Source organism: Megascapheus bottae, chromosome 9 (assembly GCF_031878675.1).
Source record: "Megascapheus bottae isolate mThoBot1 chromosome 9, mThoBot2.hap1, whole genome shotgun sequence".
Lineage (NCBI taxonomy): Eukaryota > Metazoa > Chordata > Mammalia > Rodentia > Geomyidae > Megascapheus > Megascapheus bottae.
In genome coordinates this window covers 38984088-39122486 of record NC_143517.1, presented here as the reverse complement: position 1 = coordinate 39122486, position 138399 = coordinate 38984088, and the positions used below count along the sequence as shown (strand labels likewise).

The 138399-nt window shown below is 40.5% G+C and overlaps 1 protein-coding gene across 2 annotated transcripts; it reads left to right on the top strand.

Annotated features, from left to right (window-relative positions):
- Nucleotides 1–43726: 43726 nt before the first annotated feature.
- Nipal2 (NIPA like domain containing 2) lies at nucleotides 43727–123217 on the top strand. 2 transcript variants are annotated; one of them, XM_090339126.1, is made up of 11 exons: nucleotides 43727–43954; nucleotides 67084–67152; nucleotides 69384–69555; nucleotides 83475–83534; nucleotides 96996–97117; nucleotides 105171–105267; nucleotides 112391–112526; nucleotides 114728–114816; nucleotides 118482–118545; nucleotides 119948–120042; nucleotides 122010–123217. In XM_090339126.1, the coding sequence occupies exons 1-11, from the start codon at nucleotides 43820–43822 to the stop codon at nucleotides 122120–122122; spliced, it is 1152 nt and encodes a 383-aa protein (XP_090195252.1). In that variant the 5' UTR covers nucleotides 43727–43819; the 3' UTR covers nucleotides 122123–123217. The 2 variants fall into 2 exon arrangements, with proteins under 2 accessions (XP_090195252.1, XP_090195251.1); XM_090339125.1 differs by having other exon boundaries at nucleotides 119948–120048.
- The last annotated feature ends 15182 nt before the right edge of the window (nucleotides 123218–138399 follow it).

Genomic DNA, 138399 nt, shown 5'->3' with positions numbered 1-138399 from the left:
GAAAATGTTGTAGTGACCTATTTGAGAGTTTTTTTAGAACACATTTATCATTGTATATGCCTAATCCAAGCATTCACGAAGCTGGGAGGATTGTAAGTGCAAGACCAGCCCAAGTTACATAGTGGTATAACCCTTGTCTCAACCACAATATTGATGATAATTTAAAGAATAGAAAAGTTTGTCATGGTTTTGTGGTTCTATGCCAGTGGTTCTATATAGAGATGATTTTTAACACCCTCCAGGGGACATTTGGCCATGTCTAGAGGTATTTTGGTGGTCCCAACCTGAGAATGGGTATCTCCTGGAATCAGTTAGTGGAATGAGGCCAAGAATACAGTGGAACATATTCTAATGGATAGGCCAATCCCATAGTAAGGAATCACACAGCCCCAGTACCGTGTTGGGAATCCATGCCCTCAGTGGTGGGATGGGATGAACTCTGAACTGAATTAGAGAATTCTACAGAAATAACCAAGTGCAATAATGGTCTTAATAGTCACAAGCTTGACCCCTAGGTGGCTGTGACTCATGCACAAGGACAAAACTAGTACTGTAACAGAGACCAGAACAAAGCCCTTGGATAATTTTTATGCTATAATTAGTTTTTAAATATTCTTGCTCCCTCATTCTTCTCTGGTCCCAGCTATCTTCTTTTCTTAAAAAAAAAAAAAAGAAAATTAAACAAGCACAAACAATCCCCCAGCCCCCCAATACCCTCTATTTTTATCATTGGTTTCACACACACACACTCACACACACACAACACACACATACACTTTTGCCCTGCTGATGAAGTAAAACACAATTCAATGTAGTAAAACAGTACATCAACAAATGTTTTTAAGAACTGAGGGCTCAGCCCAGGAAAACTTGGCTCATGTGAGCTGCGCAGAGAGGAAAAACAACAACAACAACAACAACAACAAAAATCCTCAAACACAGACAAGGAGCTCCAGGGAATCTGGTCGTCATGGTTTATTCACTGAGCTTTCTCTACTGTTGACGTTTCTGGCTTATTTATTTAAACACAGTGGTATATGTTTGAAGTAATCCTCCCCTAATCCATATTGTTCTCTTTTCTCCTGAGAGGATCATGCTTCATTTGTCAATAATAGACTCTGTTTTCTTGGAACCCCAAATTATACTTGTTCCTAAGAGGAAAATACCCATTTCCCTTGAGACCTTCAGTCTACATAATCTGCTGAAGACTGGAACAAAACAGACTTCAGGAAAAGGGAATCCTTCCTTCCATGGAAGTGAGTAAACAAAGGGAAATAAACAAGGTGGAAGAAGCTAAATTCTGAAGGTTTAAATATATTCCACAAATCTAGAGAATAACCTAGATCTATGACTGTACCTCCTTCTCTATGCACCCAAGTATCCCTACAAACTGCAGACAGAACTTGTTACACGGACCCATTTTGTGATGAGTGTACGTGCGGTGGGAGTGTGTGAGGGACGAAGGCACTGAAGAACTGGAAAATGTGTTTCATCAGCATAGGTCCCCATGGCCAAACCCTTCCACTACGATGAATGCTGACAAAATCCTTTCACCCATCTCTCATGGCTTTGGTCTCTTGGCAAATGCTGTTAAACATGTCCGATCTCACCTCACCCAGTGTCTTCTTCTCCCCATCAGGCTTGTCTGCAGCCACTTAGTTGGGATAGTCCAAATCAGCACTTGAGTTTACACGTAATCATCATTGTACATAAGGCCCACTTGATTTGAAACCATTTTCTTAGCTGTCTACCTGGGGAAAATCTCCTATTTACCTTCCTGCTAAGGCAGAAACTCTGTAAATATTTTCCTGTTCAATAATGCCCTACACACACACACACACACACACACACACACACACACACACACATGCACACACTTGTATTTCTGTATCCAGAACAGGTACTGTCGAGGCCTCCTGTGCCTGGGTCCGAGTGGACAGCTCCTGCATGCATTCATGGCTTTATTTGCCAAGCTTCTGTATCTTGAGGAATTTCATTGACCACAGGAGCATGTCATCACCACTTGAGATACCAGGGAACAAATGCCTCTGAAGTACCCTTCGCCAGTGAGGGACAGGAATCAACTGATATTCCAAAGAGTATTTGACTCAGTGCCTCAGAAGCTCCCAGCATTACCACTTTTTAATCCACTCATACCTAGCTTTTCCTTCTCTGTTACACTCTCACGCTCTTATTGTGCTTCCTGAGATCATTTCTCAAGCAAACAAATGGCATCCACATTTTTATCTACTGGGAAAGGGAGTGTCCTGTATAAACTCTGTTAATTGTTCTATGCAGTATATGTTTCTGTACATTCAAGATCCGTGTGCTCTTTGGGGGAAATGTACCATTTGTTACATTTTTTATTCATCTCTTAGTGGCTAAAATACAATGGACACTCAATGAGTACATGAAGCGAGAAGCCTAAGGTACCACCTGTAGTAGACATACTAGTGGGCATAAGAATGAAGAGGACGAAAGCATTTGAAGGAACTGGGTTATGAAGAAAAGCCTGATTCATGAATGAATCAGGCACTGAAATGTGTCCAAGCAGACAAGGTAATGGGATAAATTAGTGAAAGGTGGACTTTAGGTTGGGATAGTGCCCACGTTAGCATTGGAGTGGCCATTCCTATCAGGATATGAGAATATCCTGTAGGTCAGAAGGTAAAGAACAGAAGGTAAAAGGGTTGACAAAGCTCCTTGGGGTGGTAGAACCCTAGATCAATATGTCAAATGACATCAAGGTTTAGCTTGAGCTTCCCATGTAATTTCTGGATATGGTATGAAGGAATGGCATTTACACTCTGAATAATCAGGTCTGGCCCGAAGTTCCATGGGAGAAACTATAGAGAAGAGACAGAAAGAAGGGCTGTGCTTTGAGACAGTATGCCTCAGTGTTCAGGTGTGGGGAGCAGAATACCCCAGGAGCAAATCACTGGGCTTTTATGGGTGTTATCCAGAGTCTCCTCACCATTCCACCATCCTTCCTGAGTATTTTCTCATAGTATCTTCTCTTTCATCCTAGTAGAATGTCTCAACTGATGTGAATGTGCAGTACTGAGTTTAAGTGGTGTTTATTGACTGTCTCTTGCATTGTAGCCCTGGGCCAATGCTTAAGTTTGAAGTGGATAAAAATGGAATCCTACCCTCAAACAACTTTCAACTTTGCAGTACTATATTTTCAGTCATACAGAACATACTGCATATATAATAGCATGTTTTGGGAGGAGTAGGAAAGGGCATTGTTAATACCAGGGTGGAATGGGGCAGTACAGCTTTAGAGAAGAGCTGAGCCATATATTTTTTTTTTGGTGCAGGTCCTGAAGCTCGAATGCAGGGCCTGGGAGCTATCCTGAGCTGCTTTACCATATGAGCCGTAACACCACTTCTGCTTTTTTTGGTAGCTTGTTAGAGATAATAATCTCATGGATTTTCCTGTCCCGGCTGGCATTAAACCATGATCCTAAGATCTCAGCCTCTTTTAGGGGGGATTGAGGGGTCATTGGGCTTGAACTCTGAGCTGGGTGCTATCCCTGAGCTATTCAGCTCAAGGCTATCACACTACCTTTGAGCCAAGCCTCACTTCCCATTTTCTAGAGGTTAATTGGAGATAAGAGTCTCAGGTCCTTTTGTGCCTGGGCTGGCTTTGAACCTTGATCCTCAGATCTCAGCCTCCTGAATAGCTAGGATTATAGGCATGAGCCACTGTGCCTGGCTAGATCTCAGCCTCTTGAGAAGCTAGTATTATAGGTGTGAGCCACCAGCACCCTGGTGGAACCATCTTTTCAAGCAAAGGAAATATTTCACTAGGTGGGCTTTCTTTTGTTCTTTTTGTCTTTGTTGGGTATTTATTGAATTCCTAGTCTGTGGTAGACATTAGGGAAATGACAGTGATATGACAATCCTGTCAGTTAAGGAAAGCAAAGTCCAGAGCTAGAAATTGGCAAGAATTCACTGGGATAAGGATAAAACTAATAGCTCTGTTGACCACTTAGGGAGACACTGGCCATGGGCAAGAGTGGAGGACAGTGTTCTAAAGAAGATGAGATTCCAGGACAGGCCTGAAACTTAAATGGGCCTTGTCCAAGTGAGGACCAAAGCAGAATGCCCTGGACAAAAAGGCCTAGGTGTGAAAGGGCTGGTTTAGGATACTAAGAGATGGAGCTGGAAAGGTTAGCCTATGGAGGTTGGGAAGAACTTCGGAAGGACTTTGGATTTTTACTGAGAGGACTCAATAACATGACATGTTCAGGTTCAAATTTTAGAAAGGTCACCTTGGACCCTGAGTAGAGAAGAGGCTGGAGGACGGAAGTGGAGGACAGGAACACAGGTTGGAAGGTGGCTGTAGTAATCAAGTGAGAGTTTTCATTGTATCAGAACAGTTGGAGGTAAGAATGCCAGGTTATTTACTTTGAGCTATGAGATGGTGAAGTAAGGTAGGAAGGTGGTAAAAATTATTTGGAAGACTTTAAACTCCTACATTTGAGTGTCCTCAAAAAATCTTTTAAAATATACAAACTATATTGTAAGTGCAGAGATTTGCAAAGGTTGGTTCTTTTTTTCTTTCTTTTTAAGGTTGGTTATTTCTACCTAGCCTAGATTCTTTTGTTATGTGGTTATTTCAGAGCTTGGCTTATTCAGGTGAATGAAACATCAATTCGTTTATTTTTTTTTCTTTTTATCTATACACAGACGTATGTTCACCTTAAAAACAGGTCAGATGTCCACGCTTGAAATCTGTGATTCAACTCAGGGTGTCCTCTGACAACAACTGTCTTTGGGACCTTCCACTGTTACTATGGAAACCCAAATCCATCAGAGGGATGCAAGGTCTATGATCCAAGCTTTGGGTCCCTCCCAACCAAAAGTCCCATAAAGAAATGAGTCAGGATAAGCCCTCTTCTCCCACCCAGAACATGCCATCACACAAGAATGCGAGCTGCTTTTCCATTGTGTCAGAACAGCTGGAAGATTTAAAGACAGCTTGTAAGGTTATGGCTGGGAGAAGTGTTAAATGCATCCCCTCCCCAGAGCAAGTGGATTATGAACATCCCCCCATCAAGATGGAGTCTACAACTCCATGAACGTCCCCAGCGGATTACAAAGCAATAAGCGATACTGGGGCAGCTCTGTGAAGTTATTTTCCTTTCCACTCTCCTGGTTATTCATGTTCTCCAAGCCCTCATGAGCAAAATGGCCGTCAGGCTGTCTTTAGTCAGCAAATGCTAGTATTCTTCGTGGCCTTACTTGCCAATTCTCTGGCTCCAAATTGGATCCAGGAAGGATATTATTACTGTTTCAAAACTCTGGGGATCATCACTTAGACACAGGGTAGAAATGGCCTCAATCGCCCAGTTAACAGAGTGATCTGGATAGAAAGGAGTTTTATTTCCCACTGCTTCCACTATATTGAGGTTGGTGGAAGAACTCAACATAGCCTGAGTCTATTAAGATTCATGTTGAATAAATAAGACTGGATTTTAATGAATTTTTGATCTTCATCAATGCAATTATTTTCTAAAGTTTTTATTGTTATCATAAAGGTGATCTGCAAAGCAGTATCTGTTACATAAGCCTGGTAAAGGGTACGTTTTCTTTTTGGACAATGTCATCCTTTCCCTTGCACTGTCTCATTAATGTATTTTAAACCTCACATAATAGATACCAAAACCATGTAGGTATACACACTCTGGATTTTTTCTTCTTTATTTCCTCTTCTGTGGGAGGAATGATGGCTTTAAATCAAAGATGAGAAGTGAAGGAATGATGAGCTAAGTCAAAACAGGATGTATGGAGTATTGAACTGAAATGGCAGTGCCATGATCCTGTCCAGTTTTCATTCCCCTTTGACCTGATTCATGGCGCTGGACAGAAGTTTGCTGTCCTGTGCCAAGAGTTTGGCCTACTAGTAGAGTGCTTGCCTAGCATGCATAAAGCCCTGGGTTTGATTCCTCCGCACCACAGAAAAATCCAGAAGTGATGCTGTGACTCACATGGCAGAGTGCTAGCCTTGAGAAACCTCAAGGACAGTGCTCAGGCTCTGAGTTCAAGCCCCAGGACTGGCCAAAAAGAAAAAGAAAAAAGAAGAAGAAAAATGTCTTCTGACCCTATCCATAATTTTCTCTGTGGGTAAAACCACATTTGAATAGAAATCCCTGATGGGATATCTTTACCTTTTATTTCTTCAATGATTTATGGGCTGACCTCCTCAGGGTGAGTTATGGGTTTCAAGACAAAGTAAGCCTGTAATTATTTAAGATATTGAGTATGTGGAATAAATCAAGACTTACAATAAAGAGGGGAAATGTAGAATCATGTTGGTTGTTGGGTAGGAATTGATTGCTGGGCTTTATTGCTAGGATTCTATTCAAACATAATCCAGGGTATTGGCACTGAGTTTTGTGTTCAATTCTGTTACCTCTCATCATGTAATTTTGGATAAGTCATTTAAACAAAAACAGAATGGATAAAACATAGTTTCAGGCAAATTTGAGTTTAAATCTTGGCTCTGCTGCTTAAATAGATAGTAACCTTGAGCAAGTTAACCAAATTTGAGCCAGTTTTCTCATTGTTCCAATGAAAGGGTCACCATTACCTCATCAGGCTAATGAAGAATAAATTAGATGGTATATAGAAAATGTCTTCCACTTCCTCCTGTTCCTTTTCCTAGCTTTTAAAAGATTATACCTGCCATCTACTTGTCTGAAAGCCTGTTGGGAAGATTAGTTATTGCACAGAAACCAGTTTTAGTGAGTAAAATAAATTAATTCACAATAGAATTGTATTAAGAAAGCAGTACAAAAGCTCAGGGCCTGAGGAGTGGGTGGGATTCTCTGGACTTTATGAAATGCAATTTTATAGGTAAAGTTTCAAAAACAAGAGTCATTTTTGTAGCATCTGCTTTCAGTTACTAGGCAATTGTTTTCTATTTTCTGAGGCTTTATGATGGTACATGAGTACAAATATTCAAATACAAAGACTTTGGCTGTGGGGGTTTGTGTCATAAAACATATGTTATCAAGTTAAAATTCCCAGTTTGATCTTGTCCAATAGAGAGAGAATCCTTAACCATTTGGCTAGCTTTAAGAGCCCAAGAAATAATAGGTATGCATGTGCATTTGAGGAGAGAGGGAACTTTGTCTCTAAATTTCACAGCATTTTGAAGTTAAACTTCCTAGGTTTATTCAGAGTTATCATTACACAAACACACTTGCTTTTTGTAAGTAGAATCCAAAAAAATTGCAGATTTAAGATCATAACAATTTTTCTTCCTCTTAGGATTGATATTTTAAACGTTATCTCATCAAGGGTAAATCTTACAGTAATTCAAATTTTAGGATAAAGGAGAACCTTTATGAAATGCCCATAGTTAATTACACATCAGGAAGCCTAGATTTGAACAAATATTACAGAAAGTCTCTATAATGTTAAGTTCCAATAAGAACCTTGTTCATAAAAAGTTCATTTTTCATGAGAACTAGCAAAGTGCCAAGAACTTTGAACATCTATAGAGCTTGCAGTTATCAAAATGTGTATATATGTCACAGTTGAAGGCATACTGTTAATAACATTTTCAATTCTATTCCTACTCATTCTTAAAGAGGATCCTACATTTGCCCTTTAAAATGGCCCAATCACTACTTTAAAAAATAACTTAAAACCTCAAAATCTTGCAGTTTAAAACTCATATTTTTTGTTAATTGAAATGGAAACTGGCCAAGAATTCTGTGCAAATAATCAGCTTTAAATGCCTTGTAAGTTTGCTCTCCTCTATTTCAATAAGATCTCCACTATCTAGCTGAGAAATTCATTTGACTTAAACAACAAATGCCAATAAGACTTCCATAGTCAGGACTTTGAGATCAGTTTGCACGATGGGTACCAGGAGCAGAGGTCTAGTGCAGAACCTTGAAGCTCAGTTCAAGCTCCTGTGTCTCACATATTCCTTGAGCTCATGATGGTAGTCTTTTTCAGAATATGGTACCTGTTTTCAAGAGTCGTAGTGCTGGGGCTTATTTGGGAAGTTAAGGATTTGCATCTCACCAGAGAGGCCTGTACCTTAACATGCCCCATGGAAAAATCTAATCTAGAATCTTCTAGAGGTCTTCATTGATTGGCTACTACATCATTGTCACTAATTAAAATGAAAGTTGGGTGGTTTTGAGAACTCCATCTTAACCATACAGGATACACTGACATCTGGTGGCATTGATTTAGCAGCCAGTTATGAATGAATAGGCAGCTTGTGATTTACATGATTAATACAATTATTTTAAAATATTCATAGCTCTTGCAGCGACTTTCTAAACTCTATTTTAAAAGGTTTTTGATTTTCCTCCTATAAGATCAATCTGACTTAATCCATTCATTTAAGCACAGTAAAAATTTACATTTTAATTCAAGATCAATTCAGTCTATATTGCTAATGATAGATGTGAGCTGTTAACTAATTTAGAACGTCAGTTTTAATAATACAATGATAATGGGTTTTTGTTTTGTTTTGTTTTGTTTTCAAAGAACACTTTAACAGGCAATTAATTTGATTCTTCTGGTTTCCTGCTTAGAAGCCAAAAGTGGAGAGCTGCCTGCAAAAACAATGGAGGTTGGTATGTACAGTTTCATGGTAGTAAATCATTTGACTTTTCATAAAAAGTAATATATCTAATCAGATCTAGGAGAATAGAACCACTGTCTTCTTATTAGCATGACTCTTTCTAGTTATCCATCCAGAGAAGGAAAACAATTCTTTCCAACCAGCTTTTCTGAGGAAAAAACATGAAGACAGATTTTTGCCTTCTCCAGAGTCAGTGTCAAGTCCTTGAGGAGAATTCGGGAGTTGCTAACCCTTGCTTGCTTCTCGCCACCTTTGATGTGTGTTTCCATTTAAGATGAATGGCATGTAGTCAGTTGTCAGGGTTTTTAAAAAGATCTTTGTGAAGTCTGGCTTTTGCATCAAATTCTGGACGAAAATTGTGTTTAAATGTTATTTCCTCTCATCTTTTCCTGGTTTTGATTATTTTTTTAAGAGTAGTTGATGGTCTCATGACACAAGCCTTGTATTGTAGACTTCACATCTTGTGTTTTGAATTTTATGTGAAATTGTGGGTTTGATCTTTGACCTCTGTTTACTAGAGTACTGATTTGCCACTAATTTGATAGCAAGCCATAGGGATCTACTGTAAACATGCTGCTCACTTTACAGAGCTCTGTTTTACTCTTTAAGTGAAGAAATGTGTGTGTAGAATATAATTGAGAGGCTCTTGTAGAAGTAATAAAAACCACATAAGTTTTCAACTTCCCAGGTAGCACTCAGATGAATATAATCACTTACTGTGATGGAAAGGTCTAGTAAATTGAGAGGAAGTCATCAATGTAAATAGGCATTACCTAGCATTTCATTTTAGCTTGGTAAACATACACATCCAGAAACATGGAAATGGAGTGTAGACCACACAGTTCTGCCTAGGCTGTCTGGGGCTCTGAACCCACACAACTCTCTGATCACCGGTGCGTTCCAAGTGGGAAACCAGAGCAGTCCTGAATCATTTCATACAGCTCAAAGACACAGGATGGAGTGTGCCTGAAAGTCAGTATCGGGCACGTGTAGATACCCAACATGGAGAAGGTGAGAATTTCAGGATTTTTAGTTTCCACTTAACGAACACTCCAAAGGTGATCATATTTAGTCCTTAGCCTCATCTCCAAAGAGAGATGAGAAGACTTTGGAGAAGTCTCAGGCAGGATTCACCTTGCCATCACTGTACCTCTTGACACAGGCCAGAAAAACATAAGAGAGCACTCCCCAGAAAGAGGAATGTGGCCAGGCCACCATTTAGAGAGTCTTGTTCTTTCTGTGATGCCAACTGTCTGTGAGCTGCTAGCCTAAGAAGTACAAGATACAAAGGAATTATCAATATGTATTCCAAGTCTTCACTTCTTTTGGGCTGGTTTATGTTATGCCCAGTTTAAGATAGGTCAGCCCTTAAGATTCCAGGCTCCAACTAAACATAGAGCATTGCTTGTTGCCATTGGAACACTTTGATTCCATTGAAAAGAATGTGCTATTAAAAACACATTTGTCATATTCAACCTGGTTCACTTTTTTCCACTTTCATCTAATTTCTCTTAATCATATTCAGAGATAACAGAAGAATGAACTCATTTGTTTAGCCCCCAAGTATTTATTGAATCCTCACTTTCTTTATGCACGATGCAAGGCATGATGGAGGAGAAGAGAAATAGCTGGTATGTAAACACTTCCCCGAAAGAGCTGCATTTCAGCTGGACGTACAAGATGTACATATGTGCAAAATTAAACAGCAATTTGAGGATTTCACTGTGCAATTCAAATATTCAGTAAGGCAAGAGATGCACAAATATGAGGATGATCCTAAAGAACATGACTGAAGTCAACAAAAAATACATGATTTTAGAGCAGGAGTGATAAGAATGGGAACTCAAAAAGCATTTGCTAGTGGAGACTTGAATGATTGCAAACTTGAAAAGTACTATATCACACGAAGAAGAGGGATATATGCTTTTGGAACAAGTCAGTCTAACTTAGAGGACTACATTGAATGGATGCAGGACACATGAGTTTGAGTTCTGACTCAGCCTCTTATAGTTCTGTGACTTTTAGCCAATCCGGTCAATCAGCTGTACCTAAGCTTACATATTGGTTACATGGGAATATTAACAGCTCTTCTGATTGCACTAAGGGCATTGGATGGATCAAATGAGGCAGTGGGCATGAAAATGCTGTGTGACACCAGCATAAGGGACAGATTAGGGCGCACCAGATGTGCCAACCCAGGTTTGACTTTAATTCCTTAAGTAATAGGAAATCATTAAAATCTTTGAAAAAGAAAGTGAATGACATGATGAACAAGGTGTGAGGAATTTAATTCCTTTCTCCAACTCCCTCCCCTGACTTGGCAATCAGTTTTCCTTCTCTGCTGACATTTCCCTGTGATGTCAATTCAATATCTCCTACAGACACTGGCAGGAAATCCATCCCAGCTTAGGGGAAGGGCTGTGTGAGCCTTGAGGTAATCATGCTATGTAAATCAAAGGCTGTGCTACAGCTCCATCCTCCCATTCACTCAAGTGTATCTATTGTCTTTGGAACTTCTTCCAATTTATTCACAGTTCAAGATGCCTCATACTGCGTAGAGAATTCTTGTACTGTATCACCAGAAAGCATCCTTGTTTTATGATGTGCTATTTTTGGCTAAACAACCATAAAGATCATCAACCCTTTTCCTCATCATCCTGCCTTGTTAAATTGAAGCACACTCCTAAGCCCCTATAATCCTCTAATACTATTCACCTTGTGAGATGAATGCATTTCTAAATATATTTGCTTCTTATCATTGAACTTCTATGTAACCCTTGAGGCACTAGATGTATGATTTTTACACATATTATGACGCTTACCTTAGTGATGAGTCATTTTGTTGCAACAAGTTGGGATAAGCACTTGAAGTAAATTCTTTTAAGTTCATGGCCACCCAAGTCTTTGTCTTAACTACTTAAACCCTGCCCTTGTGCTGTGAACATAGCTAAACAACGCAAAATTGATAAGGTGGAGCTACATTCCAATAGAATGTTATTTACAAAAGCAATCAATGGGTGATGGGCATTTTTGACCACTGGGCTTATTGAGTTCACTTGTTCTCAAACTCGTATATGCATCCACACTATTTAAGCAACTCATACCCCAAATGATTTCATGGGTTTATTCTGATATAACAAAATTTGAGAACATCTGATCTTTTTACTTAAAGAATATAAATCTAAATTCTTATGTCAGTAGTTGAAATTTTGATAAGAAGATCATAAAAGACAGGTTTAGAAAAGCAAATGAAAGTGGGGCTATGAAGATTAGCATAGTTTTAAAGAAAAAAGCTACTATAATTTCCAAAAATTTTAGGGCTCAATAATTTTGTTTTTTCATTCTCACTAGCATCAATTTCTGGAGATCATCTAAATAGCAAAGTTTAAATAAATCATGGAACTATTGCTGTAGCCAAATCATATATTTTTATTTCATCCCTAAGGTGTAAACCAAATTTAAATAATCCCAACTGATTTTTAAAGGTTTATGAGCTTTCCAACCTCTAGAGTACTTTACTACTGTTATTATTAAAATCATCATAACCAAAAAATTACTTAATAATAAGAGCTTTACAGCCCATAAAATACCCACATTGTTTTAGCATCACATCAGTTGATACTTTATAAATCTGGATCCAGGCATTTTTTCCAAAAGCTTGTTGAAAGCTACTCAGCAAAGCAATGAGAAGATAGAAAAAATTTTTTTCCATATAGAAATTGAGAGGCGCATTGGTCCCACCTTGTACAAAAGTATTTCTCATACCAAGAAAAGACACTCAAATTATAAACAGATGGATAATCACATGGCATCCAATTAAAATATATCAGGTGAGATCTGGTTCCAAATTTGAATTCCATTCTGTTGGCTAACTCCCGAGTTTCTCTAGCAGTGGGATATACTGCTACATGGAAACGTAAGCTCTGGTCCATTCTCTGTGCTGTCCCTTTCCCTCCCACTGGAAGGGATGAAAACTGCTGCCTACGCAGAGGATTTGGCACCCAGGGCACCTTATGTTACTCCTCAGCCCCTCTGCCAGCTGCTGGTGGTGGATATGAACTACTGCCCATTCTGGCTAGTGGAGGAATTTCCATTTGGTACTCTCTTGCTTTTTAATTCAAAGATAATTTTTAACCTTTATTATTTTCCTTCTTTTCTCTGATCAGCACAATGCCTGTCTGACACACTGTACTAATACGGGTAAGTTTTCAAATCCAGAGCTTAATTCTTGATTTTTTTTTAACAGCAAATGATTAAAGATAGAGGCACAAATTACCTCATGTCCCTGCAATTGAATTTTTCAACAAATGGAAAAATAACACCGTGGTTTATTTAATTATGAGACAAACAGGTTAATCTTGGCTGTAGGGCAATTGGACATTGGAACAGAGAAAATTTAATAATCTGAGTTTTAAATTGTGTTTTTGTTAAGCGATACAAAGCTGTTTTAAATATGTGGTTAATGATGCAAGACTTCAATGGCTGCATAATTAACAAATGATTTTTTCATGTTTGCATTGAGCCAACATAAACTAACTTATAAATGCATTCTTAATAACTTAATAACAGAATAATGTTCCTTGTATATGTCCAAAACTTCTTAAAATCTAGAACAGCACCACCCTGTGATGACATACTTAGTACCCGTTGGTTTTTATTTGGAAAAGCTGCTAATTTCCAGCTTGTCCTCACAAATGGGAATGCTGTGAGCTCATTGCTTTCATCCCAAGCAAGGTTCGCCACATCGGGACCATGTGAAGCCACCAATGATGCCTAATAAAAATACTCTCTGTGGCACATGACTGTCCACACACACCAAATTGCTGATACTATTCCCATGGGTGGTCAGCAAAGCTTCTACTATTCTGAAACTGATTCTCACATTTTTTTTAAGTCCATATAAGCGTGTAACTGAATTTCCCCCAAAAGAAAGATGAATCATATACCTTTATGTTGATTTGGTTCCATTTTCTTTCTCCCCAGGACCAGCCAAGTAATGGTGGTTCACACCTGTAATCCTAACTAATCAGGAAACTGAGATCTAAGAAGCATGTCGACAAAAAAAATGGACTGAAAGAAAGAAAAATCTGTTTTAATCCTTAAGCCTTTGTTTTCCAATGCTTATGGTAAAGGTACTCGCCTGGCTCTGCCTACTCTGGTATGTCATGTATTCTTCTGGCTTCAAGTAAAGCATATGAAGTATTGGTGGAGGAGACCAGATGGAAGTGAGAAAAAGGATTAATCATCTAAAGCGGTTGTGCCCTGGCAGGCATGTGTATAAGACTCTTATCTCCAATTAACCACCAAAAAGCTGGAAGTAGAGCTGTGGCTCAAGTGGAACAGCACAAGACTTGAGGGAAAAAGCAAAAGGACAATACCCAGACTCTAAATTCAAGCCCCAGGACCAGCATCAAATAGAAAAATACTGTTCTCAAGGGAATGTATGCCTTCAGTTCTGTATGAGGAATTCCATTCCCTAAAATGACTTAGAAAATGTTCCGTAGATTTCTCTTCCATCCACTCGTGACCTATGTCCTTTGATGCCCAGCTAAATTTTCTATGCTCAATAATGTTCATCAACTAATTCAACCTAGTTATGCTCTGTCTGAGTTGATAACTTTCTGACAACCTTTTGCATACAGATTAGCCTTCCATTGTCTCATAGTGGAGTGGTTTATCCAAAGCCATAGAACTAGTACACACTTAGGTAGAAATGAAAGCCAGAGCTGCAAATTCTGAGATCTGTCTGTTCACATCAGGCCGCTCCCTGAGTATTGCTCTATTAATCTTTGTTTAGGAGGAAGGGGTTGTTCTTCCAGAAAGCTCTGTAGTTTAATAATTCATGTGTTTCCAAACTTCTTTGCCTCTGTGTAAGTTCATTTCTCTTACTGATTTTCCTGCCCCATAGATCTTCTTTGTCTCCTCTGTCAGCTTCTCCTGTTCTTATAGCTCTTTCAGTTTCCAAGCTCCCTAGTAAACCAGCAGTTTATTTCTTTTGTGTTCTTGGCATTTATCAGTGACATCATTTATACTCCTGGGTTTAACTGTAGCTTTAGCAGAGACTAAAATATTCACATCTCAAGCTTTGATTCTTTTTTTTTTTTTTTTTTTGCCAGTCCTGGGCTTGAGCTCAGGGCCTGAGCACTGTCTTTGGACTTTCTCAAGGCTAGAGCTCTACCACTTGAGCCTCAGCACCACTTCCAGCTTTTTTCTGTGTACGTGGTACCGAGGAATTGAACCTGGGTCTTCATGCATGCTAGGCAAGCATTCTACCGCTAGGCCAAACTCCCGGCCACTCAAGATTGGATTCTACTTGGATGGAACCTGATGCCCGCCTTAACATCGACAATACATTTTTAGAAGGCCAATACAATATTTGTCCTGAATCAGCTCCTCTTCCTGCCTCACCAAGTTCACTCAAACTAGATTCTCACAGCTATCTTTTCCCCTTTCTTCTTGCATTCCCGCTCAAATCACTAATCATTTTAAGGGTTTGTTGCCTCCATTTCCAGTGGCATCTCCTTAACTTAGGACATCTGTGTTCATCTTCTGGTTAATCCTTTCTCTCACTTCCATCTGGTCTCTTCCACCAATACTTCATACTCATTACTTGAAGCCAGAAGAATAAATGATGACATACCAGAGGGGGCAGAGAGCTAGGAAAGTACCTTTACTTTAAGTGTTGGGAAACTAAGGTTTAAGGATTAAAACAGAGATTTATTCTACTTTCTCACAGTCTATCTTCTTCTCAACAACAAGAAACATTTACCTTTACTGCGAAAAAATAAATAGTCATTTCATTTTGGCTTTTACCAGTAGAAATTAATTAGAGTAATGATTTGCAAACAATTGGCAGAGTAAGAAAGAACTTAGACACAATAAATAGAATATAAATGTAGATCCTGAGAATGTTAAAGCTTTTATGAGCACAATTACCATAGAGCCAGTCTTGACACAGCTTCCTTTGTAAGATTTTATTATGCATCTACCCATAATGCTAGAGGAAAAGCATAGGTTCTATAAACTTCAGATAAACATTTAGATTTCTTGGAGAAAATAAAATCAGAGTGGTAGTTCATGTAATAATATATGCACTGCATTCCTAAAACAAAATGTTTCTCCTTTGATCACACTACTTTGAAATTATTTCAGCTGAGTTAAGAAATGGGAAAATAAACCATTAAAAATTCCTGGGTAGATTTAGTTTCAAACCAGAGGTAATAACCCTTATGAGGGTTTATATATTAATAAATCAAAGTGTATTCATTTACAATGTTTTTTGTTTTGTTTTTTGTCAAGCTATAGTTTCCAACCCACTTTAATAAGGCAAAATAAAAATTGTTAAATGTTTAAGTACATCACAAATTAAAAGAATATCTATTCCATAAAATGTTAATTCAGTAAGTACGTTGTGTACACTTTATCACAAGGTAAGAGATATGGTCTCTTTGTGTGTTATAGCCCAAGAAGTTTGAAAAATATATATAAACTGGTGTGTGTGTGTGTGTGTGTGTGTGTGTGTGTGTGTGTGTGTGTGCCTTACCTTATCCTACCTGTAGCTGGGGTTTTTTTTAAGATAATGTTAACCTTTTCCTTTGTTCCACCTTTAGTGTATTTCTTACTCCAGCGAATCTCAAAAGTACTGTCCTTTGGACATCACCAAGATCCTTTCAAGGGAGATAACAAGTTCGATATTGCTTGCAAAAGAAGACTTAGGATATGACTTAATTTCTCACTGGGTTGACACTGCCACTGGTGGAACAAACGAGTCAAACTCCTGGGTAATTTGGGTAAAACTCGGCTCCAAGACAAAGGGCGAGGGAATGTCATCAGATTCAATGTACATATGTGAAAATACAACTAGGCAATTTGAGGGGATGGGTAGGGTTGGGAGAGTTGGGGAGAATGATGGCATTGATCGAGAAGCATTGTTCTTACTGACATGTTGCATTGAAACCCCTTGCACAATGACTTATGGATAATAGAAATAAATAAATAAAAATAGAAAAAAAATTAATTTAATTTTTAAAATATTCAGCTCATCCAGGCACAGTGGCTCATGCTTGTAATCCTAGCTACTCAGGAGGCTGAGATCTGAGGATCAAGGTTCAAAGCCAGCCCAGACACAAAAAAAACCTGAGACTCCTATATCCAATTAACCTCTAGAAAACGGGAAGTGGGGCTTGACTTGAGGTAGCCTTGAGCTGAAGAGCTTAAGGACAGTGCCAGGCCAAGGTCTAGCCCCATGACCCACAAAAAAAAAAAAAAGAAATACTCAGCTCCAACTGAGATGCGGGAAGAAATATACTAGCTTATCAGTGTGTGTGTTGTTGCCAGACACCATGGACTTTTCTTAATAGATCAGTTAACAGCAATATTAATAAAACAAAAAGTACTCGTTTGTATTAAAAATTGACCTCTGAGCACACATCATTTTGATACTTTGTGTTGAGGAAATGAGAAATTGTCATCAAGGCCTCAAAGTACATTGCTTATAATTTTATCTCAAAAAAACTCCACATTATATGTGTGGTTGCTTGAGTTGAAATTCCACTTTTACTTGAAAACCACCTATGGCTTTTCGGATGTGAGTATTTGGCAGAAGTTTTCCCTAAAATGAACCAAGTGAGACTATCAATTCAAGGAAAACAATTGCAAGTGTTCATTGCCAATAATAAAATTCCAGCTTTCAAGTGAAAATGAGAATCTGAGAAACACCAGTCCTTAAAGAATTTATGATGAAATCCGCTGTGATACTAATGAAAGTGGTTATTTCATAGTGAAATGTGTCAACATTTGGAAGTTCTGCATAATTCAATGAATTGATATTTTCCAAATGGACATTTGATACAAGTAGAAAATATACCAATGAATTTTAATGCAAACGAAGGCTAAATTTATCCATACGTTTCATAAAATAACCTTTAAAGAAACTACTTGTCGGGTTTTGGTGTCAAATCAAAAAGAAATAATCATAATTACCTACAAAATGTGTTAACATACTCCCCCCCATTCCACTTTGTATATAGATGCCAAATTTTCTTCATCTTCTACCCCAAAACAAAGTCTTCAGTTGGACCCAGAGGCAGATGGATCACAAATGGATCACAGCTGCTTTTCATTAAGCCAGACACAAACATAAAAAGGTACGACATTACCACTCATCTCACTAATATGTCCATTAAATGTATCTTACTTATTTTAGCATATAAAGAGTTTATGATTTTTCGGAGGAAAAAAATTTATCTTTTCATGACATTTAATTTGAATATAACAAACACTGAATAAATACAACTCATGAAAAGAAAAGCTCTTTAAACTCTTGAGTTATTTCTAAGTCGAAAGGTGTCCTAAAAAAGAAAATGTTCAAGAAATCATTTCCCAAGCCTCTCTTGATTTCTCTATCAAAGATCACCAGTCTAAAACTATGACTTGAACGTCTGACTCAGCTTTTAATTGCGATATCTTAGAAAAGCTTGCTAAAAGCTGGGCACTGGTGGTTTGTACATATAATCCTAGCTATTTGGGAAGCTGAGAATAGGAGGATCATGGTTTGAGGCCAGCATGGGCTGAAAAGAGTGTGCGATCACTTCTCAACTCATAGTTGGGTACGGTGATGTAGAATGACATGCCTGCCATCTCAGGCTACATGGGAAGCTGAAACTAAGAGCACAGCAGGGAAAGGTCAGCCCAATCACAAAAATCCACAAGACTCCTTCTCCACAGAAGGAAAGCTGGACTTGATAGTGTATGCCTGTGATGCCAGCAGCTTAAGAGTCGGCAGATGGAGACTCAAGTATGCACCCACGTGCAAAGTGAGACCCTCCCTAAAATAAAAGGTGAAAAGCAAGGCTGGAAGCATAGCTCAGCAGTAGAACACCAATCTAGCATGTGTGAGGGAGATGGAGGGGGAGACAGGAAGGAATGACAGAAGGAAGGAAGGGTGGAAGGGAGGGAGGGAGGGAGGGAGGAAGAGAAAAGCTGTGTACTAACAGGTATTGCTTAAGGATATTTGAAACTATTTCTGAGTTTAAAAACAGACACATTTCCTAACTGAAGAACTTTTAATGCAGACATCATATGGTAGGCAAGGATGGCTTAGGGCCTCCCAAAAGACCCCCTAATGTTTTCTCCCCTGCTGATTTTGAGAATAAATCACTACACTGTCAAGATGGATGCACTGTACAAACAGAACCTTTATCCATCAAGAGAAGCCACAGTTCTGACACTTCAAAAGCCTCTTGCTTCATCCTGCCTGAAATGTACACCCAGAATGCAAACTGCCGACCACCAAGAGCTCTTCCTGAGGAAATGTCAGAGCCAGAGCCCATGCGCTCATCCTCACAGCTCTCCTCAACGGAGGCTGCCTGCAGCAAAAATTCCTATGAAATCAACATGACTTAATTGCATTCATCACACTGAAAAATCAAATCCTATGCCAACGATACATGGCACTTGGAGCTTATTTTACAAACATTAACTAATTAATCTGCAAAACATCCCTGAGAGACAAGGCATAATGATAGATGAACTGACAACTTAATTATGTCTAATTATTCATAAAATTTCCCCCTTCCAAGTGCTTTCTATTGCCAGTTCAGGGAAGTGGGCCTGCTAAATTCTTTTTTCCCCATATATTTTTATTATAATTAATAGAAGGATTGCATTATATTCACCAGATAGAAGGTGCATTACTTGACATACTTTGCTAGCCTTTCTCATGTCTTGGTCCCCATTTCCCTCCCCCCACCCTCACCCCTCATCTTATTTTTCCCCCCTTCACTATTTTATTTCAAATAACCAAATACAAATATATACAATATATCAGATAACAAGGTGAAATATTGTAACAATATGAGATAACCAAAGAATGGCAAAAGAGGTGAGAGATAACAGTACATTAAGGACAACAATCACTCATTATATGACTTTTGTTTCCTTCTCCTGGAGGTCCTTACAGTGTCATACTATTTGTCCTAATGTCTCTAGATTTGGTTCTATTGTAAATCTCTGCTAGGAGAGCCCAAGTTTTCTACTGATTATGACAAATGAGGGAGACTATTGAGCCTATGTTCCTTTGAGTCTGGCTTACTTCACTTAATATGATTTTTTCAAAGTCTTTCCATTTCCTTACAAATGGGGCGATGTCATTCTTTCTGACAGAAGCATAGAATTCCATTGTGTATAAATACCACATCTTGTTGATCCACTCATCAACTGAGGGACATCTGGGTTGGTTCCATATCTTTGCTATGGTAAGTAGTGCTGCAATGAGCATCGTTGTGCTAGTGTATTTAGTATGTCCTTGTTTCTGGACGATTGGGTAAATGCCAAGTAATGGAATTGCTGGGTCATGGGGGAGTTCTCTATTTAGTCTTTTGAGGAACTGCCATACTGCTTTCCATAGTGGTTCAATGAGTTTTCACTCCCACCAACAGTGTAGTAGTGATCCCTCCTGGCCACATCCCCTCCAGCATCTGTTGTTATTGGATTTCTTGGTCCTGGCCATTCTAATCGGAGTGAGGTGGAATCTTAGAGTTGTTTTGATTTGCATTTCTTTTATGGCCAGAGATGTTGAGCATTTCTTCATGTGTCCATATGCCATTCTTATTTCTTCTTCAGCGAAGACTCTTTAAGTCTTTGGCCCATCTTTTACTGGGATAGTTGTTTCTTTGGAGATTAGTTTTGGAATGATTTATTTTTTTGAGCTGTAGATATATTTTAGATATGGGGCCTGCTAAATTCTTAAATCTGACGTGAAAATTGACTATCCTTATTCAATCCAGAAATCCATTGCTACAGAGCACCCATATTTCCTGTGTTGTTTTACCCAGAACTGTCCACAGAAAGCCAAAAGCTGCCCAAATCTTTATTTCGAGTTGTATACCTAAGTCTTTGCTACTTGTTTTCTTCCAAGTAAGTTTACTACCTCCTGTTGCTTTAACCAGTGTTGTTTGACTATCCTCTTTTCTTTCTTGAATATGTAAAGATACTAAAGAGCTCAGAGAATTTCTTTCCTCCAAATTTTGTAATCAGAAGGTGAAAGTTGGTTTCCTTCCTTCTGTCTTCCTCTCTTGAGTCCTTCTTGTTTCCTCAAGCTCTGGGCATTGTCTTATTTCTCATTCTATATCAACCTTAATTTTGCTTCGACTTCAGTCCATTTTGGCTTTTAAATGTTCTCTTCTGTGGCAGGGTGGGTCTTGAAAATTCATGCAGTGTCTTATTTACTTATTTATTTATTTTACTAGGTAGCTCAGGCTGGTCTCAAACTTGTAATCTCCCTTCCTCAGTCTCCTGAGTTCTGGAATTGCAGGTATGTACCACCTTACTCAGTGAATGTTGCATGCTTAAAAGCATTGCTAAAAGACATTGTGTTATGTGGAATGTTACCATTTGTGAAAATGTAAGGTATTATACAATTATATCTTAAAATGCGTAATTATGTACAAAGTGGAACAATTCTTAAGAGAGCTGTATTAGTTAAGTTATTGTGAAAAAAATAAGGTGCATGTGTGCATGCACATGTGTGTGTGGCCGTGTGTGTGTGTGTGTGTGTGTGTGTGTGTGTGTGTGTATGGTTGTGAGTGTGTGTTGGGAAGAGATTTATTTTGTTTGAGGCCATACTGGAGCTTGAACTCAGGGCATCAGTTCTAGGAGAGGTTGATTTTAAAGAATTGGCCTCATAAGCTAACATGTTTAGAATGAGACAGAAGGCTGGAAATTCTAGACATTGTGGCTATTCCAGTCTTCTGTCTGAAGGTAGACTGGAGGCAAAACTCCTCCTTCCTGGGGAATCCTCAATCCTTGCTGTCAGGGCCTTTTACTAATGATAGACCCACCCACACTAGGGATGGTTATCAGCTTTACTCACAGTCTGACGAATTAAATATTTATCTCATCTAGAAATAATACTGTTATAGCAACATCTACCCTGGTGTTCAATCACACAACTGGGTACCATAGTCTAGCCAAGGTGATAAACCAAATTTGCTGCTGTACAGCCTGCCTTATTTGAGAAAGCATTTAAGGTGACTATTTGATTTTTTTTTTACATTTTTATAATCCTCCCAGCAAACAAAATACTTCCTCTACTTGGTGTTCTCTTACTATTTACTCAGTGTGCACTAAGCTTATATTTCCAAAATAAGAACTTGAAGGACAATAGTTCTCTTGCATGTCCTGTAACTATGGCAATGATATAACCCAGCTTTTTCTAGGGTAGTACTGATTTCAGATGTTCTGTCCTGTTGGTACACCACAGGGCCTGCTTTTTAGCTTATGTAAACATGGTCACCATACCTCTAATAAACAGTTACAGACTGATCGCAGCCCATAAATTTCAGTAAATACTTACTAACTGAAGTGGAATTTCCATCCAGTGGATATTTTGTTTAAAGTATGACCAAATACAACTGGGGGAAATGATCATTTATTCCTGAGACACAAAATACAATCTGGTCTTGTGTTTTAAATTTTCCATGTCCAGTTTCAGGGTGTGGTTAGCATGAATCATTGAGCCAATGTGAAGTCAGATATTCAGGAATCGAAGACAAGCTTCCACAGTGTGGAAGCTCTTCTTAGGGGGAGTGAACCATCAGAGAATGAATCCAAGGAAAAGTTTATCTAGAAAGGAAGAAACACACTTAGAACAATTAAAATCCCTATTTCTAAGTTATCTTTACACATAATAAAAATTTATGACTCAGGAGGGAAGTTGAAAACATCTTTACCAAATTAGAAAAAAAAATAAGATCCAAGAAAAAATACAACAATCAGAATGGTCCTTTTCCAATAAAAATTACTTGGGGCATTTTTTTTAGACCAATGATGAGTTTATAATCTGATGGTGTGATTTTTTTAACTTCATAGTTTGTTTAAAATGTTATTGCCAAAGAGCAAAAATGATAACAATTGGAATTTCAATAGTCCTGGTAAAGTTATTATAAAAATGAATAAGAATTATCTTCAGGGAAGCCAGAAAGTGTCTGAACCAAAAGCTTTCCAATGCTCAGTTAAAAAAATAGTAAGATGTAATGACAGCTTGGGCACAGCAAGTGAAGATATGGGAGGGATGAAACACATCTTTGCTGTGGTAGGAGACTAGAATTATGCTGATCTCATTATTAGAGACAGAAAACTAGTGTAGAAACCCCAGTTTGAAATATTTATAGAGGAGTAAAGGTGCTGAGTGATTACAGCACATGTTGAGTTTAATTGAAACATGGTGATACCCTGTGAGCAATCAGCAATGCAGAAAAATGCAGGTAAAAAGAAATCAGAACCCAAGCTAAGTTTCCAGGATCTTTTATTATAGGACTTAAAGTTCAATCTGTTAACCATAATTGTCCCTGCCATATTCTTAGTCCCTCCCCAGCCAATTATGGATTAACTCTTTCTAGAATAGAGCAGGATAGAGTGATTTGCAGTCCTCTCCTATGACACATGCATGGTCCCACACAGCATGCTTTCTCCTCCCACTCCACACCCATAACACAAACCCAACCTGAGCTCAATCTTCAAGTCTCACTTAAATGCTTATTCCCCAAAAGCCCAAGTATGCACACATGCATGCATTCCTGCAAAGACAAGTGTGCACCTGCACACAAATTCCTGTGCTAGGGTAGTCACCCTCTGGGGAGCTTCCAGAATACCTAATATTAATCTTTATCTCAGCCAAAAGGTTGAGAAGTGACTGGAATACCTAGTATTTCTTCCCCTATTATACAGTGTTGTAAAATCTTGCATACTCTTCTGCCCATCTCACTTGAGTTTAAGGTTCCCTAGGGTAGAGATTAAATTTTACCCTGTACATTATTGTTTTTATAACTTTATTATACATAGTAAACCCTCAATAAATTGAGTGAACAAACAGAGTCATAGAGAATAAAGCTCTGCAAAGGCATACCAGAAAGATAGATAGATAGATAGATAGATAGATAGATAGATAGATAGATAGATAGATAGATAGATAGATACATACATACATACATACATACATGCATGCATTTAGAGATAGTTAAAAAGGTAGGTAGATGTGGATAGATAGACATCTTGTGGAATGAGTTTTGGGGTTTTGCTGTTACATTCTTACATGGTTTTCCTGGCAAGACAAATAAGGTGAAGTTCACTCACATTGATCTGAACATGTTTTCCAAAAAGCTAGAAAGTATTCCCCAGGATTACCAACTGAGAAGTAAAGAAATAGGTTTTGGGACAGGAAGTGAATTGTGGGGTGAGCTGAAGAACAGGTTCAAACTGGATTTCTTGGCCCAGAGCTGTGTTTTCCCACAGAGCAACCAGTAGATGTTTGTGGCTATTCAGTACTTTGATTGTGCAGGTCTAAGGCTGAGGGTATAGCTCAGTGGTACAGCACTCTCCTGAAATGCCCAAAGCCATTCCAACCCCATAAAATAAATGTATGTATGTATGTATGTATGTATGTATGTGTATGAAAGTATATATATATATATATATTAGTTAAAAGTGCTAGTCTGGTCATACTGGAAACCTTGAAACTGCTACATTATAGAGTTGGAAAGACACTGGAACTCATAGGCACAGGCAAAAGATTACTGAACAGAATCTCAGGGTCACAACAGATTGGAGAGAGACTCGATAAATGGGATGACCTAAAAATAAAGTTTCTGCACAGATAAAAGCAGAGCCACTAAAGTAGAGCATCAGGCAACCAATGGGGAAAAGATATTTACCAATAATACATCTGACAAATGCTTAATATCCAATATACAGGGAACTCAAGAAACTAATCCCCCCCCCCGAACCCAACAAACCATTCACTAAATGGGCAAGAGAACTAAAGAGAGATTTATCAAAAGAAAAGGTTAAAATGGCAGAAAAGCATATGAAAAATGTTCATCATCCATGGTCATAAAGGAAATGCAAATAAAAACAACCCTAAGATACCACTTTACCCCAACAAGAATGGCCAATATTTTGAACTCAGACAATGACAGATGCTGATGGAGTTGTGGAGAAAAAGGAACCCTACTGCTCCGCTGGTGGGATTGTAAGCTAGTTCAGCCACTCTGGAAAGCAGTGTGGAGGTTTCTTAAAGAATTGAAAATTGACCTTCCCTACAATCCCGCCATACCACTCCTGGGCATCTATCCTGAACATCATAACCCATGATATGATAAGGACACCTGCTCAGCTATGTTCATCTCTGAACTATTCACAATAGCCAGGCAATGGAAACAATCCAGATGCCCTACTGCAGATGAATGGATACAGAAAATGTGATATATATATATATATATATATATATATATATATACACACACACACACACACACACACACAATGGAATTCTACATAGCCAACAGACAAGATAAAATAATGGCATTTGCAGGGAAGTGGATGAATCTAGAGCAAATCATGTTCAGTGAGACAAGTCAAGACCAAAGGAACAAAAGGCACATGGTATCCTCCATATGTGGCTATTAGATCCAAACAGTAAGAGTGAGGACTCAATATTTGCATACCAAATGCTATGGACATGGTATTGGAAATATAAACACAACTACATAGACATAAAAATCTATGACTCTATAGTCATAGATTAACTCCAAATGGATCAAAGACCTCGAAGCAAAAGCCGATACACTGAAAACTTTGCAAGAAGGAATTGGAAATACTCTAGATCTTCTTGGCACAGGTCAAAACTTTCTTAATAAGGATCAAGAAACACAACAAATCAGAGAAAGGCTGGATAAGTGGGACTGCATGAAACTGCAGAGCTTCCATATGGCAAAGGACATTGCTGGCAAATTAACTAGAAAGCCTACAGAGTGGGAGAAGATCTTCACTAACCATACAACAGACAAAGGCCTCATATCTAAAATATATCAACAGCTCAAAAAATTGAATCACTCCAAAACTAATCTTCAAAGTAACAACCATCCCATTAAAAAATGGGCCAAAGACTTAAAGAGAGTCTTCTCTGAAGAAGAAACAAAAATGGCCTATAGACACATGAAGAAATGCTCAACATCTCTGGTCATAAAAGAAATGCAAATCAAAACAACTCTAAGATTCCACCTCACTCCAGTTAGAATGGCCAGGATCAAGAAATCTAATAACAACAGATGCTGGAGGGGATGTGGCCAGGAGGGATCACTACTACACTGTTGGTGGGAGTGAAAACTCATTCAACCACTATGGAAAGCAGTATGGCAGTTCCTCAAAAGACTAAACATAGAGCTCCCCTATGACCCAGCAATTCCACTACTAGGCATTTACCCAACTGTCCAGGAACAAGGACATACTAAATCCACTAGCACAACGATGCTCATTGCAGCACTATTTATCATAGCAAAGATATGGAACCAACCCAGATGTCCCTCAGTTGATGAGTGGATCAACAAGATGTGGTATTTATACACAGTGGAAGTCTATGCTGCTGTCAGAAAGAATGACATCGCCCCATTTGTAAGGAAATAGAAAGACTTAGAAAAAATTATATTAAGTGAAGTAAGCCAGACTCAAAGGAACATAGGCCCAATAGTCTCCCTCATTTGTCATAATCAGTAGGAACCTTGGGCTCTCCTAGCAGAGATTCACAATAGAACAAAATCTAGATACATAAGGCCATATAGTATGACGCTAAATTTAAGGACCTCCAGGAGAAGGAAACGAAAGCCATATTATGAGTGATTGTTGTCCTTAATGTACTATGTTATCTCTCATCTCTTTTACTCTCCCTTGGTTATCTCATATTGTTACAGTATTTCACCATGTTATCTGATATATTGTATATATTTGTATTTGGTTATTTGAAATAAGATAGTGAAGGGGGGGAAAAACAAGATGAGGGGTAGGAGTGAGGAAAGGGAAATGGGGACCAAGACATGAGAAAGGGTATCAAAGTATGTCAAGTAATGCACCTTCTATCTGGTTAATATAATATAACCCTTCTATTAATTACAATAAAAATATATGAAAAAAAACTGACCTGAAGTCCTATTCTCCATTTCAATAAGATATTCAACTAGTTGGATGCTAGAAGCAAGACTAATGCTTTCCCCAAAATGCCCTATTCATGAATTCCATCAGTATGGTTTATTTTCACACTTACCATAGGTAATAAATAAATCACAGGTTGTTATCAAGATGCAAAACACACAAAAAAATCTATGACTCTATAGACATAATGTTTTTACATGGATTAATATGTACCTATGACATACAAACACTCAGCCTAATTTTTATTATGTTCTAAAATCTAAGTGCCAGTGATTGTATATAGATTCCCTTCTTGAATACTTGATTGTTAAATACATCATTTGAAGTATGATTTAAAAATCAATGTTAATAAAATCTGCTAGTCTGAATTGATGTCTTTCATATAAAAATCATACCAGATTTCAAATTCAATATAAAAACAATTAGTAGTTTGGACCTCAGATGTAGTGATAATTCCAGCTACTTTGGAGACAGAGATAGGAGGACTGTGGTTTGAGGCTAGCCCAGACAAAAGTGTGAGACCCTATCGAAAAACCAATTGAAGCATGGCTCAAATAGTATAGCACTTGCCTATCAAATATGCAGCCCTGGGTTCAATCCCCAATGTTCCCCACCAAAAGGTTTTTATACTGATTATATATTAGATATTTTAGATATAATGGATAAAATAAAATCCATTATTAAAATTTTCACCCATTTTTTTGCCAGTCCTGGCCTTGAACTCAGAACCTGAGTCTTTGGGCTTTCCTAAGGCTAGAGCTCTACCATTTAGCCACAGCACCATTTACAGCTTTTTTTCTATGTATGTGGTACTGAGGAATCAAACCCGGTCTTTGTGCATGCTAGGCAAGGCTTCTACCATTAGGCCAAACTCCCAGCTCTAACCCATATGTTTTAGTACTGGATATTAAACCCAGGGCTTCACACTTGCTAGGCAAGTACTATACTCCTAGTCCCTAATTTCAAATTTTTGTTTTGCCATTTGTAAATGGTAACTAAAACATTTAAGATTCCATGTGTGGACTGCATTACATTTCAAGTGAACAGCACTGGTGTAAACTTTAAGAGGAAGCCTATGCATGTCTGAATGGTTTCCTCAGTGAATATGTTAAGATAGCAGAGGGAACAAGTCTGAAAGCCCAAGAACTTGGCATTAAGGTAGAATGATCATAAGCAGTTCCATCTTGTTTGCACCATTGGAAAAGACTTCCTTTCTAGTGCTCTGTGCTGGGCAAGGTGCTAAGTGAAGGGGCTAGAGGCAGGATAATCCACGTAGAGATAGTCTTACCCTCATTGAGCTTTCTGTCTAGCTACATGATTCAGTGCCTTTCTCTAAATCAGAGACTTTCTTTTCACTACTGCCATTACTGGAGTAGAAGACAGAGACAGGAAACAAAACACAAGTTATTTGCTATAGTTTGAATCCTGAATGTCTTCTAAAGATTCATTTATTAAAGGTCTTATCTTCAGGGTGGTGTTACCTTTAAAAGGTGATAGAACCTTTAAGAGGTGTAGTCTCCTGCGAGGCTTTTAGTTCATAGTGTGTTTCTACTGGCAACTGCAACAGTGTGATGGAGTACCCGGGGCTGAAAAAATGAGAGTAGACAGAGAGAAAGTAAAGCACCTGGGAAACCAGACAGTAAGGCTCCCTGGCTCTTGAACCCCAAGCTCCCATAAGCAAGCCTATTTAGTTCAGTACAGGGGAGGTTAGTACAGGTACATGCAGAAAACAAGCTACCAATCTCTCTGTGGTTACAATCATGAGCATAAGACAGTTTGTGTACATAGTAAGAATTGACTCCCTTATTTGTTTGGGAGCAGAGAGAAGCAGAGAACATTTAACCATAACACAAACATTCATCTTGTTCCCAACGTCTCAAGCTTTATAGGGTCCAGACAACCCTAACTCAAACATCATAGAGTCCAGTTTTTCGTAACTTACACATTTGTTTTGCCTTATCTGTTTTGACCTTTCCAGGGTCCAGTTCTCAACTCTTTCCTGGACTCACAGCTTGGTCTCGGAGTTCCCCACCATTGTGTCACCAGTTAGCTAAGGTTCTTGTGTGATATTCAGATGAAAATTGTGAAAAGGCAAAGCACAGCTCCCTTATTGTCAGCATCTCTGAGCCTAGGAGGGGGCAGAAACCTCCAGTCTTAAATCTGTACTCCTGAGTTTTAAGTGCTGGTAGGCCAGCACCAGCTAGTTAAGTGTTACAGCTCTGAGGACTGAGTGTCTGGACACTTAGCACTCAACGACTCTAAGGTACATCCTCAGCAAGCAGAGCTAGTAATTCCTGGCAGCTGTCTGGAAGGCCTCTCAACTCCATGCAGAATCATCTCTCTGTAGACTTTCCTCTTTGGCAGCCTCAGTTCTCTACCACTTTGCAATTTCTCTGTCCTTCCAAAGTTCTTCATCATTTCAATCTCTTCTCTGAGCCACTCTGGAGCTCTTCATCTACTTCCTAGCTACCGTTGTGGGTGTACCTAGGGCTGAAGCCTTGGGCATCGTCTGCTCATTGGGTTACCAGTTCAGCCCACTCTACTCATGAAAAAGAGCACGAGTAGGCAATAAAACATGAGAGAAGCTTTAACTGGGAGTAAGCTCACAGTGACAGGAATGTAGTTACCCAGCAAGAAGGGTCTCCCAGAGGGACAAAGGGTGAACAAAGGCAGCTGTGTACTCACTACACACTATGTCGAAAAGGAACTGTATAACTTGTGGGTGGAGATGGGAGGGGAAAAACTGGGAGAGAACAAGGGAAGGGGTGACCCTGTTCAAAAAGAAATGTACTCATTACCTGACTTATGCAACTGTAACCTCTTTGTACATTACCTTTATAATAACAATTTAAAAATTCAAAACAAAAAGAAAGGCCTCCCAGACTTCTACATGAGACTGAAAGCTGCTTAGAGAGCCAATCACATTTGTGCACAGCCTTCCTTCTGCTAACCACAAATTTACCATTTAGTGGTACCCACTTGCTGAGACACAATGTGCCTGCCAGCTCCAGCTGTCAGGGGGCAGGGACAGTGTTCCTCTCCGACAGATGCAGGGACACCCAAAGTGGCTATTACTGAAGCTGTCATCTAAGCCTCCTCTGAAGCAGTCATGGCTAAAGAAAGCAAAGCCTCCTAGAGCCTTGCAAAGTGTCTGGAGTTGTCAAAAGTACAGCCTGTCAAAACAGAAAGTAGTGCTTCAGCAGCAGCTGCCATGACTGCTGCTGTGATTCCCACAACTGGAAAGAAGGGTTCTTTGGATTTCTGTGGCTGGATTACAGCCTCATGGAGCAGTTGTGAGATGGTTAAAGCAACTTCTCTGCTCATAGTGACAGCTAGAAGAATCCTTGAAGAAGTGGCTACTTGATTGACAGCTCCAGTGGACTTTGCAGGTGTAGTGGGGCTGAAGTTGCTGTTGCCATCATGCCAGGGGAACTTGAAAAACAACCACAGGAACCTCACAGATGGCAGCAGTGATTCCTGTCTGGTCTGGGTCTCTTATCTAACTAGAGTAGTCACTCTGTTTGGGTCTCAGGCAGCTGTGAATGTGAGAGGGTTGATCAAGCAGCTGAAATGTCTGTGCTTAATAGCTTTAGTTATTTAAAAAAAGAAAAAATAACATTAAAGGTGCTGACAACTTCTACCATGTAGTTAACATACTTCTTCCGTGAATTTCATGTAATGTCGCTTAAGCCCTTACCAAACATCCTTAGAAAGGGGCTGAATCCTATTGCTGTTTCAGTCAGAGCGTGCTCATGAAAGGGATCCTAGGATTCCAGCTCTTTCTTGCTCTTTATTCCCTGGCTCATCATAGAAGCAGTTTTTCTCTGACATAGGTACCCACCAGGAGGTCCTGCCTTATCACAGGCCTAACCCCTCCCCCCCTGGGCTTAGGGAATCCTAGACTAGAACCTCTAAAACTGTGAGCCAAAATAAGACTTGTCTATAATTAATTACCTCAGCTGTTTTATTCAAGTAACATAAAGCTAGAAAACACTTTATTATTCTTTTGATTGTGATTAAGTGTATATTTATTCTGGGTTCAGTCATGGCTACAAACTTTCCGTTCCTTGTCTGTGAGGCCTTGTTGTGATTCCATACAAAGCAGGTGCTATTATTATTCCTATAAACTGGAGGAAGCTCAGGGCTGCAAGGAAGGAAAGTAACTTGCCCAAGGCCACACAGCTGGTGAGTGACAAGCCAGGTTGAAACCCAGATCTGAAATCTCTGTGCCACAGCTACCCAGTTACCCATGCAAATACAAATAGTGATGTTCAACTTGGCTGAAATTCAGTACTTTCCAGAGCCTTCCTTTCTTTCCCCAAGTAGCCAAGGAAGAAGAAAAGTGTTAGTTGCGGTATGAAGAAGATAGATTTCTTGTAGACCCACTCCTACAGAGTTGGAAACTTTCTGAAGGATGACCTAATCCAGTGTTCTCTTCTCCCGAATGAGAAAACTGGGCTTGGGGAAATGAAGGGTTTTGTCCAAGGTCACACAGCTGGTTAGTGGTAGAACCAGAACTAAGGCACGTGTAGCTTCTCCTAGCATGTGATTATCTTTATAACCCACACTGCCTCTGAGATGTGGAAAGGAGGAATTTCAGGGACACATATGGTGTTGGGGGGTTGGGGGAGGAGATGGAGGAAGGCTGCTCTATTGGTTGACAGGAGGCAAAATGTACTCTGCCTCATGCCATGTGCAGCTTCTACCATGTCTCCTACCCATAAAGAATCCAAAAAGCCACAGCCCTGAGCTGGGGCCCTGCAGAGAAAACTATAGAACCTTCCTGCTGTCTTCACTATCCTAAGACACACCACCCTGACTGCAAATAAGCAGGACAAATAAGGTCCAGAGGCATCTACTTCCGTGTGTACAAACTAGGAGAGGGCTTTTCTTTCCTGGCTCTCTCTCTGGTATGCACATGCAAATCAGGGAGAGGAGTTTTTATGAAGTTTGCATGAGTTGGTGGAGCAGCCTTGGTGTTTGATGGGCTAGGCAGTCTTGAGAGGGAAAGAAGCAGATGACACTCTGTGCTGATCCTGGAAATTTTTACACGTAGGGAAAAGTTCTAATTAGCAATCAGCCTAAAGCTGTTCCCAGAGGCTGTACTCCAGGCATCACTATGCCTGGCGGTGCAGGTGTCAACCAAGCCACAAGTCTGTCCTGCTTACATACTTTGTGTTTTCTACTTCCATCCAGGGCATTCTATATTTCTATCACATTCTCTCTCCATCCAGACACTTGTTTTAGTCACATTGGTTTCTTGAGCCCTGCCCAAGGCCCTGCGTTTGTCTCCTTGAAGCTTTTCCAGAACAGGTCCAGCCTATCAATCACATCTTTTCCTGGAATTTATGAATAATATCCTTCTTTCTTCAGCACTTAATAATCTATACTTACTTTATACACGTTGTTATTGAGGGTTTTTTGAGACAAGTCTTACTCTATGACTCAAGCTAGTCTTAAACTCACTGAGTTTAAGGCTGCTCAAACTCATGAGTCTCCTGCTTCTACTTCCTTAAATAATAGGCATGCAACACCACACCCAGCCATATTTGTTTTTTTCTGTACACATTCACTCTGCTAAACTGGAATTAAGCTACTTAGAGCAAATGACAGATCTACTTTCTTCCCTGATGTCCAAATTTCTTTCTGGTAGAGAGCCATAAGAGCAACAGGCACACAGGGAAACTTGGATGTTGATGATGATAACAATATGATCATGAAGGAGAACAGAAGAAGAAGAAACAAATTCATGTGCAATGGTCATGGAAACCTAAAATCTAAGGGGGATTATTATAGAGATCAAAGCCCAAGCCAAGCAAAAATGAAGGAAATTATCAAATTAATGTCTCTGCAACTTCTACTTGCCACACTTTTCACATTGGGCTTCACAGGCCATTTTCATCAGTATTAAATGAAAAACTGTATTCTTTTATTCCCTTTCTTAAGGAGTATACAGTGGTGGTTAATTTTATGTAGGAACCAGGCTATGGGGTACCCAGGCATTTGCCCGAATATTATTCTAGGAGTTACTGTGAAGGTATTTCTGGGTGAGAGTTAAATATTTAAATATAGACTGAAACTAAAAGTCTGCCCTTCCTAATAGAAGTGGGCTGCATTCATCAGTTGGAGAACAAATAGAACAAAAAGAGGAAGTTTTCTTGTCTGACTTCCATCCAGAATATTAGTCTTTTCTTGCCATCAGATTTGAACTGAAAAATCATTATTCTTAGGTTTCAAGCGTCTCTTGAACTGGAACTTACACCGCCAGCTCCCAGGTCTTAGGCCTTCAAACCTAAGATGGGAAAGTACATTGACTCTGCTCCCAGTTGCCATTCATACATCTTTAGACTTCTCACCCTACATGACCATGTGAACCAGTTCCTTATAATTAATGCATTTGTTTATAAGTATCTATCTATCTATCTATCATCTGTCTATCCATCAATCATTTACCTAACTGTTCTATTTGCTCTGTTTCTCTGGAGAACCTTGACTGCTCCACTTACTTTCATGGACTTTCTTAATTGATCAGTGGAAATCTTGACTCCATCATAAATCTAGCTTCTTTGGTTCAACTTTCTGCTGTTTTAGAATAAAGATTTAAAATGTTTTTTAAGCCAGACACTGGGATCTCACTCCTGTAATCCCACGTATTCAACAGAGATTTGAGGGATTGCAATTTGAAGCCAGCCTAGACAAAGGGTTGGTAAGGCCCCCATCTCAACCAATGAGTGTGCTGGTATGGCCCTGTCATCCCAGCTATGTGAGAAGCATAAATAGGAGGTTTAGGTGGGCACAAGCATAATCCAAAATAAATAAAGTAAAAGGGATGGATATGTGGGTTCAAGTAGTAGAATGCCTATCTGGTAAGAACAAGGCCCTCAGTTCAGTTCCTGGTACCACTCAAAAACATTATTTTAAATACAAATGGTTTACCCACTTTATACAGCTTGAGATAGAAGAGGTGGTGTGATTATAAACTAGAGGTGAGATGTGGTATATACATCTTTAGGTGCTCTATTTTGCACCTGAGTGAATTTTTATTTCTAATCAGAATCTGTTGGGTTATCAACTCAAATTGAACATCTTATTTTTACAATTAAAGTTTATAGCTATATAACTATACCCTTCTGTACTCCTCTGATGTACTTCTCGGTATATCCTTTACAATTGTATGTATGTATGTATGTATGTATGTATGTATGTATATCACTTTCCTCAGTACTTTCTCTTGTTTAGAACCAGACTTTTCAGTACCAAATTCATTTTATCATAGCTGTAAAGAGCAATTATGCCTCCTGCTACTTCCAGCCCCTCTCTTCAGTTTGGTTTTGCTTTGCTTTACCTTTTAAGACAGTGTCTCATTATATTGCCCAGTCTGAGCAGTTCAAAATCATGATCCTCTTGGCTCAGCCTACTAAATGCTGAGGGGCATGCGCCGACACAGCCAGCCTCCCAAATTCTTACCATGAGAGAAACTCTCCTTTGGATTAAGAACTGTTCACAGGAGAATCTACTTAGAAAGAAAATATCAACAGGAGAAGATTGATTACAATAATACCTTGGCATGGATGCATTCCCAGATGTCTCTGAGAGCAAATGAATGAGAAGTGAGATAGTGTGATTGAAGATGAGGTGGAGGGAGGGAGGTTGGAAACTTGTCTGGGTGGGATGCAGTCTTGAGAAGCATTCAGGGTTTGGAAATCAGTTAAGGAAGGTGGGAAGGGTGTGGGAGGACTGGGTTATGGAAAGATTAGGAAAGAGACCTGGGGAAAAAAAGTCAGAGAAAGGTCAGAGTCTTAAAAGGAGGGGTGGGCACTAAATTAACATTTTGTCAATTGAATACATGGGTTTAGGGCTGGCTCTCTTCTGGTTTCTCCTCACTAAGGTCTAGTTCTTATCAGTTCTCTCCTCCTCTCCCACCTCCCTCACTAAACCCTGATGTTTTAAATTCCACATTTTTGGATCTTGCTTTCTAGTCTCTCTCCCTAAGATGCAATTTTGCCACAGGCCTTGAGGGTCATAGCAGGATTTATCTTGGCCCCTCAGCTCTGGTTCCACCCTAAGGGCTCTTCCTCACTCAGAGAATCCGCCTCAAAAGTGGCCTGATCCCAACATTCCACTGCCCAGAAGCCTCCCACAGCTTCAAAGAGATATTCAGATAAATAAAAGTGCTGGCTCTACCCTATCTAAGTCCTAAACTACCCTTATCTAAGGGTCTTTTTAGTAGTATCTGACATTTCCGTACCGCCTTAAAGTTTTTTTGAAATAATACAATTATCTGTAATCAATTGGTCAGCCCAACACTCAACTGAAACTGCTCAGGAAAAGGTCACCAATGATTCTCCCCCACCTCCCCCACCAAAGAAAAAGCCAATAAACAGATTTCATGTATTGCCTCATTATCCTCCTTGTAGCCAATAAGGATAATAATGCAGGCATTATTCAACACACCCTTATTTTTGTAGCTCTCTATTTCCATGGCTACTCTACAGTGACTTTCTTCAATACTGGTAATTGCTTTTGTCTGCTCAGCATCCCTTCTCCCCATCTGGGTTCTGCTCCTACTGTCCTGAACGGAATGGGCACGTGATCCTGGAGGACCAATCATGATACAACATCTCTCTGTCCTTGGTGATTGGCTTTTGGAGGAGTCACATTTCCCAAATCAGGTAGCCCAACTGTTTTGCACCTGGAACATTCTCACTGAAGTTGTTTTGTTTTGTTTAAAAATAATACCTTTACTCAATTAGTCTTGCTGCATAATATAACTCCCAAATCTCAGTAGCTTAAGAACATGTAAACAGATCTGTAGAAGACAGTACCTGTTAAGGTAACATTAAACATGAATAGAAGCTCTACTTTGCCTTCCCAGGTTTTAATAATGACTTCATGACTTTCTCTTTTTTTAAATTGTATTTTATCATAGGCCAATGTAAAGAGGGGTTATAGCTACATCCATCAGGTAGTGGATACATTACTTCTTGTTCATTGATGCCTCTTCTGATGTTTTTCTCCCAGTTTCCCTCCCCCCCCCACCCAGTGACTTTCTCTTGGAATTGAGATCTTGTCAAGTATATGGCATGAACATTAGCAAGTATGTATTCTCTTTACCTTTCAAGTGGTCCTTGCTGGTCTTTTTCTCCATGCTTGGCTCTTTCTTTAGGAGTTGGCAAACGATGGCCTATGAGACACATCCAGTCCGCCTCCTGTGTCTATAAATAAAGTTTTATTGGAACACAGTCACATCCATTTATTTACATGATGTCTGCGGCTGCTTTCACACTGCAGTGACAAAGCTGAGTAGTAGTGACAGAGAACATATGGTCCACAAAACCTAAAATATTTACTATCTAGTAAGGCTAGATATAACCACTATTCTTAAAGAAGTTGTTTATATGTGCTCTCTAGCCAGTGTCAGCCACCTGCTGACTCTCCAATCTATATCCCAAGCTCTGATCTCTACTCTGTGTCTTTGGGTATTCTGCATATCTTTTCCTGTATAAATGCTCCTCAAATTCAATCAAAGTCAGACTGAACGTATCCTTTCCCTACATAGCTCCTCAAATTCAACCAGCTCTTCAACTTCAATAAGGTTCAAACTCCAACTGAATATATCCTTTCCCCACGAAGTGGCTCTTCTTGCTCCCTTCTCTCAATAAATGGAGTTGATTTTATACCCAGTAGCCCCAACTAGAACATCTCAGACTCTTTCTTCTCCCTTCCTCTCTTTACCTCCCAAGCCCCATTGGTAGGTTTTGCCAATTGGTTTTCAAAGCACCTCTTAAATTTCTCCTCACAAGCCTTTTTCACATATATTTACCTGAGCCATGGAGTCTCCTAACTGGTCTCCCCATATGGTAAGCCACACCTGACATCCATCAAAGGATCTTCTACCACACTGTTCTGCTCCCGCTGCTTCCTTACCTATAGTGATTCCATACTCCCCCACTGAGTAAAGTCCACCCTTGACAATCCAATATAAGACCCTTGATTTCTTTACCTTGACTTTTAGGGCACTCTTGCCTGTAAGATACACTTAGCCTTCAATTTTTGAGCTCCACATCCCTTTAATTTTATTGTAAAGGTGATGTACAGAGGGGTTACCATTACATAAGTAATGAGCACATTTCTTTTTGAACAATTCTCCCTCCCTCATGTTCTCCACTTCTCCCCTCAAACTCCCCTTGCCCTAAATTCATTTCCCACATAGTGTCTAGTGAATATCACTGTTGAATTGGTTTATCCTTTGTCCTAGTGTTTCTGTGATTTCCGTTCCCTTCCTCAAATCACATAAATTTATATACAAGATAAAGGGTACAGAAATTAAAAAAAAAACAGTGACAACAGAATAAACCAAAATGGTAAATAGAAATAACTTCAAACAGTACAATAAAAACCTCTTGTTTCCATTTCTTGGAGTTCATTTCCATAAGCATCATTTTATATAGTCATATGCACATAGCTATTGAGTCATTGTGATCCTCGGCTATGAATATCCTACACACATTTCCTCATTACAAATGAGGAAGACCATGGAGCCTATGTTTCTTTGGATCTGGCTTACTTTGTTACATATAATTTCTTCCAAGTCTTTCCATTTCCTTATGTACGGCACAATGTCATTCTTTCTTATGTAAGCATAAAATTCCCCATTGTGTATATATACCACATTTTCTTGATCCATTCATCTATATAGGGGCATCTGGGTTGATTCCTATCTTAGCTATGGTAAATAATGCTGCAATGAACATGGTTGTGCTAGTGGATTTAGTGTGGCCTTGTTTGTGGTCATTTGGGTAACTGCCCAGGGGTGGGATTGCTGGGTTATAAGGGAGCTCTAGGTTTAGTCTTTGGGGAATCACTACTGCTTTCCAGAGTCGTTGAACAAGCTTACATTCCCACCGGCAGTGTAGTGTTCCCTTTTGGTCACATCCCCACCATCATCTGTTACTATTCATTTTCATGATAATGGCCTTTCTAACAGGGGTGAGGGTGGAATCACAATGTTGTTTTGATTTGTGTTTCATTTATGGGTAGAGATATTGAACATTTCTTCATGTGTCTATTGGCCAATCTTATTTCTCCCCCACCTCCCTGCCCACCCATTGTGGGGTTACCGCCCTACCCCTGGGCCTGAGTGCTGTCCCTGAGCTCTTCATCTCAAGACTACCACCCTACCCATTGAGCCACAGTGCCACTTCCAGTTTTCTAGTGGTTAATTGAAGATAAGAGTCTCACAGACTTTAGTGCCTAGGCTGGCTTTGAACTGCAGTCCTCAGATCTCAGCCTTCTGAGTAGCTAGGATTACAGGTGTGAGCCACCACACCCAGTTCCCAATCTTATTTTTTTACATCCTTGAACTCAACCAACTATAAACTGACAATCTTTGGTGGGCTGAGAATGCACAAACTTTTTCTGTTCATTCTCAGAACAATAGAGTCTAACAACTTTATATAGCATATATATTGTTCTAGGTATTAGATATAATACAGAAGTGACATAAAGTATATGGGAAAATACATGTAGATTATATATAAATATTGTGCCATTTACTGTAAGGATCTTGAACATCTTCGGAGTTTGGAATCTGTAGAGTTCTTAAAACCAATCCCATGTGAATACTGAAGGACAACAGTATCTTGTCTCACACAAGGCCACTATGCATTGCTTTAGGTGGACTTTATATACATTGGAATAGACTCTGTGTGTGTGTGTGCGCGCGTGCACTAACAAGTTGGTGGAGTTGAACTCAGGACGTAGATGTGGCTGAGCCACAGCTCTACTTCTAGCCTTTTGTTAGTTATTGGAGATATGAGTCTCACAGTCTTTCCTGCTCAGGCTGACTTGGAACTGCAGTCCTCAGATCTCAACCTCCCAAGTACCTAGGATTACAGGTGTGAGCCATGGGTGCCTAGCAACTACATTGTTTCTTATTCCTGTGCCTTCCTTGGCTCAAGAGTATTCTGTTCACCTTCTGCCTCCCTTCTTGCTTTGACTCACTTATCTTCAAGACTTACCACAGCCATCTTTTTTTCTTGGTAACTTTCCCAGTGGCACTAGCCTTCCCAACCTGCACTGGCTGCACTTCATTGTCCTCTCCCACTCTGATCTAAAAGTTAATGTATAACCTAAGTCTCCTCGTTTGCCTCGTTTTAGAGGATGAGGCCCATGCTGACAGGACGTCCTGTCCAAGGCTCCTAGAACAAGGTAAGCTTTTGATGAACTGAGATGAGTTCCAAAACGTTCTTTATTCACTTTATCTATTATTTAATGTTCACCATAGCCCCAGAGATAAATATTTTATCTATCTATCATTTATGAGTTAGGAAACTGAATCTCAGAGAATTTGCCTCAAGTCATAGAGTTAAGGAGCAGAACAAAGCACTTAAATCCAGGGCCACCAATATGAAACTTTCAGCCAAATAACCTGTGCTTTTTTCTGGATTAGTCTTTTGTAATAGTTATGAAAAGTAGCTACAAAAGGCCTGAAAGTACAATAATGATGATGGTGGTGGTGGTGATGATAATAATAATAAATGAATTCCCATGTAACCTATCACTTTGGGAAACAGAACATTGCCAGTTCCACTAGCCAAGGCTTATGTTGACATTCCTGTTGTTCTTTAGTTTTCCTGCATGTAGATGCACACCTAAGCAATGTACTGTCTAATTTTTCATGCATTTCAATCATTCTGTATATGACCTGTGAGTTTGCTTTACTGAGTTCTATATTACATTTGTGACTTCATCTGTGTGGATGTGGGTACTATGTAGTTCTGGTTCAGGTAATTTTATTTTATAGATGTGTCAAAACTCAGAAGCTAGATCTAAAATACACTGGAACATGATAAATCATTCAGGACTCTAGTTATTCACACACACAGGAACACAAAGGTGAAATACCTCTGTGCCTCTGATCATATAAAATAATATTTAACAAAATCAACTCTAGGAAATGGAAACAAGAGAAAAATGTGTCAAAATTCATTTCCCTCCTATTCCTATTGATGGACATTTGAGTTTTTTCCAGTTGTTTCTCTATTGTGAAAGTGATGTTATCCTTGTGAACCTTTCCTGCTATCTATGTACAGTGATTTCTCTGCAAATATACTTAAGGACACTAACAGGCACATTTATAACTAAACAAGAGGAAGGCTCCTGGCGGGGTTAGTGGGGGGAGAAATTCTAAAAATAATTTTCTTTTCTAAAGGAACTAGGCCAATATGCCAAACTCTTTCCAATGTCAATACTATCAGCACTGAATAAGAATGTCTGTTGCAGGCTGGGAGTTTGGTCTAGTGGTTGAGTGTTTACCTAGCAGGCATGAAGACCCTGGGTTTGATTCCTCAGTACCACATACATAGAAAAAGCGTGCTGTGGCTCAAGTGGTAGAGCTCTAACCTTGTGAAAGCCCAAGGACAGTGCTCAGGCCCTGAGTTCAAGCCCCAGGACTGGTAAAAAAAAAAATCTATTGTTCCATGTCCTTACCAATAAGATGACACATAAATTTCTAAAAATTTATTTTTTGCCAATCAGCATGTAGAAAATGATCCTTGTTGGAGTTTTAATTTGCATTTTTTCTGTCGACTCATAAGATACAAGTATTTTGTATGATTATTAGCCATTTATACCCTTTTTTTCTTACAAAAAATCCCTCTTAATATTTTTGCCTTATTTTTCCTTTGGGTTGTCTGATTATTTTTTTCTTATTGGTGTGTAGGAGTTACAACTATATTTTGAATGTAAAATTTGTCAGTCATCCATCATAAGTTATAAGTGTGTCAGAAAAAGGCTTTCAGTTTGTTTTCAGTTTTTCGCACTTTATGGTGCCTGTTGATGTATTTTTCTTTGTCAGTTGTGGGGCTTAAACTCAGGCCTAGTGCTCTACCACTTTGAGCCATGGCTCTACTTCCTTTTCTTTTTCTTTCTTTCTTTCTTTCTTGAGTGGTTAATTGGAGAAAGGAGTCTTATAGGGACTTTTCTGTCCAGGCTGGCTTCAAATCTCAACCCTAAGATCTCAGCCTCTTGAGTAGCTAAGAATACAGGCATGAGCCAAAGGCTCTGGTTATTATCTTTTTATTATAATTGTATTTACCAATCCTTTCTTCTGTGGTTTGTATTTTTGTACTTGTTTAAGGAATTCTCTCCTATTCTAAGGTTATAAATGGTAAGAGGCAGCACTGAATACTTGCTATGCCCTTACCAACTCCCTTACTCTTATCTCTCTGAAGGAAAGGTGAGAAAGTAAGCAATCAACTGAAATTCACACAGCAAGTAAACAGTGGTTTCAAAATTTGAGCCTAGGTACTATTTGTCCAAGCTGCCTTTTGAAGAGATTGTCTCATACATTATTCTAAAGACTTAAAGGTTCACTTTTATCTATAAAGTCTCTAACCTGGAGTTGATTTTTTTGTGTGTACTCTGAGACACCTGAATTCATCTTCACTGTGGACTCTTGTACACTCAACCTTCATAATCAGTTGACACTGTATGCCATTCATGTTGATGGATCCTTGCTAATGTTTTTTCAAGCCCCTTTAAGACTTCAAGTGGATGATTCTAAGCAAGGCTGGCAAAATGTAACCCTACTCTCCAAATTCATGGAAAAGTCTTACTTCATATGGTGCGGCATCAGAATGAGATTCTTGGAATTAACCTGCAGTATTAGGGATAGGAAGCTGGTCACACACTCTCGATAGCCTGTCAAGGAATTCAATATCCTCAGAAGAACAGCACAAGAGGCGAAGGTCATAGAAAGCACAGAACCATCTCCATGGCTCCACCTACACTTCTGAGACCAAAATAGTTCACACAGGCATTCCTGCCGCCTCCTGGCATTCCTGCCGCCTCCTGGTGAACCGTGTGGGAAGAAACTTTGGTCACGAATTCTTCATTCCAGCCACCCCCATGCACTAGGACAGCAGCAGCAAGAGTAACGGCTTCTTGGAATCTATTGAACAACACAATGCAGGCCTACACAGAGCATCTTTTCAGTACCCAAGCACTGTCTTCCTCCAAAGTGAGAGGTTTAAATCAATATGACAAAGCTGGGAGAAAGAGTAAGTAGAGCAAAGTATGGGAGTGGGATATGCCAGGTTTTAAACGTGTGAATTTTATAGGGTCAGAGGGGAGAAATTAAGGCATTTCAAACAGGAAAGTAACATGATGTGTTTGGTATTTTGTTTGTTAGAGACTGTGACTACTCACAGTCTAGCTGATAGGAATACTAAAGAGTGATGATGCCAAGCTTTGCTGGTTTCCTCTGCCACTCTCATACCCCATCCTTATTCTCTCTGCTGGCAGAATTCACCTTCTACTCTCCAGGCTGGAAATGCCCAAGAATCATTTCCCAGCCTCACTTGCAGGTCGAATGTGGCCACATGACCTAGTCTCAGCCAATGAGATAGGGGGAGGCTCCTGTTGAAATTATGGGAGTAATTTTTCTTGAAGCAGGCCAATATGTCAGGCACCACAGAGCAGAAAAATGTAAATGACAGTACACTAGAATGACATAGGGAAACATTTCCCCTGAGACAACAGAGCTTGTTATTTAAGGAACTTTTGTTTGGATAATTCTGTTACTTGTACTTTAAAGAATGTCAGGAGAAAGCAGCATTTCATAGGGTCAGCACAATTTAATGTGATGTTTTAAGAAATAGAGCAAATGGATACTTTTTTCCTTCTGTTACTTACTGGAAATAAATCTACTCTTAAAATTGGGAATAGCTGGTCACTGGTGGCTCACAGCTTGCTGCTTAGAAGGCTGATAGCTGAGGATCAATGATTGAAGCCAACTTTGGGGGAAAAAAAGTCTGAAGTCTGAATCTATTAACTCTAATTAACGAGCCAAAAAGCCATAGGTAGAATTTTGGTCAAGTAGTTGAGTGCCACTTTGAGGGGAAAATGCTAAGGGGGGAGCAGCTAGACCCTGAATTCAAGCCCCAGTACCAATACTTAAAAAGGAGGGGGGGAGGGGAGGTAACTAACAGCCCTCATTAACTGCTCAGGGAACATTATAATTGCTCAATAAACTGCAGAGTCTCTGAAATAACTTGTCTTGTTTCTCTTCTCTCATTTTCACATTTCCCTCAAAAAGCAATCACAGAGACTCTTCAGGAAGTCATGGAGGTTAGAGCCTTTTATTTTTTCCCCTAGCCCTGGGGCTTGAACTCAGGGCTTGGGTACTGTCCTTGGGCTCTACCACTTGAGCCACAACACCACTTCTAGCATTTTCTATGTAGGTGGTAGAAAGGAATCAAACCCAGGGCTAGGTGCATGCTAGACAGACACTCTACCACTAGGCCACGATCCTGGCCTAGAGCATATTGTTTAAGGAGAATCTCAGCACTGTGTAGAGGACAACAACCATAGCATCAGAATTCTCAGAGAGGGAGAGGGAGGGAGGGAGGAAGAGAGGGAAAGAGAGAGAGAGAGAGAGAGAGAGAGAGAGAGAGAGAGAGAGAGAGAGAGAGAGAGAGAGAGAGAGAGAGAGAGAGAGAGAGAATCCCACAGATCATTTGTGATGACACAGAATTTGAAAACAGGCAAAACCAGAATATCTGGTTAGAGTCCCTATGATTCATGACATGTGTCTCCCATCCAAACACTTTATATACAGTAGCTGTCATCTGTTCAGTGATTTCTTGGGGTTCCATTGAAAGAAACCCCATCCTGTCACCAAATACATCTGGGGGTGGGGAGATCCTCAGCTACCACAGGTAGGGGGGGCGGTTCCTCCTTATACTCCATGAATAGTTCCTAATAATTAGCTGCTGGCACTGAGCTATAACTGCTGGGATCTTTACCCCCTTGTCGTTCGTTCATGGTAATTTTGGTTAACTCATGACTTGGCCATATGCAAAAGAATTCTACATTTATTAAGAGGATCCCAAAAACGTGTGACAGAGAGAAGAGAGGGGTGATGGTCACGGCTTTGGGTCACCTAGCACCTTGGATCTCCCCTTCGCTTGGCTCCATAAGAGATCAGGAAGGGCCTGGGCGATGACAGGTGGGGACAGCGTCGGGGGCGCGTGGCCGCGGGCACGCGGGGGCAGGGCGGGGCGCGGGGCCGGGCGGGGCCGGGCTCGGCGCGCAGGGCGGGAGCCAGGTGTCCGCGGCGCGCCGGGCTGGGCGCGCACCGGCAGGAAGTGGCTGCAGCGCGGCGGCCGGGCAGGGGAGGCGGCCGCGGCCCGAACCCAGCGTGCCCAGCGAGACCTAATGGCGGCGCCGGTGCCCACGGGCCCCGGGGACGACGCCCCGGCCGTCCTGGACGAGCTGTCCCGGAACTTCTCGTACTGGGTACCGGGCGCGGGCAATGGCTCGCTGTCGGGCGCGTGGTACCGCAGGAACCAGGTAAGGGCTGCTGCCCCCTGCTGTCCCCACCGCCCGGGGGCCAGGCAGGGCCTCCGCAGCCCTGGGCCGCTCACCCGGCCCCTCGCTGACGTTGCCATCCTTGGACCCAACCCGTCCCTCACATGGAATAATGGGGGTCCCCCAGCTTCCCCAGGGCCTGGGCCTCGGAAAAGGGCGCCCCGAGGCCTCTGCGCCAGAGTCTCCCCCGCCACCACCACCGCCCGCCCTCTTCTCCCGGGAGGATTTGAGGGGTGCAGGGTGAATTTCCACTCATTTTCGCCCCGGAATACTTTCACAATTTTTTTTAAAGAAAGGAAAGAAAAAGCGCCCCGGTTCTCAGAAGCAGGAAACGCAGGGAGGACACCCGAGTGTGAGCTGGGTGCAGATGCTCGGAGCGCGTGCGCCCGGGCGTCTCCGCCCAGCTCGCGCGCCTCCCAGCCAGGACCCTGCCCCTGCAGCCAGCGTGCGCTGGGAAGATACACTGGAGAGGATCGAGGGGCTCGGAGCTGTCCGTTTGGTTTGGGCTAGGTTTAAGTTAAAACCAACAAACAAATCCTGGCCACTTCTGTCTCTAGCAGCATTTATATTCTTTCCAGTTGGGGACAAGCGAGCCTCACGCAGAGGATTTAATCTTCTGTTTTTATAAGTGTCACTTTGTTCTTGCGCTTAAACGAAACCCGTGGATTTCCTTTATTTTACATGAATATAATCATGAAATATTTGTTGCTGTTGGTCTAAGTAGGAAATTTTGACTTGTAATCAAAGGACTAGATTCCTTTTATACTTGAAGTGTCTTGACTTTTCGTTTCTGAACTCAGATGGCAATTTATTTGTAGAAAGAATAAATAAGCATGTCTACCTTAGTAGTTTCCAGCAAAGGAGAGAGATTATTGCTCTGTTTTGGCCTGAAGATATTTTTAAAAGCAGAGGAGGTAGGAACCTATCCCATTTCTATTTCCTTCCACCCACAGGAACTTCTTTCAACACATCTGTTATGCTATACTTACACTCGAAATATTCCCAGTGTAAGTTTAAGAATTGTTCTCTATAGTAAAGAGATATGAGAGTTGGTAAATGCGGCCTATCATGGTGTCATTCAAAAGAGGAAAACATTGTTTTTCACTATGAAAACCTCTGTAGGCATTCTTTCATGTTTCCTGGAATTCTTGATTGTCTTGGTGTTCCCAAACATAGATGGTCATGTGACATAAATTTGAGGCAAATAACACTGGCAAAGCTTAACTTGCTTTTGACTGAGCAACTTTGTGCAGATTAGGAAGGGTGTATCCAGAATAAACTAATTGGTTTTTCTGCTGGCATCAGCTACTGGTGTTATTGTACAAATTTAAACTATCTTATGGGACTGAGATATTTTATCCTTCCACTTCATTCACTGGGTAATTCCTTTTGTTTCAAAGAAAGCCAAACTTGATTTTTTAAAAATATCATAACAGGTGATGTACAGAAGGATTGCAGTTTCTTAGGTAGTGTACATTTTTTTTCTTTTTTCCTTTTTTTCCAGTCCTGGAGCTTGAACTCAGGGCCTGAGCACTGTCGTTGGGCTTTCCTCAAGACTAGAGCTCTACCACTTGAGCCACAGCACCACTTCGGCTTTTTCTGTGTATGTGGTACCGAGGAATTGAACCCAGGGCTTCATGCATGCTAGGCAAGCACTCTACCACTAGGCCACACTCCCAGCCTGTGAGTACATTTCTTTTTGGACAATGTCACTTCCTTTCCCCTCTCCAAGTTTTTCCCTCCTGTCCCCACCTGCAAGTTGTACAGTTCATTTTCAACATAGTATCCAGTGAGTATCACTACTGCATTTGTTCACTCTTTGTCCTTCCATTTCTGTACTTCTCTTACTCCCTCCTCCCAAACAGATAAACAAATAAGACAAAAAGAAAAACAAAATCTTTTGCTTCCATTCCCTGGAATTCATTTTGATAAATGTCACTGGACATGACCTGAGACACAGGCATTACACTTTTGTGTTCCTCCCCCAAAACCTGATTTTAAAGTCCATTCAGCAGACATTGTTAGTGCCCTAGTATTTGGAGCCCAACTTTTCCTTTTTAACACTAAATGAATAGAGGTAGCCTGACAAGAGATGGCTCCCCCCAATAAGAAAATGTACCCAATATAAGTTTGGATTCCTGCAGTCATAAAAATTGCCTTGGTTGCCGATAGGGTTTAATGGTACTTGTTTATTTGCATCAGTTTTATCACATCTGAAATATTTGCACAGTGTCTGTTAATAGCCCAACTTTCTGTGCCTTTCAGTATGATTACCATCAGATGTGAGCAGTCAACCTCACTCTATCAACAAAGACTGATTCTTGAAATGTTCTCATGTGATGGGTATACTTAACAGAGGCTACTTTGAAGCCGTTGTCTAAGGCAGAAACGCAGAAACGAGAGCACCCCCAGAGGAGAAAATCTCCCACTAAAGGAGGAGGTCCAAAAGCAAGTAGAAAGCAAGTTGCTCAGCAGGAAGAAATCTTGGAGAGTTGCTACCCTTTTGTACTGGGGAACCTTACCCTATTTGGTAAGAAGCTCTGATATACGTTTAGATGTGACCCATAACATTTTGCAGGGGAGTTTTCTTTGTTAGATCCCCAAGTTTTCAGTACAAAAGGATAATGTTCCTAAGAGGTTTATTGAGCTTACCACTGTATACAAAGCACTGTAGGGATATTTCATATAGTCCAAGACCCAAAACTCAGCCTTCCACTAATGTTAGTAGGTACCTAGGAAGATATAAGCAACTCCAAATCAAGGAGTATGTGGTATTATGTGAATGAAACTATGTTCTAGCGAAATTCAGAGCGTGGTGGCTTTCAGCCAGAACCATTGGAGATGTATTCATGGAGAATGGTGTTTGAGAGTGGGGTTTGAAGACGTGAAGGGCTAGCCTCATGTTAGGAGATCATTTCAGAAAAGGGAAAAGCCTAGAGATCAAGAAGCAGCCCCCCAGCCTCAGCAGGTGTCTTTCCGAACATTTCAGTCCTCTAATCCAAGTCAGTGGTATGGCTCTCCTGGAAAATGGAGACCAATTGTGAGGTAGAAATAGTACTTGGGGCCTTGATTGTGGTTCCTAGAGTTGCCTTCAAGGATTGGGGAGAAAGTTTGTTGTAGAAACGTGGGAGCCATTGAAGGTGGTTTTTATTTGTTTGGGGTTTTCTTGAGCAAAGAGCACGAGAATCAAACAATTTAAATGAGAGCAGGAAATACTTTGAGGGTCTTGGTTGTTGGTTCTTTAATATAAATAAATATATATATAGTAAAATAAATTCACAAGGATGTTAGAAAGGGTTATTCTTCATAAGGTGATGTGCAAATTCAGAATTTTTATATCCTTTGAACTTGTGATTCTGAATAACTTCTATTTTTAAAGCCAACATATTTAAAGGGAAATTGATACAAACTGGCAGCCAAAGTGAAGAGACCGACATTTGTTATACATTTACTTTACAGTACTTATAGTTATCTCATATGAACCCATCAACAACTTTGTAAAGTTCCTGTTCATATAAGGATATTTGCCCCAAGGTCCTATATAGTAAGTAGATTTTAACAGCAAAGTATTTTTTAAGATGGTCCCTGATCAGTTCTGTTGCACAATGTTGTAACAATCCAACTTCATCTTTTTTCTATTTTTTATTTTCTATTTTTTATAATTATTTATTTCAATGTAAGAGGTGTTATAGTTATATTTGCCAGATAGAAGGTGCGTTACTTCTTACACATTGATATCCTTTCTTATGTTTTTGTCCCCATTTCCATCCCCCCATCCCCTCCCCTCATTTTCCCCTCCTATTTCAAATAAACAAGTAACATCTATATCATATACCAGGTAACAAAGTGGGATACTGTAACAATATGAGATTAACCAAAGGGCAAGAAAAGAGAAGAGAGAAAAACATAATACATAAAGAATAACAGTCACTTATAATTAAGCTCTTGTTTCCATGTCCTGGAGGTCCATTAATTTTGCCTCATCCTGTATGGCCTTATGTATCTAGTGTTTGAGCTATTGTAATCCTCTGCTAGGAGAGTTTTAGATGTGTACTAATTATTACAGATGAGGGAAACCATTGAGCCTATGTTCCTTTGGGTCTGGCTTACTTTACTTAATATGATTTTTCCAAGTCTTTCCATTTCCCCACAAATGGGACAATATCATGCTTTCTGATGGCAGCATAGAATTCCATTGTGTATAAATACCACATTTTGTTGATCCACTCATCAACTGAGGGGCATCTGGGTTGGTTCCATATCTTTGCTATGGTAAATAGTGCTGCAATGAACATCATTGTGCTAGTGGATTTAATATGTCCTTGTTTCTGGACGATTGGGTAAATGCCTAGTAGTGGAATTGCTGGGTCATAGGGAAGCTCAATGGTTAGTCTTTTGAGGAACTGCCATACTGCTTTCCATAGTGGTTGAACAAGTTTACACTCCCACCATCTGTTGTTGTTAGATTTCTTGATCATGGCCATTCTAACTGTGAGGTGGAATCTCAGAGTTGTTTTGATTTGCATTTCTTTCATGGCCAGCGATGTTGAACATTTCTTCATGTGTCTATAGGCCATTTTTGTTTCTTCTTCAGAGAAGGCTCTCTTTAAGTCTTTGGCCCATATTTTAATGGGATGGTTGTTTCTTTGGAGATTTGTTTTGGAGAGATTCAATTTTTCTAGCTGTAGATATATTTTAGATATGAGGCCTTTGTCTGTTGTATGGTTAGTGAAGATCTTCTCCCACTCTGTGGGTTTTCTATTTAACTTGCTAGCTATGTCCTTTACCATATAATGCAGTCCCATTTGTCCGAGCTATCTTTAATTTGTTGTGTTTCTGGGTCTTAAGAAAGTTTCGACCTGTGCCAAGGAGGCTTAGTATATCTCCTATTCCTTCTTGTAAAGTTTTTAGGGTGTCCACCAAAGTTATTTTTATCCTGTGCCTGAAAGCCATTGCTAGAGACTGAGGCTTAAAAAGAATTTGATAGCTAAAGTAAATTCAAGGGAGAAATGAATATGGCTTGTCTTGCTGTGTTTAAGGAAAGTGACTATGAATTTTAAATTTCCCTTTCATTGATTTTTTTTTTTTGCCAGTCCTGGGGCTTGAATTCAGGGCCTCAGCACTATCCTTGGGCTTTCTCAAGGCTAGAGCTCTACCACTTGAGCCACAGCACCATTCCAGCTTTTTCTATGTATGTGGTGCCGAGGAATGGAACCCCAGTCTTCGTGTACGCTAGCAACCACTAGGCTAAACTCCCAGCCTGCTTTTCATTATTCATTATTATCTATTCATTTTTCATTATTATCTATCTCTTTTTTTGTCAGTAGCCTCATAGGACTCTCCTAAAGAAACAAGTGTCAAAGCTTAAGGTAGACATTTCTGGTTATTTCCATTTCCTTCCTAAGAAAAGTTTTTGTTTGGTTTATGTTGGATGTTGGCTTTTTCAAAATTTTGTATTGCTAGTTTTATAAAGGTGATATAAAAAGGGGCTGTCGTTACATAAGTCAGGTAACAAGTACATTTCTTTCTGGACAGTGTCACTCCTTCCATTGTTCTCTCCCAGTTTTGTCCCTCCCGTCCCCACCCACAAGTTGTAGAGTTCATTTTCCACATCATGTCTAGTGAGTATCAGTGCTGCATTTGCTTACCCTTTGCCCCTCCATTTCTGTGCCCCCTTATCCTCCCAAAGATGGATAAACAAGTAAGACAAAAAGAAAAAACAAAAACAGCAATAAAGAAACAAATGTCTAGTTTCCCTTTCCTGAACGTCATCTTTTAGATGATGAGATGTATATAGGGGCCTTTTTATTAGTGCTTGTGGGTTTCATTTCATTTTTGTTTTGTCTTCCTCACCTTACCTCTTTCCAATTCTCAATTTTTTTCCTTCTTTCAAGAATGTTGAAGCTTGACCTAAGTTATTTAGCTTGAAAGATAAGTCTATCTTATGGCTTTTGAACTAGGTTTCCTTACGAAGAATGTTTTCTTGATGTGAATGAGAGTCTTCCCATGCAAAATTAATTCACTGGGACAAAGTAAAAAGCGAGAAGAACTCTGGGTTCAGGCAAGCCTTGATTCAGGGGTATAATGATATGGTATTTGGTACGATATTTTCCTTTTTTATTATATTTTCAGTGTTTGTTCCTCATATTGGCTTCATCTTTAGCAGGCTCCTCTCCCTGACTACGTACTATAAGAGGAAAAGCTGGATTTTTTTTCACCTGCTAATGAGTAAACAGATGTTCTAGTCTGATTGGATAAAGCTCCATCCATGTCTTATCCCTTATTAATCACCAAGGCCTGAGTGACTTACTAGGCTCTGGAAGATCTGGATTTCCCACGAAATAAGGGGGTCTTATAACCCAAAGAAGAGGGGGCTGTGCAGTACAAACACCATTTCCTACTAGCTGGACTCCAGTTTCCTTCTGTGAATTACATCATGGGCAACCATCAAGCTAATGTTCTTCTCAGCTTCTCCAGAACCTTCTCTGTCAGTATCCCAACTCACACATGCACACACACACACTCACACTCTTATACCTCTTCCCATTTAATCTGTTTTGTCTTTATGGGTGAGGCCTAAATTGCAATCTCCTTAAAATCTTATTAAATTAATTTATGAAACATCTTCATTAGCATCTTTAAGCTGTGGTGTGTGTGTGTGTGTTGTTTCTAGGGCTTGAACTCAGGGTCAGGGAACTATCTCTTAGCTTTCTTGTTTAAGGCTATGATTCTACTATTTGACAAACACCACCACTTTTGGCTTTCTGGTAGATAATTGGAGATAAGGGTCTCATGAATTTCTGGCTCCGCAGGCTTCAAAGTGAGATCCTCAAGATCTCAGCCTCCTGAGTATCTAGGGTACAAGGGTGAGCTACCACCTGGCTAAGCAGTGATTTATTTCTGAATTCTACACTTTCCTCTTCCCTGTCATGGAAATTATAGAAAGACATCTGTCCTTTCTACTGATGGGAAAATCAAAGGGAGAACACTGGATAAGTTAATAAATGAGGGCCTGATTTTGCAACCAACAGTCCTTGATAAAAAAAAAAAATGAGCAGAAATCAGAGAGTACTTCTCAGTAGGTCAGTGTTGATATACGTTATCTATGAAACCAGGAAACATGGCGGAATTTTTATTATATATGTGTGTGTGTGTGTGTGTGTGTGTGTGTGTGTGTATGTATGTACGTGAGACAGAGTGAGCTTTAAAAATACTTCCTAAAAAAGTCTTTAAAATGTAGCTGTGTTGGGGCTGGGAGTTTGGCCTAGTGGTTAAAGTGCTTGCCTAGCATGCATGAAGACCCGGGTTCGATTCCTCAGTACCACATACATAGAAAAAAAAAGCCGGAAGTGGTGCTGAGCCTCAAGTGGTAGAGCTCTAGCCTTGAGAAAGTCCAAGAACAGTGCTCAGGCCCTGAGCTCAAGCCCAGGACTGGCAAAAAAAAAAATGTAGCTGTGTTTTGTGATGTGTGTGTGTGTGTGTGTGTGTGTGTGTGTGTGAGAGAGAGAGAGAGAGAGAGAGAGAGAGAGAGAGAGAGAGAGAGAGAGGGAGAGACTTAGTAAGCTTTAGAAATAGTTCCTTAAAAAAATAGAATTACCATATGATCCAACTATCTCTTGTCTGGGTATTTACCCAAAAGATTTTAAATGTTACCATATTCAGGGTAGCACTATTCGTAACAGCCAAGCTATGGAATCATCCCAAGTGTCCATTGACAGATGACTGGATAATAAAACTGTATTAAGCCTTAAAAGGGAAGGAAATTTTATAATTTTTGACAACATAGAATTAGGAAAGGTTATACTAAGACAAATACCATATGTTGTCACTTATATGTGGAATCTAAAACAATAGAACTCATGAAAGCAGAACACAAGATTATGGTTACACAGGTTGAGAGATGGAAGGACTGGGAAGATGATAATATTCAAAAATATAAAGTCTCAGGAAGAATAAGGTGAGGATCTTTTTTGAGATCTGTTACACAGGTAATAAATACATAGTCAATAACCGTGTTTTAAAGTCAAAAATACTTGAACAACATTTGAAGAAGTGGCTTCAGGTGAAGTCACTCTTGTTTCTGTTATCTGATGAACTCTTTACACTTCTAGGACAATCAGTACAATTACATGAGTGTAGGTGAGTTAGCCAGAGCAGAAGAGGAACTATTGTGGTACACCTGTACACCTGTGCTGTGATGGCTTGCCTGTGTCACGATAGTGAAGAAAAGAACATCGCTTTGTAAAATCCCAGCAGACCTCCTGTTAGAAACAGCTGCACTGCCATGATTTAGAGGGTGATAGTGATTTACATGGAGACTCCTTGATGAATCTTGTGAGCCAAATAATGATGACCCCTGATGAGTCCTGTGATTGTCATGGCTGTGTTGATCGGGAGATTTCTTAGGATCTGGCTATTGGACTACTGGGGTGAGAAAATCTGGCCAGGACTCAGAAGGTGTAATTGTAGAAAGATCTGGTCCTGTGGTGACAAGGGTCTCGGGAGTCTCTGATAGAAATCAATTAATAAATGGCAATGCCACAATCCCTACTAAAACCAAGACAGACGTTTATCTGGTGGCTAGTGCCTGATAGAGACAATAGAATTTTATATTCAGGAAGAAGTTGCTGGCAAACTACCACTGGAGTTCAAGGCATGCACTGTTCCCCAAGGAGAGTGTACTCTGGAAACCCAAACAGGTCTAGAGGAAAGCCTTGCAGCTAAGTGAGCTCCTAGCATCCAGCTTTAGGGTGTCAGACTATTCCACACCCTGGGCTTGGCCTGCAAAAAGGCAGTCCACAACCTTGCTTCTTCAGAAGTGAAGAATTATAGATTTTTAAGTTCTGATTACAAATACATTTTTGTAGAAGGAGGGCCAGGAGTTTGGCCTAGTGGTAGAGTGTTGGCCTAGCATGCACAAAGACAGGTGTTTGATTCCTCAGTACCCCATACATAGAAAAAAACAAAAATGGTGCTGTGGCTCAAGTGGTAGAGCTCTAGCCTTGAGAAGCAAAAAACAGTGGTGGCTTCTAAGTAAAACTAAGGCAATATTATTCTAAATGGAGTTCATTTTTTTAAAGTGAGTAACATATGGTTATATAAATAAATGTATTCTCTGGTAAAAGAAAAGATGTAATAGCTCTTAATTGTATGTGAAGGCAGTGTGTTGGGCTTTTCTTCTTAGGTTTTTAGGTCGATTAGAAATTGGCATGAAACAGCTTGTAGACTAGCAACAATGTATGGTGTTATATAACCCTGACCTTTCTCTGTTGGCTTTTAATCACCAGATTTGGATCTAATGTCATGAGACTTTCTCAGGAGTGGAATACAATAGCCTTATAGCATGCGATAATCAAGATAACAAATTAAAAATCTTTTCCTGACTGAGATTTTTCTTTTTCCTTTGCCATATATAGAATTGTAGTTTAACTTTGTTTGGATTAGTTCTGTAGACAACTCAGATCAGCACGATGCAGATCAGCAGTAAGAACAGTCCAATCCGTCCAATAATCTGAATACATTACCATATTTCTGACTCTTGTCAGTGTTCACTATTAGAAGCATTATTTCTTTGAGACCCTGTTATAATTAGCTTAATTTTTCCTGTTTTTGGTCTAAAGTAGTCTCTTAATTGGACTCTTACACTTAGGTCTCCCTCCTTATCACCTTATCCTCCATACTGCAAATAGTTGGATCTCAACTGTCCCCCAGAGACTCACATGTTGATGGCTTGGTCCTCAGCCTGTTTCCCTTTTAGGAAGTAGTAGGACCTTTAGAAGATGGGGTCTAGTAGAAGGAGGCTAGCTTATTGGGCATGGGTCCTTTGGTGGGACTCTTAGGACCCTAGCCCCTCCTTTTCCACAGACTTCTTCCATGACCTACTGTGCTGTCAAAAGGCCCAAAGCAAGAGATCTAATTGATTTCTCTAAAACCATAATCCCAGATTAACCCTTCCTCTTTTTCAGTTGATTGTCAAGCTTTCTTCTTTTTTAGTCGATTGTCAAGCATTTTTGCCACAGTGATGGAAAGCTGACTAACAAAACATTGAAGTAAGATAAGTTCTTTAAAGCCTACTCTTGTCTGATTTATAGTCCTTTGTACCTTAACCCTGCTTATGGATGCATGACACATAAAAGCTACTGCCTGCCTCTCCAGTCAGCTGTTCTGTGATCCTCTGCTTCCAGGATCTTCAGGACACCTGAAGATGCGCTGTGCTTTGGACCATTGTATTTGTACTATTGTCCTTCCCTTGGCCAAAATTCACTCATATTGGTGTGTGAGTTGGCGAGATTTTCATAACATCCTCCCTGAGATAGGCTGAATAAATGGTACCCTGCCATACACAAATATATCCACACTTCAATGCTAAATCAGCTGTGAATGTTGCTTTGTACACCATATCAACCACATTTTGCAGATGTGATTTAGGAAAAGATCTGGAAATGAAGGGATTATCCTGGACCCCACAGGCAGATCCTGTATGTTTTTACATGTATCCTTATGAAATGGTGGGGACAGGGGCATTTCACACAGGAGAGAAAAGCAAAGTGGTCATGGAGCCAGAGATTTGAGTGATGCAGCCACAAGCCAAGGAAGCCAGGAGCTGGCAGAAGTTAGAAGAGGCAAGGAATGGCTTTTCAAGAAGGATCTTAGCTTTCCCAACTTTTTAAATGTTAGCCCATCAAAGCTGACTTGAAACATCTGGCCTGCAGAACTGTGAGAAGATAAATGTTGTTGTTTTAAGCCACTGGTACAAAAATGAATACATTATGAATACTTTCCCTAACAGAGGCATATTTATCCTCTGCCCTTTACCCCTGCAGATTCTGTGGAACATATCTCTATTACAGATTTGACAGGCTATGGTCTGTTTGTTGATTCTTCCTCTGGACTTCTTGAAGATATGTGGCATTCTTAATTCCAGACATAGGACCTAATATTTTGCAGTTGCTGAATGAATCCTGAGTAGATGCATGACTCAATAAATAGCATCTGATGTGAGTTTCCTCGAGCTGTGGACCATTACCTACCACCTTCTCTGATCATTTCATATCCTTTCCTTCCAAATTGAATGGTGTTTTTTTTTAAAGCAGAGTCTGCATGTGGTTTTAAGTTGTGCAGTGGTTTTATTTTTCTCTTTGACATCATTTCTTGATGCTACCAGCTTCCTTTTCATTCCCTTTTCTGTTATCACCTCCACTTTTAACTATTTTAAGTGGACCCATAATCTTTTTAATTTTATTGATCCTGCCTTTGCAAGATTTTCTACTTCTTAGTGTGAAATTTTTCAAACCTATCAGTACCTATGTCCTTCACCTTGAAATTTAGTAATTGTTAAAACATGTTAATTCAAAAGTATAAAACAGCTAGGTGCTGGTGGCTCACACCTGTAATCCTAGTTCTCAGGAGACTGAAATCTGAGGATCATGGTTCAAAGCCAGCTCAGGCACAAAAGTCCATGAGACTCTTATCTCCAGTTAGCCACCAGAAAACCATAAGTGGTGCTATAACTCAAGGGGTAGGACAGTAGCCTTGAGCTGAATGAAGCGCTCAGGGAAAGTGGCCAGGCCCAGAGTTCAAGCTACACGACCAAACCAAAAAGAAATTATAAAACATGGTAGTTCCCTATCATAGACGTGTGTGTGTGTGTGTGTGTGTGTGTGTGTGTGCATAGCTATAGATAGAAATTTAATATACATTGTAAGTTTTTGCCCATAAATACTTACAGGTTCCTGTCACTGCCTGCCGCAACACCGCGGCATTTCCAAGGCGGACTGGGAATGATCACAGACTCAAATACTTTTCTTGGCTCGACTCACCGACGGTTTCACTTTTGATGAGCACTCTTTTTGTGCCCCACGTTGGGTGCCAGAATGTCGGGGTTCCTAGTCCTCGGTCCCTTCTGACCGGCAAGAGGGGTAGGGAGAACACGCCCCGACCAGGACGAGCCAAGAAAGGAGAGGGCCCACTGACCACCTGCACCCAGCCCTCCCTCACCAGAGGACAATCAGACACGTCAGGGAGACCCGTCAAGGCAGGAACTCGAACTCCTCTATTCAGGAAGTCCCCCCAGCTAATCTCGGGTGCCGGAGCCTATCAGCACAAAGGTGGGCAGGACAGGGAGGTCCACGTGTTTACTCTCACTATAGGTCTCAGCAGAGTGATAAAGCAATAACACATTCATACCCAATGGTAATCAAGTCTCAGCAGAAAGTGATTCACAATACTGATGATATAGCTGAAAGTTAGGCATGGTTCATACATGACAGCTCATTTCTTTGTGTGGTCATCCCACTCAGTGATGCAGATTCATGGGCCAGCCTGACCCTGCATTCGGCTCCCAGTAGGTTCCTTTCTTCTTTCCCACTTTCCTTCCTTCCTTGCTTGCTTGATTTCTTGCTTTCCTGCCTTCTTTCTGCCAGGGGTGGGGCTTGAACTCAGAGCCTGGGTGCTGTCCCTGAGGCTCTCTGTGTCCAAGGCTAGAGCTCTACTACTTGAGCTACAGTGCCACTTCCAGCCTTTTCTGTTTATGTGGTACTGAGGAATTGAACCCAGGGTTTGATGCATATGAAGCAAGCACTGTCTCATTAAGCCCCATTCCCAGCCCTTCTGGATATATTTCTAAGAATATGGATATCTTCCTTTCCCTTCCAAACCTAGGCCTGGGCTATTTATGTGTCTACCTGTTCATTGAAGGGAAAATCCAAAGCTACTGTGCTGCATTCCTAAGAATTTACTGTAGCAATTCCACTCTTTCGCATTTATTTACCCAAACATCCAGAAAGAAGGACATACTAAATACACTAGCACAACAATGTTCATTGCAGCACTATTTACCATAGCAAAGATATGGAACCAACCCAGATGCCCCTCAGTAGATGACTGGATCAAGAAGATGTAGTATTTATACACAATGGAATTCCATGCCACCATTAGAAAGAATGACATCGCCCCATTTGTAAGGAAATGGAAAGACGTGGAAAAAAAATCATAATTAAGCAAAGTAAGCCAGACCCAAAGGAGCATGGGCTCAATGGTTTCCCTCATTTGTAATAATTAGTGCACACCTAGGACTCTCCTAACAGAGGATTACAATAGCAAAACCTAGATACATAAGGTCATATAGGATGAGGCTAAATGAAAGGACCTCCAGGATTATGTAGAAAGGAGCTTTATCTTGTGTGATTGTTGTTCTTAATGTACTCTGTTATTTCTCTTCTCTTTTTTGCCCATTGGTTAATCTCATATTATTACAGTATCTGACTTTGTTACCCGGTATATTGTATATATGTTTATTTGTTTATTTGAAATAGGAAAGGGAAGCAGGGGGTGGAGGGGGGAGAAACAAGATGATTGGGAGAGGATGGGGGAAGGGAAATTAGGACAAAAACACAAGAAGGGGAATCAATGTGTGAGAAGTAATGCACCTACTATCTGGTGAACATAACTATAACCGCTCTGTACATTACAATTTTGAAAATTTAAGAAAAAGAAAAAACTTACTGCAGCTAAATTAAATAAAATACAATTTTTGTAAATAAGTATAAAGCCATTAAGAAAAGTGGAATTATATTATTTTCATGCAAGTGGGTGGAGATTATCATGTTAAGTAAGATAAACCAAGCTTAGAAAGACAAATGTTGCATGTTTTCTCTCATGTAGAACTTAGACCTAAAAAGTTAGTAATAACACAACACATTGTAAACTATTTGGGGGGACCAGTGGGACAGTGGAGGAATAAAGGAAAGGTTATATGGGAAGAGGGTGAAGATAGTTGAAGTTTATTTTATATATAAATAATATAAATAATATGTGGTTCTACATAGTCTATGTAATATAAATATATGGTAGTTTATTATATAAATAGCATGCATAATATATAAATATTGTAAGTGCATATCATTTATTTTATGTTATATTTACATATGTATGAAAAAGCATACGTAAAAATTTAAAAAGAGAGAAAGGGGAAAATAAAGTAATGGAGAAGGTGAGTTTGATCAAAGTGCATTATATACATATGTGCAAATACCACAATGAATCCCCTTTGTACAATTAATATGCATTAATAAAAAGGAATCTAGCTGGGTGCGGTGCCTCACACCTAAAATCCTAGCTACTCAGGAGGCTGAGATCTGAGGGTCAAGGTTCAAAGCCAGCCCAGGCACAAAAGAACCTGAGACTCTTATCTCCAATTAACCTCAAGAAAATGGGATGTGGGGCTTGGCTCTAGGGTAGGGTGATAGCCTTTATCTGAAGAGCTCAGGGACAATGCTAGGCCCAGGGATAGGGCGAGAGCCTTGAGCAGAAGAGCTCAGGGACAGCACCCAGGCCCAGAGTTCAAGCCCCATGACCCACAAATAAATAAATAAATAAAAATAAAATACAAAGGAATCTAGTATTCATTTGGGCACACTGAATGCCTAGTTCTGGTAGTAAATAGGGTTTACCACCCAGGCCTTTAAGTTCATTCTTGTAGTGATTCATTGACCTTCATCACTCAGCATGTCATAATGCTTAGACTAGAAATTTGCTCTCTGATTTCTAGTCAGGCATGTTTTTACTGCCTAAAACAGAAGTTAGCATTATCACAGTCATAGTTGAATGTAATTGTTTTGAACGTCAAAATCTGCTCTGAATCTGATATTCCTTTGAGCCATGTACTAGCTCCATATTGGTCTCATTCTGAGTTCATGTTTTGAAGGCAGATCCAGGAATTGGATGAGTTCAAAGCCAGAACTGGGACAGACTATTCCTAATTCCAAACATTCCTGTATTATATCCCATTTCCATCTGCCAGACTCCTCACTCATCGATTATAGGTCAATAACAAAAATTCAGGACAGTGTGAAATACCTAAACATTCTGGCACCAAAAAAGAAAAGATAGGATAGAAGATTGTTTAAAATGAAAACTTATCGTGCTAATATTTTGAACCTAACACTAGATAAATTGTTTGCCGGAGCTGCTTCCATCTATTTGCCAAGACATCCTGAAAAGGCCAGAGATTAAGTCTTTCTATGCTTCTGGCCTGTGTTTATAACTGCAGTATTAAGAAGCGAAACAATCTCTTCTATTATCTTCCCTTTTGTTTCATTTGCCCTGAGATAAAGAAACAAATGTTTCTAATTTTTAAAAATGTCGTGTGTTAACACTGACTAGCCAGAAGATTACTGCAGCCCAAGAACAGGGATTTCCCTCAAACTTGGTCCCTTGAAGCAAAATGTAGCTTCTATCTAGCTGTGTGAGTTCATAAGTCATTTTCCTTCCCTGGATCTCTAGTCCATTTTCTCACTAGTCTTCAGACTATTAAACTGGTGAGGACAAGTGGGGACCATCTGCTAATTCTACAATGTTAGGAAGCAGATAACACACTGAATAAGTAATGATGGTGTCTACACATCTTTAATTGGATGAAAAATTTGTAAGTGTCTGCTATATGCGAATATTTCTAATTACAGGTGAGGATTTTGTGGTCATTAAAGCACATTTATCATAGCCTCTAATTAGATACGGTATGTAGTTATCATTTGTCCTTAACAATACGTGTGTGTGTGTGTGTGTGTGTGTGTGTGTGTGTGTGTGTGTGTATTTAAACACTGAAAAGCTGGGCACTGAAAAGTTACTCATGAGGCTGAGAGCTGAAGGTCACAGTTCAAAGCCAGTCTGGGAGAAAAAAAAAGACTGAGTTTCTTATCGTTATTTATCACCGAAAAGCTGGAAATGGAGCTATGGCTCAAGGTGCTAGAGCACTAGCCTTGAGTAAAAAGGTTCAGAGACAGCTCCCAAGTACTGAGGGCACAAGCCCTAGGACCAGCACAAAAGCACTGAAATTTTGAATATTCTAATTCCATCACTCTAACAAAATATCTGTTGTTTTTTTTTTTTAAAAAAAAAAGCTTATAAAGAGAAAAGGTTGGAGCCGGGAGTTTGGCCTAATGGTAGAGTACTTGCCTAGTGTGCATGAATACCCGGGTTTGATTCCTTGGTACTACATACATAGAGAAGCTGGAAATGGTGCTGTGGCTCAAGTGGTAGAACACTAGCCTTAAGGAAAACCCAAGGACAGTGCACAGGCCCTGAGTTCCAGTCCCCAGCACTGGAAAAGAGAGAGAGAGAGAGAAAGAGATTTTCCAGGCATCAGCAGCTCACACCTGTGTTCTTACTACTTAGGAGGCTGAGATCTGAGGATCATGGTTCAAAGTCAGCCCAGGCAGGGAGATCTGTGAGATACTTAGCTCCAATAAACTACCCAAAAAAGCCAGGAATGTGGCTCGAGTGGTAGAGCCTTTGAGCACAAGGGAAGCTCAGGGCCAGCTCCCAGGCCCTGAGTTTTCAAGCACCAGGACCAGCAGAAAGAGAGAGACACAGAAGGTTTATAGGCTTATTTTGGTCCACATTGGGTAGACCCATTGCTTTGGACCTCTGGTAAGGATGCCGGATGGTGATGGTGAAGAAATCATGGAGAATCAAATGACTAATTTGACAACACAGAAACCAAGGGGAACTAGTTTATACTAATAAACTATGCAACAACTTTTTTTTGCCAGCCCTGGGGCTTGAACTCAGGGCCTATCCTTGGGTTTTTTCCTCAAGGATAGAACCCTACCACTTGAGCCACAGCACCAGTTCTAGCTTTTCTGTATATGCAGTACCAAGGAATCGAACCCAGGGCTTTGTGCATGCTAGGCAAGCACTCTACCCCTAGGCCACTCTTCTGGCCCTCAATAACATTTGTAACAAAGTAAAAAACCTTTTGTTTCCATTTCTTGGGGTTCATTTAAATAAATATTATTTTATATGATCAGAGGCACCTAGGCATTGTGCCTTTGTCTTCCTTTTCTAAGACTATCCTCTTTGACTCAGGAGGCTAAGATCTAAGGATTGTGGTTCAAAGCTAGCCTAGGCAGGTAAGTTCATGAGACTCATCTCCAGTTTAACCACCAGAAAATTGGAAGTGGAGCTGTGGCTCAAGTGATAGGGCACTAGCCTTGAGCACAAAAGGGATAGTGCCCAGACCCTGCTGAATTCAAGCCCTACAACCAAAAAAAAGAAAAAAACAAACAAAAACAACAGTATTCTCCTTTGATCTCACAGTATGTGAATGTCTAGAGCCCTGTGAAACTTACGTCCCAGTGTATTTTACATCTAGCTTCCACATATGAGAGAAAACAAGCACCATTTGTCTCTCCAAGCTTGGCTTACCTCACTTACCATGATTTGTTCTAGGTCCATTCATTTTCCTGCAAATGACTTAATACTATTCTTTCTCATGGTTATGTAAAATTCCATTGTATATAGGTACCACATTTTTGGGGATCCACTCATCTATTGTAAGGCATCTGGGCTGTTTCCATAGCTAGGCTATTGTGACTAGTGCTAATCAACAACATTTAAGATAAGAGAGGAGAGACTGTTGTTGAAGCAAGTGGAAGTTTTAGGACTATCCAAGAGGATGAGAATTGTTGGTTGACTTCAGAATTTCTGTCAAGAATGCATAATACATTGGTGGAAGAGCTTGATCACTCATACATTATGACTGTAAGATTGTATAACTACCCTGGAAAAATAGTGTGGCCTTTTCCTTTCAGAACTAAAAATGGACTTACCATACAACTCAGCAATTACATTTTTGGGGCACTTATCCCGGAGAAATTAAGACTTATTTTCATGCAGGATTTGTACATGAATGTTCATAACAGCTTTATTTATAACAGCCCTAAACTGGAAAGTACTCAAATACCATCGGTGAGTGAATCGTTGAACCAACTGTGATACATCCATGCCATGCAGTACTACTCAGTAGTATAAAGAGTCCCAACTAAAATTAAATGGCACCATGTGGTTACCAGGGAAAGATAAGGAGAAATGTTGGTCAAGGGATAGAAAGTTTAAGTTGGAGCAATACATTCAAGAGCTCTGTTGTACAACATAGTGACTATTGGTATGTAGGTTGTATTGTTTTAAAATGCTACATGAGTGAATAAGTAGGCCGGGAGTTTGACCTATTGGTAGAGTGCTTGCCTAGCATGCTTGAAGCCCTGGGTTCCATTCCTCAGTACCACATAAACAGACAAGGACAGACATGGTGCTGTGGCTCAAGGGGTAAAGTGCCAGCCTTGAGCAAAAGAAGCTCAGGGACAGTGCCCAGGCCCTGAGTGCAAGTCCCAGGACTGGCAAAAAAAAAAAGTGAACTGATGAGGGAAAGGAAGATATCAAATGAAAATTGTTTCATTTTAGTCATAGCAGATAAAACTAATAAGGAAGATAAAACAATCCTGAATTTATACATACTTAACTTTATCGCCTTAAAACATGTAAAGCAAAACAAATGATTTAAAAGAAAAAAATAGATAAATCCATAGTTGTAACATACTTTAATATACATCTCAGAAGTTGATAGATTAGACAATTTAAATTTAGTAAGGGCTTCGAAGGTTTGATCAATGGATTAATTTGGAAAGAATATATAGGAAAACATAGGTAGAACATACAACATATGTCTGTCTGTTAGACATAGTCATTACAGTTTTAAACCATTTTAATGGTTTCAAGCATGTGGTGAACACTGATAAAACTTTATCACGCACTTCCAAGCTATGAAATGAATTTTACTTTATAGACTAGATTATAAAGTAAATGCTGGTTTACATACAACGTATTTTCTGATCGTAAAATTAGACATGAGTGACAATGCAATAATTAACACCCATCCAGATAAAAAAACTCAGACACAAAAAATGAGAAAGTTAGAAAACATTTAGAACAGAACAACAGTAATTATCCATGTCAAAACTATGCATGCAGCTGAAAACATAAGGTGTACTTAAAAGGAAATGTATAGTTGTATACATTATTAGATGAGGAGAATAACAAGTGACTTAATCTTCTAAATAAAGAAGACAGAAAAATACAAGTGAAATAAACAAATGTAATAAAAATCCAGGAATGAAAGGAATATATTTTTATACCACTTTGGACAAAAATTGCTTATCCCTAGATTGGAAATAATTACACGTATATCATCTTATTGGGGGTGAAGGGAAATACTATGTAAATTTCCCATCTTTTATTTGTCACCCCTTAGCTGTCCATTCTTCACCCTTTCAGCAAACCACTCATGCACTCTCTATTTGTATAGATTTGCCTATTCTGGACACTATACAAATAAATTCATATAATATATGCTCTTTTTTCCCCCTAGGAAGATGGCACTAAAACCAAGAGAGCTAATATATGTTCTTTTATAATTGGATCCTTCTGTACAGCCTAAACTTTTTCAAAATTCATTCATTCATTTTTTTTTCCTAGTCCTTGAGCTCAGGGCCTGGGTACTGCCTCTGACCTTCCTTTTGCACAAGGCCAGTGCTCTACCACTTGAGCCACAATGCTGTTTCTGGCCTTTTTGAGTAGTTTATTGGAGATGAGAGTCTCACAGTCTTCTCTGTCTGTGCTGGCTTTGAGCTGTAGCCCCCAGGACTCAGTCTCCTGAGTAGCTTGGATAATAATGTGAGCCACCGGCTCTTGGTCCCATCAAAGCTTTAAAAAAAAGGGGGGGTGATGTTTTATTGTGTGACTATACCACAGTTTGTTCATCCACCTATCAGTTAACAGATATTTTGATTTGATTTCCATTTTAGCACATTATGAATAATGCTGTTACAGTTATTCATACAAGCTTGTGTGTGAACATGTTTTCATGTTTCTTGTATACATATATGCCTAAGAGAGGAAGTGCTGAATCAGTGATAATTTCATGATTAACATTTTGAGGAATGGCCAGGTTGTACCAAAGTGCTCATACCATTTATACAGTGTATGAAGTTCTGATTGTGTGTGTACTTGCTAAGACTTGTCACTTTTCAGATTTTTATTATAGTCATCTTACTTGATGCACTGGCATATCATTATACTTTTGATTTCAATTTCCCAAATGATTAATGGTGAGCATCTTTTCATATGCTTCTTAGCCATTTGGGTGTCTTTTTTTTTTTTTAAAGCATCTGCTTAAATCCTTTGCCCATTTTAAAACCAAGATGTTTGTTTTGTTATCGATATGGGGGGTAGAGGGGATGCACACACACATGCGCACATACACACACACACACACACACACACACACACACACAGTTGCTTTCATTTCTCCCAAGGTTTGAACTTAAGACTTGGGCACTGTTACTGATCTTTTGTGTTCAAGACTAGAACGCAGGCCAGGAGTGTAGCCTAGTGGTAAAGTGCTTGTCTAGCATGCACGGAGCCCTGGGTTCAATTCCTTGGTACCACATACACAGAAAAGGCTGGAAGTGGTGCGCTAGCCTTGAGAAAGTCCAAGGACAGTGTCCAGGCCCTGAGATCAAGCCCCAGGACTGGCACTCTAGACTAGACTAGAACTCTACTACGTGGACCACAGCCCCACCTCCATCTTTTTTGGGTAGCTATTTGGAGAGCCAAGTCTCATAGAATTTCCTGTCCTGACTGGCTGTATGAACTGCAACCCGCAGATCTCAGTCTTCTGAGTAGCTAAGACTACAGACCTGAGCCACACGTGCTCAGCAAGTTGTGGGTATTTTTTATATACAGCCTTCAGGACATCATCCTTACTTAGGTAATGTGCCAATCTTTTCTCCCATTTGATTCATTGCCTCTTTACTTTTTACTGTCTTTACAGATCATATCCTTTGATTCACAGAAGTTTGGGGTGCTTTTCGGTTGTAATGGCATTTGCACTCTGGGCCTTCCATTTGTTAGTCAAGCACTCTGCCACTTACGCCACTTGCCCAGCCATTTCTGCTTTAGTTATTCTTTAGATAAGGTCTTGTGTTTTTGTCCAGGGCTATTCTTGGAGGGCAATATCTGTTTGTTGGTTTAGGGTCTTGCTAACTCCATGAGCTCAACTTCTGCCCTTCTGTCTCCACTTACTAAGTAGATGGAGTTAAAAACCTATGTAATCTATTTTTTGATATTCAAGAAATCATTGTTAAACCCTGCCACCAGTCTTTACACATCCAGCCTGATGTCATTTGAAATATTCAGTGAATAATTTAGAGAATTTTGAAGTCAGTTATTTCCATTCAACTATTTATTTTTGCAGTTATGGGAGATTTTCATAAGTATCCATTCAATGTCAAATTTCTTTTGATTTTTTTATCTTCCTAATTATTGCCAAATGCATTATATTGTAAATAGAAAGTGTAGAAAGAGCACATGGTATTGGTATTATGATACAGTTGTTCCCCTGAGGGATAGCAATCAAAATTATTGCCAAGTGCACTTATTAGGAAAAATCCTCAACTGATTAAAGACCATGGATATTATATGTCATATATGAAACAAGTTTTCAGCTTCATTTTTAATACTGAATTTCACTTCAGCTCATGTAATAGAGCTCTGCAACTTCAAAGACATTTTGCATTCTGAAAATGATTTCTTGTGGTTTTAATATTCATTTGAATTTCAAATTGCTCTGGAATTGGAAGCTAGCTAAAACTGATGTACTGTAGAATAGAAGGAGGGAAGATCCCTGTATCATTGCTAATTTACACTTAAAAGAAGACATTGTATCTTTGTATCTAAGTGGGAGCTGCAAAGGCATTTTTGAAGTCATCAAATAATTCATGAGCTGCCTTTGGTAAACACCTTGAGCAGTGTGTAGGAACTTTTTTTAACCTCTGCAGTTCTTATTGAAACTATTACATACTTTTCAAGCTTATATTCATTAAACCCCTAATTTTGTGCAGTGGATGATTCAGAAGATTCAATAGAAGCTGAAGGCTGGGTTCTCCTGCCAAAGATTACCTTCTCTTTGTGAAGACTAATGGTACACTAATGGTTCACTTAATAATATCAAAGAAGAAATAAGGAACATTTACAGCTTGCAAGGTTGACAAGGCTTATTTCTGCCAAGGGCCATTTGGATATTTTACATCATTTGTGGGCTCTAAAAAATTATCACTGTAGGCATACAGCTGCAGACAGCTGAAAAGAAGCATGTTTGTCCAGTTCTTTACTTGATGATTTCTCCAAGCCTTATGTGGTGTAAGGATCCAATATTCCCCATCTGAATCAAGAGTCTAATGAACTAAAATGGGTTGATGTGGTCTGAGAAGTCTTTAGGAAAGTGGACCTTGAGGCCATGAGTGTGAAGTTTGATTAGAGTGGTTTGGATGTGGAGAGGAAGATGAGAGAGCCACAGCATCCAGGTAAATACAGTGGCATGAACTAGTGTCTCAGATTGCCAGAGGATGACAAGGTGCCACACACTTAAGGCAGAGGAGACACATCAAGTGTGATGTGAGGAGCTGGATGATGCAGAATACATGGTGTCCAGACACACAAAGATAGTGTAGGTTCTTGGCTGGAAGGTGGTGGGCCGAGAACTAGAGCTTTAAAGTAAAGGGGTTTCTAGAAACATTCATCATTTCATTATTACTGAAGCCCAGAAAGGGAAATTAGAAAATGACAGATTCATGTCTCAGAGTTTTCTTTAACTTCAAATTCAATAGTATTTCTTTAATACCTCAGATATTCAGTGTATGTAAGACCCATCTCCCACCCCCAAAATGGACAGACAGAATAAATAAGAATTATCTAAGCCAGGCATGGTAGCTCATGCCTGTAATCCTAGCTACTCAGGAGGCTGAGATCAGAGGATTACAGTTCATAGCCAGCTTGGGCACTATAGTCCATGCGACTCTTATCTCCAATTAACCAGCAGAAAACTGCAAGTGGCACTGTAGCTTGAGCGGTAGGGTGGTAGCCTTGAGGTGAAGTGCCCAGGGACAGTGTCCAAGCCCAGAGTTCAAGCTCCACAATTGACAAAAAAAAGAATTATCTAACAGAACAAATAATTTGATGATTTTTTTTTAACTTTATGGGGTAAGACGGACCCAAAACCCTAGTAAAGGATAGAGTTCTTTCTAAAAGTTAATGTTTGATTCAAAGTGAAAAAGTAATACTAATTAAACTATGTTCATATTCCAAATCTGGCAAATTGATGTTGACTAAAGCTGACTGAATGTGTTAATATATCAACTTAATGTGTCTACCCCCCCAGTAAAAATCTTGCAAGTACTATTATAAATACCTTTTAAAGACAATGTTTTCTTTTACAGATTCACCTTTTTGGAGTGTTACTGGCCATTTTAGGAAACTTGGTAATCAGTATTTCTCTAAATATCCAGGTAAGGAAAACCATTTTCTAATTCTTTGTTTGATTTTGTGGGTACCTTGTCACTTTCATGGACCTTTGTGAATCTTTCCTCTGTAAAAAAAAAAAAAAAAAAAAATAGAAAAATGGGGGCCGGGAGTTTGACCTAGTAGTAGAGTGCTTGCCTAGCATACACAAAGACCCAGATTCGAGTCCTTGGTACCACATACATAGAAAAAGCTGGAAGTAGTGTTGTAGCTCAAGTGGAAGAGCTCTAGCCCTGAGAAAGCCCTGAGTTCAAGCCCTAGGACTGGCAGAAAAAAAAAAATAGAGAAGTGTATTTTGTGACCGTTGGTATAAAGACAAATATAATCCAGACTGAACTTCATTTTTTAAAATTTCTTTAAAAATATTTTTGGTGGTTTCTGGGACTTGAACTAAAGGCTTTACAGTTACTAGGTAAGCACTCTACTATTTGAGCCTCCGGCTCTTTTTGTTCTGATTATTTTAGGAAGTGTCTCACTTTTTAGCCCCAAGAAAGCTTGGTTGTGGTCTTCCTATGTAGGCTTCCTGCTGGGATTACAGGCATGAAGTATCATATCCAGCTCTTTGTGTTGGATGGAGTCTCTCAAATGCTTTTACCTGAGCTGGCCAATCTCAGTCTCTTACATAGCTGGAGTGACAAGTGTACATGTCATGCCCAGCTAATGGTGATTATGTGTGTGTTGCCGTCTTTGGCCTGAGCGATCCTCAGACTATGACCCTCCCAGTACCTGTCTCATTCCATTTTTAAAAGAGATTAAACCCAAGCTGGGAATGTGGCCTAGTGGTAGAGTACTCACCTAACATGCAGTGAAGCCCTGAGTTTGATTCCTCAGTACCACATACATAGAAAAGGCTGGAAATGGTGCTGTGGCTCAAGTGGTAGAGTGCTAGCCTTGAACAACAACAAAAAAGAAGGCCAGAAAAAAAAAAAAAGAAGCCCAGACTCTTGAGTTCAAGCTCAAGCCCCAGGACTGACCAAAAAAAAAAAAATTAAATCTTTTTTTTTTTTTTGAGCTGAGCACTGTCCTTGGGCTTTCTCAAGATGAGCACTTAGTACTTTACCACTTGAGCCACAGCCCCGATTCTGGCTATTTTTCTGTGTATGAGGTACTGAGGAATTGAACCGAGGTCTTCATGTATGCTAGGCAAGCACTACTAGGCCAAACTCCCAGCCACTTCCGGTTTTCTGGTAGTTAATTGGAGATAAGAGTATCATGGACCTTAGTGCCCAGGCTGGCTTTGAACTGCGATCCTCAGATCTCAGCCTTCTGAGTAGCTAGGATTAAAGATGTGAGCCACCAACTGAAAGAAATTAAATCTTTTTGTTGTCCTCAAACAAGTATTTGCGATTGTAGACAAGATCCCAGCTTATTTCAACTATATTCAATGGATTAATCACTGGATTTGATTTTTAGTAATTGCTTTCCTACATAACATTTATTCCCAGATGGGATGGAGATACCTTTTAGAAGGACTGCATAGTAGCATAGATATTTTCTTTCTTTAAAATACTATTAGATATGTCTGTGTAGACTAAAAGCCTTGAAAGAATGTGGAACATAAAAATAAGAAGTTTAATTGAAACTGCGTTAAAGACCTAGAAAAACTGCTAACCTTAACATTGGAATAAAATGTTAATTTTAAGCCAGATCATGAATCAAATCAAAATTTTGTGTAACTTAATGAATCAGCTTGAAATAGAATCAAACCAATGAAGAATAATACCATGTTCATGTATTAGAAATGTCCTTCAACTGGGATCCTGTGGCTCAGGCCTGTAATCCTAGCTACTCAAGATGCTAAGATCTGAGAATCATGGTTCAAAGCCAGTCAGGGAAGGAAAGTCTGTGAGACTCTAACCTCCAATTAACTACCAAAAAAAACCCTCAAAAAACAAAAAACAAAACTGGAAATGGAGCTACAGCTCAAGTAGTACAGCGCTAGGGTTGAGCACAAAAGCTCAGGGACAGTGCCCAGACCATGAGTTCAAGCCCTAGGGCCAGCATTAAATAAATAAATACTTGTCATATTATAAATTCCTACGTAAATATGAGTTGCTCCTGCCATCAATGTTTGGGACAAATAGGAAATCATATTAATTGCTTTATAATGATCTGTAAATAAATTAGTTATGGTGTACATTTATGAGACTCCAATTTTCAAAGAAAGTTTTAATTGGGTAGGAATGTTTTCTTACTTACATTCTGATTTTACTCCTAGAAATATTCTCATCTTCAGCTGGCACAGCAAGAGCATCCGAAGCCCTACTTTAGGAGCACACTTTGGTGGGGTGGAGCCCTACTGATGGCTGTGGGAGAGACCGGGAACTTTGCAGCCTATGGTGTGGCGCCCATCACGCTCATCGCTCCATTAGGTTGTATGTCTGTTGCAGGTGGGACATTTTTCCACATTGTGACAACTGGAAATGTTAAGAAATTTGAATAATTGGCCATATAACATGCAACACAAAATAAGGAATTGTATTCCCCATTTTCTTACCATAGTCACATGGAATTATGCTTCCAGTTATGCTTACCTGCCATGCAGCAATAGTAAGCTATGAAGAAACTTGCATTTGGTAGCTATTCCGTTTGCACTCAAATGCTAGATCCTCAAGGACTGAGTCTTTGTAAGTTAATAGGAAGCTAAATTGTTATGTTGTGTTTTTAACCACTAGTGGACTGCCTAAAAGCATTTTTAATGCAGTTATATTTTACCCTGTAGCTACAGTATTTTATCTTAATCTTGACTACATGATTTAACATCTCTAAAAGTTAAATATTATGCCACATTATCATATGTTTTTAGTAATGTACTAAAAACGTCTAATAAATTTTAGACATTTTTGGTAATCCCACAACTATTGATCTTTAAAATTTATATGTCTTACTAAATACATTTAGAAAAGAGCAAAATGAGACACTGCTGTAGACTTTGAGAAAGAAAGGAAAAGAGAGAGAATACCATCATTACTAAAAAGGAGACCAAATTCTCCAAACCCTGTTTTTAAAAATCAATAAAATCTTTTAGTTTTATTCTTTATTCTGCTGCTATGGAAACAGCATGCTGCTAAATTTCTGTGGATTTAGAGCCCTCATTGAAATAGAAACAACATGATAGTCATTGTGAACAACTAAATCATCTACATCATGTGCTCATATATCCAATTTTAATGTCTCTAAAAATACATCATGTTTTCAAAAATAGTATAGCTTAAACTTAAATAATGTGTACTCAAAAGGAATTTCATTCAATTTTGATTATCTTCTCTTTCTAAGCTGTATGTATATATAAATAATTAAACATATTTAAGTAAATATATATGTATAATTGGAGATAAAAGTCTCATGGACTTTTCTGCTCAGACTGTTTCGAACCATGATCCTCAGATCTCAGCCTCCTGAATAGCTAGGATTATAGGTGTGAGCCACCAGCATCTGGCTTTAAACTCCTGTTATGATGTATGTTGGTAGAATATTTTATAATGAACACTGATTTTTTCCTAGAAATTATTTAGTTTAAATCCCTGTACTACTCTGAAGAGGCAAAAACACATGTAGTAATACTATTTTTGACATCCAATAAAATGAGAAAGTGGGTTATAATAATGTGCTATATGTAGCAACATATTCATGAGCATTCTAAATTTTTTCTTCTCAAGATCTAAGATAAAAACTGATAAAATAGGGGCTGGGAGTTTGGCCTAGTGATAGAGTGCTTGCCTAGCATGCACGAAGACCCGGGTTCGATTCCTCGGAACCACATACATAGCAAAAAGCCAGAAGTGGTGCTGTGGCTCAAGTGGTAGAGCCCTAGCCTTGAGAAAATCCGGGTACGGTGCTCAGGCCCTGAGCCCAAGCCCAGGACTGGCAAAAAAAAAAAAAAAAAACTGATAAAATAACTAATTAGGGACCGGGAGTATGGCATAGCAATAGAGTATTTGCCTAGCATGCACAAAAGCCCTGGGTTCAATTCCTTAGTATTACATACATAGAAAAAGGCAGAGGTGGTACTGTGACTCAAGTGGTAGAGTGCTAGCGTTGAGAAAACTCAAGGATACTGCCTAGGTGCTGAGTTCAAGCCCCAGGACTAGCATACACACACAAATCTAATTAGAGGGATGAGCAGAACAAGAAGGTATATTAAAGACTGGCTGTATGAATGAGCAGAGTCAGATAAACAGGGGAGACAATATTCTGAAGAGACCTGAGAAGAATATTAAGAATTACAGAAGAGGTGGCTAGACAGCTGAAAATCATGGACATACAGAAAGGTAACAAAGAAAGAAACAATCCCAGAGTCCATCCCTGTGTTCTCTTGTGGGGGAAGGAAAAGATAAAAACCCAATCAGCTCCTTACAGACTAGAAATTCCACCTGCAGGATAAATCTGCAAGTCTTACACCAAGTGAGAAGAATGAGAGAGGCAGTTACTACTCCGGTGCAGAAGTGTAGTTCTGGTGAAGAAAGACATTCTGTTATTTCCTTATTTTAGAGAACTGTAGCAGGATATCTTAAGGGAGAGCCCTTTTGTTTGAGATGGGGTTTTGGAGATTTGTAAACAAGGAATCATCATAGCTCTTGAGACAGTTTCTGGCTGGGAGACAATCACAAGAGGTGTTCATAAAGGATTAGAGAGTCTGTAGACACACAGAAAAGTTCCAGCAATAATACTATGCAATGGGCATCAAAGAGCATGTCAATTAGAATTGATGGATCTCTTCATATTCATATTTATAGTATAGCAACACTATTCACAATAGCCAAACTAGGTGCTTATGATTGGATAACCAAATACAGACTATAGATACAATAGAGTGTTACCCGGTCAAATAAAAGAATAAAATTATGTCACTTGCAGGAACATGAATGGAACTAAAGGCCATCATTTTGAGTGAAACAAGCCAGCCTGAGAAAAACAAAGATCATGTATTTTCTCTCATCGGCAGGCTCTAAATGTATAGAAAAAAGAAGGAAAAGAGGAAGGGGGGAGAAAGAAGGAAGGGAGGAAAGGAATAACGTAAGTATAAAATGGGATTGTCTGGAGATCGGAATCACAGGAAGGGGAGATTTAGGAGAAAAAAACCTGAAGAGGATACTGAGTACGAGCAAAGTACCTCATAGGCATGTATGAAAATAGAGTAATGGCCGGGAGTTTGGCCTAGTGGTTAAAGTGCTTGCCTAGCATGCATGAAGACCCGGGTTCGATTCCTCAGTACCACATACATAGAAAAAAGCCGGAAGTGGTGCTGAGGCTCAAGTGGTAGAGCTCTAGCCTTGAGAAAGTCCAAGGACAGTGCTCAGGCCCTGAGCTCAAGCCCAGGACTGGCAAAAAAAGAAAAAAAAAGAAAATAGAGTAATGAAATTCATTTGCATTTTTAAAAAGATAATGAAGAAGATAAGGCTGAATACTAGAAAGGATGAGGTTGGTTAGAGTACATTAGAGGCATGTATTTCAGTCAGGTCTCTTTGTTCAATTAATATACACTAATGTTTGAAAGATTTTGTCAACCGTGGAGGTGAAATCTTTCGCCTTGATCTGTAATGTGTTTTTATTCTTCACATTAACTGCATTTCATGGTGATTAGTGTTTTCTTTTTTTTTTCCAGTCCTGGCTTGAACTCAGGGCCTGAGTACTGTCCGTGGACTTTCTCAATGCTAGAGCTCTCCCACTTGAGCCACAGCACCACTTCTGGCTTTTTCTATGTACCAAGGAATTGAGCCTGGGTCTTCATGCATATTAGGCAAGCACTCTAACACTAAGCCAAACTCCTGCCTCCTAGTGTTGTTTCTTACTCTGTTTTATGCTCAGTTCCTATTAAAAAAAAAGAAAAAAAAAGCTGGAGGAGAAAGTACCAGTACATACCCAATAGAAAGCTTAGGGAGTAGTGGGGTGCACTGCATTATCTTGACAGTCCTCATTTATCCTACTGTCTCCTAGATCTTAGGAACATTTTTTTGCCACTCATGGGGCTTAAACTCAGGGCCTGGGCACTGTCCTTGGACACTTTTTCCTCAAGGCTAGCACTCTACCACTTGAGCCACAGCGCCACTTCCAGCTTTTTCTATGTATGTGGTACTGAGAAATCCAACCCAGGGCTTTGTGCATGCAAGGCAAGCACTGTACCACTAGGCTATGCTCTTGGCCTGTCATAGGAATGTTTTGGGGGAGAAGGCAGGGTTTGAGACCAGAACTCAGAGGCTGCCTGGGAATCTGCTCATCCCAACATGAAGCTCTCAGTGATAACCAAAAGCTAAAGTGTTCCAATCCGCTGCTGAGGGTCCTGTTCCCCTAGTCCTCAGCGGGGTCAGTTCCTCCACCTCCAAACCTTGAGCCCGCTGCCTTCACAGATGACACTTTTTTTTAAAGTGTTGTAGGACATGCTCTTAGCTCTGATTAATATTTCAACTTCAGGCCCTCTTTAGCCGCCTCCTTCTCAAGGGTGATTCAAGGAAGCAAATGTATAAGCTCAAACACAAGTCATTTCTTCTTACACCATCTTTTCAAACCATAATACATACTCACAAATAAATCTCCATTTCACTCCAGGGCTGAACTTGAGATCATCGCGAAGGATCATGTGTGGTGAGGGAGAGCAGATGATAGAGGATTTCCCCTTGAACGACCTCCCTGCCCCTCCATACCCTCCACCCCTGCTACTGACTCCATTTAGAACAGTTCTAGAAACTTTAACCAGCTTGGCACAAAAAGGAAAGTATTTTCAAATGAAGTAGGATATCTACAGATAGGCAGCAAAATAGTATCCACCTTTTTGTGGGGGGGATGTGTCAGTGGTGGAGCATGAACTCAGGGGCCTGTGCCCTGTCTCTAAGTTCTTTTTGCTCATGGCTAGCACTCTGCCACTTTGAAGCACAGCGCCCTTCTGGTTTTAATTGGAGATATGAGTCTCACCAGGACTTTTCTGCCTGGGCTGGATTCAAACTGTGATCCTCAGATCTCAGTCTCTTGAATAATTAGGATTAAAGGTGTTAGCCACCTGCACCTAGCTAGATCTACACTCTTTATGCTATAACTTTCCCCAGTGGTTACAAGTTCTTTACAGGGCACTTGTGGATATTCACTTTCATATAACTAGTTAGTTTCTAAACCTGTCGAGTTAGTTAGGTTCTATGTGTACATCTCCAAAGGGCACATATTCTTTAATTAATTGAATTGCTATCTATTTCCTACTTATCCCTGTGACTGTGATCTATGCTATGTCCAAACATTCAAAGATGATAAAAATAAAGAAGTCATCAACAATCTAAAAGCCCAGATGGCATTAAGGTTCATGGGCTGTCTCACTCAGTATGAAATCAATCTGTCTAGGGGTGGAAGGGGATAGGTATGGAAGGGAATTGCTACAAGATAGGGAGACAGAAGATGATGAGTGGAAGCAGTAATGCTTTTCAGGTCTGAGTTTGTGCATGTACTGATTTCTAGTAAATAGCAAAGAAACTACTTTTCAAAATACATCTTCTAGCAGTGCTTCAGATGAAATAGTTGATGGTAAGAAACTAAAGCTAAAGAACATTTCCTCTCTCAAATGTTGCATGAGACACACAAACTCATTACTTGACTTTGCATGGGCCAAGCTGAATAGAAGTGAGTGGCAAACAGCTTGAATTTAGAATGAATTCTATGAAATCAAATATTTGAAATATTATAGGGAAAGATAAAATTAGCCATGATAAGGTCTCTTTGGATCTAGAATAATTTCCTAAGAAAAGTAGGGCTAATTTGGGTTAAGACTGGAGAGTTAACTTTACAGAGAGAATGAAAGGAGAGTGAGTCCTGTGAGTGATGTCTCCTCCATTTCTAATATTCCCTAATATACTAGCTGCTCCTCCTGTTGAAATATGTGATATAAAATTCATTGTTTCCTTGGGCTGTTATGTAGCCCAAAGTTAAATGTATCTCTAACCCATTATATGGTGGCCATAGAGTAGCCAAAAAAAAAAAAAACCCCTTGCAAGGCCTTCAGAATTCCAGAGAGTCTTGTCGACAAGAGCAGCAACTTTGATCTCCAAGATTTTTATTAGAAACAAATGGACAGAAGCACAAACAGACCAATGAGCAAGTGACCCATAGCTTCATATAAACCTGGATGCCATGAATCTGTGAGCAGTGCCCTGAGTATTACCCCTGATCAAGGCTTTGTGGCGCGGAGCCCTCACCGATATTTGTGAATAGCCACACTTCATATGGACACTGCTTCTAATGCTCAAAGATCTCATTCCAAAGTGACTTGCTGCATTATTTCTTCAGCATATTTGTCCAAAATCAGCTTACATAAACTGGGTGGAACAAAAGTCTGACGTTTTAATTTTATGTTTGCTCAGACACTTTCAAGCAGAAAGCATTCTTGAAGCGTAAAGCTTTATTTGAAACATCCTTTCCACCTATCTTTAATTTTTTAGAATGACACAAAGTATTTCTAGAGCAATTGCTAAATGATGAAGTAATGTGCTATTAAATTTATAATGCAGAATTAATCTTGTCAGTGGTGATATTTTTACTTTTTTCCCTTTCTTTGAAGTTTTTTTCAAGTTTAATCACTAATGCACGCCAAGAAAAATACAAAGAAAGGATTATTGTTCTTAGTCCAGGTAAATTTTTTCCTCATCCGGAATTAGGAAAATTGCCACCAAGGATTGTATCTTCATTATCTTCAGTAAATTACAATAGAAAAAAATTCATCGAAATGAATTTCTCAATACTTTCCTTCCTGCCACCAGGATAGCAGGATAACTTCTCTTTCTCACTTTCTCTCTCTCTCTAAGATGACATTTTTTTTCAAATTGCCACATCCTTCAAATCCTAACTCTACAGCTAATAGAGAATGATAATTTCAGAGTGAAGCCTCAACACAGCAAAAGCAGATTGAGCCAGTGAGTGCACTGCATTCATATGCTTGAGGCTTGATGGTGCCTGACATGAAAGTGTTTCTGTGGTTTCATCTTAGCAGTACAATAAGGTTGCCATTATAAGTGGTCAGAAACCACAAGCCAGATATTTACATGTAAGATTCTGTTTGTAGCATTATTGTATAAATATGTTCTTTTAATGTTACAGGGTTTGGGGGGACTTTATAGGGTTTTTTTTTTACAATTTTGTATCCTAACTTCCTATTTTTATAAGCATGTTGTCTAGTTTCTTTTCAAACCACTGAGGTTAAACAGTATATCAAATGTCCCAGAAAAAAGATAATGAAATTTTCATTTGGAGAATAGATGAGATTTCACATACCCATGCCTTCACAGCAGAGCTCGTCACCTTTTAACAAAGATTGTTTTCTTTCCAACTAAATCAGAGAGAATTATACCCATAATTTCATCTAAGTCATGTGTAATTGTTTTAGCTTTACATAAAATGTATCTTCTTTTGTGCTGTTTTGTTTTTGTTACTTGTTTCTTTGTGCCAGTACTGGGGCTTGAATTCTTATTCACAGGCTGGTGCTTTACCATTGGAACCACACCCCCACCTCTGATTTTTGCTGGTTAATTGGAGCTAGAGTCTCTCAGATTTTTCTGCCCATACTGGTTTGAACTGTAATCCCTAGAACTCAGCCTCATGAGTAGCTAGGATTACAAACATGAGCCACGAACGCCTGTCACATTAAATATAACTTTGCAAAAAGGGATACTAACAAGTCTTTACTATAGATCAGTAACAGAGAATTTGTCTAACTTGCATGTAGCCCTGGGCTCCATCCCTAGTACATGCACATGTGCGTGCACGCGTGTATGCATGCACACATGCACACACACACACACACACACACGTAATAAAGGGTAAAGAAATGGGGAAATGAAAGTGAACAAAATGATCTTTAAAACAGCCATACCATATACATTTAAATAGCCACTGAAATCTCTTCTGTATTATTAAACCTTGTTAATTGAAAAAACTAATTTAGGGGGAAAATTTTTAAGTGAAATGCACATATCAAAAAGTGGTTCTGTGGCTCAAGTAGTAGAGCACTAGCCTTGAGCTGAAGAGCTCACGGACAGCCCCCAAACCCAGAGTTCAAGCCCCATGACTGATGGAAAAAAATAGGGATGCTTGTTTATCCTACAGACACAAAAATCACTACTGACATGCTAACATTTGCCTTTTCAGTTTATTCAGTTACAAAAGAAGTGCACCAGATCAATATATAGTTGTTATTCTCTTTCCTCCTCTCTTCCTCCTTCCCTTTCCTTCTCCCTCTCCTCCCTGTCTCACTCCTTGTTTCTCCTCTCTCTCCTTTGTCTTCCCTCTCTGCTTTCTTGCTCTCTCTGCTCTCTCCTCTCTTTCCTTTCTGGTGATCTTGAGCATCATCTTGACCAAATTAAGTTGAATAACTCTTCCATAATAATAGCAGGTCTGGCATGAGCCTCATAAACCAAGTGATGTCAGATGTCACAGAGGGATGACTGCAGGGCAAACTTGGGGTTCACTTCTAAGTAGATTAAGAAGCATGAAGAATCCAGGACACATACCTACTCCTGGGACTGGCTCCCCCATATCTACACTTGCTTTGGATGAGGTCACCAGAAAAGTTCAATTGACCTTCATTTTCATCTGGAAATCAGAATCATAATGTTCAATTGCAGGTTCTCTTATAGCAGCCTTGACCAGACTATATCTCCATGTGATGGCTAACCTCACTGGAGTTGTCAGTCCACTGAAATTGTTGATGATATTCTTCCTGACAGAGAGCATTGGGACTTGGAGACTAAGTGAATGTATTAATAAATGGCCCCATGTCAGCACTGTTTGCGTGAGACAAAATACTTGAGGACTTTCTTGTCCTTTCCCCATGGAAAGTATACTATTCCTAATGCCTTCCTCTCCTAGCCATGGCTCCTAGAAAGCCCCTGCTTGTATAATATAGCCTCTGTTTTGGTGTAGTATCGTTTATTTAATTTTGTTTATTAATTTTAACTACTGTAAAAGTTTTTAATTAGCAAGCAGTGATTATAAACAATGTATATAATTTTTTTGATATGTGTGTACATTGCAGAGGGATACCAAAGAAAGATCTAATCAAAGCATTCACTATAACCTCACATTCTTACTTTTTGGTGGTAAGAACATTTAAAATCTACTATGTCACCAGTTTTAAATGCTCAAGGCATATTACCAATGAAGATCACCATAGTAAAATGTATACTTCTTCTGTAATGAAAATATTGTATTCATGTTATGTTTCTTTAAAGCTTTTTGAGAAAAAAATCTGTGTGGCCCTGGAGTCACTGTGTTGTGAATTAAGCCTCTTCTGCCCTTATTTTCTCACCTATAAAATGACACTTGTGTCTTAGGGATATTGGATGAGATATGGAATTAGCTATTTCTTGCCAAATTCTCAGTAGACTATTTAGCCACCATTATTGTATTAACACTGGCACATCATAATTGCTGTCTAAACATAAATTTATGTCTTTTAATATGGTACCGTACATATTTTAATATAACTGTATAACTTTTTGTAATATTTTTTCTGACTACATAATAGTCCTGCCCACTCTGAAAAAAAGTATGTTGCAGTAGTAGACTTGTCTCCTCTTCTTTTTCTCTTTTTCTTTTTTTTAAAAATTTTGTTGTAGGACAGATTTCCAGATGTAAAATTAAAAGTCAAAGAATTTGAACAGTTTGGTGCTTTTAAGAGGAACTGTGAAATCGCCCATCAGGTTTATCAATTCACAATGACACTAACCATATAGAGGAGTACTGAGTTTATTGCTTCCTTCTGAGTACTCAGCCTCAAAATGGCATGTGTAAAGTAGTACCTGGCTTTCTCTTGCCTTTCTGTTATTACTGTGAAGTTGGACTCTTTCCTCTGCTTTGTTTACTCTCCTTTCTGAATTATTAATGTAGGGGACTCTCCCTTTATCCATTTATCTTTCCTATTTGTGATACAACCTAATTCATTGATGAGTAATGAAAGGTATTAGCTGGGCACTGGTGTCCCACACCTGTAGTCCTAGCAACCCAAGAGGCTGACAGATCTGAGGTCTGAGCAGGAGAGCCCTTGAGACGCTTATCTCCAATTAACCACCAGAAAACCAGGAGTGGTGCTATGGCTCCAAGTGTAGAGTGCTAGCCTTGAGCCAAAGAGCTCAGGGACAACAACCAGGCCTTAAGCCCCATGACTGACAAGAAGGAGAGGGAAGGAGGGAGGGGGGGTGGGGAATTGCAGTAAATCTTGGTGCTTTCTGCCACACCAGAAGACATAGACCCTGGGCATTTTGGAACTTTTGTCTCTTGCTTCCCTCCCCTACCCTAGATTCTCCAAGCTTCTTGGGAAAAAAAACACCAGGGGGCACAGCTTGATCTGTAACATATTCAAGCAAAATGAGTAATTGGAAAGCACAAAGCACATGTGCTGCTTCGTCTCACCAGATTAAAAAATAAAACAGAAGAGGTAATATGCTAACTGTGTAGCATGGCTACAGATTGTTCTTAACATAGCCTACAATAGAACCCAGCAACCTGCCATCCTGTACAAGTTCAGGGCTCCAGAGTTCTTCAGTAGGACTTACTCCTTTTCACCCACAGTGAGACTTTGAGCAACAGGAGCCGGAAGTCTTTTTTGGCTTAACAGCATCCTCATGAATCAGCCTCACCCTTTCCAGCTGAGCATTTCCTTAAGGATAATGAAATAAGGAGTTGAAGACAGCTCAGCTCAAGCCCCTTTCACAAGTTTTATATATAGGCCTCAAGATGAGATGATTCTCCTGGCAACTACAGTAGCATCATCTACCATCAATTGTTGATAAGCTTGTGGGGGAAAGGTGTCAAATTCTGTAAACATTCCCCACTTGCCAAGGATAACAACTCTGTGGCAGAGTGTGAGCCATAAGTATTGCCTGGGAAAATAGCCTGTCTGAATTCAAGAGCATATGATCAACCTTCCTAATGCCTAAGAGATCATGCATTTCCCTTTTTTCCTTACACCTGTTTTCCTTCCTCAGCAATTGTAATTAAACACTAAGATCAGTGACCATTCTCTGTTCTGAGGGTCTTGATGACCTTAGCCCAAATTTACCTCAGTAATCACTGCAGTAGCATACTTCCCACACATCTGTTTTCTTTTGCAGATGTGTCCTGTTTGGGGTATTTTGATCTTGAAATACTCTTGCAATTTTTGAGTATTAAATTTTCTTATAGGAAGGGATGTATAATAATTTCCCCCTTCCCTGTTTTCAGCAGACAATGGCTATTGCTGTATTAACAACTGCAGAGAATCAGGTTGGACAGATTGCAAAGATGATGGTAGCTCCAGTTTATTCTTTCTTGTTTATGGAGTCATGCTCCCATGCTGTCCTTGCTCAGTGCAGCTCCAATTTCAACCAGCTTTCACATATAAATGAATCCCAAGTAACCATTATTATGGTAGACTGTTCTTTTTTCTTATTCCTTTACTAGATCAATAGATAAATATTTTCATCTAAACACTTAGTAGAAAATCTCATGTTCTCTTAGAGCAGAAAAAAAATCAGATGAGTGTGAAAATGCAGTAGATTAAATTTTTCCAGAAACGACTAGTATATGCTATTTCATAAAGCTCTGATATTTTATAGTAATTTATGTAGTTTGGTACCTATAACATATTTCAAGTGTTTCTTACAAACATGCTCTCTTTGCTTTGCTATTTCCCCTGTGCCATTTTTTTCCTTCCTCCTTCTGAAAGTAAGATATATTTAGAAAACTGTGGAAAGGGCCAGGCATCAGTAATCCTAGCTATTCAAGAGGCTCATATCTGAACATGGTAGTTCTAAGCCAGCCCAGGCAGAAAAGTCCCCACAAGACTCTTATCTCCAATTAACCACTCAAAAACTGGAAATGTCAGTATGGATCAAGTGGTAGAGCTCCATCCTGGAGCACAAAGAGGCTCAGGGACAGTGCCCTGGCCCTGAGTTTAAGCCTCACAACTGACAAAAAAAAAATGTGGAAAGGAAATAATGTATTTTCTAGTGTCAAGGGAAGCAAGGACTGGGATGTACTAGAAAGATCTCTGGATAATTGGATAATGGGTTAGTCGTGCGCCTGCTCCAGCTCTGCTGCAGTAACAGTGTTTGCTGAGTGGCTCGGGGTGGCTAGACAATAGCTGATTTGTACTTGTGACTCCTGGTCACATCGACTAGGACCAGTAGACATCTCCCACTGCTAACATTCCTTCCTTGTGCGAGGGCGGTATCTCCCATCTTCCTGGAGCCCTTCACTGTGAAATCGTCACCTGCGGGGCTGCTGCTGTGCAGTGCATTTCATGCATGCTGTGTGGCTGTACTCCATTTGTGTTTGATCACTAACCTACCTCTTTCCACTTGGAAGCATTCCTTAGTGCAAGGCAATGGTAGGGAAGTGGTTTGTGGGCATCTTGAGGTTTATGCCTCTTCTAAACATGTGAAATTAGTTGCCTTGAATTATTTTGGTCTAAACCTGAAATAGAAATTTTCCTTATGTTTTTATACCTGTTCCAAACTTAATTGAATAGGCTCTATCACCACACATGAGTTTATCTTTAGAAAGTTTTGCTTTAATATTTTACAGCCACACCATTCAATTAAGCATGCTAATTAAGTACGTTTGGTGAACATTTCTTATGCTTCATTTATGCTGTTTGAAACTCCCATTTCTATAAATATCCTCCCAGGAAACTTATAAGCACAAAGATTAACTCAAAGGAGAGAGAGAGAGAGCTTAATTGAAAAACAAGTTGGAAAAGAATACAAGAGCAGGGCCATGGTTTGGCCTACTGGATAGAGTGCTTGCCTAGCATGCACGAAGACCCGTGTTCAATTCCTCGGTACCACATACACAGAAAAAAGCTGGAACTGGTGCTGTGGCTCAAGTGGTAGAGCTCTAGCCTTGAGAAAGTCCAAGGACTGTGCTCAGACCCTGAGTTCAAGCCCTAGGATTGGCAAGACAAGATGTAGAAGTGATAGAGCACCAGTTAAATAAGCAAGCCAAACACAAGGCTTTAAATTCAAATAGCAGCACTGCCAAAAACAGTAGAACATTTGCCCATTAAGCACAAGGTACAGTGTTCAAACTTTGATACCACCTACTTGTGTGTATAAGTATGTATGTGTATGCACACACACACACATACACACACACACACATATATATACACAGATCTGTTGCATATGAGAAAATATTAAAATCCAGTGATTAAATTGCAAAAAAAAAAAAAGAATACAAGAGCATTCCAGCCTGTCTTAAAAGAAGGTTTCTGATGTAAAATTGTTACTGTGGTATTTTTTTTTTTTGTCGGTCATGGGGCTTGGACTCTGGGCTTGAGTGCTGTCCCTAAGTTCTTCAGCTCAAGAATACGGCCCTATCCCTGGAGTCACAGCCCCACTTCTGGTTTTCTGGTGGTTAATTGGAGATAAGAGCCTCACAGACTTTAGTGCCTGTGCTGGCTTTGAACCACGATCCTCAGATCTCAGTCTCCTGAATAGCTAGGACTACATAGGATTACAGGCATAAGCCACTGCACCCTGTCACCAAGCTCACATTTAATGCAGCAACAATTTAATGGAGTATTATATTGAATTAGTATTATATCTATGAAGAATTTTAACTGTATTATTATCTTTAAGTTGTTTTACAAAGAAAGTACCATTCAGCAAATCAGTCTCTAAGTATAATACATCTTAATGGAAGTCACCCTTTCATCATTCTCCTGCCTTTCCAGCCCTTTCTGTACTCTCTGCCTTCCTCCTTCCCCTTTTCCTTTTCTTTTCTCTCCACTTCTGTCTTCTCCTTCTCTCCTTCATTTAACCCTCCCTCCTTTCCTTGCTTTTTCCTCTCTTCCTCCTCATCCATACATTTAGCCATGCAATAAACTTTCATGAGGATTTTTCTGTAGACCAGGGATTAGCCTAGCCACACTGTTGTAGGTCCATGGGAAAAGGACAGAGTTCCATGGTCTTCAAACACAAAAGAGGAGAGGGGAGAGAAAGACATGCTTACAGCCACACTGCTTGTGTCTATGTTGGGACACAGCTAGTGAAGCTTACAGAAATAGAATGTTGGGCCGGGAGTTTGGCCTAGTGCTAAGAGGGCTTGCTTAGCATGCATATAGACTGGGGTTCAATTCCTCAGTACCACAAACATAGAAAAAAGCTGGAAGTGGTGCTGTGGCTCAAGTAGTGGGGTTCTAGCCTTGGGAAAACACAAGGACAGTGCTCAGACCCTGAGCTCAAGCCCAGGACTGCCCCTCCCCCCAAAAAAGAGAGAAAATGATTAACTACTTTCAAATAGCATTGTGTAATACATCTTTTTATATTGAAACTATTAATGCCCATTTTCTTTATAGGTAGTGCCATTATTTCTGTTTTGTTCCTGAAAGAAAATCTGAGAGCCTCTGATTTATTAGGTAAGTAATTATTTAATTCATGCATTTATAGCACTGTGTGATCAAGAAATGAAGTACATAAACATGTATACTTTTAAAACTGAGGAAAAATTACTGAAATGGATGTGAATCTCACTCACTCATAGCTCATGCTGAGTTGGAGGTACTCTTGTCTCATACAAATACTTGCATTTTCATTGTGCCCATTGCTCTTGTTAGTGGCCACTGCAAGTTAGCATTTTGTAATATTGTTGTTATTAATGTTACAAAATTTTTATAGATATAATAAAATACAATGAAGACATCTGTATTAGTTAATAGACCATCCTACTTGAAAATACATTATTTGCTGCCTTGTTACCTCTCTACTCCATCAGAATAAAAACTGTAAAAATTAATGCACTCAGTAACTACCTATTGTAATTTATCTTCTAAATGTAACACAGAAGTATACTCTTCAAACTGTTTATTTTGCGAATACTTATTAATGGAAAATAACAGTAGTTTTCTTGGCCATAAGAAAGATTTCTGTTCTGTAGTGAAACTATCATTTACTCATATCTTCTTGCTTTTGTTGGAAATATCATTGGTGAAAAAATGATAGAATTGTTTGAATTGCTGCTGACATATGAAAATGAGCACAGATACTTTAGACACTTAAAGTAAAACAATGCCTATCCTCTTCTAGGGAGATCTTTTTTTTTTTTTCTTAAATGTGACACTAGTGTTGGTATGTTGAGCATTTGTTTCCCTCCTCATCTTTCTTTCCCTTGAGCCTCACGTCTTGAAAGTGTTTCCATTTTTTCTTTCCCTCCTTGGTTTGATTCTGCTAGTAGAATTTTTAGTCAACATTGTCACATTTTTCATGGTTAAAATGCTTTTCTAAATGCATTCATATGTGTATTGTATCCTTTCCAGCATATTATTTTTTATGTGTTGTGGTTTGTAGAATCATTTGGAGAAGTCATATAAAATCAGAAATAAGAAAGACCAACACATGAACTTTATATATTAAAAAAAATTAATCCTACAATTTTTCTTGTTTATCAAATGTTTTAAGGAAATTGTGTATTTTCTGTTTTTGTTTTTTGTTTTTTGTTTTTTTTTTTTTTGCCAGTCCTGGGCTTGAGCTCAGGGTCTGAACACTGTCCTTGGAATTTCTCAAGGCTCGAGCTCTACCACTTGAGCCTCAGCACCACTTCTGGCTTTTTTCTACATATGTGGTACCTCAGAATTGAACCCCAGTCTTCGTGCATGCTAGGCAAGCACTCTACCACTAGACCAAACTCCCAACTCCTTAATTGTGTATCTTTTCATATAACCTCTACCAATTTTTGTAGTGAATGTTTGATTACTGATTAAATCCAATTTTAAAAGATAATAAAGATGGGTATAATGCAGGTTTTGCTAATTAGCTTGAACATTAATGATAAAAAGATTATTGCTCAGCACTGATGGCCCGTGCTTATAATTCTAGCTACTCAGAAAGCTGAGATCTGAGGATCATGGTTCAAGCCAGCCCAGGCAGGAAAGTCCTTGAGACTCTTGTCTCCAGTTAACTACTGAAGAAGGAACTCAAGTGGTAAGAGCACAAGCATTTAGACCCTAAGTTCAAGCCCCAAGACAAGCACAAAAATTATTATTATAGAATTCTTATCTGTAAATAATTTACAATTTATGATAAACTATAGAAATTCTTAAGTAGACAGTAAAATGTAGCATACATGAGCCTTCAATTTAAAACAATATCCTGAATTTCAACCCTCCTGACATTTTGGGATAGATAATTCATCACTGAAGGAGTTACTGACTGCATTGTGGGATGCTTAGCCTTTCTGCAATCTTTTACCTACTAGATGTCTGTGGTGCCCTTCCCCTCAGTTTTAACAACTACAAATGTCCTCTGAGTAAAAATTTATCCCAAATTGAGATCCACTATTTAGAATAACGAAATTGCTCTTTCTTCTGGCTGGGAAGAGCACAGTGAATTATCACAGCAGAAGCAATTCTTAAATTGGTTTTGACAACCTAACAGGACAAGAAGATCTGAAGAAAAGGATTTGCAGAGGCCCTACAGAGGGACTAACACAGGAAATCTTTTTTTTTTTTTTTTTTTTTTTTTTTTTTTTTGCCAGTCTGGGCTTGAGCTCAGGGCCTGAGCACTGTCCTTGGACTTTCTCAAGGCTAGAGCTCTACCACTTGAGCCTCAGCACCACTTCTGGCTTTTTTCTATATATGTGGTACTGAGGAATTGAACCTAGGTCTTCGTGCATGCTAGGCAAGCACTCTACCACTAGGCCAAACTCCCAGCCCTAACACAGGAAATCTTAACCAGAATGGTAAAGTCAGTTTCTGTTTATTACTAGACTATAGCTGCTGCCCAGAAAGATTAAGAGAAAAATAAATGCAAGTTGTAACTATAACAAAGGAAAATAATAAAACATCAATATGCTCAGCTGAGTTAATTATGAACTTAAAAAAACCAAGATTAGGGGCTGGGAGTTTGGCCTAGTGGTTAAAGTGCTTGCCTAGCATGCACAAAGGCCCAGGTTCGATTCCTTGGTACCACATACATACAAAAAAGCCGGAAGTGGTGCTGAGGCTCAGGTGGTAGAGCTCTAGCCTTGAGAAAGTCCAAGGACAGTGCTCAGGCCCTGAGCTGGCAAAAAAAAAAAAAAAAAAAAAAAAAAACAAGCGAAACATTAGAAGAAGCAATGAATTAGTTCAACAAATTAAAGGATATAAATTAAACTCAGACTCACAAATTCATATTTAGAATGGACTGTGTGACTAACTTCTCTTGATCCCAAGAAATTCCCAAGAGGTAATACTAAAAGTACACACACACACACACACACACACACACACACACTCTATCAAGAAAAGCCAAGCACTTGCAGTCTTAGCTGCTTATGAGTGTGAGATTAGGAGGATTTCAGCTCAAGGCCATCATGGGCAGAAAAGTTTGCAATTCCTTCTCAGTCAAGACCTGGAGATGTTTTCTTTGCTGTAAGAATACTAAACAAGTGAATCATGACACCAGCACACACCTGGATCGCAAGTAAAATTCTATCCCCCAAAATTAGCAGTGCAAAGAAGCAGTAAAAGTGTGGCTTATCAGTAGAATGGCTGGCTGGCAATATGAAGCTGTGAATTTAAACCCAGTTTTGACAAAATAAAATGAAACCTCTAACTAATAATTTAGGAACTATTGGTCTTTTTCCACTAGTAACAAATAGTGAATATGAAACATTTACTCTTGCCAGTTACTATGTTGCATTTCATATGATTTCCTCACTTAAAATCTACTACTTGATGGCTGGGAGTTTGGCCTAGTGGTAGAGTGCTTGCTTAGCATGCACAAAGACCCCAGTTCCATTCCTCCATACCACATACATAAAAAAAAGCTAGAAGGGGTGCTGTGGCTCAAATGGTAGAGCACTAGCCTTGAGAAAAGCCCAAGGACAGTGTTCAGGCCCTAAATTCAAGGCCAGGACTGGCAAAAAAAAAAAAAAAAAAAAAAAAAAGAACATACAGACCCTTCGTCTAATTTTGATTAAGTTCTAAATACTAAGTCCCAGTGATTGTAAATAGAGATTCCCCCCTTGAACACTTGGTTGTTAAACTTGTCATTTAAAATATGATGTAAAAATCAATGTTAATAAAAAAAAAAAGAGGTTAAAGTGCTTTCCCAAATCATGTGACTCACATGATAGAGCAGTGTCTCAACAATGACAACCCGATGAATTTGATCTTCAGGGTCTAGAGAACTGTGTGGCCTTCCCAAAGTTGTATAAGTGTCCTCTTTAATCCTCCATTTCCAGTTCTTTAAAATGTAGATGCCATTACCTGTCTCACAGGATTAAATGAGTTATAAATACTAAAATTCTTCATAGAATAGACTTTATCCCATAATAAGTGCTCAGAAATGTAGCTGTTATTATTAGTGCCATAATAGCACACTACCCACTACTTCACTATGGTCATAGGATATTTTTCAAACTTCAGTAATCCAGGTAACATTTCTCAAGCCTTTGGGTGGTTTGTTGTTGTTGAGTTTTTGCCTTTAACTGAATCGTTTTGGACAAGTCACATTTGCTGCATACCACAGTTAAAAGTGATCATTTCTTACCCTGAATCTAGAGTCCCAGGAATAAAAGAGTTATTTATATCTCTTGTTTCCCATCAGCCAGGAGTAATGGCCTGAGCTGACCACTATCTGAAACATAGCAGCTCATTTCACACGCCGAGCAGCCGGAGAAGAGCTTTCCCCATCCACACTCAGTACTCTGTTAAGTCACATCTGTTTTCTTTGGGCTTTTATTGCTTTTGCCTTGAGAAAAATTTAGCTCTTTCTGTTAAAAGGGAAAAAATGCATTTTTTTTCTTTACAGAGACTAAAACCAAACAAGGAAAAGAGTAGTTAGTGGTGTGCTTTAAAGACTAACATATGAGCATGCTAAAAATTAAATTGTCAAAATGTGAGAAGGAAAATCATTTATTTTCCCCTACTTCAAGCAAATGAAAGTTTGTTTTTCATGATGGAACAAATGAAGATTTGGGGGCCATGTGGAAACAAGCTGAACTAATTTATTGCCAAATGTTGCTCTGTGGCTATGAAGCTTTTCACCACTGGCCTCAAAAAAAATGACCTCACAAAAGCTATGTCTGAAATGAATCTCCAACTATTATTAACTCAATGACAGGCATTGGCCTGTGCTCTGATTCTTAGTGGATTAATAATTCTAAATTATTTTAATGATTATTTTTCCTTTAAAAAGTGCCAAATTTGTCTCCCCTTTAACCAGCCAAAAGCTATAGTATTTTCCTTTCTTTTCCCTCAAGTCATCAAAAATATCAACTCTAACTTGTCAGTGAGATTTAAGCCCAGTTAATGTCACCATAGAAATAAAAATTACAGTCAGCTCATCAGTACCCCCCAGAGACCGATTTGATGACTTCAGATCACCTATAAAAAGGTTGCCCTGCTTAGGAAGTCAGGAGATTAATAGTGAGGTGTTAATAGTGGGTAGTTGAGTCTATTTTTCCCAATAGTAACTCAGTCAAATGGAGGGCCATTTCTAGTTGAGAGGATGAAAGAAGTTTTGATTTCAGAGGAGCCTTTTTTAAATGTGTCTGCCTTGATAGTTTGGTTTCGTTTTCATGTCAGTACTGTACTTGAACTCAGGGCCTTGAGCTCTCACTTGGCTTTTTTGCTCAAGGCTGCCATTCTACCATTTCTCTACCATATCGCCTCTTCTGCCTCTTTGTTGGTTAACTGGAAATAAGAGTCTCATAGACTTTTCTGCCCAGACAAGCTTTGAACCATGATCCTGACATATTAGTTTCTTGAATAAGCTGCCAGTACCTGGTTTAGCCTTTTTCAATAGCAGATTCAGGATTATTGAACTCATAGCATTAGTGAGACTTCTCAGTTTGTTTTTGTTTTTGTTGTTGTTTTGCTGTTTTATTTGTTTGTTTGAGGTTACTCTGCATGAGCTTGAGGAATCCAGAATGACTCTAGTGCTGGAAAGTATTCATAAATGGAATGGTGTATTCTCCCACAGAAGTAATTATTATACTTGCACTGATTGAGAGATACGTTGGTGGGGGGACAAAAGAAAGGAACAGTAGGGGCCAGGAGTTTGGCCTAGTGGTAGAGTGCTTGCCTAGCATGCACGAAGACCCAGGTTTGATTCCTCAGTACCACATACATAGAAAAATGCCGTAAGCGGTGCTGAGGCTCAAGTGGTAGAGCTCTAGCCTTGAGAAAGTCCAAGGACAGTGCTCAGGCCCTGAGCTCAAGCCCAGGACTGGCAAAAAAAAAAAAAAAGGAACAGCAATCTTGTTTGCAGTCAGGTTAGATAATGCTGAAAAACATTTTTTTGGGGGGGGGAGTGGGTTATGGGGATTGAACTCTGGGCCTGGGCACTGTTCCCGAGTTTTTCAGCACAAGGCTACTGCCCTACCCCTTGAGCCACAGTGCCACTTCCAGTTTTCTAGTGGTTAACTGGAGATAAGTGTTTCACAGACTTTAATGCCCAGACTTGCTTTGAACTGCAATCCTCAGATCTCAACCTCCTGAGTAGCTAGGATTGCAGGTGTGAGCCACCTCACTGGGCCTGTCAACTCTTATAGATCAGATTGCAGAAGCCAGGAAATAGGCAATGAATAGATAGGGCATAGTTAACTTCCAGGAGATAGGAACAAGATTCTTAAAGAATGCAGGTTTTAGTTAAGAGAACGAGTAGCCTGGGAAACAGAATGTCAGTTGAGGAGGAACAGTGCACATTATCTTGTAATGTAAAAACTTTGACCCCTGGAGGGGAGGAGGAGGAGGAGAGGGTGAAGACAACAGGTTAGAGGAACCAGTGAAGTAGAGCACTCAGAGGAACCTGATTCTAAGGCAGTGATCCCTAGAATCAGTTATGGTTCATTTCTGTTGAATGTGTCTATAAAACAAAGCCTGCATTCTCACAGCCATATCCAGCTAAACATCAAGTGGCTCCCAAAATACAAACTATTCCTGGAAACATGACTTCAGGGCTATAGATATAGTCAAGCATGGTCAGAAAATAGGATAACCACATTCTCTTTTCCTGGAAGTTCATGTAAAGAACTACTCGTGTTTGTTTAATATCTCTCTGAATACATTCAACCATTTTTAGACTTTGTTTAAGTAGCTGAGGTGTGTGTGGAGGAGGTGGTACTGAGATTTGGAAAACCACAAGCTTGCTAGGCAGGTGCTCTCTCTCTCACTTGAGCCTACCCCCAATCCTTTCCTTTTTTTCTTTCAGTTTTGAATAGGACGTATTTTTGTCTAGGACAACCTCAGACCATAATGCTTCCTGTGTAGTAGATACCACAAATCCATGCCACTATGCCCAGCTTATTGATTGACATGGGAAGAATCTCACTAACTTTTGCCCAGGCTGGCCTTGAACTTGGACCAATCTTTTCTTTACAGATGGTAGTTGCACATACCTTTATGGGGATATTAGTTCTGTCACACTAGTTCTCAGTGAACATCATTTTAGGAAAGCAGTTCTAAGGAAACTTTAGGACCAGAGATTATCTGAGACCAGTCAGAGACACCAGAGACCTCTATCAGGAGGAATCAGTTGCTTTCTGTCTAGCCTCATTCTCTGTCCAGTCATGGAGGTCTACTCAGGTTAAATAGCATGGGAATGACAGTCCCCAGCTTTGTACTCAGCAGCCTTGCTCTTTAATTTATACAAGAGGCAGTTGAATATAACAGTTAAAAACAACTCCTAGATGGGCTGGTGGCTCATGCCCATAATCCTAGCTGCTTAGGAGAATGAAATCTGAGAATCGTAGTTTGAAGCCAACCCTGAAAGACAAATCTGAGAATCTTACATCTCCAATTAACTAGCAAAAAGCCGGAATTATGGCTCAAGTGATGGCAAGTTTTCTGAGTAAGAAGTTTGTATTTTCTAAAAAGAAGAAATGGCATGCCTTCACAGAACTAAAAATAACAAAAAACGACATCCATGCCACTTTTAGAAGACAGTGGGTATAAATAGATACCAAGAAACTTCATTTAATGAAGTGCAAATAACTATCTTCAACACTTCTAAATACTTATGGAAATAGGCTCATGACTCATAAAGGAGACAGTAAAACACATTAAAAGTACAAATGATGTGGAAGGAACAAGTATACAACTCTTGGCAGCTATCCAGAACCACTTTCACAGTTGTCATAGAAACTGAAATGAAAATGTTTGAGAAGATTGGGTGAGTTCATCCCCAAACCAGATAAGAACCCGTCAAAGAAAGAGAACTATAGATACATTCCTTTAATAAATATCTATGTAAAACTTCTCAAAATTATGGCCAACTGACTTCAACAAATAATCAAAACACTTATATACTATGACCAAACAGGATTCATTCCAGGGATGCAATGCTGGTTCAATATACACAGGTCAATTAATGGAATTCAACGCATTAATCTAAGCAAGGACAAGAACCACAGGACCATCTCAATAGATGCAGAAAAAGCATTTGACAAGGTCCAACACCCATTTATGATGTAAACACTAGAGAAACTAGAAATCTATGGAATATTCTTCAGTATCATAAAGGCTGTATAAGACAAACCTACAACTAGATTTATACTTAATGGAGAAAATTTTTAAAACCATTTCCTCTAAAATCAGGAATGAGACAAGGAGGTCTGTTCTCTCCATTCCCCTTCAGAATAGTATTGGAATTCCTAGCTAGAGCAATAAAGCAGAGGCAAACATAAAGGTGATCCAAATACCAAATATAGAAAGAAGAAGTAAAACTCTCCCACTTTGCAGATGACATGATCATGTATTTAAAGAACTACATGTCTCTCCTGAGTTATTTGAACTGATTTAAAACTTTGGCAAAGTAGCAGAGTATAACATTAACCCACAAAAATTAGTAGTTTTTCTGTATGCCAACAATGAAATCAGAAAAGCAATTCCTTTTGAAATAGCCTCAAAAAAATCTAGGAATTAATCAAAGAAGTGAAGGCCCTCTATGGTGAAAACTTTAAAAACCTGAAAAAGGAAATTAAAGCAAATTTAAGGAAGTGAAAAAACCTCCTTTTCTTCTGGATTGGGAGGATTAACATTGTGAAAATGGCAAGACTGCCAAAAGCTGTCTATATATTCAATGCAATACCCATCAATATCCCAGCAACATTCTTTAATGGAATAGAAGAAGTTATCTAAAAAATTCATATGGAATAACTGAAGACCTGAATAGCAAAAACAATTCTTAGCAAGAAAAAAGTGCTTAAAGAATTTCAATTCCAAACTTCAAACCCTATTATAAAGCCATAGTTATAAAAGCAGCTTGGTACTGGCATATGAACAAGCCTGAGGACCAATGAAATACACTTGAGGACCCAGAAATGATCCCGCAGTCCTATGGCCACTTAATCTTTGATAACAAAGCCAAAGTCATCAGATGGAAGAAAGATAGCCTCTTCAACAAATGGTGCCAGCATAATTGGCCATATACATGTAGAAAACTGAAGTTAGATCCTTATGTGCCACCCTGCACCAGACTCAATTCCAAATGGATCAAAGACCTCGAGGTAAGAGCAGATACCCTGAAAATATTACAGGAAGGGACAAGAGATACACTAGGGATCCTTGGCACAGGTCAGGGCTTCCTAAATAAAGGTCCAGAAACACAACAAATCAAAGAAAAGCTGGATAAATGGGATGGCACTAAACTGCAAAACTTCTGCCTGGCAAAGGACATAGCTAGCAAGATAAATAGAAAGCCCACAGACTGGGGAAAGATTTTCACTAGTTATACAACAGACAAGGGCCTCATATCTAAAATATGCCTTGACCTCAAAAAATTACCCCCCCCAAAACAACCACCCCATTAATAAGTGGGCCAAAGAAATAAAAAGAGACTTCTCTAGAGAGGAAATAAAAATAACCAATAGACACATGAGGAAATGTCTAACATATCTGGCCATAAAAGAAATACAAATCAAAACTACATTGAGATTCCACCTCACCCCAGTCAGAATGGCTGCTATCAAGAAAACAAGTAACAGATGCTGTCATGGATATGGCCAAAAGGGTATGCTACTACACTGTTGGTAGGAATGTAAACTGTTTCACCGACTCTGGAAAGCAGTGTGGAAGTTTTTCCAAAAGACTACACATAGATCCAACAATCCCTTCTGGGCATTTAACCAAAGCAAGGACACCCTAAACTACCAGCACAACTGTGTTCATTGCAGCAGCATCTACTGTAGCTTAGCTATGCAAAGAACCCAGATACCCCTCAGTAGATGAATGGATCAAGGAAATGTGGTATATATACATAATGGAATTCTATGCTGCCATCAGAAATAATGACATCACCCCATGCATAAGAAAATGGAAAGACTTGGAAAATTCATATAAATGAAGTAAGCCACACCCAAAGAAACATGGAAGTGGAGGTGTAGCTCAAATGGTATAATACCATTCTTTAGTGGACAGACCTCAAGTACACAAAGCCCTGAGTTCAAGCTCCAGTACTGATCTAAAAGAGGTAGGGGTGAAGAGTAGGGAAAAAGAAATAATAGAAGGAAAAACATGGCCAAATACATTATATGTACTTATGGTAATATTACAACAAATACATTATATGCATTTATGGTAATATTGCAACGAAATCCCTTTTACAAATAATACACACATAAAAAAAATAAAGATTTGGGGCCAGGAGTTTGGCCTGGTGGTAGTGTGCTTGCCTAGCATGCAGGAAGACCCAGGTTCAATTCCTTGGTACCACATACATAGAAAAAAAGCCAGAAGTGGTGCTGAGGCTCAAGTGGTAGAGCTCTAGCCTTGAGAAAGCCAAAGGACAGTGCTCAGGCCCTGAGTCCAAGCCCCCCAACTGGCAAAAAAAAAAAAAAGATTTTTCACTAATCACTGATGGCTCACACCTGCAATCCTAGCTACTTAGGAAGCTGAGATCTGAGGATCACAGTTTGAAGCTAGCCCAGGCAAGAAAGTCTGTGAGACTCTATCTCCAATAAACTGCTCAGAAGAAGCTGGAAGTGGTACTGTGGCTCAACTGGTAGAGCACTAGCCTTGAGAAGATAAACAAGTTCAGGGACAGTGCCCAGGCTCTGAGTTCAAGCCCCAGAACCAGTGTGCGTGCACACACACACACACACACACACACACACACACACACACACACACACAAATAAAAGTAAAAATAAAAGCTTTCAATGGATTTGTGCTAGTTTAGTCTCCAAAGTTTAAAACCTTATATTCTTTATAAAATAATAATAATATTAAATAAGGTGAACTATGCAGCTTTTGTGTAGCTGGTGGTTTTAGCCCTAGGGATCATTATGTTGGTCATCATGTATCAAATACTGCTGAGCTCCCTTGCCTCACAGCGTATGTCTACCTGCCACCTAGACCCTCTGGGAACATTATGTGGAATCATTACATAACCCCTTCTTTTTCTTCCAGAGAAAGGACATAACAGACTGAGCATTTTCCCTCCAAGTTCTTATATATAGTTTTTATTTTTCTTTTATTGCAGTGTTTAATAATGTATATTGTTTTTCCTGTTAGATGTTCTCACTAGAAACAGCTTTAGAAATTATGTATATAACCGTATCTTACAAAGTGCTGCAGAATACATTAGAAGAAACTTCTTTGGAGCTTTTATAAGAGTGTGAATAGGTGTTTTCTGGCTTGTGTGAAATATCAAGCACTATTTGTTCTCAGAAACTAGAGGTCAGAATCTAAATCATACTGGTGCAGAGGAATAGGAAATTTGTGCCTTCAAACTATGAGATTTTTTTAGACAAGCCAGATTGGTTTCAGGTTAAAATTGGTGTTGGTTGTAAATTATATCCACAGCACTGATCCCAGGGATGAAACAAATTGAATTAAGTTTTCAAATGTCTGAAAAATACTACTTAGACAGTTTTTCTCAGGCTGCTCATTGCATGTAAACATGCTGTTTTCAGCATTGTTCAGAAGGTCAAGTCCTCCATTTACCCCTCTTTTAGTAGTTGCTCCTTCCCATTCATATTCCCTTCCTCCATGGTTTTATTTTTATTTTTTGGTTGGTTATGGGGCTTAAACTCAGGGCCTAGGCACTGTGTCTGAGCTCTTTGCTGAAGGCTAGTACTCTATCACTTTGAGCCATGGCTCTACTTCCAGTTTTCTGGTGGTTAATTGGTGATAAGAATCTCATGGAATTTTCTTCTGGGGTTGGCTTTGAACCAGGATCCTCAGATCGCAGCCTCCTCAGTCACTAGGATTACAGGCATGAGTCACCAGTGCTGGTTTTATTTTTTCATATGTTTCTTTGTTTGTGTGCCAGTCCTGGGTCTTGAACTTGGAGCCTGGGCATTGTCCCTAAGCTTCTTTAGTTCAAGGTTAGCACTCTACCACCTCAGCCATAGCACTACTTCTGGCCTTTTCTGAGCAGCTTATTGGAAATAAAGAGTCTCACATACTTTCCTGCTGGGGCTGGCTACTAACTGCAATCCTCAGATCTCAGCTTTATTAGCTAAGATTACAGGCATGAGCCATGGGGACCTGTCCCTCCATAGTTTTAAATAATGTTAATAAAACAGTGGTAAGAGGCCCAGTTTGATGACTCACACCTGTAATCCTAGCTACTCAGGAGGCTAAGATCTGAGGCTTGTGGTAAAACGCTAGCCTGGACATGAAAGTCCATGAGACTCTTATCTCTTCCAATTAACCACCAGAAAATCACAAGTGGCACTGTGGCTCCAGTGGCAGAGAGCTAGCCTTGAGCTGAAGAGTTCAGGGACAGCACCCAGGCCCAGGACCAATAAAAATGAAGTAAAAAAATGGAAGACCCTATCAGAAAAAAAATAACTGAAGCAAAAGGAGGATTGAGGGTATGGGTCAAGTGGTAGAATGATTGCCCAGCAAAACCAAGACCCTGGGCGCTGTCCCTGAGCTCTTCAGCTCAAGGTTACTGCCTTACCCTTTGAGCCACAGCGCCACTTCCAGTTTTCTAGTGGTTAATTGGAGATAAGAGTCTCATGAACTTTAGTGCCAGAGCTGGCTTTGAACCTTGATCCTCAGACCTCAGCCTCCTGCGTACTAGGATTTCTGGCGTGAGCCACTGCATCTGACTCCAATAAATTCTTGACTGTGTTCTCCCTTTGCCCTTTCACTTGTCTATCACTATCCCCTTGGCCCCACTCCATCTCTTGCAAGGCACTCATTTCTTGGTACTTACTTTGTTGGAGTTGGTCTTTCTGAAGAATTATACTCTATGAGCTCTCCATAGAGTCTGTTTTAGTTAATTCATTTGCAACCGCTTGCATACCACCCAATGTGCTTACTTCTAGATTTATAGGCACATAAATCCATGTGTCTCTCTTGCTTACTTCACTTAATATAATTTTTCCCAAGTCTTTCCATTTCCTTGTGAATGGTGCAATATCATTCTTTCTGATGGATGAGTACAGTTCCATTGTTGCCATTGCTTTTTTCTGTAGAAATGACTCTAAGCAATGGCAGTGAGCTTCGAAGTGCAAAAGCAAAGTGAGCATAGACGCTCTAGAGATAAGTAAATATACACCATGACGGACCGTGTATGAGTTTTCCTGTCCTCTGAGCTCTGCAATCCAGCTCTAGATTAGGATCTAGATCCATTATACACTTGTTAACCCGCATGGAAATAGTCAACATGGATGTGTTCTCACATCTCCATGTGCGTGTACTTGGGAGAAGCATCCCTGGATTCATCTAGAACAAAGAGAAAAGTCAAATCACTTCCTACACCATCCATTCCCTGGCTTCTTTCTTGAAGGCCTGGCCTCTATTTTGGAGGCCTTTGATGAAATATATTTTAATTGGACAGTGCATTGGCAAGTAATATTCTGTGTCTAGGTAATGTTTATACTAATGCAAAGCTTTGAAGTATCTCTTTTCAATTTGATTTGTCTTTTGCATTTTTCTCTCAAGGTATAACATTGGCCTTCACTGGAACATATTTATTGGTGAACTTTGCTCCAAACGTAACTCAAGCTATCTCTGCAAGAACAGTACAGTATTACTTTGTTGGCTGGCAGTTTCTGCTCTATGTGGTAAGAATGCAAAATGTTTTACTGTCCCTGAAGTATATTATTCAGATCACCTTTATCTGCAGATGTTAGAAAAATGGATGCACTCTTTTCTTCTTAGCAAATACCTGGTTAAGAGGTAAATACCCCAAATTGAAGTATTTGGAATACTAAATTGACAATATAAGCATAGTTGAAAAAGTCCTTGAGGAAAGAAAAACTGAAAGAAGCAAGTACAAAGCTGAGAGATAAAGAGGAGGAAGATGTGGGGAGGAGGAAGAGATAAGGAGGAGGAAGAGTTGAATAAACTGATGCATTTGGAGGTATTCATTGGGAAGTTTCATTTGATACAGTGGCTATATACAGTGAATATAAATAAAGGACACAGTCAAAATAGTGGGTGGATAACTCATTACAGAATTCAAAAAAATTGGAGAAGAAAATTCTAGAAAGAGCAGGTAGTAATAAGAAAAGTGGATAGTCTAGCTGAGCACTTAACCAAGAAATAGATTAGTAAGACAGTGAACTCAATAAAAAGATTAAAAAGCATCCTTGGGCGGGAATATGACTTAGTAGTAGAGTGCTTGCCTAGCATGCAGAAATTCCTAAGTTCGATTCCTCAACACCACATAAACAAAAGAAGCCAGAAGTAGCACTGTGGCTCAATTGGTAGAGCACTAGCCTTGAACACAGAGGCTCAGGGATAGAGCCCAGGTCCTGAGTTCAAACCCCAGGACTGACAAAAAAAAAAAGAAGAAGAAAAAAAAAGCATTCAGAATCATACATTTTTAGGACTACAAGTGGCTTAAAACAGCTGTCTTATTTTAGCCCTCTGTAATTTGTGGGGGGAGGGAGAAAAATGAGCCATATGCCAGTGTCTCGTATTTATAATCCTGCCTACTCTGGAGGCTGAGATTTAAAGGATTGCTATTTGAAAGCAGCCTAGGGAAAAAAAATGTGCTAGACTCTACGTCCAAAATAATTAGCAAAAAGTAGGAGTAGAGGGGCAGAGTCCTGGAACCTACAGTCAGTCACTCAGAGGCCCTGGAAACCTTCTGGCCCTCTTCTGATCCAGTTCTGATCCATTCTGATCTGTCAAAATGAGCATGAGATCCATACCCTCGCTTCAGCACCTTGCCATGCAAGGCCAACTGAGCAACCGCTTCTTGGACTTCTTAAGGCCCGATGACATGCCAGTTCCACTGTACCCCTCACTCTTCATGGAGGTATGTTCTAAGGGACACATAGAGGGTGCTGAAGGCAGTTGTGCAGGCCTGGCCCTTCCCCTGCCTACCCCTGGGAGACCTGGAAGAAACTCCAGAGCGAGAAGCCTTCCAAGCTGTCCTGGATGGGCTCGATCTGTTACTTGCCGAGAACGAGCGCCCCAGTCGGTGGAAACTGCAGAATGAGCACCCAAACATCTGGGTTGAGGAGGCAGACACCTCCATGGCTCAGATCTCTTACCCTGACACGTGCAATGACGAGCCAACAGAGAGTTACTCTTCAAGGATGAGTGAAGAGCAGCCCTTGAGGATAGCTGTGGAGCACGTCATCATCAAAGATGGTGCCAAGGACCCTTTGAAAGCATCCCTGCTCCAGTGGGTCAGGAAGAGGAAAGGCCGAGTCCAATTGTGCTCCAGGAAGCTGCAGATTCAATCAGGCTCTATCTACAGAATCCAGAAGGCTCTGCTGGCAGTGCTGCTTGATTCCGTCCAGGAGCTGAAAGTGGATACGTTCTAGCCTCAAGAAACCATGAAGAAATTTGCTCCTTATCTGAGCCTGATGAAGGACCTCCATGTGCTCAACTTCTCTAAGATGAGTGTCAGCTTCTACACTCGCAAGCACAAGGATTTCTGGTATTCCTGCAAATACACAGTCCATCTGGGGCAGCTGCAGCATCTGCAGGAGCCTCGTGTGGACCACGTCTTCTTCCTTTACGGAAGGCTGACTGCCATCCTGAGAGCCAGCCACCTTTGCAGATCCTGTCTCTGAGTTTCTATCCACTTGAAGAAGCTGATGTGGAGTTTTTGTCTCGGTGTGTCTCGGTGTCCCTGCACCAAGCAACTCAAGCACCTGCGTCTGAGGAGTATGTTCATGGACTGCTTCTGTCCCCAGAACCTGCGATCACTGCTGCAGCAAGTGGCCAGCACCCTGGAGACCCTTGCCCTGGAGGGCTGTTCCATCACTGATGCCCAGATCTTGCCCATGCTACCTGCCTTGAGCGAGTGCTCCAAGCTCACCTCCTTCAGCTTCTATGGAAACCACATCTCCATTGCTGCCCTTCTTAATTTGCTGAAACACATGGCTAGCCTGAGCCATTTAAGCCGAGGCCTCTATCCTGCACCTCTAGAGAGCTACCAGCATCCAGATCGGTGTCTGGTGAACACTGACCCTTGGAGGTTTATCCAGATTAAGGATCTGTTGCTGTCAACATTGAGAGCCCTACAGCCAAGCCAGAAAATCCAGATCTGCATTTACTTCTCTCTTCGCAAAAAGATGTGCAAACTGATTAGCTGGGAGCCCCAGGACGACTGGTTAGTCATAGAGGACCTTCTTCCTGGCTTTTCTGCTCTGCTATGTTAGCCATGCCTTGTCTCTCCCGCACTCTGTTCAGAGCACTCTGATACGAAAGTTAATCCAGAATTGCTTTCTCCAGGGGGCAAAATCGCCAAAGTTTGGTGTGGATATATGAGACAGTGTGTTCGCTCCTGACCTTTCCAGTGGAATAATAGCTCTGGAGCCTACAGAGTTACTGAGTGCATTTGGGGTACTTTCCTCCTGTGCACACATCATCAGGAAACTGAACTGAGTTGAGCATGGACAAAACTGGATTGCCATCTTGTTTTTCTAAATGGTTGTAACCAAACGCAAAGTTATGTGCAAATCCCTTACTATCTGTAAGTTGTGGTATCTCATATAAAATCAATGGAAATGAAAAAAAAAGTAGGAGTAGAGGCATGACTCAAGTGGCAGAGTACCCATCTGGCAAGTATGAGGCCCTGAGTTCTACTTTTAGTACTACAAATAAGCATAAAAAAGCAAAGCAAAGTAACATAACCCTACTTTATATAAAAAGTGCTATTTTTAAAAGTGCTATTTACAGGGGCATATTTACTGGTGAACTTTGCTCAAAATGTGACTCAGGAGACCAGAGCAAGTCCCAGTCTATGTGAGAATCCATTTCTTTCTTTTCTTTTCTTTTCTTTTTTGACAGTCCTGGCTTGAACTCAGGGCCTGAGCACTGTCCTTGGGCTTTCTCAAAGCCTGAGCTCTACCACTTGAGCCTCAGCAACACTTCCAGCTTATTCTATGTATATAGTACGGAGGAATTGAACTCAGGTCTTTGTGCATGGTAGGCAAGCAGTCTACCACTAGGCCAAACTCCTAGCCCCTGAAGAATCTATTTCTGTCAGCAAGAGTTCAAATCCTAAGGAAAGAAATGGGTAATTCATGTTTGGCATTCTTGCATGCCTACACTTATTTGATCACAGTTCCTTGTTCTTGAAGGCACTTTGTTAGTGATACCTATTAGTGTGTTCTAAAGAACGCACATGAGAAGCACAGCTCTAAGTCTCAATTACTTTGTCTTCTTTGGCAGGCTTGATCAGGGTTGTTTTGCCCATATAGGTTGTCCAACACATTATTCAGATTGAGATCTCTGTTGTAAACAAAGTCCTTCACAAGCAATCCGCACAGTGATCATTTTCTCTCCTCCAGACCAAAAATTAAAGCAGCAGCAGAGACCAAGTCTGTCATTTGGAGCCATTCAGTAACCCAAAGCTAATTATTAAGTCTGCCTTTCTGACAAAGCTGCTTAAAATACCCACCATCAGGTGCTAAGAACCTGAAGGGAAGAAATACGTATTTGTACAAGACCTCAAGGTCTCCATCTGTGATGGCCCACTGTGGTACTATCTGGATTGGAGTGTCACTTTCACCCTTGCTTAAGAAGAGGCTTTAGCAGGAAGCTGTCCTGGCAGCTACCAGCACTCATTGAGCAACCAAGTGTATGTGCAGCCCTCCCTGTGCTCTGCTTACCCATTTAACAGCTCTGCGTGTGCCAGGTATCCTCTGCAGCTCAGCAATTGGAAGTGGAGGTCCAGTCACTGGCCCAAGTTATCATAGCAGGAAGTGGAAGAGCCAGGATTCAAAGCTAGCCTGTCCTTGTCTGGGGTGGCTGGGTGGTAGCATGTTCCTAAAGACATTGTCCACGTAAATCTTTTGTCCAGACTTGGTCTCAGAGAGAAACCCACTTCTTTTGGACAAAATAGCCTGCGCCTACAAGAAGGCACTTTGTCATTATATACTATGTGGGAAATGAGCTATACAACTTGGGGGAGAAGGGAGACAAAATAAGGAAAAACTGAAAGAATGAAGGAGTGGGTGACACTGTTCAAAAGGAAATGCACTCATTGCCTGACTTCTGTAACTGTAACCCTTCCATATATCACCTTGACAATAAAATTTTAAAAGAAGGAAGGGAAGGAGGGAGAGCAGGCAGGCAAGGAAACAAGCAAGCAAGCTTGGTGAGCCAAGAGGACATAAAGCCAGATTCATATGTTGGCACCAGAAGTGGATCACTCATTGTCTCTTTTGCCACTTTATCAACCCCAGTTTGCCAATGTCTTTTACCACTGAAAACAGAGCTACTAAGTCTAATTATTAGACTTGTGCGCCAAACCAGAAAACCTACTCATCAGGATACTCATTCTGCAATTCTATTCCACGGCCGGGAGTGCATGCCTGGCATGTATGAAGCCCTGGGTTCGATTCCTCCATACCACATACACAGAAAATTCAAGAAATGGTGCTGTGGCTCAAATGGTGGAACACTAGCCTTGATGAAAGCCAAGGACAGTTCCCAAGCTCTGAGTTCAAGCTCCAGGACTAGCCAAAAAAAAAAAAGATTCTATTCCTCTGGAAAGACTTCAAAACGAGCATTCATTTTCTATTCTGTAACAAGTTCTCCAAAAGCAAGTGGCTTAAAACAACACCATTTATTACCCTACAGTTCTCCAGGCCAGGTCTCAGTGGAGTGGCTATTGGTGGGCGGTGCTCCCTGCCAGAGGCTCCAGGGATAAACCTGTTTCCTTGCCTTTCCCAGCATTCCTCAGCCTGGGTCTTTCCCACATTACAGCCCCTCTGGACACAGCTAATTGAAGGATTTGTGTGATTGCAGAAGGATTGTGCGATGGGCCAATTACCCAGGATAATCTTCCCATCTCAAGTTCATAATCTCCATCACATTCACAAAGTGCCTTGCCATATGGGATAGCATAGTCCCATGTTCTGGACCTCCTTGGACAGCTATCGTGCTGCCCATTAGGGCTGCATCATTTGATCCTTCGAGACTCAGTTGTCTAATCTGTAAAATAGGGATATAACAACCACCTCCTTAGGTGATGATGAGGATCCGATAAATTGATACAAATAGAGACTTGAGAATGGTGTGCCGGGGCAGGCACACAGTCAGACAGCAGTCAGTGACAGTCTCCTCTAGGGCACAGCATCCTGAGGGAGAAAAAAAAATGTTGTGGTGGAAGAGCTGACATTAATTCGTTCTGCTTGAATATTTCATTCCTGGGAGCTATGTAACCTCTTGGCCCAAGACAGAACCCAGAGCAACCAACCAGGGTCATTCCATGAATAGTGAGAACTTGTGTCTTATCTATCTGAAGCCACAGAAGTGAGGATTGAAAAAGGTTTTGGCTGGGAGCATGGCCTAGTGGTAGAGTGCCTGCCTAGCATGCACGAAGCCCTGGGTTCAATTTCTTGGTACCACATATGCAGAAAAAGCTAGAAATGGTGCTGTGGCTCAAGTGGTAGAGCCTTAGCCTTGTGAAAGCCCAAGGACAGTGCCCAGGCCCTGGGCTCAAGCCCTAGGACTGGCAAAAAGAAAAAGAAAAAGTTTTTAAAGTTTCATGATAACTTTAAGCAATGTCAACCAATTCTTATCATGATGACTTTAAGCAATGTTAATCACTTCTTATCAAGACGGCTTTGGGCAATGTTAATCGCTTCTCATTTATCCTGTTTGTGACTTGATTACTATTTTGTATGAATGTAGCCTCTGGCAGTTCCCTAGTTTTAAGAAAAGTATTTGAGGTCGGAACTTGAGATAAACTGGGCTGCAGTCTTAAGCTCACAGCCTTCTTGGACTGCTGACTTGGGCTGTAGTCCTCCCGAACCACCCCCCCCCCAAAAAAAAAGTTATGCATGTTTCCTTAGAACTGGTAACAACTACCTTCTTCCTTCCTTGTATCCCACCAAAAGAACTAAGAGTCAGCACATAAGTGGGCGCCAGTTCTACACTCCTGTTCTGGTCCTCCCTCCATGACAGCAGGCCTGCTGTGAGGGACTCTCACTGCATCCCATGAGAAATGGAAACCTGGGCTCACAAACACCTGGCTGAGGGTCTTTCTGTGAACCACCAGTGAGGTGAACCAACTCCAGAACACCCAGTGGCCCAGTGGTAGTCTGAGGGAACGCAAAGAGGTGGCACTATAATATCTTTTGTAGCATGGCTCAATTAAAGGCCTACCAACTTTGTTCTGTAAGGAAACACAACAAATCATTGGTTTAATTTTCCATATTAGATGAAAAGGTTTTTAAATGAGAAAGATAACATCCTGCAGCTTCCCGAACCCACGGAGGATTAAAGGAGTCCACAAACCAACACACACACACACACACCCTTCAAACAGATACTGAATTTGATTCAGAAAACATTCTTAAGTAGAATATCATCTTGGAAACAGCCAAGTTCCTAACTCCATCCACTCTTTAAGGTGGCTATTAGTATTTATTGAAAGGGGCTAGATTTAATGTTCTTATAAATCCAAAATGCTTTCCTGTGTGCTACAAGACAGCACAATGTGAAATAAGCCCTGAGAGATGCTGTAACTAACTGATGTCAGGATTTTGATCATAACCTGTAACATGGAGTCACTCAAGTGCCTAACTCCCAACAATTTATAAGAAAAAAAAAGTGATCATGCTTTTACTTCTCTGCTGTCAGGAAAATAAACCTTCATATTTACGATTTCAGTTTGGAGATATCATCTCTTCTCAAAATGTAACAGGAATTTGGCTTGGGTAGGACTGAGAGCAGCCAAAAATGTTTCTGAATGTTAAAACTAAAACCAAATCCAAAATTCTGGGGGTTTTTTAGAGTTTCCTTTCATTTAACAAGGAGTCTCTTCATTTGGCAAAGTTGTTCTTAATGGATTAAAGGTATAATTTAGTTATTGATCCAACACTTATTGACGAACTGTTGAAAGGCAAGAATAAAATCAGACACAAATCAGAAGCTGATTACAGTCATCCAAAGAAGATGGCAGAGAGAAGGAGCTCAGGCTTGTGCTACAAGTCCTGTGATGAGGCCACTCGCTGAGGCGACAAAGGCCCTAGAAGGAGTAACTTCAAATAAGGAATCAAGAGTTAAATGCTGGGCTGGACATGACAGTGTACACCTATAATCCTAGCACACAAAGCTAATACATGAGGATTATGTCTCTGAGGCTAGCCTAGACTACACAGCAAGACTGTCGTGATCAAATGTTAGCCAGGCATCAGGGTGACTCATACCGGTAACTCTAGCTACTCTGGAGTCCTAGATCTGAGGAGCTTGGTTTGAAGCCCGCTGGGACAAGAAAGTCCATGAGACTCTTATTCTCTAATAAATGACTAAAAATAAAAAACACAGAAATGGAGCTGTGGATCAAGTGGTAGAATACTAGCTTTGAGCAAAAGGCTCAGGGACAGTGTCCAGGCCCTGAATTCAACCCCAAAACCAGCAGAAGGAAAAAAAAAAAAAACAACAGTCAGTTGTTGCCTATGCTGGTATGGCGTTGTGTGTTAAACAGACATGTAAATAGCTGAGCAAATGAGGCTGATAGCGCAGGAAGTTAGACTTGGAGCATTCCAGTGATCTGGCCATCGCTGGTGGTGTGCAGTCTGTGTGACTGAGTCTCTTTGCACTGCTCCCCTATTTATAATCATCCCCTTCAACTCTTACAAGAACAATGTGGCATTCTGAAGACTTTATATAAAATAACTTACTCTTTTTCATTTGCAGATTTTAGAAATATTAGTTTTCTGCATCCTCCTCTATTTCCACAAAAGAAAAAGAATGACACACATCGCAGTCTTGCTGGCTCTGGTGGCACTACTGGGTAAGGAACTGTGTTATGTTCTCTTCAATTTAGTCTGGCTAAATTGTAAATGAGCATTCTAGTCCTGTCTCACTGTTCCCACTTTTCAATAGAAAGATACAGAATCTAAATTATACCAGTTAGATGTTGCATGCCTACTACCTGATTGATATGTATTTAATTTTTTTAATGTGTGTATGAGAACACCTAGACTTTTACTGATAAAGATAACCAACATTCTTTTTGTTTACTTTTATTCTGAAAATCCGTTCCTGTGCTGTAAGTTTTTGTTTCCTCTGAGAAATCTTTGTCTTCTACAACCACCTCTTATGATTCAGGCACAATTGGTTCTTTTCGGTGAGGACCATCTCTGTGGTAGGGAGCTGGTGTAGAGCTCTGTTAACAGCATCACGTCTTGGCGCTTTGTTTACCCGGATTTGCTCATGCCCAGACACTCTCCATCTAAGCTCTTTAGTTCAGCATTACTCTCTGCATTCTTAAGGCTGTGCAGCAGGAATTCAGCATTCTTCCGGGGCCTCGGACCTTGTCCAGCCTCCCATGGCTTGGTTTAATCACACCTACCAACTCCACAGCCTGAATGGCACACCTTGCTTCTTTAAAGTAACATCTCTCAAGTTCATGGGGCTTTTTGTATATCCACACCTTCAGCCTGGACCATTTCTTGGGTGTTCTTAAAGTGATGGTGAAGATTTGAAATTCTTGATTCCCATGCATTTGTGGGGTTTTCTAAGACAAGAGAGTAGCAAAACGTTTTTACATCTCACCTCAGGTCACTTATACAGGAAGAGATTTTTGTTTTCTTTTGTTTCTTTTTCTCTCCTGAGTCTTGAACCTAAAGGCTTATGCTTGTGAGGCAGGCACTCTTACCACTTGAGCCACATCCTCAGCTATTTTTTTTAATATATAGAAAGGTTATTTTTTCTTCTTAGCCTAGTACCTATTTTTCTTCCAGTTATTTTCCTTTAAAAATAACTAATATGTTATGGAAAATCTGCAAGAAAATGCAAAACTAAGCTGGGCACAGTGGCTCACACCTGTAATCCTAGCTACTCAGGAGGCTGAGATTTGAGGATCGAAGTTCAAAGCCAGCTCAGCCACCAAAGTTCATGAGACTCTTACCTCCAATTAATCAACAGAAAACCGGAATGGTGCTGTGGCTCAAGGGAGCCTTCAGCTGAAGAGCTCAGAGACAACACCCAGGCCAAGAGTTTAAGTCCCATGACCAAAAAAAGCAAAACTACATTAGCATAAATATAAGGTGAATAGGAAACTACTCTCAGCTCCTAGAAAATAGATAAAGAGATGTAAAAAATGTTAAAATAGAGTATCTGAATATTTAAATCAACACCTTTTTCAAATCTTGAAAATGGAAAACACACCTTCTGTCCAGTGGCTGTGAATCATCTGCAAAAGCTGACCACCAAAAAAAAAAAAAACCCTCTGATTAATTCCAGAATTTGTACAAATAGTACAGAGCACATGGTCAAAACACAATGAAATAAAAACAGAAAATAATAACAAAAATAGAAACCAGCAAAATCCTGCCACCTGGAATTATTAACAATAGTACTCTCAAATTACAACTAGGCAAAGTAGAAACCACAATTTAATTATAGCATGTATTTTAAAAATTATTGTGAGAACACTTAACATTAAAACATACAGTTAATGACTAATGCTGTATTTAGATGAGATTAATTGCTTCAAATGTAAGTCAGATCACTCAGCCCAAGGAGTTAGAAAAGTATATGAACTAAAGCTAAGGAGAACAGAATGATTAAAGCGAAAATTAGTACAGTAGAAAATGTAACAGAAATAGATTGATAAGTGCCTTCAACAGTCAGTTCTTAACAGACAATAAAATAGATCCTCTAAAGATAAAAAAGAAAAATCACAGTACTCAAGAACAGAAATGAGACTGAGAGCATGGCCTAGTGGTAGCGTGCTTGCCTAGCATGTATGAAACCCCAGGTTCAATTCCTTGGTAACACATACACACGCACACGCACACACACACACACACACACACACACACACACACACACACACACACCAAAAAAGCTGGAAGTGGTGCTGTGGCTCAAGTGATAGAGCTCTAGCCTTGAGAAAAACTTTAAGGACAGTGCCCTGGCCCTGAGTCAAGTTCATACCAGGACTTTCCTGTCCTGGCTGGCTTCAAACACCTGTCTGGATCTACCACTCAGGTCTTGGCCCTTGAGTAGCTAGGATTACAGGTATGAGCCACAGGCACCCAGTTATAAATTATTTATTGTTAAAAGAGCATAACTGGAAGAAATAAAGGAATTGTCAAAAGGCCATCTTCTAAAAACGAACTAAGCCTAGACATTTTCAAAAGTAATGTCTTCAAACTTTTAAGGAACAAATCATTCTGATATTGTTGGAACTATTTGAGGACATAAAAAGAAAGTTTTCATTTTTTAAACATAATCAGATAATACTGATCCCAACTCTGAATAAGATAACACAAATATAGAACATTATGAACTAATTTCACTGCCAAATATTGACGCAAAATCCCAAATGAAATATTAACAAATGGAACTCAGAGCAAATCGTGCTTTATGGCTAAGTCATCTTAATGAGACTGGATCATTTCCTTTGTAACACTTATCACAATTTGTACTTACATTCCACACCTTCTTTCCAGTGCCTGTGTGTCATTTACAAAAGCTGCTTATGTAATTGACCACAAAAATGGTTATAAGATTGTCTTCCTAGCCAGATGAGTCCTATGAAGACACTGAATGTCTTTCAACTATACTAACATATACTTTACTTAGACCCACAACAGAGAACATACAATAAGAATTAACTAAGAGACAGTTCTTCTAAACAGTCATTATTATAGCTTATCATGATAATGTATCAAAAGGAAAATACCAAAATGTTGGTCAAGTGATGTGAAATTTGATTCATAAGATGAATATGTTCTGGGGATTTAATATACAACTGGTAACTAATGTTAATAATTGTATTGGGTATCCAAAATATATGTAAAATAAATACTGAATGTTTTCAACACAGAGAGAGAGAGAGAGAGAATGATTTAAATTACTTGATTATCTGATTCTGATAATCATTTCTCAATATACAGGCATATCAAATTGTCATGTTATACACCTTAAATTTACACAAACTGTATTTTTCAATGATAATCTGACAAAGCTTGGAAAATAGAGGCCTTAAAGGATATTAAAGTTTATGGTTTATTACTAATAAACTGAATGAAGGGCAGGAATGTTCGCATTGCAGGAAGAAATGTGTTTATCTTGCTCTTTGGGTATTTTACAATGATCATTAGTGACTTTTACAAGAAAAAAATAGTTATGAAAGTCATGTAGTAGCTCTGAAAAACATTTATATTGTTATGTAAAATTGAAAACACAGCGTACTTACCACCATTCTGACTGAAAGCATGCCTCAAACACAGCTGAAAATGAATGGGAGGGAGTGGATGAGTGCAGGTTGTTTTCTTTATTGCTGCTATTGCACTGTTTTGTGTGGTAGCTTAAACAAGGGCACCAAAGAGAAAGAGGGCATGAAGACAAATAAGCATGAAGAGAATCTGGCCTCCAGTGGCTGGTTCCCTTAGCCTGTGTTTGTGAGTGCCTATTTGGGTATCTAAATGCTTAATCTGTGTATTTATAATTCTATCAATTTGTGGGGTACAGAGTGATGCTGCAATATGTATACCAATGGAATAATTAAAATAAGCTAGTTAATATATCCATCACCCCAAAAACCAATTCTCATGCTTAGAACATTTCAAATGTTTTTAATCTTAACACTTTTCAATGCTCTAATCTTGCTGTGATGAGCACAGTGGCTTTGGGGAATTTGTTGTTGTTTGGATTTTTTATGAATTGTTGTTTTGAGTTCTGTGGACAGTGTGGCGACTATCATTAAAGACACAGGGTTTCCAGCAGGAATCCGAAGTCTCTAAGGACAGTCCATTCTAGGATCAGGAAACTGGGGGAGCCAGGAAGTCCTGCTCTCTCCTTAGCACACTGTGGTTGTTTAAACAATATTAGCAGATGAAACAGTAATGACTCTCCGATCAGGAGATACAGATCTAGGATCCAGCCATCTAGGAAGTCTTTGGGATCAGTGGAGGCAACCAGATTTTTTTAATGGGGTCAGTAGTATATTGGGGAAAAGAATAATGCTGTAACAGTAAGAAGAATATGTATTTATTGTTGATAATTAAGAAAATGGAGAAAGTTACAAAGAAAAACCATACAAGTTCATGTCTTAGAGCACTGTTGTACAGTTATGACAGCGTGCCTGGCAGAGCCTGGAAGGCCATGTGCCAGTTATTTCAGAAGCTTCACAGTGGCTGTCAACATGGTAATTCCCCTCCAGGTGATTTTTCCAAAGGAAATAGGCAGAGTTGATGGACAGGTTTACATTCAAGAATATTCATTACAGCCTCATTTTTAATGTTAAGAAAAAATAGATTCAATTTATGTGTCTGAAAATAAGTGATTGTCAAAATACATTATGCATTTGTACAAAGACGGCAAGTAATGGCAATCGAAACAGGTTCCTAAATCATGCATGTTGTGCCCAGTACACCTTCCTCACAAATACAGAAACCGGGACGCTCTCAAACACACACAAAACGATTTGGAACTGTTGAGATTGCTGGCAACTATAGTTGTTCTTTCCAGGTAGTTCTACATGTTTTCTGAATTCTTTTAAATGAGTGTATTCACTTTCATAGGTCCTTTTTAATGAATTTGAAGTTTGTTCAAAGAAAACATTTTTGTTCAGCTTCTCAGTGCTATAGATAACAAGCAACATTAACGTAACTTCTTCTAATCTTCTTTTGCTTATAAGTACATGAGTACTTTCTATTTTTATGTTCTACATACTACATATGCATTACCTGGCAGTTTCGAGTGTCTTAACTGACCACATCAGCCATCTTCTCTCCAAATAAACTTCCAAGTGCTTGACACTAACCTAAATATACTTCCTTGACTTACAACAAGTGCTGATTAAGCAGTTGGTGTCAAAAAAATTAATGGTTAACCATAGAAATTGATAGCGTTCAATAAAGAATTCTAACTATTCTAACTTCTGCTGGACACTGGTGGATCAAGCCTGTAATCCCAGCTATGCAGGGGGCTAAGATCTGAGGATTGTTATTCGAAGCCAACCCGGGCAGGAAAGTCCACAAGGCTTATCTCCAATTAACCACCAAAAAGCCAAAAATGGAGCTGTATGTAGTTCAAGTGGTAATGCACTAGCCTTGAGCACAAAAGCCTTCAGTTCAAGAAAAGAAAATCTGTGTGGGTTTTTTGTTGTTGTTGTTGGTATGTTTCTTTTTTAAATGGTGGCTAAATTAGATGACCTTTAAGGTCCTCTGCAGTGCTGAGGTTCTTGGGCTAATGGAACAGTGTGTTCAACTCCTTCTCCATTAATTATCCCTTGGGGAGATTCAGCTATTCAGATCACAAAACTATAGCCAACACTGTGCTCCAGTTTCAGGCACATTGTTTGGAGAGGAAATCAGTGTCCCTGAAGAGCTGACAAACAAACTTAAACTAACAAGTGACACACAGATTTCTGTAGATATTTTAAATTCTTAGATTAGCCAAGATATGACTGTTGTCATGATTAATCAGATATAACATCTGAAATATGTAAAAAGACCAGATCAAAGACATTGTAAGATGTAGCAGGGCCTGGTTGTAAGAACCTCTTGGTTTAGATTGGGAATTTATTGATAGAATTTGTCACCTGGTTTCCTCTGGTAATTATGATTTTTAACTGAAAGAAAATGCCTAATTTAGAAGTTTGCCCTTGTCCCCTTTAAATTAAAGCATATTTTTAGGTTTTGGAAAAATAAGTTTCCTCCTGGTTAAGTTTCATGTATTTAAACATATTTTCTGTATTTTATATATCATATATTTTATATATTATGTTGTATATATTGTACTCTTTCCTTATATGAGCATATAAAACAAACCAGATATCTTATGACCAAGTAGTTAACTTAGGAAATATATGTCCTTCACATTGCCTGTGATTTATAATTATTTGATGCCATGCAAAAATTATTTATAATTTTCCGTGGATTTCAGCTAAACTATGAAAGTATAACATAACTCTCAGGGACCTGAGACAGACAAAGTATTGTGTTCTTCATAAAAAAATGTGAGACAAAAATACTTGCTGCCTTTATCATAATATAACTATCAAGTCCATTTTTCTTGCCTTTTTAAAATTGTTGCTATTGTTTCAGTCCTGAGGCTTGAACTCCGGGTCTGGGTGCTTTTCCTGAGCTTTTTTGCTCTAGTGCTCTACCACTTGAGCCACAGTTCTATTAGTGTGTGTGTGCACATGCACATAGACTCACAAACTTTCCTGCTCAAGCCGACTTTGTACTGCAATCCTCAGATCTCAGCTTCCTGAGTAGCTAGGATTACAGGCATGAACCACCAGCCCAGCTCAAGTCCATTTATCTTAATTACTATTTGGAGCCCATGAAAAAGTTGTTCTCATAAGGGATGAGTCCCTCTTTTGAACAGAAGATAAGTAGATACTGCTTTGTAAGTAGGTTTTAATTCACTTGGAAATGAATACTCAGCTCTGGTCTTATTTCTCATTGCTACCTCTCAAAAAGTATTCACATTCAGGCTTCTCACAGCTCTTGGTAAACTCAGAGTAATTAGCTTTCCACTTCCCAGTCTTCTCGTCTATTTAGATTTCATTTTTTAAGTGTAGTTTAACAGTTTCCCATTAATGCTGGGCTGCTGACCTGTTGTCTCATCACCCTCCTTTATCATTTTTGCCATCTAACCGTAATTAAAATCTCCACCGGATCCTTTCAACAGTCCTGCCTAGGAAATTAGAATCTGGCCCCCAGTGGGAAGCACTCAGTCCCACAGTGAATCTCTAGATAATTAAAGCCAGTTTTTAGTACAGCACACTGAACAGTAAATTCTTCCCTGTACCTCACCATTGTTTTCATTCTGTAAGCATAAAGCTGACACATTTGCCACTCCACCGAGTAAACTTAATCTGTGTATCTGTAAATCTAGGTCAAATGCATACTTTATTTGGTTTTTGTTTGTTTGTTTGTTTTCTCTTCCAGCCTCAGTGACTACTATTTCAGTAAAAGCCGTCTCGGGCATGATCACTTTTTCTATGACGGATAAAATGCAACTAACTTATCCAATCTTCTATATCATGCTTATCATCATGATAGCATCTTGTGTTTTCCAAGTCAAGTAAGTTAGCTTCCACAAACCTGCTAATCTTTCCATGTCTCTATGCTTCTCTGGGCAATAATCCCTATTGGTTTTAGACAACTAAAATTAGTTGCGATTTCTAAAGGTGAAGGGCCTTCAGCTTACCACAGCCAACATGCCTTCTTTCTTCTTTGCATCCACTAGTGAATTTTTACCAAGCCTTGTCCTCATTTCTTGTGTGTTCTAAAGTGTGGCCATAACCCAGCTAAGTGTGCTTCGATGCTTTCCTGATGCTCTTCTGCTTGTAATTAGTGTCTATTGCACACAGGTTGTCATTAGCAATCAATCAGAGGGGCAAGTCCACATCCAGAATTTCATTCTAAGTATGGAAATCCGTGAACCCTTCACCTTCATTTCTTAGCTCATGCTCATTAACTGCCCAGAGATGGACAAAACCAGACATTTGGCCAGAAGGAAAATCCTTTCTCCAGAACTTTGCATCTTTGGCCAGAATTTCCTTTGCACCCACAGGATTGCAGAATGATTGTTTTATGTTTCTCTTGGGCCCTAATAGTGGTGACATGGAACATTTTCAACTTCTGCTTTTGTCCCTCTTCCACCTCCATCTGCTATAATCTCACACACACACCCATTTCACATTGTGATTATGCCTTTGCCTGCTAGGCAGCCAAGGAGATTTCTGTTCACCCTAAAGTGCTATGTAAAAGCACCACCCCAATGCCAGTTAGGAAGTCAGAGTTCCAACAGAGAATGCAAGTGGTTCCTTCTATAAGTGACAAAAGTGTAATCATTATTGGCTGTGGAGGGCTCCTGTAGAAATCCAATAGTTTTGTTGTAGTTGTTGTTTTGATTTGGTTGGTTTGAAGGGGAGGTGTTACTAAGATTTGAACCCAGGGCCTTGTGCTTTTCTAGGCAAACACTCTGCCACTTGAGCCACAACCTCTGACCTGAAACCCCGTGTTTAGCGTTGTTTTATATGTCCCTTTCTCATAATACTGGGTTTGCTTACAGTATTTGAAGCTTGCTGTTTTGGTTCTTTTCTCTTCTGAGAAAACCAGGTCTTTTAGGACTGAGTCAGTGTCGTTATTCCTGGGCTATGCTTCATGAATTTACGAGACAGACACATGGATGGCAGATGACATTCTCTCACCCATATTTTACTCCCTCCCCATCACTGTAGATCTGTGATCCTTGGCCCTAGTTGCCCATCAACATCACATACATGTGAGCATGCATGTTACATGCATGTCTCCCTGCACTTGTATGTCCCTACATCCATATATGTATGCATATGTACTTGGGATTGACATAAGAGATTTGTTGTTTGGGTTACTGTTGTTTTTTGGGTTTTTTTGTTTTGTTTTTTTTTTAGGTTCTCTAGAGTAGAGCCTAAGCATTGGGTTTTTGTTGTTGTTGTTTCTCTGCTAGTCCTGGGGCTTGAACATAGGTCCTGGGCACTGTCTTTGGACACTTTTTGCTCAAGGCTCGCGCTCTGCTGCTTGAGCCACAGCACCAGTCCTGCCTTTTCTGTGTATGTGGTACCCAGGAATCAAACCCAGGGCCTCATGCATGCGAGACAAACACTCTACCACTGTGTCCCGCTCCCAGCTGCAGTGGAGTTTCTTTAAGTGCCTAGGTGATAGTCCTGTAACTCTACTCTGGAAAACAATCCGATCCTTGACAGAGCAGCACAGCACAGCATGGAACCTGATTCCTAATGGCGGCCAAGGTGAGAAGCTGAGCTCCCACATGTGCGCTGCAGCTGGAGCGCCCGGCATTGTTTTTGAAACATTAAACATTCCTTTGCTTCTCCGTCTTCTTTCTTGGCGCGTGGCATGTCAATGGATAGCTATACAAGTCCCCAGATATGATATTTAACAGATTCTAAGGTCTAGTCTAATGAATCAACCCCAATGTGATACTGGTCCAGCAGCCTGAATTGCTTCCAACTCAAACTAATGTGGCCTCAGAATATGATTAATTGCTTTTCATTGTTACTGTTGTTGGTTTAAACAGACCATAAAACCTGACATCTGATCTCATACATCAGATGCATATAAGCTATGACTGCTGATTGGAAATGCCCTTTCGCTGCACTTCCTTTCCCTTTGTAGTTGAAGCTTAAAAAAAAAAAAACAGCTTGTATTTCTTGAGGTTATTGTTAACTTTTTTGCGGAGCGTTTCTAAGCCCAAGCCTCAGTCACCGCCTTCTACTCTAGGTTCCTGAATCAAGCCACGAAGCTCTACACTACAACAACTGTGGTGCCAGTTAACCATATTTTCTTTACAACCAGTGCCATCATTGCAGGTGAGTCTTAGCTTTCCTTATGCCCATGCTTCCACCCTAGCACAAGCATAAGTGAAAGGAACCAAAGTATCTTTGAGTAACGAGGAGCAGTGGAGTTCAGATCTCCCCAGTCTCTATCCAGTGTCTGTATTTCTTCTGCAAAATCACCTAGAATAGACTGTGCAATCACTTTTCTTGCCAGAAGACAGTCTTTTTAAGTTATTAATTTTCTGTTGAAAATTGAACCCTATATTTAAAGAAAAGATAATACCCCAAAACACCATTTCTAGTATCTAATGCTTTTTGATAAAAGAAAGTACACATTGGTGTGCTCTAAAATTACTAGAAAATCAAAATAGGGCAAAGAAAAGAATTGTAAATGAAATATTGGCCATGACATTGGCCAAGATACATGAACTTATAAACTAATTGTATTGAAATCCCTTTGTACAACTACTTAAAGTTAATAAGAAAAATAGGAACATATAGAAAAAATACGAACAGAAAATAAATATACCGATACCAAAGGTTAAAAAATGGTAACCCTTAATATTCAGAAAGATGTGGAGAGCTGGGTAGTTCCCTGAGTAGGCTTTCTAGGTGACAGGAAGGCTGGTGTCCTTGTTCGGCTCATGGAGTGACTGATGAACATGTTAGGAGGGCTGAGACATCCTGAGAGTAGTAACAGTTTAGTATTACCTGAGGGATGGAAGTGAACTTCTTTACTAACTTCCTGCTCCCATCAAAAGGTAAGAGAGTGGAGTTAAGTGAGATACTGTATTTTGCCTACCCATTTAGAAAAGATTTTGTTTGTCTTGCAACGGCCAATGTGGGCAAGGCTACACTGTCACAGGCTCCCTCATGGTCTTTGGCAGGAAGTTCCACTCTCCTGGAGCTGAGTTTCATAGTTTTTACCAAAAGCCTTTAAAATGTATCTCCTCTTGAGTTCTATAAGTCAACCACAAAACTACAAATTATCTAATTTTAAAAATGGGTAGAAAACTTAGAGGTTACTATGAAGAAAAACATTAAATGGCCCACAGACATATATTAAAAGAAAGTTCACTATCACTCCCCATCCAGGAAATACAAATCAAAACCACAGATATCACTTCCTACCCATTTACTATTAGAAGTAAAAAAACATCATATGCTGATATGCATAGTCATATGTATGGATAAACATAAACATGACTCTAACTATGAATCTACCTAGAAGGAGAAGGGAAGGGGAAAAAGATAAGAAAGAATGTGGAAAATCTTGAAGTACATTGCAACTCTGTATGAGAACAGCATAAAGAACCTCAAAGAAAGTTGTTAATCAATAGAGGGCTTGAGGTACTAGGAAAAAAACAGGTCCATTGGTGGGGTTGGGCTAAAAAGGTAGATGAAAGAAAAGTAATGTAGTCAAAATAGATTGCATCTATGAAAATATAACAATGAAACCTATTCAAATTGTTTTATGAAGGAACAGAGTAATAGAGGTGTGAGATTGTAAACATTCGGGAAATGTCACAATGAACCCCACACACACATATAACTACTATATGCTGATAAAAAAATATTTGAGTAGAAAGCATCAAGTGTAGAGAAGATGTGGAGAAATTAGAACGATTAGTCCTGTGCACCATTGATAAAACGGCATGTTGCTACCATTATGGCAGGCAATATGGCAGTTTCTCAAAATTTGAATTACCATAAAATCCAGCAGTTACCCTCCTGAGAGAATTAACCCACCCCCAAATAAAAAGGAAAGCAGGGTCTTAAAATGTATTTTTAAATTTATGTTTATGCCAGCATTGCAGCCCAAATGACCGACGACAGATAAACAAAACGTGGTATAGACATTCAATGAAATATTATTCAGCTTTCAAGAGAAAAAATTCTGGTTCATGCTACAACATGGTTACAACTTGAAAACATTGTTCTATATGAAATAAGTGAATCACAAAATGAACATTACTGTAAGATTCCGTTTGTTTGAAATGCTTAGAATGCTCAAATTCACAGAAACAAAAATGTTAGAGGTTTCCAGGGACTGTGAAAAGGATTAGATGTGGAGTTTTCAAGTTTTTATATGGAAAACTTCTGGAAGTTGGTTATGTAGCAATAGCAATATTTTAACACCAGTTACTATACATTTAAAAGTGGTGAGGATGGTAAATTTCATATGTATTTTACTATAATATTTTAAATAAAAATCTTTCCGCACTTTGAAATAGAGATGCTACTTCTAGAAACCCATTCTAATAACAACAAAACTTCTAAGACATAAGTTTACTGCTATTTTACTAAAGCATGAGTATTTAGAAATGACTTAAATTCCCCTTGTAGAAATGAATATCATGGTGTATGAGCTTAGAATAACATGAAACATCACAATGATTACTAAGATAGAGCAATCTGGAAAACATTTCAGAAATGCTTATTCATTCATGAGAGCTGAACTTGACTTCTTCCTGTGAGATGCTCATTCTCTGAGTGAAGAGGTTGAAGCAAAGGAGGCTTTCTCACTTAGGTACACTTCTCATCCCGCTCATCAGTAGCAGTGGTGCACATAGACACTCAGTAAATATTCACTGACTGCCTGGCAAAGCTACAGCTCTCTGTCTCTGTCTGCCTATCTGCCTGTCTGTCTATCTCTATCACACACACACATACATGGTCTAATTCCAAATGAGTTGTAATTTAAAGATACCTTATTTAATAATAGCTCTGCAAAGGCTTTAGAATCTTAAACCAATAAGAAATTACAGAGACCAACAGAGAAAGAAGAAAAGCTCCTCAAAGCACATGATTCATGCTTGTATCCCATGGCCTAGAATGAGAAAACTAGAAGAAGGAGCTGGGAGAGAGGCTAGCCAAGGGAAATGAAACTGAGACCCGCACACCTAGTTACTAGACTGTCTTCCAGTGTCCATGTAGCCAGACAGACAGACCACAGAGCACAGCCAAGAGTCACAGCACACGTAGCAGCTGGCCTGAGGAAGAAGGCTTGACATGTCAGTAAATGGCCTCAGCTCCACCCAGGCTCTCAGGATTGCTGACCCCAGATGTAAAACCCCTGATGGAAAGTGGTTTTGTTCTCTTGAATGTTCCGGGGGAAAATCCTGGACCGGAAAAGAAACTTCTGCTAACAAGCTACATCAATTTTTTTAAATATGGCAGTCACAGGGAATGAGTTCTGCAAACCTATGTAACTCTTTTGAAGTAATTTTAAAGCGTGACACAGAATATTCCTTTATGTTTGGTTTTGTGTGTGTGTGTGTGTGTGTGTGTGTGTGTGTGTGTGTGTGTGTGTGTGTGTGTTGTTGCTGTGCCAGTAAGGGAGTTTGAACTCAGGGCCTGAGTGCTTCCCTTTAGCTTGGTCACTCAAGGCTAGTGTTCTACTACTTGAGCCACGTCTCTACTTCCAGCTTTTTTCAGGTTTTAGAGATAGTTTCATAGACTTTCCTGCTGGGACTGGCTCCAAACCACCCACAGTACTCAGATCTCAGCCTACTGAGTAGCTAGGATTACATACATGAGCTACCAGTACCCAGATACAAATACTTTCCAACTAAACTACTGAATGAGCATTTGCAAAGTAGCCATTCTTAGAAATGATGTATTAACATAATTATTAAAATAATGTGTAACTATTATGCATACTCCTACCCTGAAATTCATTTTCTCTTCTTACACAGGTATTGTATTTTACCAGGAATTCCTTGGTGCTGCTTTTCTCACCGTGTTTATATATGTTTTTGGGTAAGTAAATGTTTCATAGGTAAGGTATGTGAAATTCTATTACTTTTATATAGGATTTTTGGCACTGTATCTGAAGTATAGAAAATTGGAAAATAATATAAGAAACGCTGGTTTCCTGAACACTTAAGGGAGACACGTTTTTCAACTTAGCACTCTACACAAGGTCCAGTTTCTTTGGCTTTGTGATTTGGGTCTCCCTCTGCCGGGGCCAACCGGCAGCAAACCAGGGTTCGCAGATTGGGGTTCCTGAAATAGGGGGCAAGGACTAGGAAGAAATAGAAGAGAGACAGACACACCGGGTCCGGGATGTCCGCAGTCCAGGTAAAGACTGCCGTTTATTTTTCACTCCAGCTTCTTCCCTCCTTGAGACCCAGGGAACTTCCAGGTGTTACATTCATATGGTAAATCTCAGGTCATTTAAACAGAATAAGGCCAGAAAACAATAAGACAATAAAGCCATTGTCTGATGCAAATCAAGGTACAGTTTGATTCCACTCTGGCTCCCAACATCCCTCTGAAGGCCCTGAAATACTGGAGATTTTCAAGGTCCTGCCAAAGTCAAGATAAATCCCATTGGCCTTTGTAGTTACTCCACAGACCCCACTATGCCTTTGGGGATCCCTAGACTAGATCTCAATTTGAGAACCATACTGCCTTGAAGATGACTGAGTGAAAGGCCAGGACTAGAGCAGATCTCTGGGTCTGGACCTAACAGCTTCAGGTGGGTAACATCCCTTTCGTGTGTTAGAGTGCCCAGTCTGACAACTAGAGATTGGAGGACCTCGTTGTTAGCATGGCTGGCAAACAGAGCAGAGCTTTGACAATACATCAGAAGCATCTGTTGGTTCCAACTGGCACCCTATTAATGCTTGCTTAGCTGCCCCTTGATCTGGTATTCAGCATAACCATTGTTATGCAAACTTGAGCCTAGACTATTTGCAGCATAGGAAACCATCTATCTTGAAAATGCAGTTTCATAAGACATTGGGTGAGGCCAAACTTCTGGGGTCTGGAAACTATGACTACTCTTATGGCCAAGGACAATGAGATTTCTTAGAAAATTAAAGAATAAATTGTTTTTCACTCGTGTTGCCTGCCAGTAATGGGTCTGGGCATGCATGGATAGAAAACGAGACCTAGTGTCTACCCAGAGGAGCCTGAATTAGCCTCCAGATGGTAAAAACCTGGGGCAGAGATTTATTGGAAGCTACCCAAGTCCTGGTTCTGGGTATAAATATTATTGGCTACAACAATTAAGACAAGTTCTAGGCAACTTACCATGAGAAACAGAATAAACAAAACAGATAGAATTTATGTCATTATGTAGAATAGAGAGTTCAGTTATTTACTATCAAGACTTGCTTCAGAATTCTTGTGTTCTTGATTAATATTTTCCTTACAGGTGCTTTCTGTCATTCCTTGGCGTATTTTTGGTGACAAGAAATCGAGAAAAGGAACATCTGCAACAACCCTACATTGATTTTGGCAACATTCTTGGTAAATGTGCGTGTGTGTGTGTGTGTGTGTGTTTGTGTTTGTGCGTGCACACGCACACATTTAGCCTTATGAATGAAACATTGCTGATGTTATTTTGAATATTAATATAAAAACCTTTTTTGCAGTACTAGGGTTTGATCTCAGGCTTTCACCCTTACTAGGTAGGCCCTCACATTATTATTTTCAAGGTAGGAACTTTCTTTATGCCCAGGCTAACCTGGACTGCAATTCTCCTATTTGTGCTTCCATTAGTCACTGGGATGGATGTTCCCACACACCCAGCCGTTGTACTTCCCCTAATAGCTCGGGCTGATCACAGGTATGTGACACTATGCCTAGCCATTAGTTGTGAGGGAGTCTCATAAACGTTTATGTCCAGGCTAGCTTCACCCATAGTTCCTAAGTTAGCGTTAGGGGCTTGAGCCACCACACTCAGCTAAAATAGAATTCTTAGCTTCAAAAATGTACATTTAGCCAGGCATGGTGGCTCACGCCTGTAATCCTAGCTACTCAGGAGGCTGAGATCTGAGGATAGTGGTTCAAAGCATCCCAGGCACTAAAGACATGAGACTCTTACCTCCAATTAACCTCTAGAAAACTGGAAGTGGCACTATGACTCAAGGGACGGTGGTAGCCTTGAGCTGAAGAGCTCAGAGACAGCACCCAGGCCCAGAGTTCAAGCCCCATGACCAACCAAAAACAGTGTACATTTAATGAAGAAGCCAAATATGATGCTCTCACTGTCAATAGTAATATAGAGAGCATAGAGCAGTGAAGTCATAAAAGAAGCAACCACATTTGGAAATGTGAAGCGATAGGAGGAAGTGTGGGGAAGGGCTTCCTGCAGCAGCACCCAGCCATTATCAGTGCTGCGGCAGTACATCTAGGCCCTGAGAAGGTTAGGCCACTCAGGAACATCACTTCTGGGAAACACTGTGTACCCAGGGTACTAAGATTGACATCACGCCAATCGCTTCTTTCCCTCCTCCTTACTGCTCCCATCTAGGAACAGCATACAGCATCTTTCTAGTCCTCATTTCTGACTGAGAAGTAGCTACTTGGGCATAGAGACAGCCCATTGTGTCCTGACTGCTCACCCATCCAACTTCAAACATCACCCAGTGTTGCCAGGGATTTGGTGACATGTAGATTTCAAGTAGGAATAGAAATATTCCCAGAACTTTTGCTACTATTCTGTTCTAATACTGAGAATACAATTCAGGAATTGACGTTTGTGGTAGTAATATACACCATAGATGCCATGCTTTAAAATGGCCTTGGTAGGGCCGGGAGTTTGGCCTAGTGGTAGAGTGCTTGTCTAGCATGCACAAAGACCCAGGTTCGATTCCTCGGTACCACATACATAGCAAAAAGCCAGAAGTGGTGCTGAGGCTCAAGTGGTAGAGTGCTAGCCTTGAGAAAGTCCAAGGACAGTGTTCAGGCCCTGAGCCCAAGCCCAGGACTGGCAAAAAAATAAATAAATAAATAAATAAAATAAAATAAAATGGCCTTGGTAAGAAATAAAATTAGGTAGAAAATAAAGTTTACTTGCTTTTAACTGTATTTTCCATTTCACAAAATCTCATGGGTCAGAAACAGTGTTTGAAGCCATTGTTACAGGCTGTTTTTCTGAACTGTTGTATGCATTAGACAAGACATGAGAAAGAAGACTAGACTCTGAGAAGCAGGGTTGGAGACATGCGAATGCCTCCCATGAAACCAACCGGTTTCCCTGCTGAGCTCAGGGTGGGGAGACTGTTCTCTCACTTGTGAGGGATAGCTAGCGTGCCCACATACCAAACAGCATGGGATTCCGTGGGCCTTTCTTCCTTGACGTTTTCTATTCAGAGGGTGACCACATGGTATTGTTTTTTAAGGAATGAAATGTGGCCTAAATTGAAGAGAAATTATTGGACTTTTTCTTCTGTAAGAGCTTGAAAGTTTTTTTATGATTATTATCTCCACAGGGAAACAAATGTTGGACAAAATACAACCAGATTCAAATGGCTTATCCTATGGAACTTTGCCTGATGGAAGTGACTCAACAAAGAGCCAAAGTGGAGAGAAGAAAGAGGCCTGAAATGCCGAGAGGGATGGCTGTTGGCCTGTTACTCGATACCACCTTTTTAAAAAGCTACACATGTTCCACTTGTGTCAGCAGCTATTTCATGCTGACGTGTGCGAGCATTCGCTTCAGTTCTCTCCTCAGTATGGACAGTCAGGACCCTCCTAAGAACTGACAGTCCAGTGTTTTCACAGAATGTAATCCGAGGTGTTTCCCACACCCTGGGCTTCTCCCTCGCACTCATCTAACCAGCTAGATCTTAATTACAGCCTGGCTGCTCATCAGGAATGTCATGCAAAAATGCACGTTTGCAATATTTGGCCATCGAAGGCATACATTGCTTTTCCCATGTGGCTTGTAGAGGCAGTTTTTTGGCTTTCAAGTGATCTTAAGCCTACCACCTCCATCCTAAAATGAAGGTCTGACATTCCTTTTTTCCAAGACACCTTTTATGAGCCTCTGCAATATGTTCCCCTTTTTATTCCTAAATTAAATGATAAGGCATCTCTTCTAAAAACTACTGCTATTAAAATCCTCCTTTGAAAATGGGGGCCTCTTTAAAATCAGAATTTATACATGGTATTTGTGATAGAATATACAAAAACTCAAAAGATCGGAGCCTTAAAAAAAAGGAAAATATTAAAGTTGAGCATGGTTCTTCATAGCTAGAATCTCATCCACCTGAGAGGCGTAGATGGGAGAATCATGGTTCAAGACCCTCTGAAAAGCAAAGTAAAAAAACAAAAAAGACTAGGGTATTGCTAAAGTGTCAGAGCCCTGCTTAGTAAGTGCAGTTCCCTGAGATTAATCCCCACTAACAGAAACTACATACACTAACATTGCAGCAATTCAGAGATTAGCCTGTTCCCTGCACAAGGTGCAGCCAGATGATCCTATTATACTTACCTTGAAACTGAAAAAAAATCTGTATATCTTGTATCTTTGTTACAGATCTTATCATTTATCAGATCAACTTATGTGTTTTAACTTCCACACAAGTCCCAAAACTGGGAGTGATATTTGCACTATCTGCCATTTCTGCCCCTGTTATTATTTCAAGTTTCCTTAACACTTCTGTGTCAAAGAATTATGATTAAAGAACTGGTTTTCTGCTGCTTAAATCTATGGACCTGAATTAGCAATGTATTCAAATCCAAGCCTTGGGAGAACACTTTTTGGCAATCATTAATCCCATCTCTAAATACTTTAGCAGGTGGATTCCATAGTGCTATCTGTTGTTTATAATCTTTCTGATACTGAAATAAGAAGAGCCTCCAGTGTGACCAAATAAGAAGTCCTATAATTTATGATAACTTCAGATGTGCCCTGACATGTCAGTCCAACATCATTCCAACCAATTGTATGATGCTGATGCAGGGGGTTCAACTCTGAGCTAGCAAGATAGTACATTTTTTTTTTGCCAGTCAAGGCCTAGGCACTATCCCTAAGTTTCTTTTGCTCAAAGCTAGCTCTTTACCACTTGAGCCACAGTACCACTTCCACCATTTTCTGAGTAGTTTATTGGATGTAAGTATCTCATGGACTTGCTTGCCTAGGCTAGCTTCAAACTACAGTCCCCAGATCTCAGCCTCCTGAGTAGCTAGGCTTACAGGTATGAGCCACCAGCACCCAGTGCAAGATGGAAATCTTAACTCTTTCAGGTCTTTAGTTTTGTTCTTCATCACAACCTAAAGCTAACCAAACTAGACACAAAGGAGGAGAGACTGAGATTCATCAGCAATGTATGAAAATAACTTAGATCCCATATCTGGTCTTTGAACTCCTAGTAACAATTTCTGTTGTTGATGGGAAGTTCATTTAAATACACCAGTGATGTACTTGATACTTTACTGACAGCGTAGCATGTTGGCGCTGGCAGGCTCAGGGAAGGAGTATATCTGGCACCTTAAGCTCAGAACGAAAACAAAAGGATTGGGAAGCAATTACACTGAAGAGCTTTACATGAAGCAGGACTACATTTGTAGCTTAAGTGCTGTTTTGAGTTTTTCAGAGATGCATGATAAAGCCAGAAAATCCATGGCATGGCATCAGTAGTTTATGTCTAGTAAAGTTTTGTTTTGGTTGGTTGGTTGGGTTCTTTTTTTTGTTTTGTTTTTTTGGGGTTTTTCTTTTTTTTTTTTTTTTTTTTTTTTTTTTTGTCGGTTATGGGGCTTGAACTAGGCCTGGGCGTTGTCCCTGAGCTCTTCAGCTCAAGGCTAGCACTCTACACTTGAGCCAAGCCCCACTTCCCATTTTCTAGAGGTTAATTGGAGATAGGAGTGTCAGGTTCTTTTGCGCCCAGGCTGGCTTTGAACCTTGATCCTCAGATTTCAGCCGCCTGAGTAGCTAGGATTACAGGTGTGAGCCACTGTGCCTGGCTATTAAAGTTTGTGAGAAAGCCAATGGCTCACACCGAGAAGCCCACTGCTCAGGAGGCTTAAGATCTGGGGATCACTGTTCAAAGCCAGCCAGAAAAATCTATGACACTTTTTTGTTCATTTAATCAGCAAAAATCCAGAAGTCAAAATGTGGCTCAAGTGGTAGAGAACCATCCTTGAGGGAAAAACTAAGGGAAAGGGTTAGGTCCTGAGTTCAAGCCCCAGCACTGACCTGCACATGCATGTAGACACGCACACATGTGTGCATGCTCACACACACACACACATACATACAAAATCAAGATGACATTGACTTACATGGTTAAGCAATGCTTTAGAGATATAGGTTGTATATAAATTTATTCACACATTCATTCTTTTCTCAAAGTAAGGTAAATAGTACCTTTTGTCTTACCAGCTTGTAGCCTTTTTTTTTTCTTTTAAGTACTTAATACATGACAACAACCTAAACCCAGCCAGTCCTTCAGCTGGCATTGTAATTGGGGTCCTTTAGCCAATGTTTGGCTCCCTGACTATTTGTCTAGACCAGAATCTAGCAAATTTTTTCAGTGAAGTCTCAGAGGGTAAATATTTGGGGTTTGTGTTGTCCACACAACTTGTCTGTCCCCACTAATCAGCTCTGTCACTGTAGCACAAAGTGGCCACAGACAACATGTAAACAAATGAGAGTGGCTATGCTCCGGTAGAACTTTATTTACAAAAACAGGTGACTGGGCTGTAGTTTGCCAAAATCTTGGTCCATACTCTGCTGCTTTTGCCATGCAGTGTTCTTGAACATTGAAGAGTTTAAAAAAAAATGATGCTTCACAGCTCATGCCAAATCAGATGCTTAAGGGAGTGTGGCATTGATCGTACATTGGTTTTTACATTACAGTCTTTTATAAGATATAAAATACAAATGATGAGTTTGTGCTCAGGGTCCAAGTTTCCCTCTTTGGACAGTAGTGATTCTTCAGTCCCACACTCCAAGTTTATAATAGTTCTCATGTAGACTTACAGAAGCCTGTACCATCTGCTTGCTTTTTATTTTTAATACTTGCTTGCCTATTACTATAACACGTTGATTACCAGATCACTTGAAAACTAATAAAAAAAAAAGTTTCTCAAGAACCCAGGCACTGGTGGCTCATGCCTATAATACTACCTACTCAGAAGGCTAAGATCTGAAAATTGCAGTTCAAAGCCAGTCTGAGCAAGGAAGTCCATGAGTCTCTTATCTCTAAATTAACCACCAATAACTTGAAGCAGAACTGTGTCTCAAGTGGTAGAATATCAGCCTTGAGCAATAAAAAGTTTCTCAATTACTCAGAATGTATACTTCACTCCCTTCTATACATGCTTGTATCAGATCTAGTCTATTCTACAATGGAGAAAGAGCGGGTAAAAATTAGATTCATGCCAGTGCAGTGCTAATACAGAGTAATAGTGATGGACTGGGAATGTGTCCTAGTGGCAGAGTACTTGCCTAGCATTTATGAAGCCCTCGGTTCCATTCCTCAGTACCACATAAACAGAAAAGGCCAGAAATGGTTCAGTGGCTCAAGTGGTAGAGTGGTGCTAGCCTTGAGCAATAGAAGCTCAGGGACAGTGCGCAGACTCTGAGTTCAAGCTACAGGACTGCAAAAAAAAAAAAAAAGTAATGGTGATAATGTGCAAGTTTGGCTCCAAAGGAAACAGGTGCCCCGGTGGGCCTGACTCCATGGATAGCAATGTGAAGCCAGCTTCCCGAAGCCAGCAGCCTTTTTGTGCATTCCTGTTTTCCATGCAGTCAGGGCATCCAGGACTGCTGACTGTACATACCCAGCCACTCCAAAGTCTGCCTCATGATTGCCAATTTAATAGTGATGTGATAGACATAAATACAGCAGTTACTAAAATGGACCATCCCAGCACCCTACCAGATTGCTTTACATAAACTCCGTGGCTGGTTGCCAAGGCAGTCCTTGAACTGAGCAACTTCAAACCCAGCCCATGTGTTTGGCACCAGAGATTACAAGTCCTTCAGTGAGGTTGCTAGATAAACACCACACAGTTTGTTCTATTAGACCAAGACCTCAAAATTTAGCCCAACATGACTGTGTGGGGATTCTCGAGGCTGCTTGTAATTGTTAGACTCATCAACAGTCTGGCTCCTGCTATGGCCATCTTGAAGTAGAATAAAATTCCACACATACAGTTTCCAGGCAAATATAGACCAGTCTGGGGCCACTAAACAGTGTTTTAGCAATTGTGGTAAGCGCGAGGAAGAGCCTTCCCACCCAGGAATTCTTGAGTCTGTCCCCTTTCTTGCCAGCCTGAGGGTACCACACAGCATGCTGTCCTGTGCCAGGAAAACAAATCGGTTACAGGAGCTGCTGCCCAACCAAAGAAACCATTTGCTAGAAAGAGGAAACTCCTCCTTCAATGTTGGTCTTTACTGAGATCTAATGGGTCCCCACCCCAGTGTAAAAGAATAGTGCCCTTAATATAAAAAAAAAAAGGTACTTCAAATAAATGATCTATCAAATAAGTGGTACCCCCAGCTGGGCCAGGCACTGCCAAGAAATTTCACACAGTTCCAGGCAAGATGTAAGATGGTGTCCATGTTCCAGGAAAGAATCTCCTTCCCAGGGGGCTGGCGGATGTGCACCCGAGGAGTGGTCCACTCCTGATGAGGCCAGCTCTTGTGGACTCAAGCCACTTGGAACATTAGAGCCACTGCTCTCAGGCCAGCAGCCAATCCTTCCGGCACGCACACACCCCACATCCCACGGCTTTTCCTTCATGGTTATAATTTGAAAAGCAACCTCAGAAAATTTCTGAGGTTTGGGCTTTTCTCCATCTGTTCAAAGCATCTCACCTAAACCATCTAAGCGTAATGCTCCAACAAGAAGATGAAACAGGTGGGAATTCTTGAACCAACCAAAGGAGGATATTCATTGTGGAGGAGCACAAAGGCACAGTGCAGAGGTGCCTCTAATCGTACAAAATAGTTACTGAAAATCTAGGGGAAAAGAACAAGAGGTTGGTTGTTTTTATGCTGCTTTTGATTTGTTCTTGTTTGTTCACTTATCTGTCTTTGAGAGGATAGGGGGCACAGAAATGGAGGGACAAATGTGAACAAATGCAGAAGCGGCAGTCACTAGATACTAGAAAATGAACTGGCTAGGGGCAGTGGCTCACATCTATAATCCTAGCTACTCAGGAAGCTGAGACCTGAGGATCAAGGTTCAAAGCCAGCCTGGGCACTAAAGTCCATGAGACGTATCTCCAGTTAGCCACCAGAAAACTGGAAGTGGGGCTGTTGCTCAACGGGTAGGGTGGTAGCCTTGAGCTACGAGCTTAGGGTCAGCACCCAGGCCCAAAGTTCAAGTCCTATAACCAACCAAAAAAAAATTAAAATAAGAGCTGGGTACTGTGGCTCACACCTGTAATCCTAGCTAGTCAGAAGGCTGAAACCTAGAGGATCATAGCTCAAAGACAGCATATGCATAAAAGTCCATGAAACTTTATCTCCATTTAACCAACTCAAAGTTGGACTAGAGACATGGCTCAAGTAGTAAAGCACCAGCAACCAAGTCAAGTGAGAGGACTGGGCCATGACTGCAAGCCACTATATGAGTACAAAGAAGTGAATAAAATCAGGAGCTTCTGGGGCCCGGGCGTGGCTGTGAGAAGTGCAGCTGTATGCTGTTCACCCCCTCAACTCACTCAACTCAGGGACCTACTTCAACAGCCATTTCCTCCTCCAACCTGCCAGAGGCTTCTTCAGACCACCAAAATAGCCTGTGTTCCCAAGACTCACTGGGGCCTGTGGCACCAGAAAGGGAGAGGATGAAGCTAGCTAGCTGAGAAGGGCTTCATGAAAACCAAGACAGTCTGTCCATCTGCAGTACAGAGCTGTCTGATGGGGTGGGAGGGAGGGCTAGAAAGGAGGGGCATGTCTTCCAACAGGAGAAGGAAGGAGCTAAGCCCAAGAGAATGACGGGAGCCCTGGTAGAGTCTGGGCTTTATCTTCAGGAGCATTACAAACCTGCTAGTTTCTAAAGGTGGCGTGATCCAGATGTGCAGACTTGGAGTGATTCCTGGGCGGGACTGCCTGAGAAGGGGTGCAGAAGGGCCACATGGGAACTCTTTCCAGTGTAGAGAGACCAGTACCTCTGCCAACATAGACAGGAAGAGGCCCCCACAAAAGAGCCCTTCCCACACCTCCAGCCATCCCTCTGTCCCTCCAGGAGTGTAAATCTAAGCAGAGAAACCCCTGGAAAATCAAGAGATGGGCTGCAAAGTGATATCATGCCGCGTTCTCAAGCCAGGTCAGTAATTCCTGCGCAAGTGGGAGCTCAGCAGCTCATCCCTCAGGAAAGGGCGGCACCCTTAGAGCCGGGCAGTGCACAGGTATTTTCTCCCTATGGCATGGGGGGACGGGGCCCCACAGTGACAGTGTGGGTCACTGCTGCTGCCCAGGGCATGACAAGACCCACCGCTCTTATCCACTCTGGAGGGAGAACAGGCCCCTGGGGAGGTGGGGGGACCTCTCTGGTGGCCTCGTTGGCCTTTCCATGCACATTCTCTAAAGCGAACCACCTGCTTCCTGCCGGGATGGGCCTGGGGCTTCAAGGTCTCCGCAGAGCAGGGCATCCAGACCACACTGAGAAAGGACAGCCTTGGCTCCACCCCAGGTTATATCCGCTGTTCACTGACAAGGTTTGTGGAATCCAGACACATTTTCCACTAAAACCAGGCAAAGGAAAGATGGCACCAAATAAAAATAGCTTCCTGACACTTCCTGTTTAGGCACTTTGCTGATTCTCAGCCTAGGGGCTAGAAAAGCCCTCTCTGGAGAACGCAGAGAGCAATGTGTATAAGGGTCTCCTTCTTCCGTGGTTCTGTTTCTCTGTCTTCTGTTGCATGCAAGTTCACTTTGGGGCCTGTAAGGTTAATCCTCAAGTCTTCTTTGTTAGCCCCAGTTAAGGAGAGACAAGGCCCATGATCTCACTGAGAAAGCTGATCGAATTCTGCCTGAAGAGGCACGAGAAGCAGAAGACTGGAAAGACTGACCTGTGCTTGGCCCCAAGCCTTCACTGTCTCCCTCCGACCAACACGCTTGCTGGAGAGGTGGGACACCGACACCAGACGAGGCAGGAGAGGCCCTGGTGCTCCAGCCTTGCCACACATTCGCCCACAAGACTTTCTGAAAGCTGCCACCATGTTCAGCATGTGTGGGAGTGGAGAGAAGGTCTTATAACAAGCCTTCCTGGGTGGCCTTGGTGACAGGTCTTTGGCTCCCTCCCACAGCGCATGTGTTGATCGTGTCACCTTAGTCCGAAAGCAATGAAAAGAGCTTCATTTTTCCTGATGGATTTTTGCCACACAACAAAGTTAGCCAACCACTGGTGGCTCATGCCTATATAAGCCTAGCTAGGAGGATGAGATCTGAAGAATCAAGGCCAGCCCAGAGTCCATGGGACTCTTATCTCCAGTAAACTACAAAAGAAAAGAAAAGAAAAAGCCAAAAGTGGTGCTGTGGCTCAAGTGGTAGAATGCTTGTCTTGAGCCAAGAAGCTCAGGAATAGCACCTAGATCGGTTCTAGCCCCAGAACTGATCAACAAGGAAGGGTGAATGGGAGAGAGAAAATTGAGAAGGCAAGTTAATAATGTCAAAAAAAAACAAAAACAAATTCGGGCAGGGAGTTTGGCCTAGTGGTAGAGTGCTTGCCTAGCATGCATGAAGACCGGGATTCCATTCCTTGGTACCACACACACAAAAAGATCTGGAAGTGGTGCTGAGGCTCAAGTGGTAGAGCTCTAGCCTTGAGAAAGTCCAAGGACAGTGCTCAGGCCCTGAGCTCAAGCCCAAGACTGGAAAAAAAAAAATTCCCATAAGTCCACAGAAATTGCTATGAGCTTGTGAACTGATTTTTTTTTTTCGTGAATGATTGAAACAGCAAAGGGAATTTGTTTGATTTTCATCATTTAAAAATTGACAATTACAAAAATGCCTTTCTAAACCCATCAGGATGAAAACCTGATGGTTTCAAGAGAAGTAAAGCGGAATCACAGAAAAGCCCCGTCATCCCACTTCAGCGGCAGGGAAGTGCTAGAGTTGAGTGTGTTCCCTCCTTGGAAGCAGACACCAAGTCTCAACCCTCATAACCTCAACACAGGTTGTTATTTACACGTAGGGTCTTTACAAGAGGAAGCAACAATGGTTTTATAAGCAGAAATTTGGACACAGGCACACCCAGAGACTAATGGCCACCTGAAAACATGAGCAGAATGCTATTACAAGCCACGGACTGGACTGCCTGGGGCGCCTAGCGGATTGTCCCGCCAAGGCTTCATTCAGTAGGACCAATTCCAAGGACACCCTGATTTCAGACATCTTGACTCCAGAGTGTAATATGATCCATTTCTGCTTGGAGGCGTCCCAACTTGTGACTTCATACCAGCAGATGTGACTAACTAATGCGAGGAGTTTTATTTCCTTGGGTTTTGACCCTGTGCTGGGTTTGGGACCTACTGTGGGCCACATTTTGCTGAGAAAGCGGAAACCATGAAGGCTGAAATGGCAATATTTCTTCCCCAGCCCCAGTCATCTGATAATCCATCCCCAAACATTGAAACCAGAGCATGGGACAGGTTAGAATCCATTCACTTGTCACCAGCAGTGGTGACAGCCAGTAAGCAGTTGTAATGGCACAAGTGGCGGGACATAGTGCAGTGCAGAAAATGTGACCTTGGCTACCAGTCTAGCCATTCAGTCCTCTCACTGATTCTACGATGTCCCCAATAATTAATCAAATCTACGTCAATCAGAGATCTAAGCATGTGCCCAGAACCTTTACCAGCTTTCCTCCCCCTTCCTGATCACTACCACTCCCATATCTTAATCCCATGGCTGGATGTCCCAAGCCATCTCATCATCTCCATCCTTCCTCTCCTCTCCTTGGACCCCAACAAGCTACATGGTGACGTCCTGGCCTCCCTGACTGACACTTAACAGGTCACCAAGACCCCCACATTCCCAAGATCCATCCACAATCTACTTCCCCCCAACCCCCCCCAGTCCTTTCCTCAGTTGGGTTCTTCCTTACCTTACACTGAAAGAGATACTGCTGCAAGTCCCTCCAATAGACCAACCGATTATCAGCTCCCTCCCCAATTTTGCCTGGGCAGTCTACAGGCTGGAAGAGGCAAGAGAATCCCAGATAGAGAAAGGCAGGTTCCATCCTTCCTGTCCTATCATGCTGTGCCCATGCTCTGCCAGCCCTCCTTAGGATCGAACCAACTCTAAAGCCTATCATTAATATGGACACCTGATGGCTTTTTAAATTTTTATTTATTTATTTTTGCGGTCCAAAGGCTTAAACTCTGGCCTGGGCACTATCCCTGAGCTCCTTTTGCTCAAGGCTGATACTCTATCACTTGTGCCACAGTGCCACTTCTGGCTTTTTCTGTGACTTAATTAAAGAGTTGTTAGAAACTTTCCTGCCTGGCTGACTTCAAACCATGACCCTCTGATCTCAGCCTCCTAAGTAGTGCTCATGGCTTTCATCAGGTCCTCTTTCCCACTTTTGAATCTCATCCGTGTTTTTAATACAACTCTTAATTCTTTCTAGTTTGAGCTCATTGTCTGTAAAAGAGAGACCCACCATCATCTCACTGCTACAACTTCTCTGTCAAAGTTACCTTCTTTCAAGGAGTGACATGGTCCAAAACACATAAATGTACTCACTATCTGACTTATGTAACCTCCGCACAACCCCTTAATAATAACAATAAAATAATAACAATAAAAATAATACCTCCAGGCATGGGGATGTGGCTTTGTGGTGGAGTGCTTGCCTAGCATGGATGAAGCCCTGGGCTCAATTCTTCAGCACCACATAAACAGAAAAAGCCTGACGTGGCACTATGGCTTAAGTGGTAGAGTGCTGGCCTTGAGCCAAGAGAAGTTCAGGGAGAGAACCCAGGCTCTGAGTTTAAGCCCCAAGACTGGCAGGGAAAAAAACCCCAAAATCAAAACCTTCAGCAGGACATCCTGTCTATAATCCTAGCTACTCAGGAGGCTGAGATGAGAGGATCGAAATTCAAAGCCAGCCCGTGAGACTCTTATCTCCAATTATCCATCAGAAAACCAAATGTGGCTCTGTGGTTCAAAGTGGTAAAGCACTATCCTTGAGCAAAAAAGCTCCGGGAAAGTGCCTAGGTCCTGAGTTCAAGCCCCATGACTGAACAAAACAAAAACCAAACAAAAAAATCTCTCCAATCATACCTTCTCCTCCTTGTCCCCTGAATGTACCAGGTACCAGGTGACAGTACAGGCTGTTCCCTCTACTTGGCTACTTCAAAGATATTTCAGGTTCGGTTCCAGATCACTACTATAAAGCAATATAGCAATAAAGTAAGTAATACACATTTTTTCCTAGTGCACATAAAAGTTACATTTATAGCTAGGTCCTGGTGGCTTATGCCCATTCACCAGCAATGAAAGCAATGTGGTTCAAGAGGTAAAATAGCCACCATCAACAAAAACAGTGGAGAGAGATGCTCAAAACCCAGAGTTCAAGCCCCAGTACTGATACCAAAAGAAAAACATGAAATGCTTTGGTCACAATTCAGCCACAGTATAATGTCCTCACAAAGCCTGCAGTTGCTCGCTCAACTAAGCTTCTAGAATCTCTAAGTCCTTGCTGCCATTTCCATAATGTTTAGCGGGGGTGGATTCACTCTCAGGAACCCACCTCCTTGGGCTCGTCCATCAGAAGCAGCTTGTCAACCACTTGCAAGTGCATCTCCAGGGTACAACAATATACCCACTGAACTGGGCTCCCCTCCACTTCTCATCCTCCTGCTCGAGGTCTCGAAGACCTCGGAGTTATCCCTGAGGTCTGCCATCCATTCTGATGCTTGTCCTTTGGCCTCCTCACATGATTTTACCACTGTGCTCCACGGTTCTACAATGGTGGCTCCTTTCCAGAAGGTTTTTCATGCTGTTCACCCAGACTCAGCAAAATCACTACCTACAAAATGGGTTTCACCAATCATGAAACTTGAAGGTCAAAATGACCTTGCTCTGTGGGCCGCAGACATGGAAACAACACGAACTGTTGTGTGTTTGAGTGCCTGGGTGGCCAGGTGCCTTGTCAGGGAGCTGCATGTGTTCAAAGAAATATTTTATTCTGAGCAGTAGTTCTCAATCTCAGGCTCAAAACATTTAGGAAACCATGTTGTAAACAGATGTGCTGTCCGGACTTTGTTGTTCTATTTAGAGAATACAGGCAGCATAGTCCGGCCTCTTAAAGGCTCTGGCAATTTTTTGGAATAGTAAATGTGTCTTGGCTTCCATCTAAAGTCAGAAGCCTCATTAGTCCCTGACCTGCGAAGTCAGCTGCCCTTGGCAGCTTTGCAGCAGCTATGGATGACTCCTCTCTAGCTAGGAAAGCTGGATGACAACTCTCCCTACAATAGAAAGCTGCTTTTGTTTGTTTGTTTATTTGTTTATTATCTTTAAGTAGATGTACAAAGGAGTTGCCACTGAAAGAAGCAGTTTATGAATACAATGCATTTGGCCCAGGTCACCCATTCAACAGAGAAAGGTGTTTGTGTGCTGCCTTCTCCATCAGCTACTTTCTTCCATCTTCTGGAAAACTCTCTCAGCCTGTCCCTCAGCACACACTGCCTCATCTTGCACTTATGCTGTGAGACCCTTCTTTCCTTAACTTTATGAGCCAACTCCTGCTAGCTTCAAATTTCCTAAGCCACTTCCTCACTTCTCTTAACATTCATAAAATGCGAAGAGTTAGGACCTTGCTCCAAATTGGCCCGGCCTTAAATGATTTGCTTTGAGAGCACTCCTTCACTTTCACAACCTGCTAGGTGTTGGGTTCAGAGAGTCAGCCTCTGCCCGTGTCAGCTTCCCATGTGCCTTCCTCGTTAACCTTAACCATTTCAAGCCTTTAAAAAAAAAGGGGGGGGGGCAGGAGTTTGGCCTAGTGGTTAAAGTGCTTGCCTAGGATGCACGAAGACCCGGGTTCGATTCCTTGGTACCACATATACAAAAAAAAACAAAACTGGAAGTGGTGCTGAGGCTCAAGTGGTAGAGCTCTAGCCTTGAGAAAGTCCAAGGACAGTGCTCAGGCCCTGAGCTCAAGCCCAGGACTGGCAAAAAAAAAACAAAAAAAAAAAACAAAAAACACATCGAAGCGTGCAGCTCGGGTAGTTACTTGGCTTCAGTTCAGCATTGTGGTACAGAGAGGCCCGAGGAGGGAAGAATGGTGAGGGACAGTCCATCAGTGGGCAAACAAAACACATACCACTTGTATGGCTCACATTACCTGTTGTAACGACGCTGCTTGTGTGCCACTCCAAAATGATTATAAGAGTAATATCAAAGATCACTCACCACGGGTCTACCATAGCCAAGATGATAATGAAGAAAAGATTTCAAGTATTCAGAAACTTGCCAGCACATGACAGAGACATGAAGTAAGCCCAGCAGAATTGTAATAATTCTTTGCTTTATAACAACACAGTATCAGTGAGACACTGTAAATATTTGTTACTCAAGTGCACCTCTCTGACTCCTGCATACAAACAGCTTAGTAACAGTAAAGTTCCCAAACCATGCTTTTTTTTTTTTGAAAGCATGCTTTACTCTTCTTCCCTGTGCATCCATAAAAACCAATAATCCAGGGTCAGATTGCCTTATACCAAATCAGACACCGTGTCTCCCATCCCGCACAATACACAGCCATATCTTCCACAGCCCATGCACCCAAAGATCCAGCCAGGCAGTCGAGCATGCCGAATCTCCAGGCACCTCCTGCCAGGGGCCGTGGGGGGAGGCTCCTCTGGGTCCCCCACTGTACAGATGCCAACACAGATCACACACTCTGTTCTCAGGACACTCTTAAGTCAAAATGTGCGGGGCGGCTCCCACAACCCTCCCTTTCTCTGTCCCCTGCAACAGCAGGCATCCATACAGCCCCTAGCACACATGAGATACCTTACATACAGCATCTCCTCCTTGGTTCACAGAACAAGCAAGATGTGGACTTGAGTCCAGCTACCAAAGTGTGTGGTCATTTTCTATGCTACTGAACTACCTGCTCAACCGTGAGCCTGTTCCTCCCCTGCAAGTGAAAAGCAGACATAGGACAGGTTGTGGGGTGAGGGGTAGAAAAGTCATTGAGAAAAGCCTAGAATGAGTGCTACACACACACACACACACACACACACACCCAGAGAGAGAGAGAGAGAGAGAGAGAGAGAGAGAGAGAGATACAGGTGTGTTTGAACCTAAAAGCAGAGATTAGCTGACCTCGAATAGTTTCCTGTTGAGAATCCTGACTGTGACAAACCCTCCTGGACAGGTCATCACACAGCTTGGAGCACTGCGAAATCTATTTCTAATAATATCAACATCCCAGCCAAACTCTGACCTGGCACTGGACATGAAGGTTCATCTTCACTGGAGAGAGCACCAGTTGGTAAGAGCAGAGGTGGGGCCAGGACAGCCTGTCTGTTCTCATATGTGGGGCATGGTGAGTCAGAGAGGCTCAGAGGGGTGGAGAGCCCCAAGAGTTATCTCAGATGAGTTCCACAAATTAAAGAATAAAACAATAGCAAGGCCAAATCAGTGTGCTAAAGATAACAGCCCAGCTCAAGAACTGCTTAGTAACCGGAGTTGGGGACTGTCATTAGCAGTGTACACACAACTTGTATAAAGTACACATCACAAACACACATACATACAACAACACTTTTTGTCAGGTCTAGGTTTTGAACTCAGGGTCTCAATCTTGCTGCGCAGGTACTCTACTAAATTTCATTGAGTTGTCAAACAGGGTCTCATGCATCTTGCCAAGGGCCAGCCTTGAACAGCAACCCTCCTATCTCCATCTCCTAGTCGTGGGTTTACAGGTGTACACCACCATGCCGAGCAAAGAAAGCACAGTATGTCTACAACTATCAGACAACCTTCAGCACCTGTTATGTGATTCACCTGTTATGTGACTATTGCATTGAAGTCCAGCAAGAATAAAACCCTGGCAGAAGCTGAGCATAGTGGTTCACGCCTATAATCCTAGCTACTCAGGAGGCTGAGATCTGAAGATCAAGGTTCAAAGCCAGCCCAGCACAAAAAGATCTGAGACTCTTATCTCTAATTAACCTCTAGAAAACTGGAAGTGGTGCTTGGCTCAAGGGTAGGGAGGTAGCTTTGAGCTAAAGAGCTCAGGGACAGCACACAAGCCAGTTCAAGCCTCACGACTCAAAAAAAAAAATCACAAGCCTGCAGATGCTGGATTCTCCCATCTGAATGTGTGCAGATATGAGATCAGGGGAAATGGTAGATATGGGATCTTAGAAAAACAAATGTGCCTATCCTGGGTATGTGGCCTGAGGCTCATAACCCGCTGGTGTTGACAGATCCCATGGCTTCCCACCCTTCCCAAGATCCAGGCCATTCTAATCAAGTCAGAATGGCTCGGATGAAGCCATTCTGTGAGAATGAGCTGGGGGTCCTGCTTTCTGGGGCTCAAATGGGCGAGGGCAATCTTGAGAACTGAGAGACAGGATTGGGTCGTACTTGTGTGCCCGGGCCCTGGGGTGGCATCAGGGTTGCAGAGCTGGGGGGAGACATCAGCTTTCCTGCCCACCCACAGAATCTGTCCTTCACCAGCCTCCAGGACAAGTGGGCATAGCAGCAGCCCCACTCAGCATGCCAGCCCCACTGAGCAGGAGAGCACCAAACTGGCATTCCTGCACACCTAGCCAAGAGCTGAACATACAAATACACCCAGGGCACACTGAGGAAAGGGAGGGCTGAAGGCCCCGCAGAAGCAGACAGGAAGTAGAACTTGAACTTCCTGTTTGCATCTCCTCTGGGGACCAGAGGGGGAACAAGTCTGAGGCAGAGCACGCAATGTGATAAGACACTCTACCATGGCTCCCTCACTCATTTTAAATAAAAGCTAAGGTTCTTTTTCCTCTGTCACCTCAGTCCCCTAAAGGTTGCTCCTGCTGCTCCAGCCACATTGTTCCCTGCCTCTGGACAGAGCCCAATACTGTGATCCTGGCCTCTGCACCCAGAACTTCTCTGACAGGCCTCAACCTCTGCCTCTGTCCCCTTTTCTCCATGTCACCTGCTCAGTAAGAATTTCTTCACTCACTAACTAAAATGGCAACCATCTCCCAACATCTTTACAGTGCATCTTACTATTCAATATTCAGCTGAGCCTGATCCTTGTCAGTTTTCCCATCCAGAATGTTAGCTCGCCAAGGGCAGGACTGTCACTGTTGCTACCTGTCCACCAGGTGGTACTGAGTGACTGGATGAGCAAATGTCACATGGATGAATGAATGGGCAAAGTTCAGATCCACTACCTTCAGGGGCCTTGCTATTTGCTCCAATCAGTGGGTTCTTTTGCATAGAGCAATGTAGGAACAGCATAAGCGCACCTCTCTGACAAGAGCTGAACATTTTCTTCGGTGTTTTCAGCTTCTTCCCTAAGCAGATCCATCTGTCCCAGCCCTGTCTTCTCAGAACAGTCACAGCCTGACTGAGCATAAAGGGACTCAACATGTCCGTGGTGCTGTGGTCCTCACCCAATGCAGCTGGACTTGGGACCCAGCAAAGAAAGCTGAACGCAAACAGGACTTTCATGCTGATGGCACAGAGGGCTGGGGCCTCCGTGGGAGACCAATGCCAAGGTTTCCAAAGAGGTGGGGAGATGGGAGGGACTGGCATCCCCGAGTAACATGAGGAAGAATAGCAGGAAGATGATTTAAATACACTCTCAGACCACCCAGCACCAGCCTGATGCTTGGAGAGGGTGGCTCCTTGCTGGGAGGGGTTTGATGTCTGAAATTCTGCTGTTTGAGTCCCTGTCTGTATTGGTTAGCTGA

What these genes read in the sequence shown, in the direction of transcription:
- Nipal2 (XM_090339125.1), top strand. Translation starts at nt 43,820, where the DNA reads ATGGCGGCGCCGGTGCCCACGGGCCCCGGGGACGACGCCCCGGCCGTC. An exon ending in AGGTTGTATGTCTGTTGCAG is followed by an intron (nt 69,556 to 83,474) that starts GTGGGACATTTT and finishes TTTTCTTTATAG; the next exon opens with GTAGTGCCATTATTTCTGTT. An exon ending in TGGCAACATTCTTGGTAAAT is followed by an intron (nt 120,049 to 122,009) that starts GTGCGTGTGTGT and finishes TTATCTCCACAG; the next exon opens with GGAAACAAATGTTGGACAAA.